At 35.3% G+C, this 133,567-nt stretch overlaps 4 protein-coding genes and 1 non-coding gene across 63 annotated transcripts; 2 read left to right on the forward strand and 3 right to left on the reverse strand.

Annotated features, from left to right (window-relative positions):
- Positions 1 to 20,234: 20,234 nt before the first annotated feature.
- LOC18426738 (heat stress transcription factor C-1b) lies at positions 20,235 to 22,069 on the reverse strand. Its single transcript, XM_088867776.1, has 3 exons — positions 22,034 to 22,069; positions 21,378 to 21,632; positions 20,235 to 21,290 (listed from the first exon to the last, which is right to left on the reverse strand). The coding sequence occupies exons 1-3, from the start codon at positions 22,067 to 22,069 to the stop codon at positions 20,676 to 20,678; spliced, it is 906 nt and encodes a 301-aa protein (XP_088723902.1). The 3' UTR covers positions 20,235 to 20,675.
- A 13,032-nt stretch (positions 22,070 to 35,101) lies between these two features.
- LOC18426607 (MADS-box transcription factor 23) lies at positions 35,102 to 85,097 on the forward strand. 10 transcript variants are annotated; one of them, XR_016055430.1, is made up of 12 exons: positions 35,372 to 35,624; positions 35,733 to 35,993; positions 56,967 to 57,042; positions 58,250 to 58,360; positions 59,240 to 59,289; positions 71,070 to 71,179; positions 81,096 to 81,195; positions 81,378 to 81,419; positions 81,561 to 81,602; positions 81,740 to 81,894; positions 82,002 to 82,081; positions 82,323 to 85,097. XR_016055430.1 is itself a non-coding variant. In XM_020662677.2 (10 exons), exons 2-10 carry the CDS (start codon positions 35,812 to 35,814, stop codon positions 82,015 to 82,017), a joined length of 774 nt encoding a protein of 257 aa, XP_020518336.1. In that variant the 5' UTR covers positions 35,367 to 35,624; positions 35,733 to 35,811; the 3' UTR covers positions 82,018 to 82,210. The 10 variants fall into 10 exon arrangements, 4 of the variants coding, with proteins under 4 accessions (XP_020518336.1, XP_088722678.1, XP_088722677.1 ...); XR_016055427.1 differs by lacking the exon at positions 71,070 to 71,179 and having other exon boundaries at positions 35,102 to 35,624; XR_016055429.1 differs by lacking the exons at positions 58,250 to 58,360; positions 71,070 to 71,179 and having other exon boundaries at positions 35,347 to 35,415; positions 35,503 to 35,624.
- On the reverse strand, positions 55,359 to 97,788 carry LOC110006606 (uncharacterized). 50 transcript variants are annotated; one of them, XR_016055434.1, is made up of 9 exons: positions 97,635 to 97,788; positions 94,404 to 94,470; positions 93,141 to 93,299; positions 81,979 to 82,049; positions 81,734 to 81,847; positions 81,574 to 81,641; positions 79,356 to 79,533; positions 76,346 to 76,415; positions 75,867 to 76,086 (listed from the first exon to the last, which is right to left on the reverse strand). XR_016055434.1 is itself a non-coding variant. In XM_088866557.1 (6 exons), the coding sequence occupies exons 2-6, from the start codon at positions 94,431 to 94,433 to the stop codon at positions 58,298 to 58,300; spliced, it is 276 nt and encodes a 91-aa protein (XP_088722683.1). In that variant the 5' UTR covers positions 94,434 to 94,470; positions 97,635 to 97,788; the 3' UTR covers positions 57,490 to 58,297. The 50 variants fall into 50 exon arrangements, 5 of the variants coding, with proteins under 5 accessions (XP_088722684.1, XP_088722683.1, XP_088722681.1 ...); XR_016055442.1 differs by lacking the exon at positions 79,356 to 79,533 and adding an exon at positions 82,370 to 82,473; XR_016055435.1 differs by having other exon boundaries at positions 93,141 to 93,309.
- On the reverse strand, positions 88,069 to 88,168 carry LOC148781882 (U6 spliceosomal RNA). The gene has a single exon (XR_016056715.1). It is a non-coding gene; the product is annotated as a U6 spliceosomal RNA (small nuclear RNA).
- A 6,300-nt stretch (positions 97,789 to 104,088) lies between the features above and the next one.
- On the forward strand, positions 104,089 to 105,928 carry RD22 (BURP domain-containing protein). Its single transcript, XM_006833215.4, has 2 exons — positions 104,089 to 104,289; positions 104,705 to 105,928. Exons 1-2 carry the CDS (start codon positions 104,136 to 104,138, stop codon positions 105,682 to 105,684), a joined length of 1,134 nt encoding a protein of 377 aa, XP_006833278.1. The 5' UTR covers positions 104,089 to 104,135; the 3' UTR covers positions 105,685 to 105,928.
- The last annotated feature ends 27,639 nt before the right edge of the window (positions 105,929 to 133,567 follow it).

Consider the following 133,567-nt stretch of genomic DNA (forward strand, 5'->3'; position numbering starts at 1 on the left):
GTTTGGAAAATTATTTAAACATAAGAAAAGTTTTATTTTTTTGTTTCAGTAAATATACCAAAATAGCACGAGAGTAATCATTAATAAAAGTAACAAAATATTTAAAGCGAGCATAAGAATCAATTGGGCTGGTCCCTACATATCAAAAAGTATCAAACAAAATGGTTCCTTTGAAATGTGCATAAAAGACTGAAAAGGACGTCTTGTCTATTTTGAGAATTTACAAATTTCACAAGAATGATAGTTTAAAGATAGAGAGGATATTAAGATTTACAAATCTTTATCTAAAGGGTGCCCAAATCTCCAATGCCACAATTTATTAATATTGAAATTATCTTGACTAACAACAAAGCCTTATTCTCTTGATTGAACAAATATAGGCCATGAGACAATCTTCTTTCACCAATCTTCGTCCTTGTGGCTCGATCTTAAAAAGTCACAGAGTTGGGAGGAAAAAGAACATTGCAATTCATGCTCTGTGTAGTTTTACTAACAAACACCAAGTTAGAGAAAAATGATGACATAAAAAGAACTTCAGAGTTCTTGTGACTTGGAGAAAAATTAGTCTTAACAATACCATGGACATGAATCATGGAACCATTAGCAACAGACACAATGTTCATACTTTTATTATTTTTTAGATTAGATAGACACTGCAAGTTACCAGTCATGATATGTGACTCCTGAGTCTATTATCCAAAAAAAAAGTGTCACATGAAGACATAAGATTACAATAATGGTTACTTTTGTCTGGGAATAAAGAAGAAGGATCATGTGTGGCGGGAGAACCATTGTTGTTACTTGACTGTTGATAAAGATCATAGTTGTAGTGATGGATTTGAGTAGTAACAAACTGAGCTGTAGATCTGTTTGATGTCCTATTACCATTATTTTGAAGTATTTTTCTTTCATAATTCTCATTATTCGCAACCAAAAAAGATTTCTCAACACTTTCTTCAAAGGTTTTGAAATCAAGATTAATGATTTTCTTCCTAGTTATATGTCCAAGTTTAGATTTTCTGAAGAGAGAACGAGAAACAGTTTTTGACCAAACAAGATAATTAAATCCATTCAAAGGAACAATAATAAGTTTCATATTGGAGTTAGGTTCTGAATCTGTCATTACGAAGAGATAAAGAGAGTCAGGAGACTGACCTGATCAGTAAAAAGTAATTAGAGTATAGAAGACGCATCAATCTAAGCCGACCGAAATCCCCAACAAGCACTATTGTTTCTCTCTCTAAAAATCATCTATATGCATCCAACAACTTGCATTGCTTTCCTTCAAACCGGATCGTACAAATATTGCAACTAGTGACTATGCCAAAAAAAATGCCCTCATAATAATTTGCAAACCAAGATCCAATAATTTACAAACCAATAGCCAATGATAAGTTTGTAAAAAATATTTGCAAACCAAAAACTTGCAAGGAGGTCAATGTTGCAAAACAAAAACTTGCAAGGAGGTCAACGTTGCAAACCAAAAAATTTGATGAAGGTTAGCAGGAAGCAAGGGACGCTGGGGGAAACCCGTCCGAGCTACCATTACATCAACAAGGATGATGGGTTAAAGATGTAGCAAACTTTCTCTCGCTATCAACAGCCAAGAATAGATCAACCTTTCTCTGATACCATATTAAAAGTTGCAATAAAAAAATTAAGAAGAGAAGATAAAAAATAGATTAATACAAAATATACGTGGTTCAGCAACAGTGCCTAGAGCCAAAACCAATATTTCATTTATAAGGATTACTGTGGTTTAACAGAAATTTATAAAATTATAATTTTTATCTTTTAGGAAACAAATATCATACAACTGTAATCCCACAAAATAAGAAATATACAAGATGGAAAACATAACAACAATTTTCATGTGGAACCCTTTTTAAACGTCCACTACAACTTGGCATCATCAATTCACGATAATCTTTTTTATTCAACGCAACAACGACAACAAAAAGAACAAAAATATAGGGTTGTGATCTTCTCATCCGGTTAGGCAAGCATGAAACAGGATTTACTTTTGTACCTAACAAAGTTTTGCTTCTTTACCCTCAATCTTTCGGTACCGGATTAGGATCTTGCTTTCCATCAATCAACCTCGTAAAAATTTGTTGTTCTTACCAGTCTTCATTGGAGCTTCTTAAGGCCCTCCTCCTGTAACTTTATTGACTGATGGGTTGCCCTGTGATAGTGGAACAAAAGGCCCTTTTTGAGTGGAGGACCTACTTTCTCCTAAATAACTGGAGCGGACCACTTATTTCCCTTTTAGTGCTCTTCAATGACTCCGACAGACTCGTTTCAACTCGCCCGAGTTGTTCGCGCTTGCCAAGGTGCCAAACTTGTAACCCGCCTAACCTTCCAGACTCGGGGGTCTCTAAAAAATTTGCAGTACTTGGTGAGTATTGGAGCAACACAACTACTAAGAAAATCAGTCGAGTTCCAAAAGGAACTCAGCGAGCCCCCAGAACTGGCCTGAGTTTGACCTGAGCATGACGGCTACAAAAATATAAATGGGAGCAAAAATCTGCTACCCTTTTTTTTTCATTTTTTGAGCTTAATACTCACCCATCTGAACCTCGATTGGACCCATGACTCATGGATTTGATTTTTAAATATGTATCCACTAGATAGATCACATTTGAATAAAAGAAATCATACTTTAAAAGTTTGAGAGATCGAAGATTTCGAGGTAGATTTTGCCTGATTTTGAAGAGTTGCAAAGTCTTCACGTAATGAAAATTGTTGCCAAACGAATGTTTGTGTTGTTAATCAAACCATAGGCTTGTTTCTTCCACAAAAGCTAAGAAATCACATATTTGTAATATTTAAACTTTGGATTTTACTATTCACCTAAAATTTTCAAGCTCGGATCACCTAGATGTTGTCAAAGGAAAGTATATATATCCTATCAGGTTAATATAGAAGATGTATATGGTAATCTGTATATTTGGGATGTAATCAGTATATATAGAAAGTGTAGGTACAATATCTTGTATTTTATGATAAGTTTGGGTAGAGTATAGTTGTTTATCATTTATTTCTATTTTTGTCATCTGTATTTGTCTATTTAAGATAAGCTTGTATATTCATAATCTTTAATGGACACTGAGTCTCTTCATAGAAACCTGAAACTCGCCACATGATATTAGAGCAAGGTTAACATTCGCCGTATCCATTCCTCGTCCCTGAAGCATTGTCATCGATTTTCAAGACAAGTGTGTTGTTCACCCAATCGGTGCAACTTCTGTCGAGTCGTGTTTCGACTTTCTGATCTATCTTTTTGTTGAGTTGTGTTTCAACTCTCTGATCTCTCTCTCTGCCGAGTCGTGTTTCGACTCTCTGATCTGTTTGATTCCCTCCGCCTCGACTCTCTGATCTGTTTGATTCCCTCCGCCTCGACTCTCTGATCTGTTTGATCAGAGAGCAATCTAAGCATGACAACCACAGTTTCTACTGGTCATGCTATGTACCTAAAGATCTTGCTCATTTATATAATTAGTGTTCAAACTCCAGCTGCTCTCTGTTATAGCATCTTGAGTTTGAGGGGAGTGTGAAATGAAAGTATATATTACCTATCAGGATAATATAGAAAGTGCATATGGTAATCTATATATTTGAGAAGGTGGATATTGTAATCGGTATATATGGGAAGCGTAGGTACAATATTTTGTATTTCTTCATACTTCAAGTTATATATTTTCAAGCTCGGATCATCTAGATGTTGTCAAAGGAAAGTATATATATCCTATCAGGTTAATATAGAAGATGTATATGGTAATCTGTATATTTGGGATGTAATTAGTATATATAGAAAGTGTAGGTACAATATCTTGTATTTTATGATAAGTTTGGGTAGAGTATAGTTGTTCGTCATTTATTTCTATTTTTGTCATATGTATTTGTCTATTTAAGATAAGCTTGTATATTCATAATATTTAATGGACACTGAGTCTTTTCATAGAAACCTGAAACTCGTCACATGATATTAGAGCAAGGTTAACATTCGCCGTATCCATTCCTCGTCCCTGAAGCATTGTCATCGATTTTCAAGACAAGTATGTTGTTCACCCAATCGGTACAACTTATGTCGAGTCGTGTTTCGACTCTCTGATCTATCTTTTTGTTGAGTTGTGTTTCAACTCTCTGATCTCTCTCTCTGCCGAGTCGTGTTTCGACTCTCTGATCTGTTTGATTCCCTTCGCCTCGACTCTCTGATCTGTTTGATCAGAGAGCAATCTAAGCATGACAACCACAGTTTCTACTGATCACGCTATGTACCTAAAGATCTTGCTCACTTATATAATTAGTGTTCAAACTTCAGCTGCTCTCTGTTATAGCATCTTGAGTTTGAGGGGAGTGTGAAATGAAAGTATATATTACCTATCAGGATAATATAGAAAGTGCATATGGTAATCTATATATTTGAGAAGGTGGATATTGTAATCGGTATATATGGGAAGCGTAGGTACAATATTTTGTATTTTCTTCATACTCCAAGTTATATATACTTATTGATATTGTACATATCTTTTATGATTTCTTCAAATTTTCACAAATTTTGCTTTTTTTTGAGGATTTTTTTGGCTCATTGGGCAACTTGGGGTGGACTCAAGTGAGTTGACTTGAACCCGCTAATACAAATCTCTAGGTTTTATCCCCATCCCCAAGGCATGCTTGCATCCAAGTGAAGCTGATTTATTTTAGCTATCATCAACTCATCAAACACTTAATAGAGTGGCTTGCGAATATAAACATGGTACAAGCATCTTCTTCGTAATCCAAACAGGCTCTTACTAACTATATATATATATATATATATATATATATGAAAAAACTGAGATTGGCCCACTAACTCATATGAACATATGAACCCAACGATTCAGATTGAATCTGGCCCGATCTGATGGTCACGACATCATTTCATTATTGAATTTTAATTTTAATTTTTTTATAAATATAAATCACTTGAAATTTTAGGTGTGTGTTCTTCTCATCAAGGCGCACCTAATAAAAATATAACAAAAAGTATTCTTGAAAAAAGACCAAAATACCCCCAAAACATTTTGGGGGCATTTTGGTCAATTTATTTCATGTAAAATAGTTTTTTGACATTTTTCCAAGATTCAACTATTTTTTATGAACACACTCCTAAAATTTCAAGTGATTTGGATTTGTAGAAAAAAATTCAAATTCAAACATTACCAGACATCTGTGATAATCAGATAGGTTCAGATTCAATCTGGACCGTTGCGCTCATATGTTCATATGAGCTAGTGGGATAATCCTAGCTTTTTCCATATATATATATATATATATATATATATATAGGAAGATGCTAGGGTGAACGCACTAGCTCACAAGAAAAAATGAGCCAAAATATGGGCCGATCTGATGATCACGGATATCTGATAGTGTTTGAATTTTAATTTTTTTTTATATATCCAAATCACTTGAAATTTGGAGCGTGTATACATAAAAAATAGGTGAATTTTTTAAAAATATTAAAAAAATATTTTACATGAAATAAATTGACCAAAATACCCCAAAAACGTTTGAGGGTATTTTTGTCAATTTATTTTTCAAAAATTATTTTTTTATATTTTTATTCGGTGCGGCTTGATGGGAAGAACACATGTCAAAAATTTCAAGTGATTTGGATTTGTAGAAAAAATATTAAAATTCAAACACTACCAGACATCTGTGATTTAGATTTGTAGAAAAAATTAAAATTCAAACACTATCAGACATTTGTGTTCGTCATATAAGCCCATATTCAATCTCGACTGTTGGGCTTATACTATTCCATGATCTAGTGGGCTCACCCAAGCTTTTTCCATACATATATATATATATATATATATATATATATATATCCAATTTGTTTTTAAAAAAAGAATTCACAGTCCTGTTTTCTCAAATGTGAAATGAGTGTATTCACCAACATAAACACCCAGTTTTGGTTAATTGAGTTTCTTGGCATACCAAACCTTAAACCTTGAATTTAAAACCAAGTAGATGCCACTCATCCTAAACCCATCTTCACCTAGTTCCCTTAAAAAGCTACATTGTATATCGGTTGTGACACCTATTATCATCATCATCATAATGTTTTCTCAATTAATTGGGGTCGGTTAAATGAATCTTAGTCCGCCTTTCTATTCTATTTAAGGCTTTCAGGATTCATGATGAGTTTTAACAAAAAATTTATATTAGCTACCTACCTAACACAACCCAACCCTTTTACCTGAGCATTGGATGAGTTAAGCGAAAGTTTAAGATTATCTCCCTTCTTAGACATAGATTTCCTCACCAGATGATCAATCAAAAGAGATGACTCCCTGGAGGGTAGCATTGAGGTTGCCTGTAAGATGAGACAGAGAGAGAGGAACCAATGGAATCAAAACCTCTAAGAAGAAGCAAAGAATTCTCTCTGAAAAGCTTGCTATTCTATGTATCCCCAAGAGCCAAGGCAGGGTTGCTAGAGATCTTCAGGCCTTTCTGTAGAGAGTCTAAGTACCATAAGAAGCCACACTGTATACCTGTTTATTTTTAGATTGTATAGGAATCTATAACCTTTCAAATAGCCCAAGACCCACTAAATTCCAATACAAATTTGATATCTAAATATTACAACCTTTAAATTCTTAGATGGCTAGCCACGAAATTCTACAAATAGTGAACCTCTCACCTATTTGAGCATTCAAAAATTCTTGGAAGCTCTTAGTGATATGAAAGGTCTATGCGAAAACTTTAGGAAGGCTATGTACATAGAGCTTCTACATTTCTTGGATATCTCAATGAGCTTCTAGAACTTTAAGAGATCTCTAGATACTTAAAGTTATAGCCATTTCTGTACATTCAATGATTAGGTTCTAAAACTTTATTGAACATAGTAAAATAAGAAATTGAAAGATTTTATTGAAATTGTTTGTTTAGCAATTCCCCGAAAAGCTAATTATAGGTTCTTCTCTCCACCATAATAATATGGTTATTTGTAGGGTTCTTTGGAATCCCTAGCTTGCGGAACTAAAAATCGCAAATACCTGAATCCCACCAAAGATCGTATACATGATTGACTAAATGCGAAATAGATGAATACAACTATAAATCGAGTGCAATAAATAAATCAAATATAAAAAAACACACCACCACAATACATGATTTATGTGGTTCACCCCATAGGGCTACATCTACGGCATCGACAACTAGAAATTCACTATCACAATGAAGATTACAGTTTTGGGTTACAAGAGATATACCTCTCTCTAAACATCGGTAAAAGACTATCATCGATCTTCTTTTCTAAACTCACTTTCCCGACCGAACAATATCGTCAACTAATACATTCTTTCCCACCGCAATACCGCTACCGGAAATAATCTCGAAAGCAACTAAAAGACTTTCTCTCTCTAGAATTGAAAGTTAACCAACCCAAAACTTATGAGAATACTGCCTCTGTCTTAAAGGCCATGTCTCTCTCTCTTGTAGACCCATCTCCATATTGAAGATCCCTTCCCATAACCCCCAAAGGGGTAACTCTCAAAGGATAAATATTATGTCTTCCGTCATTCCCATATGTAGGGATCACTTTCTTGCTTTCCAAGAGAGTCCATTTCTTTTTACGATAATACCATTAAACTATTAATAAAAATATAGGCATGGTGATTTTGACTATCACCAAACCTAACAATCTCCACCTAATAGTAAAATCACTATATTTGCCTAGTCAATCTTCATTGAATATATTACTTGATTTATTCATACTTGCTTCTATTGTGAAATTTTCACAAACATTTTGCCTCCAAATTTCTCCACCTTAAACCATGTATCCATCTAACTTCAAGATTTCTCTTTTTCTCAATATGAGCCTTAGCTCCATACACATCTTGTGCTTTGGTACCAATTGTAGGTTTCTCTAGAAAACCTTTGGCTTGAGGAACCGAGAGTCCCAAATACGGAGATCCCACCCAAGATCGTGTACATGATTGGCTAATGTGAAGTAGATAAATACAATTATAAATCGAGTGCAATAAATAAAACAAATATAAAAAACACACACCATAACACACGATTTACGAGATTCGCTCCATAGGGCTATATCCATGGCCTCGGCAACTAGAAATTCACTATCACAATGACGATTATAGTTTTGGGTTACAAGAGATATACCTCTCTCTAAATATCGGTAAAAGACTATAACCGATATTCCCTTTTAAACTCACTTTCTAGACCAAACAATACTGTCAATTAATACCTTTTTTTCCACCGCAATACCTTCTTTCCCATCGCAATACTGCTATCAAGAAGATAACTTCTCGAGTAACCGATAGACTTTCTTTTTCTCTCTAGAAGTGAAAGTTAACCAACTCAAAACTCTTGGAAATACCGTATTTCCCTCGGAGGCCATGTCTCTCTCCTACATACTCATCTCTATATTGGAGATCCCTTCCTATAACCCCCAAAGGAGTGACCCTCAAAATGATAGATATTATGTCTTCCTTTATTCCCTTATGTAGTGATCACTTTCGTGCTTTGCAAGAAAGTTAATTTCTTTTTACTATAATACCCTTAAACTTTTAATAAATATATAGGTATAGTGATTTTGACTATCACCAAACCTAATACCGTTATGCTCATTACTAAACGTGCAGAAGAGATAATAGCACCAAGGTTTATCTTTTCTATCAGAGGTTGAATCGATCATTAAAGAGGAATTAGGCCAAAAATTAAGATACATTCTAGGAAAATGAGACTTCCATAGAAGAGATACAAATAAAAAACTTTCATAAAAATTCTCATAGAATCGAGAATGAAAATTTCATTCTGTACATGCCAGATCATTAATTAGTAAATGTACCCAATTTCCAAAAAAGTCTTAATTGATTCAAATTTTGTATTTTTGGAATGGGATATTTACAGAATACGAATAACAACAAAAAGAAGGCAGATAACCTGGACTCTGCATTCCATTAGAGCAGCATCAATGCCAAATAGTGGATCTGTAGAGACGTGGAAAAAAGGGGGAGTGTTTCACTTAGCATTATTAAGTTGGGGCCGAACAGAAAGCTCATATATGAAGGGGAGTTTTTGGGTTCATGCAAATCAAGACGATATTCCATTGGACTATGTACCCAACCGATAAGATTCACACATAGAATCTTAACTGTACAATCCCGAGATGGACGGTTATAAATCATAGTGACTAGCTAAATTGGCAACCTGGTGAAGGTATACATTCATAGTTGTTCATTTTGAATTTTGAGAGATCTTTAGACACTCATAAATCTAGACTCTTAAAGCATTCAGAATGAGAGATCTCATAGAGCTTCTAGAACAATAAGAGATCTCGACACTCAATATCGAACTCCTAATACTTTGGAAATAAGGGATTTTTAGACTCCTAAAGCAGTGGGACGAGAACCTATCAGAGATTTCTAGAGATTTCCGGATTAAAAAGCTTTGACAAGCAACCCTTGGATCAAGAGTACCCCTTCAAAATTCAACCATTAATTCAAGGAAAAAGTTTATATAAGGATGCTACCTTATAATGTAGAACTACAGATGCCCCTCAAAAAGTTTATATAAGGATGCTACGTTATAATGTAGAACTACATATGCCTCTCAAAAAACCATCAGAAAAGGTAGTTTTAATGTTGAAAAGCCATTTGATTGATCTTTTTGACATCGAAATGTATGACTATGAAAAATAAAAAGATTTTAGGTCTCAGAAATAGTGCATTTTACAACATATTATCTACACAATCCATTTTCAAGATTTTCATATGTTTATGATCTACTTGATTTTAACCATTTTTTGAAAATTAAAATTTTATAATTAGATATAAAAGTAGATTTTGAGATAATCCTAAGAACATTTTACATCAAAATTATATACCATGATAAAATTTGAAAGTGCACCTTACCTCTACACCTAGGGGTGCATCCGTATGCAAATTGCACACTTAATTCAAACCCCTTCAAATTTCAGGGATCAAATCTAGTATGATAATCTGTATAAAACTGCAGTGTGATCCATGTATTTCCTTTGTAAATTTTTTTCCTCTCTTTTGCTTAATTTGGGATCTTATTTTATTTATACTTCATTTTGTTTTAGAATAGAATTGTATTTCATTTTTTCCGGCATTTTTTCTGGTTGATTTTTATTTTATTTTACTTCCGTTTTTTTGTTTTAGATTATGAATTTTTAGGATTTGTTGAAGTTTTGAGTTTTTGTTGATCCTTCAAGGCATAAATTCATTCGTATTTGATTTTAATAAAATCTGGAAAATTTATTTTCATTATTATCTTCTTTAATGAAGTTATTTTCTTCTAATAAAACGCACTTCATTAATTGACCATTAGTTCACTTTAATATAACAATTACCTATGTTTAATAAATAATTTTCCTTTCCTTTGGGTTTGTTATTATTCTATGGTATGCTTGTAGTTTATTTTCTATTTTATTAGATCTATTTTAATAACAATATAAAAAGTTCAGTTTCTCTTTGGGATTTAGCCATAGGAAAGAGGTAAACCACTTAACTGCAAACTTTAATTTTGCAGGACCCTGATCTTATTGTTTTCAATACTAATATTTTCTTTAGTTAAGACAAACATGTTCATTCAATGTTAAAGAAATTTGTAGAGAAGATTCACCTAAGAAGACAAAACCCATCTAATACCTTAAACCCAAAAGAAGTTAGCATTACCTGTCATATTCAGTTACCCAAAATTCTTCGTCTCTTTCTAAAACTATTTTGACTAAATTCAACTTGAAAACTCAAAATCGATGACATGATAGAGCCTCACCACGGTTTGAGAGATATCGAATAATAGGTAAGAACCCTTTGCGCATCTGACAACGAGAATTTGAATGATTCCATGAGGAATTCAATTGATGGTAAATAGGATCCAAGAACCCACTTATATGCAAAGAGAGGAATCCCAAAAGTTAAATTTTACTGCATTGTGTACTTAACCAACTAGAAAAAACATCATTGATAATGTAAACAATAACATGAGAAATAAAACATAAAATACATACAGAACAAGAATACCACAATTTACATGGTTCAACCCATAGGGGTTACATTTGTCATGGCAAACTGAAATCCGATGAGAGTTACATCACAGATTGACACAATGTTATCACTCTAACCCTCGAGAAAACCCAGAAGATAACCACTAGAGCAACTAAAACTTTCTCCCAATAAAAGTGTAAACCACCCTAAAATCTCTATAGAAATCATTTCTTTTTAAGAAACCACCTTTCCTAAAATTTCTATAGAAACCATTTCTTTTTATGAAACCACCTTCTTACTTTGTAGGATATAAGAGACCAACCTCTTGCTTTGCAAGAAGCATCATTGTAATATTTTTCTTGTATTTGCCTTGAATAACTGGGATCAAGGGATCAATGAAGTGCCCCAAATGATGCCTCTAAATTGATATCGTTTCTTTGAGCAGATTAAGAGTTCGATTTTTTAAGGTGCTAATGGGTGGTATTATTGTTAAGAATGAAAACCGCAATGTGGTGATTAAGTGAAGGGATGCTACCACCGCGAACCTAGCCCCTTTCCTATTGATATCCCAGTTGATCTCCAAGTCAAACACAATTCAAGTTTGAAAAGATATCATAAATTCCAGTCGGAGGCCCTAGCTCTAGGTGAAACTTTTCTCTTTCATTTTCTTTTATTCAAGTTTTGTCCTAGTTTAGAATTTTATTTTTCTTTTATTTTAGTTCATAATTTTATTTTGCATTGGATTAGAGCTTTTTTTAAAAAAAAAAATTTTATTTTCCTTTCTTTTATTTTATTAAATAATATTATTTTCTTCTGTTTCATTTCTTTATTTTGGTTTAGTTTTTTTTGCGATTTTTTTTTTTATTTTTGTTTTAGCTTAGCATTTTAATATGTTATTTCCCTTTAAAGTTTATATTTACTTCTCTATAATTTCATAAAAATAAAACATGTATTCACTATCATATTTAATACAATTATTTTCTTTTAATAAAAAGGAAAAATTTGTATAGAGCCTAGGCTCTATACAATCGAATTAGAGTCTATCTCAAAACTTTCACTAGAAGAGGTTGTTTCAAATTGATCATCTCAACATCAAGATGCATGGACATGAGAAAAAAATGGATTTCAAGTTTTGAAAATAGTACATCTTGTAATGCATTTTTTGACCGTCAATTTTCAAGATTTTCATAGTTCTGCTCAATCTACACTATCTTTGAAGCTCTAAAATTTTATAAGTAAAGACAAAATTATAATTTAAAGCTATCACTAAACTTTCCAGTATTGAAATTATATTCTTGATACTATTTGAAGGTAGGCTCTAATTTGATTGTTTAGAGCCTCGGCTCTATACAAACTGCATCCTTAATAAGACTACGCTTCTTTTTTTTGGGATAAATCAATGAGGGAGAAGGCCTCTAACCTATTTTTTATTAATAAAATAAGACGGATTATAACACCCTATTTTACAACCCTACAATATGGCAATTGTGTAGCATCATGAAGTAAAGAAAGATAGAGAAAATTAGGAGGCCTAAAACGGGAAATGGTTGTATCATAAAAAATTGTAGCTTTCTTAACAAGTACATCAGCCACCATATTGGCCATGCAAAAAATATGACAAATCGACTAGGAATAGCTGGCGAGTTTATTTTGGTAATTAGCAGCTATTGTGTGAAGCACCCATGGAGATTTGCATCGATCATGCATAGCCCGAACAAGAAGTGAGGAATCACTTTCAACCTGAAGGGGGAAAAAATCCATTTGGATAACCAAATTGACTCCCCCTTCCAAGGTACAGAATTTGGTATTGTTATTTGATGCAACAACAAGGGGAATGGCAAAGGCAGCAAATAAAGACCCAACACCCCTTCTAATAGCTTCCCCACAACTTGTTATTCCTAGATTCTAAAGAGAAGACCCATCAATGTTTAACTTGAAGTTCCTAGGCTCTAGAAATCCATGCAATCAGTGTGAGTATTTTTTATTTTTATTTTTTCTCCATATCACTTCAGCCGGTGTAATAATTTAGGGCATGTTTCGTATGGGTGAAAAAACTTCCCGATAAGTATTTTCATGTAAAAAAATTCCCTTATGTAATTAAGTGTGGGAATTTTTCATATCAATTGATCCTTGTACACTTTGTCACATCAAGTAGCAACGAATTAGTATGCAAATATTCTCACACCTAATCACATGACAGAGTTTTTGCACATGAAAATGCTTCCTAGGAGGTTTTTAATGTGCCCTTAGTAAGTACATTTTGTGAATTTAAATATTTGTTAAAGAAATTCTTAGCCTCTTATGCCATCTGTTGTCGTATGCACGGGTAATTCTTAACCGTTACGACTTTAAGAAAAATCGCAATGACTCTACAAGAGCCATTGTGAGGTGAAATTAATGTAGCATTTCACCTATAAGCATTTTTAGAGGTTATATATATATATATATATATATATATATATATATATATATATATATATGAGTAATGATCCTATAGGACCTTCCCCTACTCATGTGTGTAGGACCCCAAATGATCACCATTAAAGTTGGCACAGATTTCTATAAAAGTTATCATTTGGGTGTGGGACTTGACTTTTCTATAGATCCGTGCTAAATTTAATGATGATCCTTTGGGGTCTTACATACATGGGTGGGGGATGGTCATATAGGATCATTTTTTTTTTTTTTCTCTCTCTCTCTCTCTATATATATATATATATATATATATATGAAAAATGCTGAGATTATAGAACATATGAGCCCAACGGCCCAGATTGACAGTCACGACCTCATTTCGTATTTGAATTTTAATTTGTTTTATATAAATCGAAATAACTTGAAATTTTAAGCGTCCATTATTCTCATCATGGCGCACCTAAGAAAAATATTGAAAAAATAATTCGTAATAAATAAATTGACCAAAATATCCCTGAAACTTTAAAGGGGTATTTTGATCAATTATTTCTTGTATATTATTTTCCTTAATATTTTTATTAGATTATCTTATTTTTGAAGAACACACGTCTTAAATTTCAAGTTATTTAGATTTTTAGAAAAAAAATTTAAATTAAAATACGAAATGAAATCATGTCCGTCTGATCGACCAATATTCAATCAGGGCCATTGGGCTCATATGAACTCATATATTCATATGAGCTAGTGGGCTAATTTCAGTATTTTCCTATGAGACCCTCTAACACCCATATGTGTAGGACCCCAAAGGAACACTATTAAATTTGAGACAAATCTCTAGAAAAGTCAAGTCCCACACCCATGTGATAACTTTTTTAAAGATCTCAAATTTAATGGAGATCCTTTAGGGTCCTTTACACATAAGAGTGGAAGGGTCTGATAGGATCATTACTCATATATATATATATATATATATATATATATATATATAGAAAACACTACACAATTCCTATAGGAAAAAATAAACAGTGATTTCGCCTATGCTCATCACTGTCCAAAGCTCATCGAACGATCATAGTTGTCTGATAGTGTTTCAATTTTCATTTATTTTTTATAAATCAGAATGATCTGAAATTTAAAGCGTGTGTACATATTAGTGAGGCGCACCTAATAAAAATATGAAAAAAATATTTCGTAAAATGTAAATTGATCAAAGTACCCCTGCTCATCACCGCCTCTATCTCCATCTCTCTTGTCCCATCTCTCTCTTTTGTAGTTTATATATATATATATATATATATATATATATATATATATATATATATGAGTTCAAGGATAGGCAGTCGGATGGTGGTTTTCCATTAAATGATATCTTGAGTTCTATTTGTACCTCTGGTAGGAGTCCCCATTCCCACTAGATTACCAAAAAAAAGTGTCATATTTTTATATTTTTTGTTTTTTAGATTTATCTTAAATGTCGCTAACTATAAATCATTGATTTTTTAATCAGTGTTTCATATGTTTTGAGATTATTTAGATTTTATATTGTGTTTTAATTTACTTTTTAGAATTTTTGTTTTATTTTTAACATTTAATTTTAATTTGTTCAATTTATGTTTTTAAGGTTTTTCATCCCTATACACTACTCATTCAGACAAGTTCACACAAATTCGCTTGAGTAACTCAGGTTGTGCCCGAGCTAGGTTCGAAAGCATCAATAGGTCTACATCAAGGGTCAGCATTGTGCCCATACATCTTTGTCTTAGTTATGGGCTACTTAACTAGGCACCTACTGAATGAGGTATCGTGTTGCATGTTATTTGTATATGACATAGTTTTGATTGATAAGATCCAAAATGACGTCAACACAAAGTTAGAACTTTGGAGGGATGCTCTAGAATCCAAAAGTTTTAAATTAGTCAAACTAAGACAGAGTATATGGAGTGCAATTTTAGTTATAATAGAAGTAGAGACGAGGAAAAAGTCAATATTGATGGTCATAAAGTACAAAAAAGACCATACTTTTGATATCTTGGGTCGATAATCCAAGAAAATGGAAAGATCGATGAAGATTTCTTACACAAAATTAGAACTGGGTAGGCGAAGTGGTGATGTGTAGCTGGAATTTTATGTGATCACCGCATATCAATGAGGCTAAAAGGCAAGTTCTATAGGACAAAGGTGAGACCAGCTTTGCTCTATAAGGCAAAATGTTGGGTGGAGAAAAAAATAATACATCCATAGAATGAGTGTAGTGGAGATGAGGATGTTGAGATAGATGAGTGACCTGACAAGCAGAGATACAATTCAAAATAAATCGATTCAAGAGAATTTAGGTGTAGCACCAATAGACGATAAAATGAGAGAGAGTAGACTTAGGTGGGCTGGCCATATATGACGCCGACCAAGTGCAACACCTGTTAGGTGGTGCGAGTTAGTTCAAGTGGAAGGACTGAAAAGGCAAGGGGTAGGCTCAAATGGATGTAGTTGGAAGTAGTCTAAAATGATATGAGAATTTATGGCCTCACTGAGGATATGACCTTTACTAGAGCAAAGTGGATAATCATAATTCATATAACCGAACCCAGTTAATTGAAAAAGGCTAAAATGATGATGATAATGATGGCAGCTAGGGAGGCTTTAAGTAATCAAATCATACAAACTAATATTGTTGCTACATGTAAACACCCACTCAAGGAGGATTTGCTTGATTTGGAAATCTGGAAATCAAATAAAAATTATAAGAAAAATAATTTCCAGCATTTAGATTTGACTCTCCAGTGAATGGATGATGTAAGTTAAATTATCACGTTGCAACTATGGGTTTCTCTTAGTGTTGTAAGACCTCGATGCCCCTGAGCCGGTGATTCAAAGAAATATTAAAAAAATGAAATAGGAATTTATGGGGATGAAAAAAAACATAAGATAAGCATAAATAAGATAAAAAAAAAATGAAATGAGGTTTTTTTTTTTGGGTGGGGCGGTGAACCACTTCAGTCATTGTCAATTCATGATTTGGATGGACAATTCGTATTCCAAATTAACGAATTTTCAAAAGACACTCTCTCTTAGAGGATTTTCAAGTTCCAAATTAACGAATTTTAAAAGACACTCTCTCTTAGAGGATTTTCAAGTTTGGTATGCCTTCAATTCACCAAGAAAAAATATTAGCATTATTTGGCCGGGGATAGTACTTAGCAATACAGTTAGACTTAATATCAAATTTTGCTAATATCAACTACTAACCCGTCATGCCGAACCTCAAATAACAAATGAACACTTTTTTTTTTTTCCCGGTAGATTGGCAAGTCCAATTCTTAAAACCTGGACCATATTATTAAGGCATTTAATTTCTTCCTTGAATAAGATCTTTTTATTAAGAACTAAGAGAGAGTGTGTTCTTAAAACCTGGACCTTATTATTAAGCCTTCTTACAATCTGCATGCATAAGACAGGTGCGCTAAAGATCTGAACGTCGCGTGTTCGATCCCCGCTCACCGCAATATTGTGCAAATAAGCATTTTTTACATTTAATATTTACTTTTAGGGACTTTTATTTTTGCCCCAAAGGATGGAGTTTTTATGCAAATTTTTAGGGATTTATGATTTAGGCCTGATCATGAATATAATACAAAATAAAAAAAATTAAATTTCTTATTTATATTTTAGGGAATTTTTTTTGCACTGTTGATATAATATATTTTAGTCTTGTGGATTTTAGGAAATGTCCATCTTAATGATGAACGTTAGTGGGTCCGCGAGCGCTTATAAAACTTTTCCTTTTAAAACTGGGCCCATTTAGTTATCTATAGATAGCAACAAGCCGCCATATAAATAATAAAAGTAAAAAATAAAAACAAAATAAAAAACCCACATGGAGCATCGGGGACTCGAGACAAAACTAGAGTAAAAACAAAAACAAAAACAAAAAAAGGGATGATAAAGAAAGACCTCCACGTTGAATTATCAAACGATTGGACTAGACCAAAATTGTGCTTGAAAAAAAAACCAATCCATAAGTACTTTATCTTTCCTTTATTTTTAGTTTTTACGTTAGTAAGGTAATGTCCAGCCATCGTCGGAATGTCTTATTTTTTAGCAAACAAATGAGCTAATGCGGTCCAAGGATTTCAACTGCGGACTGCTTTGAAGAACACCAAAGAAGGTTGTTCAAAAATGGGTAAATTAGAACCGCCTTTGAATGTTTAACAAAGTCAACCTTTCAGGTTCGAGGATACAAATCTCGGACTGCCTTTGATTGCTTAACAAATTCAGTCTTTGCGGTCTGAAGATGCTAATCTCGGACCGCTTTGAAAAGCACCACAAAAGGCAGTCCAATGAAGCTAATATCAAATCGACTGGCCACAACCGTACTATTGAAAAAAGTCAAATAAAAAAAAACTAAAATGCGGATCAAGGATGGTATCCTCGGACCGAGAGGCAATTTGTTTAAAAAAAAAAAAATCTCAGGTTGATCGACATTCTGCCTAATTTTTACCCAAAATTGATTCATTTCATATTTTAATTTTTGTCTGTACATAATTCACTTTATAAAATTTTTGACTCTAGAAAGATAACACATGAAAATCTTGAAAATAGACGGTCAAGATAATATGCTGCAAGATATACTATTTTTAAGATTTGACATCTTTATTTTTTTAATAACCGTACATCTCGATGTCAAGAATAATCAATTAGATATCTTATCAATATCAAAATATCGAGGGATTTTTAAAGGGTGCGATTTGTATAGAGCCGAGGCTTTAAACAATCAAAGTAAAACACATGTTCAAATAGTGTCGAGAAATGTGGTTTCAATACTAAAAATCATTGTGATTATTAGCGTATGGATCTGTATCGTGTTAGTATTAATATACATCGTTATATATACATATCATATACATATGTATCTAAATGGGTATATATCTCTTGATAAGATTAGGTATCTACGCACCTCTTAATTAAAATAAGATTAGTTAGTAATTATCAATAAATGTTAGTATCTATCCAGAACTATTATTAACCATATATTTATACAGAGTCTTTATATTTTTAATTAATATACAGATAGTTCTCTGAGTATTTTGAATTCTATCATGGTATCAAAGCCATAGACTCATCAATCTCAGTTCTGAGCTCGCACTTCAGATCTGAGGTCGTTGTAACCTCGCATCGAGGCCCTAGATTCGTTCTTGAAATTTCAGTACCCCTCAGATTCATTCTAGAGGCCTCATATTTGTTCTAGAAATTTCTGACCCCTCAGATTCGTTCTAGAGGCCTCATTTTCATTCTAGAAATTTCAGTACCCATCAGATTCATTCTAGAAATTACAGTACCCTCCGAACCCTCCGCCGCTGTTATTGGCTCAGTTTCGTGCCAAAAATTCCAATCCTCTTTGATCAAGCAATCTGAACATGGCAACCACTACTTCTCTTGGTCACGATGTGCACCTAAAGATCACGACTCGTTTTTGCAGCTTAGTATTGTTCAAACTCCAACTGCTTTGTGTCAAAGCATCTTGAGTTTCAAGGAGGGGTTAACGTATGGATTAGTATGGTGTTAGTATTTATATACATCATTATGGATACATATCATATACAAATGTATCTGTATGGGTATATATCTCTTGATAAGATTAGGTGTCTAGGCATCTCTAGATTATGATAAGATTAGTTAGTAATTATCAATAACTGTTGGTATCCTGTTATTAGCTCTATATTTATAGAGAGTCTTGTATATTCTTAATTATCTCTTGATAAGATCAGATGTTTAAGCATCTCTTGATTATGTGTTAGCAATTATAAAAAATTGTTGGTATCCAAAACTGCTATTAGTCGTATATTTATACAGGGCCTTGAATATTCTTAATTAAATATAGAGAATTCTCTTCAGTATTCTTAATTCTATAAGTGATAGCCTTAAAGTATATTTTCATCTTTATTTATATAATTTAAAGCTTCAAAAATAGTGTAGATCGAGCAGATCTATGAAAATCTTGAAAATTGTTAGTCCAAAAATGCCTTACAAGATGCATTATTTTCAAAACTTGAGATCTTTTTTTTTCTCACGTCCATGCATCTTGATTTCAAAATGATCAATTTGAGTGTATTTGGGCATCAAAATAACCTCTTCTAGTGAAAATTTTGAGGTATGCTCTAATTTATTGTTTAGAGCCTTTTAAAAACTTTTTCCATTTTTAAAAGGGTGTGGTTTGTATAGAACCAAGGCTTTAAACAATCAAAGTAAAAATGCACCATCAAATAGTGTCAAGAAATATGATTTCAATACTGTAAATCTTTGTGATAGCCTTAAAATATATTTTCATCACTAATTATAAAATTTAAGGCTTCAAAGCTTCAAAAATAGTGTAGATTGAGTAAATCTATGAAAGCTTGAAAATCTTGAAAATTGACAATCCAAAAATGCATTACAAGATACACTATTTGCAAAACTTGAAATCCATTTTTTTCTCATGTCCAGGGATCTTGAGGTTGAGATGATCAATTTGAAGATATTTAGGCATCAAAATAACGTCCTCTCATGAAAAATTTTAAGCACCTTAATTTGATTGTTTAGAGCCTTGCACTTATATAAACTTTTTTCTTTTTATATAAACTTTTTTCTTTTTAAAAAATGCACCTTTATTCTACATTTTTGACGTGTAAACCTTATCTAATTCCCCTCCCCCCTTTTTCTCCCACTGGAGGCGAGTGTCATGCCATATATTGCCTGCAAGCAAATTATGTCATCCTATTTCGATTGGATACTACTCCAAAATATTTACACTAGTAATGCACTATTCCCATACAACAGAGAAGTTATTTTGTACAATCACAAATACACAGTCCAGAGGCGGAGGTCAAAAACACAGTGAGGAGTCATGGTGGGGAGGAAGTGCAGAGAGAGAGAGCATTATGCAAAAGTAGTTGATTCGTTCCTCAATGTTGCCGATGTGGCATACGAACAAACACTCCTATAATAATGCTTTCTTTAACCCGTCCTTGCACGGCCACAACTCAATGTGAATCTCATCCAACCCCAAAATCTGATATATTTGATGCCCTTCTTCTGCTTTCCCTACTTGAAGTCCCTCTCCCTTTCTCTCTCTCAATGCAAAAACAAGAGCACCAACATTAAAGATGTAGAGAGATTGGGGAGAGAGAGAGAGAAAGAAAGGCACCAGTCCCCGCATCTTCTTCTCCTTGGCCGGATGGGATTGATGGAAGGGGAACCCGGGGATCAATAGAAGGGGAGCCCCGCGGAAGAGGCAGCGCCCGACTCATCACCGATCTCTGTGAGGAGATCATCATCGCAGCCCAGCTCCGCTGTTAATGGACCGAGGAAGTAATGGGCTCCTGATGATTCATTCAAATGACCACCATAACCACAAATGGGCAGAGCAGCAGTGGCATTCGAGGAAGATGGGCAGTCGAGAGCAGTATCCATCGGTGGGGGAAGAGGTGGAGGATCAATAAGGCGAGGCTTCTTAGGACTGGTGAGGCTGTTGCTTTGCAGGTGACGGAGATTGGTGAGGATGTCGGGGTTGTCGACCACACTGGCAAGGAATGCAATCATTTGGTGAGGCCTCTTCTCGGTCACAGAGAGGCGTCGGCTCATCACTTCGACCTCCTCGTCCATGGCATCCTCGTTCGGTCTTATACGAGCGAGGTCCATTAGGATGATATCGTTGTCCTGATTCAGCCTCTCCACCTGCTGCTCCAAAGCCCATGAATGAAAATGTTGATGTCGGCGTTGGTTCCTCTTCCTGATGATGTTCTTCAGAAGTGGCGTCTGCCCCCTCAGGAACCACTCGTGTGCAAATTCCCACTTGTCCGGATTCACTTTCCGAAAGCCCTGCACACATATGGAAAACAGTTAAACTGAATTGAATTCAATGAGTTGAGATGAGATGGAGTAGAAATTGTAATGGAGTGAAGTTAGATAGGTGTTGAGTTGTCTAAGGAAGCTGGAGAAATTGTTGTGGTTGAAGTAGCGGGGGAGGAGGTGGTTAGAGAGGTGGAAGAGGTTGAGGACGAGGAAGGTGTTGTTTGCAGGGGTCCATGAAATGAGGTCATCAGTCGCTGGATCGCTCACCATCTCATATGTCTTCAGGATGAAGGGTGCTACGGGACCGCTCCACTCCCGTAACACACTCTCATAACCACCTATTTTAAATTTTAAGAGACAAGAATGAGACTTTCGTTGATGGCATTCATCTTTTTAAGAGGTTATGAGATACACTTATGTATTGTTATCCCTTGATTCATATACAAAAATAAAAAAATGCGGGAGACTTTCATTGATCACACTCTCTCTTGAGTTTGCGTATATCTTTTGTGGGAGTCTCCACTGCAGGAAAAAATGAAAGCTTTCTTTTGCATAAATTTTTCTTGCAGGAAAGAAAAAGAGAGAAAAAGTTACTTTTTTTTTAGAAAAAAAAAGAAAAAAATGAAGCTTTTTTTTGCATAAATTTTTCTTGCAGAAAAGAAAAAGAGAGAAAAAATTACTTTTTTTCTAGAAAAAAAAAAAAAGATAGATAACATTTTGTTTTATTTACATGTTTTCCCACTCATACATACAGATCTAATTTGACATACTTTTTTAGCCTCATATTTCTTGGTTCCGCATAGCATATCCGCATTCATATGGGCTCGGCTCGATAAGCCTAATAGATAAGGCAACTGGCATTCGTACGGGCTTGGCTGGATAAGCCCAATAGATAAGGCAACTGGAAAGCCCCAGATCCCTTCTTTCACCAAAACATGCTCTCTTTATCTCTCACCCAAAAAACCCCGGTCTCCTTTCTTACCCAAAACTGACACAGACACTCCCTCTTTTATCTTCCTTCTCTCTCGCCTCTTGTTGCTTTCTATCTCTTTCTGTTCCACCTCTCCCACCCAGAAATATACACGCGCCCTACCACTATCTCTTTGCATAAACCAACTCAATTCTCATAAAGAATCTCAAAACACTCTTCATCTCTCATGGCTCAGGCTTAGCCTGAAATTTTAGCCAAAAAAACCTTCAAATAATGGGTATAGCCTGAAATCCATTAAAAAAAGGAATTGCATCTCATTGAGTCCCAACTATTAGTTCATGGATGATATGCTAGTTTCTCCCGGCCTTTACGAATCAAAACCCCCCAAATAAACCAGGAAAAAGGACCAATAAAATCATTAGGACAATGTCATGGTGAGGATTCTCGAGAAAAATCGCTTGTGACTCATCACTTTCTATCCTAGTTCTTCGAATAATCTCCTTGCTGATTCAAAATCGTGCTTTAATTACAACTTATCAATCATTGAATTCTACGAATCCTAGCTTGATGGCTATTATGCCATGAAGATCTCAGAGAAAAGGAGAGGCGACTGGTTCGCCCTATCTCTAGATGTATGTATAATCTGCAAAACCTATTTATATGGATGGTGCAGATCTCAGAGCCTACAGCATAAGGCGCAAGCTCTAATGCATTAAAAAAAACTTTGCGTTGAAACTATTGAACCGAAATGTGACATCTTGCTTGTACTTCAACGAAATATCCTTTGTACATCGGAAAAGGACGCAATTCTACATTAGCACCCCGTGGCACATAGATCATCTATCTTAAACATGGATGCAAAAGAGTGATGCTCCCACTAAAAGAATAACATTCACGGTATAAAATTATTCCATAAAATGTATTTTTATTACTTTTTTAAAAATATCTATAAATTTTATTTTTTATGCATTAATGATCTCCATATTATGGATTATATGAACTCGTATAAATCGTGTCCCTACTTAAATGTCAAGGAAATCTTACTATAGATGTGATGCAAATAAAAATTAGAAAAAAAAATTTAAATTTATAAGTTTATTATTTTTTTGAATTTTTTTGGTTCATGAGTTTTAGTAGGGCTGAATATTCAAGGAGGAAGGCCTATCTTTTGGTTTAGGAAATAAATCTTTTGAGAAAAGTAAAGATTATGTTTTATTATCTTTTAGAAAGAGAAGATAGCATGAGACTTAAGGAGATCTAGATACGGTAAAAATGGTTTAGGTATGATAAATGTGAAAAGGAGATAAATAAGGGGGAGTTGAAAAGTTGTTGGGAGATTAGAAAGAGCCGTGATGAAATCTAGAAAATAGGGAGCTTGGGAAAAAACATGAAAGTTAGAGATAAAGAGAGAGTGTTTTATGCATTTTTTTTATTTCTTATTTTGTATTTAAAAGAAAGAGTCTCTCATTGTAAAGATCATATAATGAGAATTGAGTAAATTTGATCGTGTGAAAAAATCATTTTTTTATCTTTTTGGGTGAATTACATTGCAGACTTTGAGAGATAGTATATTATTTCAACTTTTTTTTTTTTAAAGAAAAAAAATTCCAGTTTTATTTTCTTTCTACATCAGTTGGTATCAGAGCAAGTAAGATCCAATCCAACTTTTTTTTTTCTTTTTTTTTTTTTGCAATAATCCCAATCGCTTGGGACAAGCTTTAGAAAGTTTGACCAAAGTCATAGAAGATGTTCGAACCAAATTTCGTGAAATGAATCAACGATTACAACGTCTAGCAAACAATATAATCTCAATCGCTTGGGACAAGCTTTAGAAAGTTTGACCAAAGTCATAGAGGATGTTCGAACTTAATTTCGTAAAATGAATCAACAGTTGGAGAACAATATTTATCGCGAAAAGGGTGCTTGCAATCATGAAAATTCGCCGTCGAATCTCACTATAGATATGAATCGAACTCCTCGACCGACCAGGGCTGCTGATTCACAACGTTAAGAACAAATCTGCAAACAAGATACACATCTTATATAATGTCTACGAGATTTCAATATTCAAGTGGATCTCCCTCATCAATTGTATATGGTGCTTCTTTGGAGCTGGACTCATTCCTGGCTAAGAATAATCAGCCCTAGCTCGTATTCAACAATTACTCTTGGAATACAGTCGTAGGCAAATAGTCTTACATCAATCTTAAAGAAATCATTAAAGAAAAAATGCCGAGGCGCATGGTGGGACTACATAACCAATTAATAGATAGTGATAGGCTTCAAGTATAAGGTGGAGCTTCTCCCAACTCCAAAATAATAATGCAGATAAATTTAAGAAAAAAAATTCAAAAATATAATTTTATTATTTTTTTGAATTTATAGGAATGAAGAATTTGGTATGTGAGTTTTCGTAGGGCGTGAGTTTTCACCCAAAAAAGCACAAGATAGCATGAGATTGAAGGTGATCCAGATATGGTAAAAGGATTTTAGGTAGGATAAATATGAAAGAGAAATAAATAAAGAGGAGTTAAAAAGTTAATAGAGAGAAACATGAAGAAAGAGAGAAAATAGGGATATGAGGTGAGAGAAAATAGGGACCTTTGGAAAAAACATGGAAGTTATAAGGAGAGAGAGTTTTATGATTTTTTTTATTTTTTATTTTGTACTTAAAGGGAAGAGTTCATTATTGTAAAGATCAGAGAATGAGAATTGAGTAAATTTGATCTTGTGAAAAGATAATTTTGGGGTGGATTTTCTTACAAAATTGAGAGAGGATATATTCATTCAACCATTTTTTTTATTATTATTATTCCATTTTTATTTTCTCCTTATACCAATATGTCAAATGGAGGGCAACCATTTGACATGTTGTAAAGATCATTTCTGCTTTTGTGGATCAAAAATCTATAAGCACCATAGCCTTTTGTTAGAGAGAGAAAGTGGCCGAAAGAAATTTTGCTTGATGGAAACTCTGTTAACAAAAGTTCTATTTGAAAGTGAGAGCCATAAGTAATTTATAGAGAGAAGGTGTCTTTTCGGTTTTGGTAACTAACTCATGTAATAGTTATTGTAGCTGCACATTGAGGATTTGTGGCACTCTATTGGGAGAGTTATTTTCTCTTTTTCGAAGCTGAATAAAATCAACGTTATGAAGCTATCTTACTTGGTCAAAGATCTGTTCATATGTTGTACATATATTTGCATTGACATCATGGAGTCACTCGCAACAATATGGATGATAGCACAGTGCCACATAGCAAGAGTATGAAAACCGGCTCTAGACACCACCGACTCTATCTACCACAGAGGATCACGCACATCAATAATCGAATGAGTTGGGAGTGGTCCAGTTCCACCAAATATTGAGAACCGGCTGGTACCCGTTAAGGACTTGTATGTTCAGTGACAAGTTAGAAAATGGTTGGATGAAAAAGGGGTAAAAGGTAGTACAAATCGAGAAAATCAATGTTTAACTATACGCATGAACACTATCTCAATATGATATTTATCCCCTTTCGATATTATATTTAGTCTGCATAAGAAGGGCAATTGGTTCTCACTATACAAAAAAACATAAAAGTCCATTTGATGTTCCAAAGCCCTATGCAACTGAGTTTGGACCCACATATCAGCCACCAAAGTCTTGATGTTATAGAGAGAAAAAGAAGAGACAAAACTGAGTACAGAGAGAAAGTTGAGTTCACAAAATTGCTCCCTGGAAATTTCATAGATAAAGTTGTTGCATATGTTTGTCGACAGGCTCAAAGAACAGTTTTTAGTGTTTAACTCATATGGGTAGGAAGAGCCCTTACTACAGAGCACCAAGAGGCTGCCTATTTAGTGTGGTGGTGGTTACATTCACCACTAACAACTATACGTTACGTGCACTTGCTCATTTAATATAGTGGTAGTTACATGTAACACCAAATAGCTACAAGTTATGTGCACTCGATAGTTGTTGTTACTAGCTTCTATTTCATCAATGGCTAGAAGACCGTCGGATGTCCCACAGGCATCAACAGCTAGATGACCATTGGCTATCCCACATGAATTCGGTTTACAAAAAGCTACCAAGGCTCGAGCCCGCCCTATACATGTGCTCGAGCGAGTGCACCATCAAGCGTCATCGCCCTCGTGTGTGCGCGTCGCACGCTTCCTGTGCTCCATACATGCGTCATCTCTCTCATCTTGTACTAAGAGTACAAGGCATGAGAATGCCTAATTTTAGTTATTTCTCATATAACTCCTTTTTCTTCAAGGTGGGATTCAAACCTACAATTTCCTCGCTCTATAAAAACAGCTTAGAAAAAGCTACAAAACCATATTGTTGTTTTAAAATACACAAAAGTATTTTTCAAATCAAAATACCAACCTAACAAAACTGGCCACTTCAATAAGGAAACAGGTTGATCCAAACCCACATTTTATCTTTCATTATTTTTAATTTTTGTTTCGTTCTCTAGCCAATTCACTGGGTTGGATAGCCAATCTATTGATATGGACCAGTTATCCAGATGGACAATCCGGACCAACTGACCTATTGTCAAACGTAATTCGGAGTAACCGATCCGTTTTTTAAACACTGTATAGTGCGTGGGAGACTATGAGAAAAAAAGAGCCTATACACGTTGGACTCTTTAAACTCAAGAATGTTGGGCATTGTGACTCCTTTGCAAAAAGCTGTAGCATTCAAGAGACTCCTTTGCTAAAAGTAAAAAAGTATGGCGTATACGAGTGACGTTAAGGGCATCCACGACTCTCATTAAGAAGTACGTAAAAACTATAAAGAAAATAACTTGTAGAATTGAAAATACCACAACACCCTTAATCATTTTGAAGATTTTTGGTTAATTCAAATATTGGATCTATTTCTCTTATCTTTATTTTGTGTTTTCTCAGCACATGCACCTTTCAAATCTCATTTTAATCCAGCTTATGTGAAAAAATAGAAATTAAAATATCATATATAATAATCGTATCCATTGTTTTTAAACCCGTTGATCCAGATCATAAATCATTTAAGATAACCCCTAAAATTCGTCATTTCATTTATTTATTTTTTATAATTTTTAAATTTATCTGTTACCCTAAATTCTCAACAATCCAACACATATTTATGTGGTGAACGATTTACCCTAGCGAATTCCAAAATACAAACAATTAGTTCTTTTCCATTGTAATATTAACCATTAAGGGTGTAAAGAGCGAACACACAGTACTACAATGGCTTCTCGATTAAGCTTTTTATACTTCTTCTTCTACATTATAGAAGTTCTATCTTCCCCCTTATCCAATCGTCCATTCTGAATGGAAGGCTAGGATTTTTTCCAATCACAATGTCACGTCTCTACACTATTTTATTTTTTATTTTTTTTCTATAAACTATTTTGACACTAAATTTTGAACGTATATTCCACTATTAAACTCGCACTAGTGAAAAATATATAAAAAAAAAATATTTTCAATAAAATAAAATGACCAAAATACCATTGAAAGTTTCAAGGGATATTTTGATCATTATATTTTATTGAAAATTATTTTTAATATTTTTTATAGGTGTGCCCCAATGAGAAGATGGAACGTACCAAATTTCATATTCATACAATTTGTATTAAAAAAAATTAAAACTAAAATACTTTGAGACGTCAGATCTAAGATCAAACAGTTAGTAGATCTCTTGATCAAAATTGAACGGCTGGATGGTAGAGGGAGGATAGAACTTCTATGTTGTAGGAGAAGCATAGAAATATTTCCCTTATCATTGTTGTCATATTTGCTTCAGAGTCTTTTTCGGTATAGTAAAAAAAATGAAGCAATTTGGTGCCTCGATTGATTCGGAGGAAGACTTTGGATTTTAAAAAAATAATATAAAGGAATAAGATATTTATATATAAAGATATATAAAAATAATGAAAAAATTTAGTAAAAAAAATAAAAAAATTATATAGATATTTCTTTGCTTAGACCAAAGAAGCCAAATTGAGCCAAACCTTCAGCCCAAACGGCCCGAAGCATACCCACATCTGGCCGAAAAGGTCCCAAGACTGTCCGAATTTGAATGAAACAACAATACCGAGCTTCATTTCGCTTCGATCTAGACGTATAATACAAAGACTTCACCCTCTTTGGCCAAATCGAAACGAATTTGACAACACTAGCTTAGCTTTTATAAGTAAAAGACGCAAATCGAAATGAATTTGACAACACTAGCTTTTATAAGTAAAAAAACGCAATCTGCCGCTGTAGAATTCTCTGCCTCCATAAGTAGGAATAAGAGAAAAATAGTATTTATTTTTGTTACGTTGGAGATGATGTGGGCCTGGGAATCTTGAGCGTTTGACCCGTTTAGATTAGTGCAGTTGGTTCAGGCAGGCAGGCACCTCTTCCTGGATTTTATTCATAAAGGACGTCACTGGACACATGATAATATACAAAAGACGATTACTGCCACTCGTCACGTTTTGCGGGGAATCATTTTATTTTACAAAACCAATAATAATCGGGGGAGATCCGATCCGCATCTTGCTTTGCTTTACTTTCCTTTCTTCTTTTCGAATAAAAAAAAAAAAAAGGAAAAGCACAACAAAAGGCAAGACTTCCATTTTCCACCTCATAACCTGCCTCTCTTATGTCATCACATCACCACTTTTTTCCATTCATTTCAACTGTTCCAGATTTCCACCTCATTCTGCATTTTCCTAATTTGGAGTATCTCACTTCCCCATTTCCCTTTATTTTTCCATTATCATCCATTAAAATTCAATCCATTGTTTCATAACACAGATAGGTAAGTGGGGTTGATTGTTTCCCCATAGACTTGTCCCGGATTCATAAATCATCAATCCGGAATCAATGATCTAAAAAATATTAAATAAATAAAATTAAAATTAAAATAGGAATTTATTGTGTGTAAATTTAGAGAGAAACAAAAAAAAATTTATACCAACCTGGTGGTTAAGTTCCGGCCGATTTCCATCCAAATTAACGATCATGATCGAAAATGTTATTCCATCCATTTTTAAATATAACGAAAAATCTTCTTCCCCTTGTTATCTCGCTTTTCTTACTTAAAGCAATGGGTTGAATTAATGCCTCAGTATTTTTCGATCATGATCACCACTTTCGATTGAAATCGGTCGGAACCAAACCACTTCTAGAATGGTATGAGGCTTTTTTTGTCGTTCTAAATCTCCAACCCATAAATCTCTATTTTAATTTTAATTTAATTTTATTGGTTTTTTAGATTGTCTAAAAAAATATCATATATCTTTTATACATAGAGGTCACAATCTTTTTTTAGATAATTATGGAAATAACTATTATTTTCACTCATTAAATATCATGACTTGGGGGTAAGTCATGAGGCCCAAGATTTTTCTTTTTTGGAACTATGTGTCTATCCAAAGGCACTTTTACAACCACTCATTTCAAAATTTAAGAGAAAAGAATAGTCATGTGTACAAAACCCCAACCTCCACCAACTCACGTGAAGAAACCGTCCTTATGCTTGTGCAAGTGGATAATAATAACCAATTAAAAAGTTGCGTCTCATCACTATCCAACTATTCTTGCAGCTCACGTAAGGCCCCCCATAATAAACTATCAAATTAAGACGAATATCTAAACCTTGCTCGAAGATCTCATTTAGGCGCTGAAAACTTATGTAATGGCTTTGAAATATGTTTTTGCCCTTATTTATAAAATTTAAAGCTTCAAAAATAATACAGACTTATAGATAATTGAAAATCTTGGAAATAAACAGGCCTGATAATATACTACACAATGTACTATTTTTAATACTTAAAATCCTCTTTTAGCCAAGATGACCAAGTGGAAGCTTTTTTGTGACAGGTTTTTGAGGTGGACCTCACTTCTATATGTTGACATATAGTTAGAATACCCCCATAAACTTTTTTTTATGGAGAAAGCTATCGCCTATTGGTATAACTAGGCAGAGTAATAAATCTTAATCAGCACAGTTGACAAATTTCAGTACAAAACTCTAGGACATTTCTTTTCCACTTAATAAATTAAGAAAGACGTTTTGATTGGAGTCGTGGAATCTCTATGACTAGATCGCACATAAGCACATTAAACATCTTTTACCCTTTAGCAAATGCTCACACCTTGCCGCAGTTTAAATTACATTGTGGACAAGAGGATCGCCATCTAATTGATAACTAATTAGGTTAGTTTTTTGTGAGATGTAATAATTCCCAACTCAAGGAAACACAACAGTTTTTAATAAGTTTTATGGCCATGATTTCAAAACTTATTTCAAATCCTTTTGCTAGTGCAGAGTCCAAAGATGGCAGTCATGCTTCATTTTTTGTCAAGGGAAAAATAGTGTAAGCCTCGAAGACAAGCGAAAGGGGCATAGCTTTGATGATGTTCACACATAGAGATGAACAATTCAATTTGTGACAGTGCAATGTTCTGATCTTCTTGAAACCTTGTTCCTAGATGTTCGTGGGGCCAAAGGATGTTAGATTTTGGAGAGTAAGTGTTTTACATGTGTAGAATTTTTGGATTGATGTTGCTTTTCCAGAACTCTTTTGGTGGCCTTAGCCTGGTCCAACTGAAATGCCTACTGTAAACCCATTTCTTACTTATCATTTGATGCACCTTTAAAGTTTGTCTTGCAGATGGTCCATCTTCATGCGTATTTTCATTTGGGCTGGATTGCATGTCTACAATATGCGGTCCAGATATATAAAGCATCTATCTTAAAGATGGATGCAAATATGTGATCTATTTAAAAACAATTGTAACTAACGGTCCAAATGTTTTCTTAATATAATTATTATTTCTAGTTTTCAAATTTTATTTTGTTTTTCATATTCATGATCTCCATATTAAATATTATATATTCTCTAAAATTAGGATCAAATTATATTTAAAAAATATATTTATTGCCAAGCTCGCTTTTCTACAATATGCAGGCTGGCCACATGCAAACCGCGTACATATATATAACATATTTATTGAAAGAACATAACTACGAGAAAAGGGAGAAAATTTTTACCAAGGCAGGCCCATAGCCCTTGGAACCAAAGTTGGGACCTATATTAGATTGATCGAATTGAAATCGGTTCTCTCCATCCAACTTGAAGATTGCGTGAACATAAATTTGTATGGAAAAATTGAAGGTTTCTATTACCAGAATGAATGGTTGGAAGATTGGAGATCTTTGAAATTGGAACCGACTATCCTAGAGTTTGGCTTAATCAGGGCTAAAAAGGCATTGATTAGGGTTTTTAGGAGTTCTTGGTTACGCTTAGAGTCTTTAGAGAAAAGAGAAAAACTAGGGCTTCTCATGTATATTAGGGTTTTTCAAAAGTATCACCTCTCTGAGGTCTCTCGTTTCTCAAAAATCTTGAACAAAGTCCAATAAAAGGTCTCCTCAGTGAATAGAGAAGTGGTATTCATAACTCTGAAACACATTAGAAAACCCTAAATCATTATCTTACAAGATTTGGACCAAATCATCATCTTACAAAATTTGGACCAACTTCGGCAGTTGATCTGGCCATGGTACAATAGTTGCACGAACGTCACTCAAAGTAGCAATGTCACAATTTGACCCAAATGCCCTCTATTTTGAATATAGTAATAAAAGCCTTTTGATTACTCCGGGGTGTCCAGAGAAAAACAAAAAGGAGGGACATCCATTTTTAGCCTCTTAACTTTCACTTGGGCCTTCTGGTTTGGGGAGAGAAGCAAAAAAAACATCCCCTTTATAAATTCTTTTTCTCTAGAATTTTGGAGAGCAAAGAAGAAGGCAGAGAGGTTGAAAGCCATGGTGCGCCTTAATCATAGAGAACATCAGCTTGAAAAGACTGACAACCCCAGCCCAATGCGCATCAAAGAACAATGGCCATTGAACTCTTAATTTACCAATAATGGATGAATTTTGTGGATTTCTTGTTTAAAAATCCTGTCTCACCAAACCTACATTGAAGAAGAAGTCAAGGTGTTCTTCACGATGTCTCCCCCACCTTGGAATTGATCCCATCAGGAATATGGGTTGAAGGCAACTCGAAAGCTTTGATTAAATACCTTTGAAGGAAACTATGTAGCTAATGATCTAGTTAATAGTGGGTGCAACCTTCAGGAGTCCAAGGTTTTCCTGGTAGCTATGAAACTCTAGATGTCATGTTGTGGCGCATTGCCATCTTAACGGCCCATGCCTAGATACATTCTAGAGTGAAGGATTATACCAATAATACCCCTAGTTGTGTACAGATCTATATCAAAACATGTTGCAACTAAACTCTTGACTTCAGTTTTGTTGATCCCATTCTGCTCTTTAGTTCTTTTACTACCAATGCAATTCTTTTTTTATTTTATAAATTATAACATTCAACAAAAAAAGGTTCATTTCTTATTCCATTTTCTTTATCTCCCATGTCAAGGATATTCTTTGGGTGCATTTCCTTAAAACGTTTCTTGCAAATATCTTTATGTTCAATGAAATTAGTGAGATACTGAACAAAAAAGTATGAATGTTTATATATATATATATACATATATATATATATATATATATATATATATATATATATATATATATATATCGTATGGATAACTGGCAATGATAATGGATGTGACTTAGTGCCTGTTTGAATGTAATTGCCATCACTGAGACTTCACTGATTCAGTAAACTAATCTTGTTAATGTACTATCTCTTATTTGGTAGTGTCATCATGAAGTTATCTGAGATAAACTTGTAAGCAGTTTATCTTTTTGGAAAGGTCTTTACTTTATTCAAAGTAATTTGCTAAAATTTATTTCTTTTAGCAAAAAAATAGCTAGAAAATAAATAATTAAATAACATTATGTATATTACAAGGTATATATCAAACAGATAACAAAATAATTATCATACATGGTATATTAAATTTTACATAAAGTAAATCTACTAGAGATAAATTAATTGTTATCCTAACAGGCTCTTACTTTAGACTTTGAGCCAAATACAGGAAAGGCCTGATGCCAATTTATTAAAAAGATCTAGGTAAAAGAGGGTATTATCCAAGTACACATGATAGAGACATCCAGCCCTCCCCTCATGAAGCTTAGATAGACACTTGGAGATCCATTACTTACTGGGTCAACATGGAATTTGTTTCAACTTTGTTCATTGGTCAGGTTCAATAGTTTTTTAAACAGATTAGGCAAACCGACTCCTTTAGAATAACCCGAAATCCAATAATATTTTAGTAGTTTTCTTCTTTTACTGAATTAGTTAGGGAAGATTCCAAACTTGAATTGACCAATAGCTCTAAACAACATGCCAAAAAAAAAAAAAATTACAATTTTAGATCTTCCTATTCTTGACAAGTTTGGAACATATCATATGTTGATAGGAATTTTGTTCTTCTTTCTTACTCTTTTTTTTGTCTCCCTCCTCTCTTTGTAGGGTGTGGTGATGCTTTTATCATTTTCTTTTTTTGGGGATTTGGGTGTGCTTTTTGTTTATTCTATTTAAGTTTGGATAATTCTTCTCTTTTGTTTTATTTTTCTTGTTCTCTTCTTTTTTCGTCCTTTTTTTGCGTGTTTGATATGTCTGAAATCGAGTTGCATACATTTTGTGGCAAGGAAGATTGGCCCCAACTCAAAGTAAGTTAAAGTACGATTGAAAGCCCTTTCTGCTACAAGGATTCGTTGAGACAAGAATAACCAACAAATGTTATAGATAATTCACTTAGTAGCAGATTTTGAATATTGGTAACTTCAATGCTTGTTTCTGTCCATATAACACACATTTAGCATCTAGGAAAGCAATAGAGCAAAAACATGAAAGTTCTTACGGAAGCTGTTCAATCACAGTAATGAGAAGTTTCCCTCATGGCTTCAGTTGCTCCATGCCAAGAGACCATACCTCAAACCCCTGGACCCCAAATTGGCTAAACTTAAGGACCCACAGCAGAAAAGTACGAAATGAGGCCATGATCCTAAACTTTGCTAAACCTTGAGACCCATAAAAGAAAGGTGTTGAAGGATCGACAAAAAGAAGGTAATTCTTCAAAGGGTGCAGTTTGTATGGGGCATGAGCTCTAAACAATCAAATTAGAGCCTACCTTCAAATAGTATCGAGAAATGTGGTTTCAATATTGAAAATCTTTGTGATAGCCATAAAATACATTTTTATTTTTATTTATAAAGTTTAAAGCTTTAAAAATAGTGCAGAGATCTATGAAAACTTGAAAATCTTGAAAATTAAGGGTTAAAAAATGTATTACAAAATACACTATTTTTAAAACTTAAAATCGATTTTTATTCTCATGTCTATGCATCTTGATGTCGAGATGATCAATTTGATGATATTTGGGATAAGCTCAAATTTTATCAATATCGTGAAATTTTTGAAGTAGGTTCAAATTTGATCGTTTGGAGCCTCAGCTACATATAAACGTTTCCCTTCTTAAAACGGCTAGGGTTTTAATTTTCAAATATATTCCACGAATACCGGAACCTAGGCAATCGTCGAGGATCATATGATCGGGGCGATGGTCGACACTTGGCCTAACAACGTTGTACTATTTGTTTTGGTAGTGCGTGTACATGGTGGCGATTCGATGTATTGTGTCGTGCCATGGAAGTAAGCGAATTGCCGTTTCGAATCTCCAAAGGACAACACGCGTGCGACCCATAAATTTGCTCTCTCTCTCTCTCTCCTTCTTACTTTTTAATTACTATTGCCACGAATAATAAAAAGCTCCCCTCTCTTTCTTCTGCTGATTCTTGTTACTATTCCCAGTAATAATAATGGTAAATCTCTTTCTCTCTCTCTAACTAGCTGTCGTCACTTTATTTTATTTAAAAAAAAAAAAAAAAAAGAAAAAAAAAAAGAAAAAGAAAAGCTGTCATCACTTTCGTTGGCGTATCACTCTTACAGGCATTGGTGCAGAGAGTTTGTTAGCATGTCATGGTCTTTCCTTACATTTTTCATTCCCATTTTCCTGCTTTGCATAATAACTGCTGTGTCCTCGTCCAATGTCGAAGAAAGGAATGACGTTGTTTATTGGAGCCGTACATGGGCACGTGTCAGTGATCTATACGGTCCATGGTTTGAATTGATTGCTGACGTTAATTGGCAGGGGACAAGCCACATGGAACGCACCCTGCTCCCTATTTGTTTGTTGTTGATGATGAGCCCAATAAGAGAGAGAGAGAGAGAGAGAGGGTAGGATGAGCAGCATCGACATGAATAAGTGAGCCTCCTCTCCTACCTAGGGTTGGGTGCACCCATCTTCTTCCCATTATTATTGTTTTTGAACTCATTTCTCAGTCATTTGCAGCTGATATCACCTGTGAATTCAGCAAAGATTTTAGGGTTTTATGAGCACTTCTCCCGATTTGTGAGGGCTTACCTTGATAGTCCATGGAGCTCCTCGACAAGGGTTGGCATCTGAGATCAAAGGTAACAAGCATTGAGGGTTTTTTGCCTTTCTTCTTCTTGTTGTGTGTGAGTGAGTGAGTGAGAGTTTATTATTTGAACTTGTCTAACCCATCCAACGCAACACTTCAGTCTTGTGGTTAGTTAGGAGAGATTATCAGGTAGCACAGAGAGAGGAAGGACGCTTCCATAGAGAGAGACAGCGAGGAAGATGGGGCGAGGTAAGATCGTGATTAGGAGGATCGACAATTCGACTAGCAGGCAGGTGACCTTCTCAAAGCGTCGGAGTGGGTTAATGAAGAAGGCGAAGGAGCTCTCCATCTTATGCGATGCCCAAGTTGGCTTACTTGTGTTCTCCAGCACCGGCCGGCTCTACGAATTCAGTAGTTCCAGGTTCGCCTTTAGATTCTCCTTTTTTTCTCTACATTTTTTCTTTTTTTGTTCATTTCTTTTGAATCATCGCCAGATCTAGAACATCCATTTCGCATTTCATCCATTACCATTTTTTTCTGTACATGCCTGTTTGTAATTTTGATGAAACAGAATTATTTTCTTGGTTATCGTTTTGAATGCCATCCTTTTTAGGGTCGCTATTTGTAACTATTAAACATGATCACATGATAAAATTTTATTTTTGAGGGCCCCGAGATATCTAGGAATTTTCAGCTTCCATGCGAAAAGGCGATGGCCATGCTGGCCTTGCAGATTCCCTCATCAACTGAGTTGCTCATCTGTGCATGGATTCCTTATCCAAACCAAATAATAAACTAAGTTGTATTTTGGAGACAGGAACTATTTTTTTATGTATTATTCACTTGATTCTCTAACCCTAAGTTTGGAGGTCTGTTGCGTCTCCGAGGTTTGAGCTATATTGGGAATACTTTCTTCACCTATTTTGTATCAAGAAGAAGGAGGAGTAAAAAGAGTAAAGAGAAAGAAGAAAGAAAGAAACAGTTGCACAAAAGGGTATCATAAGGTAGAAAATATTGGATTTTATGAGTTGCACTATTTATTAACAGATTTTGTAGTTCTTCAGTTAATGACTTGGAAAACACAATGGTGCAACACCACTTGCACTTCTTCACCATCATTCTCTGCTGATGTCTGGGTTGAGTCAAATGAAGAAGTTTGGAACAGCAGATTCATTGTGATGTGACTGGAAGCCATTAGAGTTGGGTTAAGACCAGATAGGAACAAAGAGGAAGAACTATTAAGACTAGATAGACGGTTGATAGTTGTGAAGGGTCGTGAGTTGAGTATGGTGATACTCATGGTGCAAGTGTTAACTAGATTTTTTTATGTGCTTTTAAAATCAAGATTTGGGGGCTTGAATGAAGAGGCTTTGGAAGGGAGCACAACCACATAACCTTTATTTAATGGTGATCCGCACGTAACGGCTAAAAAGGAATTCGGTTACTTAGAAATTTTGAGAAATCAGGAAAAATAGAAAAAATCCTCTAAGGATATCATGCCTTAATGTAATGGCAACAGAATGTGAGGGATGTTTAAGAATTTCAAATCTCATAAAATGATAGTGAGGGTTTTATTTAGCTTTAACATCGTATGCGGATGATATGTGATGACTGGAAGACATGAGGTTTACCACTTATAAACCTGGAGAAATTGTTTGCTTCAAATCAATAGATGCATTACTGAGGTCTAGTTTCATCTTTTTTAGCACGTAAGCCAGGTTAAACACATAATCTCAAGGATGTGACAAAGAGTTACACCTACTGATTGAACCTTGTTATCAATCCTAAGGCATGAGTCAACTTGCTTGAATTTGTTACTCGTATAATTCCTTTTGTCATTTTACAGCTAATCTCTTCAACACTTTCTTTTTACCCCTCAAATGGCAGACAGCTAATCATGTCATACCTAATAATCAAAATACCAAATGCTTTGCTGAACGATCATGCCTTCACGCGGCTTTTTAAGTAGCCTTCATATATTGGTCACAGGAATAAATGGAAACACCGTTTCCCTTTCACACCTGTGTGGAAACTTTTATCCCTCTTGGTTGACACCACCACCATAATTTGATGTTCAGCACCTCAACCATCATGTAGACCCTCCTTTGACAACACATAGCTAGCACACAACAGTTGAGATCACTAGTGAACATAATTGAAGGATGACACAATCAATCTGATATTCTCTAAAAAGTCTAATCCCATAAAAAATCAGTTCAAATAACAGAAAGTGAACCCAAATAATGAAATGTCTTAATGGCTTCCCAGAACTGCAACCTTAGTCTAATTGCTTTTGGGCAGCACAATAGAACAATATGGGGAGCTTTACCAATTGGAAAAGGACCTTCTAGCTATTATACTGTTGTAAAATCGGGATAACCCAATCACTCCTTTTGAACAAATCGGGATATCTCAAATCCCACTAGATGTGGTGAGCACTGCACCACAATCATTTCAACACTCAAATAACATGCCCAATATGCAATAACACGTGCAATATAATTGCAAAAAATATAAAAATAAAACAAGCAATATGGGAAATCATCAAAGAAAGTAAAGAGGGACACGCACATGTACGTGGTTCACCCAAGATGGGCTACGTCCTCGGGCAAGACGGCAAAGATGTATTCACTATCAAGAGGAAAACTTACAAGATTGGAGTTATGTAGAGTTACCTCATACAATCTCAAAGAAAAACTCAAACAAAAGAACTTCCTACCACAAAACCAACTACAATCGATTCTTTCTTCGACTCACCGATGCCGTAAAAAAATACCGACAAAAACGGCCCAAGATGAGCCCCAAATGGTAGTGCTAGGGTTTTGTTGCAAAACCCCCAATTTTCAACCCCAAGTTTCTCTCTCTACAAGTTCCCTTTCACCCTCAAAACCCCCTTTTATTGGCCTCCACTAAAACAGCTTATTATAGTGACAAAAATACCCTAACAAGAGAGAGAATACCATACGACCATAAGGTGTGATCTTTGCATCACATCCCAAAAATCTCCACTTCAATGCAAAATCACATCTTTGTCTTGTCAAACCATCACTTCATTCCTTTCTTGAGACCTAGAGAAGTTAAACTTCATTCTAATTTCTCTACTTATATGGGCTTCATAGGTATATCTACAAGGTTGTCTTTGATCTTGATCTTGACCAATCGAACTCTTCCATCTTCAACAACTTGACGGATATAGTGATATTGAATCAATATGTGCCTTGAATTCTTGTGGTGAACCGGGTTCTTGGCCAAATGGATGGCATTTATATTATCACAAAATAGTTCCATGGGCTTACACATAATGTCCATCTCACCTATCAACCCTTGAAGCCACACAACTTCATTTGATGCCTCCATTGTCGTCATGTACTTGCCTTCGATAGTTGACAATGCTACCATGTCTTGAAGCCTTAACATTCAACTAACCGGTCGATTTGCAAAACGAAAAATAAATGCAGCAATCGACCTACCTCTATCAAGATCACCGGCAAAATTTACATCCATAAAACCTTGCATTTGGGTTGAGCCCTTGCCAAATGTGATTGCATAACTAGTTGTGCCTTATAAGTACTGTAGCACCTATTTTGTTGCTTCCCAATGAACCTTTCCGAGGTTTGCTATAAACTGACTTAGAACACCAATCGCATGCACGATATCCGGTCATGTACATACCATAGAAAACATTAAACTTTCAATCGCATTTGTACAAGGAACCTTTCTTTCTTCTTCTGTCTTTGGACTTTGCATTAAAGACAATTTGACGTGAGGCACTAGGGGTGTCTTCATCGGCTTTGCATCTTTCAAGCCAAATTTTTCAAGCACCCTTTCTATGTAACCCTTTTGAGATAATAACAAAATTCCATTTTATCTATGCCTTTCAATTTCAATCCCAAGAGTTTTCCTTGCTGACCCGAGATCCTTCATCTCAAATCTTTTGCTCAAAGAAGTCTTGAGCTCATCAACTTTTGCCTTATCTTTGCACACCAAATGCATGTCATCTACATATAAGACTAAAATCAAGTATGTACCATCATCAAATAACTTTATATAGATGCCATGGTCATACTTACTTCTTGTGTACCCAAGGCTCATCATGAACATATCAAATGTTCTATACCATTGTCTTGATTCTTGCTTGAGCCCATAAAATGACTTCTTCAATTTACACACAAGTACTTCTTTGCCCTTCTCTATGAAGCCTTCCGATTGTTGTATGTATACTTCCTCTTCAAGTTGTCCATTCAAAAAAGTCGTCTTCATATCCATTTGCTCAAGTTTTAAATCATGCACAGTAACTAACCCAAGCACCAAGCGAATTGAGACCAACTTTACTGTCAATGCAAAAATTTCATCAAAGTCAATACCTAGTTTTTGTAAAAAACCTTTTGCCACCAATCTTACCCTATACCTTTCAGGCTTTCCATCAAGCCTTTTTTTTTATCTTGAATAGCTATTTACAACCAACGGCTTTTTTACCTTTCGGTAGCTCCACCAAATCCCAAGTCTTGTTTCTTTGAAGGGCTGATATCTCTTCTTCCATAACTCTTTTCCAATGCTCGGTACCATTGCTACCAATGGCTTCACAGAATGATGTTGGCTCTTCATTTTCGGCTATCAAATAATGCAAAGTATTTGGATCCACATAATCTTTGTGTCACCCGGATGCACGAGTTTTTCTAATAGAGCTCCTATGTGCCAAAGGCACAACTTCATCATGATGGCCATGTGGTTCTTCATCTTGACTTCTTAGTTTTTCATACTCTTCACTATGATCAATGGGTATATTCTCATAAGGTATAGTTGTACTTGGTGGAAGTATTTTCTGGTTGCTTTCAAATTATTATCTGTTTTCCAATACATTCGATTCATCAAAATGCACATCATAGCCAGTGATTGTTTTTCAGGTACTTGGATCCCATAATCAGTACCCCTTCACACCCCTGTTATAACCCACAAAGATGCACTTCCTTGACCTTGGATCCAACTTGTTCCTTTGGCAACTTGGAATAAGAGCATATGCATCACAGCCAAAAAATTTTAAATCAGGGTAGTTACTTGGAGTTTCATACCATACCTCATTAGGAGTTTTGCTTCCCAATGCTACCGAAGGTGATCGGTTGATAAAATAACAAGCTATTGATACGGCTTCTACCCATAATTCTTGTTTTAGGCCAGCATTGCTTAACATGCATCTCGCACTCTCCATCAAAGTGCGCTTCATCCTCTCGGCTACACCATTTTGTTGAGGATTGTAGGTATTTGTGTAATGCTTAGTAATTCCCTTGGCCTTGCAAAAAATTTATAACTCCTTTAATACAAACTCTCCACCATATCGGTCCAAAGAACTATGATATGATACCCCGTAGATTTTTCAACTTCGGTTTTAAAATTCTTGAATGCACAAAACACATCACTTTTGGACTTGAGAGTTTTGATCTATACTTTTCTTGAGAAGTCTTCAACAAATGAAATAAAATATAATGCACCGTCATAAGATGTAGGTAGTGAAGAGCCTCATACATCTGAGTAAATAAATCAAGTTTGCACTTGCTTGTATGCTTCCTGACCTTGAAAGGTTATCTATGTTGTTTCTCATAGACACAATGCTCACAAAATTTTGATCCATTAATTTTAAGTGTAGGAATAAAATTCCTTTTCATCAAGACCTCCATACCCTTATCACTCATATGCCTCAATCTTCTATGCTATATGTGAAATGGAACTTCCTCACCTTCGACCATGGAATTCACTTCATCATTTATTATTGTGCTTCTCAATAACTTGTACAAGCTCCCAACTATGACTCTTTTCATCATAATTAGACCCCTTTTGATATTTTGATTACTCCACCTTGACCGGTAAATTTATAACCTTCCGAATCTAAAGAAGAGAATGAAATCAAACTCTTTTTTAATTCTGGCGCATGCCTAACATCCTTAATTGCCCGAATAGTCCCATCAAACATCCTTAGTCGAACTGAACCCATTCCAACCACCTTGCTAGTGGAATTATTACCGATGGACATCGATCATCCTTCACATGACTCATATGAGTCAAACCATGATCTATGTGGGTACATGTGATGGGTGGCTCCACTATCAAGTATCCAATTTTGATAGAATATTGAATTATATGTCACCATATATACTTCATTTTCAATGAACCTGAATGTAGACTCTTCAACTTGATTTGCTTCATTCTTGGATTCACTTGGTTTTTTACCTCCCGTATTTAGAGCTTTGAAAGAATTCACTCCGTTTCTTTTAAAACAATTCTTCATTATATGACTGGGCTTCCCATAATGCTAATACACATTCTTGTTATTGGGCTTTCTAGATTTTGATCGAAATCTGGAATTACTTCTTGAATGATTCCTCGATGAATCACCCCGTTCATTCGATCAACCTCTTGCCACAAGAGCTTTCATCTTCGATTCTACCAAACTTCCCAATGATGCTTCTTTTGAAACTCGTCGGCAAGTAGGGCACTACACATCAAGCCCAAATCAAGAGAATCCTCTTTACTACAACTCAATATAGTAACAAGGTTATCATAGGATTCTTGTAATGAATAAAGTAAGGTGACCGCCTTATCTTCATCGTCCATTCTCGAACCAATACTCTCAAGTTTACAAATGATGTTATTAAATTCATTCAAGTGTTGTGACACATTTGCACCTTCTTTTATTCTCAAGGAATACAATTTTCTTTTTAAGAAAATTCGGTTTGTGAGAGATTTTGTTTGATACAAACTTTCCAATTTTTCCCACAAATCTTTTGTCATCTTTTCTCCAACAATATTAAATAATACTTCGTTAGCTAAACATAAGCGAATAGTGGCCCGTGCCTTCATATTGAGTTCATCCCAATCATCATCGGTCATATTTATCAGTTTCTTATCTTTCCCAAGTAATACATTGTGCTGCCCTCGATGTACCAATAAATCTTGCATTTTTAATTTCTAAATTTCAAAATTATCTTTTCCATTAAACTTCTCCACCTCAAACTTGTGAGAAGACATTTTCCCGCAAATACTATACTAATTCTTTGAGCTCTGATACCACTTGTTGTAAGATCGAAATAACTCAATCACTTCTTTTGAGCAAATCGGGATATCTCAAATCCCACTAGATGTGGTAAACACTACAACACAATGATTTCAACACTCAAATAACATGCCCAATATGCAATAATAAGTACAATATAATTGCAAAAAATATAAAAACAATAAAATAAGCAATATGGGAAATCATCAAAGCATAACACTAATGAAAGTAGAGATGGACACGCACATATACATGGTTCACCGAAGATGGGCTATGTCCACGGGCAAGACGGCAAAGATGTATTCACTATCAAGAGGAAAACTTACAAGATTGGGGTTATGTAAAGTTACCTTATAGAATCTCAAGAAAAAGTTCAAACAAAAGAACTTCCTACCACAAAACTACCTACAATTGACTCATTTCTTCGACTCACCTATGCCGCGAAGAAATGCAGACAAAAACGGCCCAAGATGGGCCCTAAATGGTGGTGCTAGGGTTTTGTTGCAAAACCCCTAATTTCCAACCCCAAGCTTCTCTCTCTACAAGTTCCCTTTCTACCTCACTCACCCACATTTTTCTCTCTCTAAAAAACCCTTTTATGGGCCTCCACTAAAAACTCCTATTTTAGTGACAAAAATATCATTTAACAAGAGGGAGAATACCATTGGGCCATAAGGTGTGATCTTTACATCACATCCCAACATATACAACTTCAAAGTCCGTATCCGATTAGGCCTTGCAAGATTAACTCAGCCATAGGCAACCATTCTTAATTTTAAGGATATAGGACTCCACGTTTCCCAATCAAAACCCTAACTGGCTAGGATCTCCAAGGAACAACAGGGTAGACAGCATTTCCTAGTCCCGGATCATATTTTCCAATTGTTATACTCCACATTCTACATTGGTCATTGTGATTTTCACTATCCAGCTGATGTTGGAACCCAACTGAGAGATTCAATAAGGAAAAAGAGATTCTCATAAGGGAGCCAAGGAGTACAATGTCATGTGTAGGTTATAAGCTTAGAGACTTGGACTTACTATGGGCTTATTTTGGGTAGTGCAGGTCGGAATCAAACTTGAGATATAGCACTGTTAAATGTCAACTGCTAACTGCTCAAGCCCAAGCCTTAGGTTAACACGCATATGCACACACACTCCCATGTGTAAACTTATCTTTTCTTGGTAAATATAAAGTACTCCACTCCAAGAAAACAAATTACATCTAAATAGCCCATCATAGGATGCCTAGCCAAACCAAGAAACTTAAAAGAGGCAAAAGGATGGAAAACGGTAGCCATACAAAGCCTCTAGGCCTCATGACTAAATCTAAATGGCTAAAGTCTGCGAAATAGTGTACATGACACCCATAATTAGCAAAGAAATTGCCTAGAGCATTACCTTCGTGATACACATATGTACTCACCCAAGCCAAAGAACAAAGTGTCTGTTGTATCAAGGCAATCATAGTCCAAGAATGCAATAGCAATGAGCATTGTGTTTAACAATGGAGAAAATGGAGAAAGCCAATAATGAATAACAAAGAATAATAAAATACAGTGCAAGAATATTGCTGTTCACTCCCAGAGAGGAAGCTACAATAAGGAATCCAAGCAAGTGAGGTGTGAGGGATATAGATTGTACTGGAACCTTCAGCTGGCTTATGCATATGCTAATCATCAGGTTAAGATCTTTTTCAAAGATGATATCAAAGAAAATATCGTGAAAGAAAACCATGGTGACAACACCAAGTGAAATTATTTACCTCATAAATCAAAATTTGAAAGCAATTAGAAGCTTCTTGATATAGTTCACTTGATGGAGCAACACTAGCATCTATCAACAAAGAAAATCAACACCTGTACATATGAGAACATAAAAAAAATAGCAAGTTCTTGAGACAGATACTGGGATTCAGCTTAGAAAATGCAGTCCCGCATTGAATAATGGCTTAGCATAGAAAATTGCACACAAGTTCAGGACACTATATCAAGTATAGAGCAATGCAAATAAACCTATATAGACACCTAAAATTTGGATTGTTTCATATTTTTTATGTCTTTATTTAATCTATAACACATATAGAGTCTCTAGAAACCCACAGAAGTTTTCATCTACACCCTATAACAACCAGAATATCAAAATTTTCCTAAAATATCCTTTAAATTAGCTAAAATTTATCCTAAATAAAACTTCACCCAAATAACCCTTTAAAGAATTTTTTAGAGAGAGAAAGGAGCTTTTGAAGAGATAATTATGCCCCACACACGATTGTGGTGATTCTTTTATTGCATATATAGTACAATATACACTTTTCCTATCTTGCTACATTCTCTTAAAGATGAAAGAGTCACATTCTCTCAAAAAAGGAAAAAGTAATATTTCAAGTGCGCGCCCATTCCGAAAACGAGGATTGTTGGATTATATGTCTATTACTCCCCTTCAAAGTCGGCTGGAGAGGCATCTGAAATCCGAGTTTGAAGCAAAGATCTTGAAAAACATCTCATGAATGTTTGGTAAAGATATCAACTACTTAATTGCAAGTGAAAACAAACCGAGTAACAAATAATCCAAGAGTGACTTTTTACTCACATAATGATAGTCTAAACCAATGGTTTAAAAAGTGGATCGGTAACCCGGATCGGGTACCACAAAAATCAATCTGGATCGGCGAATCGGCGATCCGGATCGAGAATAGCTGAATCGGTCAAATTAAAGCTTCAAAAAAATCCAAAAAAATGATTAAAATTCATTATAAATGTTTTTTTTTAGGAATCCAATAAGAAATGAGGGTACTACATTATTAATTTTCATTTTTTTCATTAATTTGTGAATATTGAGATGTTCTTTCCCTGTATAAACTTAAGTATTAAATTTGCATCATATAAAAAAAAATCATAGAATTATCATGAATAAAATATATAAATATACATGGACTATAATAAAGAGTAGACTAAATCAATGAAAGAATGGCCATTAAAATCTCATTTTGGCAAAAAACCCTAATTCGCTAAAAAACCCCAAATTATTACAACCTAACTAACTATAATCCAAAATTATTACAACCTAACTAATTATAATATTATATACTGAAATTATAATTATTAATTTACATTTTATAATTATTTTATTAGATAAATAATAACATATTAAAAATATTTTATAATATTATCTAATTTAAAATGTATTATTGACAACTGTAAGAAAAATAGTACATTACATGATTTATAATGTAAAAATTAATAAATAAAATAAAATATTTGGTTGTCAATGTAAAAATTAATAAAATGTGTACAAATTTTGAAAATAACACTTTAATTTATTATATGCCCATGGGGGAACAAAAATTAGCTCAAGAGGGAGTAAACTCTTATATGGCCCAAGGGGGGATTCAGACTTGAGAAGTCAAAGCAAATAACATTAGTGATAACCATCATACCTCCTTAGCATATGTGTTTAAAATTGCCTATTAATAGCATATATTTACATTATGCTTTCATTTAATGATGTTTGGGAATTATCCCACATCGAAGGATGAGCATTCAAATATGTTATATAAATAACTATGTAATTGGAAGATAAACACAAATGTGAAAACACTAGGGCATCCGTGCACTCGTGTATGTACGTGTGGCACATGTGGAAGTGGCATGTGTCGCACGTGTGACACGTACACATGTGTGAAAGTGTTTTTGAGGCTTGAACAGCTAGAACCGGTGCACACGTGCACGCGTGCATGTGCATGTGTGTGTCGCACAGCATGTGTGGGAGTGTGTGTGGCACATGTGGGAGTGTGTTTCGCTTGTGTCACACTTACACACGTGTGGGACTGGTGTGTGTCGTACGTGTGACGCGTACACACGTGTGAAGGTGCTTTTGAGGCAAGAACCCGGAAGGAACCGGCTAGAACGGGGAGGGAACCGGACAGAATCGGGTGGGAACCGGCGGTTCTGCTCTAGAACCGGGCGGTTCCCGATTTTGTGCTGAAACCGGCACGGACTGTGCCGATTCTCGAGTCGAACCGGGCGAGTCCAGTTCGACTCGTCGATTATTAAATCATTGGTCTAAACTAAATGTAGTTTGTTTGAGCATGAAAAACAAGATTAATTGTCTATAGAGAGCGACAATATTGTAACAAAAAATTGTTGGTGGTTGAGAAAGAGGCACCCAAAAAATCTCGAAGAACAAAAGAAAGAGATGTCAATTCTACAACAATGGATGCCATAGATAAGTATTCAACATTAGCAGTTGAACAAGTCACAATCGGTTGTTTCTTAGCACCCTAAGATATGCAGTTGGAACCAAAATAAGTGTAGAAACCAGTAGTTGAACGGTGATTGTTTGGATACTTAGCCTAGCCTGCATCATAAAAGGCGTATAACTTAACAGAACTAGCAAATATGATTCCTATACTGCAGAAGTTTATACCACTAAGATAATGAAGAATCCGCCTTAACTACTTGAAAACATGCAATTGTGGAGGCATGTATAAACCGACACACTGTATTGACACTATTGGAAAGGTCAAGCCGTCTTATGGTAGTAGATTGGAGTCAATAATGCTTCGATAAAGAGATGGATCAAAATTCCCATGAACATTATTCTTCACTGGCATTGGTGTTGAAATAAGTTTTGCACCAGCATCTGAGCACGATCAAGAAGATCCTAGGCATATTTACATTGCGACAAAAAAATTCCATCCAAAAAATAAGATACCTATATGCCAAAAAAGTAGTAGAGGGATCCAAGATCTTTCATTGCAAATTCTCTTCCACATTGGAAAATAAAGCATTCCATGAGATCTGAATTATCATCAATAACAATAATATTAACATAGAGGAGAAAGAAAATAGTGCCTTGACAAGTTTGACAAACAAATAGAGATAAATAAGCTATACTATAATAAAACTTCAATGGTGATAAGTAGACATTAAATACATCAAACTAGATCCCTAAACTTGCTTGAAACCATATGAAGCCCTTTTTAATTTGAATACATGATTTGGATATTGTGAGCAGACAGAGCTAAGAGGTTCTTCCATAAATACAGGTTCCTTAAGAAAGTTATGTAGAAAATTATTTTCACATCAATTTGTATGAAAGGTGCATGTGTTAGCTGTCATATTTGGGAATCTTGTTGGAAGTCATGATTCATGTGTTGCATAAGAGGTGTACCATCATTTCCATGGTTTAACAACAGCTACCAAACCATCACAAATACTCTTGAATCTGTGTATGTATTATGATAGGGTCAATTTTCCTTTCTTACAAAGTTGGAGTTGCTTGGTAAGTTGGAACTCCCTAGCTTGAATATTACCTGCATTGGCATTCTTCAAGCACTTCCAGACTTTTGCAGAATTTTTAAGATTGACAACAAGGCTAAGATAGTCGTCTGTCCATATGATCTAGGCTTTAAGAAACTTGTCGAATTTTAGCCATGATTTGTAATTGAGATTTTTCAATTTCACTTTTACTATCAGAAGAGGAAATCTTTTGATTTGGTATAAGGCAATACCATTAATAAATCCAAAAAGTTCCTGACTCTCAATTAGATAGAGCATTTGGGGTCCCACAACGGACAGTAGTTCTGCGACAATTTAATCCACACAAAATTCCTACAATAAGGGTGGATGGATAGAGATATTTGTTTGATGAGGGTGAAGCTCCCATTGCGGGGAAGAAAAAATTTGATGAGATGGGGTAAGAGAGAGTGGACTTAGATGGAATGAGAAGAAAAAAAAGATGTGGATGGAATAAAAATGATGAGAGGACTTTGCTAATGAGGAGGAGTTGGAAAAGATAATGCAATCTATAAGATAAGGCTAGAGAGAGAAACGTATTGACAAGTGAGATAATGGCTATTGATGGTGAACTAGAGATTGAAGGTGAACAACATAAGTAATGGAGAATGGAACAATGGCTTTAACAAGTCCGCAAGAGATAGTTTGATTGGCTGATATATGTGACAAAATATCTAATAGAACAAGTATGAATGTGAATATCTAATAGAACAAGCATGAAGAAAGGGATTTGTACATAGAGAGAAGAACTTGGGTTGAAAAACGACTTCAAAATGGAAGGCTGAGGGGATCGGTGTTGCTCTGTTACCATAAAAAAAAAATTAGTGAGAGAAAGGAACTTTTAAAGCAACCCCCACACACAATTGTAGTGGTTCTTTCATTACATATATAACGGTGATACAATGGTATAATATACACTTTTTCTATCTTGTTAAATGCAATATATACTTTCTTATCTTATTACATTCTCTCAAAAAGGAAAGAGTTACATTCTCTCCAAAATAGAAAGAACAACATGTGATTTTCAAGAATCGTTCAACAACCTTGGGCTATTAGGTTTGTGCTAGCTAAAATCTCAATTCCTATGTTTTCCTAAAAAAATCAAAGGTATTGTGTTTTTGGGTAAAAGACTTGAAGGGCTTTTTATGGTGCAAGAAAGAAATCTTAATAATATATATGGATATGGTTTTCCTTTTCCCTGATACTCTCAAGGTTTTCTTATCAGTAGCGTAGTAGCAACGGAAAAGCGGGACATTATTCGACCATGTTATTAGTTGAGAGAGCGGGTTTAGAAGGGTGAGACTTTTTTGGATAATTAGAGAGAGATATATATCTCTTTTGACTTATCATGCCCATGGATGTATCCCCTCAGAGAACCTCATTATATCTTGTGTTTTTTATGATTTGATCTTAATTTTGCTATATTTTATGCTTATATTGTATTTTTTACTGTTTGGCATGAAGCCAACTATGTACACATGTTTTCAATATTAAATGAGTTGCACAGGGGAACCCTACAATTGCTAGAGCTAAAGTTTGTGTTTTTGGTGGAGAAAACTAAACAAGGTGGGAATAGAACGTATGCAGGTAAAGTGTTTTTAAAAATTTCATAATAAGCTTTATCTAGAAATGTAGAGGGAATAGAAAAATCTACCCCATGAAGCTCAGGAGGGCAAAGGTTATAGGTTTGGTAATAATTAAAATTATCAATCCTATATTTTAATAGATATATAGGGGCATTATGGTTATTATGTAGAAGAAATAAAGGGTTAATGGGGGAGCAAGAAAGAAGCCTTATGATCTAATTATAATAGCATCAAAGAGTGGTAATTCGTACTCAGTTTAGTCTCACCCAATTGTGAGTTATCAAATGGTTTGCTTCTAGAGAAGGGGGGATGAAGAAAATAATACGGTCACTTAAAAAATGTTAAGTTACAAACAAGAGAGAGAGAGGGATGGAGAGAGATCCATAGCCCCCAAGCTAGAGAGGCGGTTTTCCTATGGTGCTTCTGGTTGGTCCAGTTTCCACAATTAGCAAGAGAAAATGCCATAATGCTCCCAAGATTTTCGTCACGGTAGTGGTGAAGCTATAAGAAAGAGGGAGATTGATCAGGGGTATTGTTCATTATGGTAGGGAGTTTAGCAGGGAGAACCAATGAGGGTTTCGCCAATGTGTAGGGAAAGATATATCTCTTGTAACCCCAAAATATAATCATGTTATGTCAATGAATCATACCCATGGTAGTTGCCTTTTGGTATAGCCAATTAGGGTGAATACCTTTTACTTCTTTTTTTTTCTTTTTTTTTTCTATTTATGGTGGTTTATAGATGTTGTACTTTTGGATTTTGCTTTTTTGCTTCTCTTGATGCTTTTTTTATTTTTTCCAAACTTTTTACATGGAATATTGTTCTTCGGTGTTGGGTTCCCTAAGAATGATTTGTCGGTGATAAGCTACTTGGCCTAAAGGTGTTGCATTTGTTTAGTACATGAGGCAATGAGTATTTTGTGATTTATGAGATAGAGATATTTAATGGAGGTTGAGGGTAAGCCTCTGAGTTAGGGCTATGTTATTGCGTATGTCTCATTGTTGTGGTGATTAATAGGGCTAGGAGAATCAAAATGAGTACAATAGAACCTCGGTATCTTTCTAAGTATCGGCCATGTATGGAGTGGTATAGGACATAAGTCTATATTCTAACACGAGACCACACCATGGCATGTGTACTTACAGTCGTATTGAGAAACCACTTTTCTAGTCTGATCCAGCTAATAAGAGATAGTGCACGTGTGCCTTGAGATGACCCCTGAATATAGGCATTAATATGTCCCACAAGGGTGCACCTGCAATCCATTGAGAATCGAGTGTCAAAAATAGTGATTGGGTTCACTTTGATATGGCCAAATTATAATTCCCCACTATAGACTGTGGAGCATGGGTCCGTTGGGTCATCCCAAAAATATAGTGGACTACCATTCTGGACTAGCTCAATGGAGTACCCGAGTGTATAGTATTAAGCCTAGATATCTCATTTACCATTTGTCTCATTTTTATATGATGAAAATATGAGTCTGGATGATGAGAAATCACTTGCAAAATATTTGAGAATTTTTTAAAATTTTTTCTAAAGCCAAAGTCTTATTTCAAAATATTATCCGAGGCAAATTCCAAACAAAGACAATTCGTCGGAGGTCCACATGGCATCCGAATGGCCACCATAAGGTGGCCATGTAGCAACTACAACGTCCACTTCCTTATGTTGATGTCGTCATGACGTTATAAAGAGAGGGACCTAGTCCTCCTTTGAAGTTTTTAATTTTTTGACTAATAATTTAAAAGAAATAAGCTCAATTGTTTTATTTTATCAAATGGTATTTTCTCACACATGAGTTTTTTGCGACCTGTGCCAAGGGCTGAGGATATTTTGATATTTTGGTCTAAACCCTAATTCGTGAGAAAAATGAAAAATCATAGTGGCTCTTTGTATGCCCTTATCCAATTGGCTTAGGCCATGTGAAGTTTGTGAAATGGTACATTATGATTAGTGCATATAGGGGATATTTTTATAGTTGGAATTTCATTTCCAAATTACCATAAGGGCATACCTCTGTTATTGTAATGTTTTGTTATTTTCATAAAGATCTTTGGACAATTATAGAATAATTAAAAGGGATTATGAGGTAACATTTTATGGGGACAAGGACATTTTGGTAAAATAACTAATCTAGGATATTTATGTTGTGATAATGGTGTGCAAATCGCATCCATTGATCTTGAGGGCTGGATAAAGATGTGTGGTTAGGATCAAAGCCCTCTCATATGCCGTAGATAAAAAGCATCAAGGGTTTAGATTACTTCACTCATAAATGCCTCACTATAAATTCAAAAGATAGGTTCTTCAAACCCTGATCTATCTCATTTCATCTCATTCTTTGAGAAAGAGAGAGAGAACATTAGGAGATCTCCATACCCCACTATTGTGACCTTGAGATTATGCATTAAGGCTTGGGGAGTAAGCTTCCATGGTGTCTTCATCATTTCTTGATGAATAACTAGTTGTTTGCTCCATAATCAAGGTAACCAAAAGGCTCACGTTTATTTCATTTCTCCCACGATTTGGTACCTGAATTTTTTCCGATATTTGGAGCAAATATATTTGACATATTGATGAGTTTTTCATCCTATTTGAAAACCTTTTTTATGGGAAAGAGTACTTTATAAATATTTGAAATATTACCCCCATACTAGCCTATCTACCATGGTCATATCTGTGCTTGTTGTTTAAGTCGATTGGTCCATATGTGTCCCGATTATTTTGAACTTTAAAAGTTTGTATCTATCTCTCATTTTGAACCTATTGAAGTGGTAAATCAATGAGTACACGCTTCCCAGATTTGAGTGAATTGAGTATGTTAAATCACTCATGCTTTCGTCTGTGGGACATAATTAAGTCTTTAAAATATCCATTTTTGTGATCCGGGCACATAGAGTTCGACCATTAACTTCTCATTTGGAATTTTGACACTCTACGTACTGTTGTTTTGATTTCATAACAGTTGTAAGTGGTTTATATTTGAGTTTGTGGAGTTGATGTGATGTATTTGGTGATAGAAAACTTGAAGGTGTTGTCCATGTAAACGTGATTGTTTAAAGTCAAAGACTGTTGTAAGTTGTGGATGTAATAGCTATGAACGTATATTTGTTTACATATGCTTATGTTGGTTGTAAAATTTTAAACTTTTTTTACAAGTCAATTATTGTTTCCAAGATCACCCTTTCCTTTATATCAACACAGTGACCTGAGTCATATAAGAAACAATGTTGTTACCTTGAATGATATCCAGAAGGAATCCCTCAAGTTGGATTTGTTTCATGGTTCTCTACTTGGCGATGTAAAATCCAAAGAAAGGATCAATGGATAGTTTGGAGGATTCAAGAATGGAAGCTCTTATGACAAGAGGGGATTGGATGAACCAAGTAGTTCGCCAAGAAATTCATCAAGTAGCAAAGCTCATTCCTAATCAAAGTTAAGAGGTTCTTATAATGCAAATGGTTGTTGGTTTTGTGACAAGCCCATACATGCAAGATACTTTTGTTGGAAAAATAGTAGATTCCTCAAAGGATTCCAAATGTAGAATAGCAAGGGAAGGTGAGACCAATAATGGAGCTAATTAACTTGAAGAATCAACAAGCACTGCTATTGAAAATGGAGTGTTGATAGCAGGATGCAACCCCATGTAATGTCAAAGTTGGATTCATGATAGTGAAGCCATTATATATGGCCCCTATATAATATGGCTTCATGCAAGCCATGTGAGGGTGGATTTGTGCCAACAAGAACCAACTTGATAACAAAATAGTCAGAATAGCTCCAGTGTTAGGTTTATGTGGCTTTTAAAGGCCTTATGAGAGTTTGTATGAGCATTTTATACAATAAAACATAAACTTTGTGGGAGTGTGGTCATTGTGTGTACCAGGTAAATGTGATTTGTGGATACTTGGACTAAGCTCATATTATTAGGCCACCCAAGTTTTGAAAAAATCCAAGATACCTAGGTATAGGGATCTACCAAGAAGGGTTTAGTGGGTTAGCCCTTGATGAGGTCGAAATATGCCCAAATGATAGCCGATGGACTATGTGGCCTTGCTTGTCATGAATAGCCTTTAAATACAGGGCTAAAAACATCATTGTTATATCATCACACGACATGTACATATATAGTTGTATTAAGATTCACCAATGAGGATGAAACGTGTAAATGTGTGAGAGATTACCCATATGCATCATGAAGTCATGGTTGCATCATTGTTTAGACAACCATGCTTTTTTTGTCTCTATAGGTGAACCTGAAATCCATAAACTAGGATTGCATCCCCTAGTCTATTGGGTGACTTTGGTGATCCAATCATGAGCTTCTGCAGTAGACTGTGGGTTATGGGAACTACTAGGTCAGTTCGAGAAAGCTAGGTAGATTATAGTTTGCAGTTGTAGGTGGTGTGCTCTCGTACATTGATAAATTCTTAGATCTAATGGATCTAATTCCCATCAAATTTAATTAGTTTAAACTAATTTTATGTTATATGATTTTTAGAATGCTTATTTGAATTTTTATGAATATTTTGATATTTCATTTTTGTCATTTGGATTTATAAATTAAAATATTATAATTTCCAATGTTTTAAACAAAATATGAGATTTAAAAATTCTAAAATCAAAATAAAATATTTTTTTAAATTATGTGGGACCCTCCATAATATGGGAGCTCAATGTGTCACATGTGGGAATTGGGTGGGGCCCACATGTTGCCACTAAAGCGTGGCACGCCCCACCCATAGGGACTAACTTGATCACCAAGTTAGGTGATAGTTATTCCTTTGTTGGTTGCTTTTCTTTTTTAATATAGCCAATGTTCATGATAGATTCAAATATTTGAAATTTTTTAATAAATCTTGTCAATCAATATTACATGATTCAATAAATAAAGAATGAATATTTTAAAATAAAAGTAAGAGATATATTTTACTTATTTAAAAATTTGATGGAAATAGATTTAGGAAATATAAGATAAATTTGAATCTTGATGGTGGATATGGATGACAAAACGTAATACATAGAAAATCAATAAAAAGAGGCTCTCCCACCTCACAAAATATCTACACTTATTCTCTGTTCTCTCTCTAAGATGTTATCTCTCTAATATTACTCCATAGGTACATCCAAGTTTTAAGAGGGGCACTCGAGAGAGAGACTCTCTCTCCAAGTTTTTAAGAGGGGCATGCCCCAACCACCTATTTCTCTCTCTCGAGTTTACAAGAAAGGGCACGCCTCAACCACCTCTCTCTCTCGAGTTTACAAGAAGAGGCACACCCCAACCAGTAGCATCTCTCTCTCTTGCTTTCTTGTTGACACTCTCAAGGTTAGGGTGGTGGTGGTTTTGATATTTGGTAGCCAAGAGGAAGATCCCCTTGCTAATAGATCTCTCCCTCACGCTTTGATTTCTATCTCTCATCACTCTAAAGATCAATCTGGCTTGAGTAAAAGACTAAGACATTGAGGCTTTAGATATTTGGTTCTAGATTGAGATCTATATGTCATTGAGATGCTTTTTGTTATTGTAGGAGAATCGTTAAAGCATTGAGGCCTTAGATTGAGATCTATATATCATTGAGATGGTTTTTGCTATAGTAGGAGAATAATTAAATGTTTTGATTTAAGGAGTTATTCAATAGTTGTAGTAAGTGAGAGCCGTTTCTTTTTTTGAAATGATGAAAATGTCCCAAATGCTCACTTTGAATTGAGGGTCTAAATGCTCACTTTGTAGAGAGATAAAGAGCATGTTGTGAATTATTTCTTTAGGTGAGAGTTTCTACGCAAATGTGCTAGTGAAATATTATTATGATTAAAGCTCCAGATATGATAAACCGAGAAACTAACATGTAAATGAAAGAAATTCACCTTGTATTGCATATAATGGGGAAATGGGATTTTACATATAGCTTGGGATCATGAGGAGTTCCAAAGACTTTTTATCTCTCTTACATTTTTACATCAAAAAAATATACATGTTCAAATACCCTTGATTCAAGCATTGAAGCATATTACAAATCTTAGAAGAAAGTACAAAAAAAAAAAAGTGGAAAAATATCAGCACCAAAAGGGACTTAATGACACTCTTAGACATAGGTATACTATCCACTCTCTGACTTCTTTGACTTGGGCTTCAAATGATGTTTCTCTCTGTAGAGCCTCCAAACAATATCAGACGTGTATTGGCATTGCTTGGGCATGTAATAACATTTTCTATGGAGATGGGATATTTACAATAGTGCACATAATAACATCAATGATAAGCTTTAATCCACTTTTGAATTTAACTTTTCTTGATATTCGAATTTGAACACAAAATTGCCCAGATCTTTCTCGATTCATTATGAGAAAATCAAAGAATAGGTGGTTTATTGGCAGCTATTGCCTGTCAAGTTGGCAGATAGTTCAAGCATGTTTGATTCAAATTGGTTTCATTTTCTAATGGTGAATGATTTTGATTTGAGATTTCAAATGCTATTAGATGACTGAAGGAAAAATCTAATGGTCGGATCAATGATGAGGGAGATATGACCCATCGAATTTATTAGCGAGAAAAATATGCCCCATCGAATTTGACCCATTTTCTGTGCAGATTTCGACAATAGATCTGGCTATTATAGACCTAACCGCTTTCACATCATGGAGGTATTGACCCTAAGAGTGAGATATTCTTGTAACGGGGCTCACAAGGAATACTTCGACAAAATCTGATGCAGAAACTCTTTATATTATTGTGAGATATTGCAGGTCAAGCTTTGAGATAGATTTATGACTATCGTACTAAGGCTAGTTGTTTTCATGTGGGAGATCTGAACAACTCATTTAACCGATTATCCAAAAAGGCATATTTACAGTGCATCGCCAAAAAGATAATACGATCTATTTTTCCAAAAATCGTTAATATAGAAAGCTGAGCGTGTAACAAGTTGCAGCCTTAGAAACTCAAAAGAAAACAAGAATCAGCCTCGACAGAGGAAAGAGGGATCCGAAGGGATGGCTCTGTTATGTTCATATGAAAATGTGGGTCGTCTCCATAAACAAGATGGCGACCCAACGCTTTCTCTTTAGCTCCACTCCAATCTTTGTGGATAGCCATACATTGAGGATCATCCGCAAAGGCAGGCATCACCATGTAGACGCCAATGAGAAGGAAGAACTCCACACCTCCCCGGAGAAATGGAATTAGAATCATCAAATGATTCACACTTAGATTTTTCCTTTTTTCTATTTTTTTTGAAGTACAATGTCTGTATTAAATAGCACTCAACTCCAATTATTGCAATTATGAATAAAATTGAACCTCTTAAAGAATACATATGATAGATGCCAATAACTTTCAAAAGTAAATATCAGTGGAACTGTCTAGTTCATATGTTTGAAATTTCAGCCTACCATCTATTCATACCTTTACCTTGGAAAAAAAAAAAGGGAATTGATTGGTTTTTATCATTTTCGTGATCAGCTTGAAGGACATCATCGATCGATACCAGAAAACCAAAGAGGGAAGAGACAGAGATCTTCCAGCACCAGAGATATTGGTACGTCTGAGATTTATTTCTTGATTATTTTTTGAAGTTATCTATACAAATTTGAGCATGGATACATGGAGCCCATATATTCGTGGACCTTATAGGAGCAGTGCATATTATCTTTGTCATCAAGTTTTATTTGTAATGAAGTTACCATAATATCAACAATTATTCCACTCAAAAGTTATTAAGAAAAAGCCTGATTGCAACTCCATGAACTTCCACAATTGGATATCTACTTAAATAAATCATGCTGCAGCGGCAAAACTGCTGCTTTATAGACCAAGAGTTCCCCATTCAAAGGCTCTCTAGGTCACTTAGTCAAGTTTGACTATGCCTACGGCGAAAATGAAGAAACTGATAAATGCCCAAAATGGAATGTTTTCTACCGGAGTCAAGTTTCAGGTGAGAGATTTTGCCGCCATTGCTTTGGAAAAGAAACTAGGGAATTTCATATTTGATGTACAACTATTTTATTTCAATTAAATATATTTCTTTATAGCCCAAAAAAAAGAGCAATCACCTCCCACTCTGTTTGGATGTGTGACCATATGCTGTACTGAACATAAGCTGAAAATAGTGTGACAAGACGCCCAAAATTTTCATCTTCCCAGAGAATGCGGGATATATGCACCCATCAGCAACACTTTGAAGTTGTAGTCCTTCAGCCCTCCATCTAGCAGTCCTTGAATTGTTTCAACAGAATTGTTACTTGGTTTATTTCCTATCTGCGCATTAAGGTTTCCTTTTATAGCTCTAATTAGACATTTGCTTTCCGATTTGCCAGTCAATCAGATCTTTTGGTCAACAGAAATCAAAATTCCTGTCTTAGAATCTTTTGTGTCAAGATTCAATCATCTCTCCACAGTACTCTTTGTGCACTGTTTTCTGTCTCACCCAACATTTATGGAACTGACAGGAATTTCTTTTCTTTCCCCCTCTTGTTTGTTGTGCAATTCAATCAGCATCTTTGCCGCTCAAAATGGCTGGTGAGATTCTTAGAAGTCTGTTAAGGAATTGCAGATGCTAATTGTGGCCAACTAAATGTTTTGCAACTTCATTTGTTTTCCAGTATTGTTGTTTCTCTTGTATCATTCCACAAAATATTGGTGTCCAACCCTCCATTTTTTCCCCTAGAAAGTTGCCACATATCTTGGCAATAATATCCAATTACCAATTTGTCACTGACTACAGTCTCATGAACCTATACTGGCAGGCCAAGCCTCTCTCAAATCTTTCAGTGGCGAAACTGGCCCAGCCAAAGTCACTGCAGGCAAAGAAAGATGGTGCCATGAGAAGGAGGAGAATGCCACGACCCTTTATTATGGTAACCTTTTGCCAGAAAGATAATCTCCCATTGTACCCTTGGGTTAATGGTGATGGCAATTTGTTCGTTGGGACTTCTTAGGGATAGGTTTCTAATATGCAAGGAGTAGAATTTCTATTTTGTAAGGGATACAGTAAGAGCTTTTATACAATTGCAAGGGGCACAAATTCTAAAATTTAATGCAAGAGAGTTTCTAATAAGGATAGGAATTTTATCAATAAATGGATAGATTAGAAGGTTATAGACGGGGGACTCAGGGCTAAATACGGTGGGGATATTGGACAGCTGCATTCTTTAGCCAATTTCCCAGTGGAACAGTTATACTCTTACATCGATCCACTTGATCATCTCCTTACGAACTCTAAATTCTCATGCTTACTGCTCAAGGCCCTCACTACAAGATTGAATTTGGTACTCAAAAGTGCTGTTTCGAAATACTCAATTCACAGAATGGAGCCAACAATCCATGATAGCATGCTTAAATGATGCAGGCCCACTGTGCACTGTGAATGATGGCTCCTTGTAGAAGCCACATAAAATCACTTCTTCCTCAATTAAGTAAAAAGAAATAAACAATTGTATTAGAAAATAAACTTCTATATTATAAGGAAATGCTTCACTAGTTCGTAAAAGAACTTGATCCTAAAGTAAAGCAGTTGGAATGAAATACAGCTTGTTAAAAAAATTATAAATAGAATGTTTCGGAACCATGTAGCTCACCCGCACTCTGAGATATATTTATGGATGTAGATTGTCAAAATAACAACAAGCAATAGTTAACTAAGAAGAAAATGGAAAGTACTATCCAACGAACTTCTGTAGCTCTCATCTATTTCAACCATTAACTAAAGCAGTATTTTCCTTCATTCATTTTTGCAGGAGGCCATAAGTTTAAGGCAGCAGGCAGAAAAGATAAAAGAAACCCTCAAGTAAGTAATTTCATTTTCATAAACTTTTTAAGGCATAGGAGAATAATTTTTTGGTAACTATTACTTCAAATGTAGCATTTTAAATATGGAAAATTGTTTCATGCGGTGAGGACAGCATTTCTACATTTGCAGTCCCCGAGGTATGAAGCATCCATCTTAAAGATGGATGCAAATAGGTGATCCATCTAAAAACAATTGAAACTAATGGTCCAAATGCTTTCTTATAGACTTATTATTTATGATTTTCCAAATTTATTTATTGTTTCATATTCATGATCTCCATGATAGAGATGTGATCTCCATGATAGAGATGTAATCTCCTTAAAAATTAAGTCAAAAAATCCAAGCATATCAAAAATACATGGACTCGTAGAAACCGTGTCCTTTAAATATAGCTTACTACTTCAGATGTAGCATTTTAAATATACACTTGCATATACATCTCTGATAACCAACACAATTTGATATGCCATGCAAATAATACATAATTTGCTTTAAAAGATATCCCTAGACATAAAATTCTAGACCATGAACCAATAGAAATTCACCTAAAACAATAATTAGTCATTCACGTGGACTCTAAACCAGCCGAGCCCAATCCACCAAAGGCCCTGCCCAATGCACAATATTTCTCTTTCCATCATATAAAGGTGATAATACGAGGGTATTCAAGGACCTACCAAAACCTTCAACAAGGATGTAATATGGATCTTGGTCCCTATAAAAACACCATAGAAACCCTATTCATATGGGCAAGTAAAATGAATGTGCAAAAAGGTCATCAAAGTTATCAAATGCATATTTCATGATGTGGCCGCTCCGTGGAACCCTGCTTGTGAGCGGAAATCCCTGCAAGCAGGGATACTTTCATCATACCCTCCCACTCAAACCCCAAGAACAACTCCCCACCCAAAACCAAAAAAACAATCCCCTCCCTCTCCACCAAAAAAAAAAAAACGAAGAAACAAGGAACCAAATTTCCAATTTTATTGGTTCTAAGGGCATTACACATTAGATTTATGAAATCAAAAGTTTCTCAATTTCTGTTTGAAATAGAATATTTCATTTATTTGCCAGCACGTACTTGAGGAGTCTGGGTTTGATATGGAAATGTGGTTGGTACTTGGTATTTGCTACTTCCTAGGCTTGTGCATTAGTATAGATGTTACATGTAGACTAGGGTTTCATGGAGAACCGTCAAAAACTTTCTAGGTTCTATTTTGGTATCATAATCATGATTGTTTTTTTTGAAGATGTTAACTTTTGTATTAGTAGAAGGGCAATATTACAAAGGTATCATAATCATGATTGGTTGCCTATTTTGATACCTTTGTAATATTGCCCGATATATATAATAGGTAACAAAATCTTCCTATAAATATATATGTATATATATATGATACAATCTACATTATTAAGCCATAGTTAAAATGGTGAACACATGGAACTAAACTAGAATAGGACCCCATCACAAGAGGGAGCTCAAGGTAGGGAACATATTATAAGAGACCTTATAGAGAGAGGATTTAGGGTAGGTTAACTCCTGAGCTATTTCAATGTCTATCTCCTCGTGTATTCTCATCAGACATCATAGCCTCATCCCACTATTTGGGGTCACTTGTATGAATCATGTTCTGCCATTCAGCCGTCTGATTATGCTGATTTTCAATACGGGGAGACTCATTAATTAATGACCCACTATTCAATCTTTACTCAAACATGCCCACAGCAAAGGACCTTCAAGATGCTCTAGAAGCGAAATCTAAAATTAAAATGTTGGAAGGAAGAAAATAGGTTAATAACTATATGGATTCTAAAATTACCGAAGATAAACGTGTTGGCCCAAGTCCATGAATTTCATATCATAGGGAATGCATAAGTCTCTTACGGTATCAAAATTGATGAGCCATTCCATGAAGCTACCATTACAGCCAAATTGCCACCCTCCTAGAAGGATTAGAGGACTGATCTAATGCATAGACCAGAGGACATAAGTTTGGAGCAGCTGATGACCCAGCTGCAGTTCAAAGAGGAGACCAGACTTCAAGGCATGAAAGAGCACACCTCATAGATGGTCACTAGAGCTCATTTCCTTTAAGGAGGATAAAGGAAAGAAACCTATGGTATACTACTTTTGTGGCAAAGCTCGTAAACGTAAAAAATTTGCAAGCTTCGAAAAAAGAAATAGGCTCAAGACAATGTGACCGACCAAAAATATGTTGGGGTCTCCAAAGTAAATGGTGTAAGGGGCACCACAGATTGGAGGGTGGACTCAGGAGCCACCAAGTATGCATCCAATAACATGAGCACTTTTAGGACTTCTTTATATGGCCACTTCCCCTTTTGCCAAAGTAGTTAAAAAGGGATGGTCGAATTGAACTTCTTGTCCGACAAAGTCCTCACTCGTTTAGATTTTTATCATACCCCTGAAACTTGGAGAAATCTAGTTTCCACATACCTTGTGAATAGACGAGGCTTCCAACTTGTCTTCAAGTACAAGTTCATCTTATCGGTGACGGGTGTCTTTGTAGGCCAGTGTTATGCCTCGGGAGGAATCTTCAAGCTCAATGTACATGAAGAATAAGGTAACTCTTCTTGACTCTTTTTCTTTGTGGCATGTTAGATTAGGACATGCTAGTTTTCGTGCATTGCAAAACAAGAGTGCTCTAGACCTGATTAGAGTGACAATAATACTCTGTGATATGTGCATATTGTCCAAGATTACAATAAAGCTCTTTGCTAAAGTGGAAGGAAGCTCCAGGTTATTGGAATTAATTCATAGTGCCATTTGTAATCCGAAAGACATACAGACACATGGAAGGAAGAGATACTTTATCACTTTTATAGGTGATTTCTCAAGATATGCCTATGTTTACCTATTAACAAACAAAAATGAAGTACTTGAGAAGTTCAAATTTTATAAAACCGAGATTGAAAATCAATGTTTTGAACAATTATAGAGGTGGTGAATATTGTTCCATTGACTTTACTAATTTTTGTGAAGAAAGTGGAATTATTCACCGAGTAATTGTCCAATACACGCCGCAACAAAATGGTTTAGCATAAATGAAAAAACCGGACGCTAGTGGATAAGGCAAATGTCATTTTCATTAGTTTTAACCTTCTTACTAATTTGTAAGAACAAGCTTTAATGTTTGCATGCTACACTTTGAACAGAAACACCATACTCTAAATCAAATGCTACAACATAAGAATTATGGAAAGGAAGGAAACCTTATTTAGGCTTCCATAAGGTCTTGGGTTATATGGCCTTGATAAGGATCCTTGACCTTAAGAGGCCCAGAATCGGTACCTAAAACTACTAGGTATGTTTTCGTAGGATATGTTAAACACAACAAAGCCTACAAATTTCTGGACCTCGATACGACTGTGATCAGAGTCCAAGGATGTCGCAGTTTTTCAACCCAACTTCATTGGTGAGTACAATAGAGAAATATGATGAATGACATGATAAATATGAAATTGATGAGCATAAGAACCCTGAGAACTTATAACCCAGAGAAGTAAGAAGCATGAAACCAACTAATTTGGGGTCTGAGTTTCAAATTTATCTTCTAGGAGAGGTGTTATATGTCATTTTTTACGTACTTGTATCCTCGACACGCATAAGGAGAGAGCCGGTTGTAACCTAGTCCCACCGGTGCCAAAAATGCCGTCAGACCACGGGAACACTGTAGAAATAAGCCTGAGATTGGGTGACCTCAGAATAAGTGTCAGAATGGCCCCAAATTGCATGAGATGGTAGTTTTGGATGCCCCAAGGACACCTGTAAAGTTTCCGACAAGTTTTAAGCCAATCAGAATGAAATTCGGTTTTCAAATCCAGTTCATATCATACTGAAAAATGACCATATAACTACAGCCCTATTTTTGGGGTCTCAGATGAGTACCAAACCACCGCCATCAGATCCGAAATGTCGAAAAACCCCCAAATACCAAATTTCAGCTCAATCGGACCCTCTGATACCATTTTGGGCCTAACTTACCAAAAAAAGGGGTGGGTCTTACACTATTGCGGTGCAGCCTCGGTGAACTAGCTTCCATTTATGGAAATTGTGTTTTCTCATTTCGAAATGAATTTCAAATGCTCATAACTTGTTCATTTTGAGTCCAATAACTCTCAAATTTGGACACAGGCTAGATCTCGTCGAAACGCTCGTTTTGACATATGGCACGTCCCATGACATGGCCCAAAACAAGAGAATTTTTAGAGAGAAGATGGGCTCAAAACTTGAAATTTCAGATTTTAAAAATGAAACATCTTATTCTTCAAGAGGCTATAACTTGAGATCCCAAAGTCGAATCGTCGCAAGTATGGGTCCGTTGCGATTGCGCTTCGAAGGGCTTCAATTTGATAAGAATTCAAAGACACTTTGAGCTTCTTCTCTTGCTTCTAACTTAATTCCAAACTCAAGGAGAGAGGAGACAGAAACAATTGTTGGAGAGAGAAACTACCCTTGATACCTCTCACTCCCTAGAACTCCAAACTTCCCATTTCCTAGAATTCCCTACTTCCTACTTCCCACTCCATACTCCCTAACTTCCATACACCCTAGCCTACTCCATACCTCCTAGCCTACTCCATACAACCTAGTTCCATACACCCTAGCCTACTCCATACACCCTAGCCTACTCTATACACCTTAAACTACCCTACACCCTACACCCTACACCCTACACTATCCTAACCCACCTAGGTCCATCCACCTAGGACCTAGACCCAAGCCTTAGCCTCCAAAAGCCGAGTCCTCTTTCTAAGGAGCGCTTAAAGATACCGTTGAAGGCATACTAAACCCGAGCCGCCTAGGTCCACTCTCTCTCTCATTCTCTTCTCTCTCTCTCTCATTCTCTTCTCTCTCTCTCTTCAGCTCGGACCCACAGTGGGTCCAACCTCTCTCTCTCTCTTCCACTCGAACCCACAGTGGGTTCGAGCTCCCTCTCTCTCTCTCTCTCTCTCTCAAACCCACAGTGGGTTCGAGCCCCCCTCTCTCCCACTCTTTCTTCCTCTCTCTCGTCACGGACCCATGCCAAAGGCGGGCCCGTCTCCCCTTTTCTCTTTCTCTCTCTCTCTCACTCTCACTCCCTCCACCGTCACGGAGCCACGCCAACGGCAGGCCCGCCTCCCTTTCTCTCTCTTTCTCTTTCTCTCTCTCTCTCCCTCCACCGTCACGGACCCCGCACCAAGGGCACGCCCGTTCCCCTCTCTTTTGCTCTTTCTCTTGCCCTCACTCTCTCTCTCCCCTCCACATCACGGGCCCGTGCCGGGTCTGTCCTCTATGTCTCTATCTCTCTCTCTCACACTCACGCACGACCACCCTAGGGCGGGTACGTGACGTTTTTCTTTCCTTTTTCTCTCTTTCTATCTCTCTCTTCCACCCACTCAAACCCACAGCAGGTCCGAGCTCTCATTAGCCTCATTCACTCTCCTCTCTCATCTATTCCCTCTCCCTCACTCCTCTTTCATCCACTCTCATCTCACTACTTCTTTCCCTTCTTTATTCTCTCTCTTCATTCATCTCCTCATTCGCACTCGATCACTCAAGCCGGGGTCCTCCTGAAACATTTCCTTTAAAAGGGTTTTAACTCTTGGACTACTCTTACCACCAGTTCACATAGTGCTTTGGGTGGGTCGTGAGAGATTTCTATTATCTCGCGCTCGATCACTCGGGCTGGGGCGCTCTTGAGACAGTTTCTTTAAAAGAGTTTTAACCCTTGTACTGCTCTAACCACCGATTTACACAGTGTTTGGATCGTGAGAGATTTTTATCTCTTGCATTCTCTTCTCTCTCTGGGTTACTTTTAGGAGGCTCTTTGGATTAGTGACATAGTCACGGCTTAAGTCCTGCGACTCCTCTTCAAACCTAGTACCTTCCCATATCCCATAAGTGCATTAGGAGGAGGCTACCATAAGCGAATTCTACCAGCGATCTTTTAGAGAGAATCCAAATGAGATATCGATTTCTAAGGGGCGCCGAATTCAAACCGCGCTGCTGGACAGCCAAAGGGCTTTCGTATTGATCTAAGAGGGCTACGCCTGGACGCATCCCACAAACTCATCCGGTGAGGTAGGTGTTCGAATTCACCTCTTTACCGCTTTAAAATCCTCTCACCATTGGAATACCTATCCACACGCAGCACGCGAGCGCACACGCGCACGCAAGTCGAGCGGTTGTTTGAGAGGAGGTTCATCGAGCCACAGTCCCCGAGGGAGCCCAAGCAAAGGAATATCCAGGCCCAACCAAGAGGATCCCAAGAAAACCCAAGAAGCCATGTCCTCCCATGATGCTTCATTTTTTTAGAGAGACAGTCGGTGATGAGATAGACTCCATATTGGCGAACAGCCAATTAGGGGAGGCTCATGGATTTATTTCCTGGAACTAAGCATTTTGTATGTAAATGGACTTTCAAAAAGAAAATAAGGCAAACCGTATTATTGATAAACATAAGGCATGCTACAAATGGATTTAGGTAAGAGGAAGGTGTTAAACGTTTTTTTCACCTATGCACCAGTACTCGAATAACTACCATTCGAGTACGCATTGCATTTGCTTCTTTATACCATTTAGAGATTCAACACATGGATGTAAAGATTGCATTCTTACATGGTGAACTAAATGAAGAAATTTATATTGAGAAACCAGAGAGATTTTTCTAAAAGGACTGGAGTAGGAGGTCTTGCAAACTTATGAAATCTCTCTATGGGTTGAAACAAGCACCAAAATGATGGCATGAAAAATTTGGAACAATCACTTTGAGAGTAAGCCTACTTCAACTCCATATGATCCGCATATTAAACTTCGAGAACACAATGATGGCCTTGTTTCCCAGTTAGACCATGCAACAGTCATTGGTTATGTCATGTATGCAATGTCATGTACCGACCAGATATTGCCTATGTTGTGGGCAAGCTGAGTGGGTTTACAGCAACCCAATTCTAGAGCCACTGTATGTGGTCTCAATAAACTATGATTGTGAAGCCATGGTATACCTGGCCTATGGTGGGGGCGTTGTTGCATGGGGCTCCAAGAAGCAGACTTATATGTATAGATCTACTATGAAATCAGAGTTAAATGCCTTGGTGGCCATTAGGTAGAGCGGCTGAATGGCTGAGGAACTTGTTGGTAGACGTACGTCTAGTTCAAGAGCCAATGTATGTAGTCTCAATAAACTGATTGTAAAGCCATGGTATACTAATCAATGAGTCAGATTTATAGTGGCAAGACACAATACCTTCGCTTAAGGCAAGATGATTGCTTGAAGACAATAATTTCCATACAATATCTGAGATCTAACCAAAACTTGGCAGATCCATTAACCAAAGGCATTACAAGGGACCAAATCTAGAAGAAAACTAGAGGCAAGGGATTGAGGCTTACATGTAATATGCCACATAGAGATTGGAACCCTACCTAAGGACAAGGAGATCCGAAGTATAGGCTCAAAGGGCAAAACAACTCACCTATGTGATGTCTAATGCATGTACCACATAACCGCAATGTTTAATTAACAGAAATTTGTAAATTCTTGCGCCATGCCTGGCTGCATGGTCCATTTACTACAATGAAAAGAGAGGTTGGGTTGTGCTCTTAGTGAATCCATTTGCCTAGATGACGTAACGCCCGAAGCAGGGTGTTGACCTGCAAGGCACCCTCCATGATTCATCTATATGAGTGTGACGGCTGTTTCCTATGAGAATTGGATATTCGCTAGAGCAATTATGAAAACTAGGATAATGACAGGGCCTTTAATGCGCGATCCTTTAAGAAAACCACATTTTTCTAAAAGAAAATGTGTGTTATGTGGGAGGGTCATCAATAATGGACATTGTTTAGTCATCCACTCACTATTCTAATAAGCATAATGCATAACATTATGTGGAGGATCAAGTCTATAGGGCACCTTCACTTATGTAGAGTCTTTCCCATTATGTTCATGACAGTCTAGTACTCTAGTTGTTTTGAAACAGGTTGTTAATATTTCATTTTTAAATCAACTCTATTTTTTAAAATTAAATCTTATGGACTATTCAGGCTTGTGTTGACTTGAAACTAGTTTTCATAAGTTGTTATGACTCATGAAATTTTTATTAGGTAGGGATAAGCCAATGCTATTTAATATGGTACTTGTGAAAGAAGTGACTATGTGGAATTCAAGGCAATAAAATCAAAATCTCTCTCTTTTTCTTTTATTAATCAATCAGAATTCCACTTACAATTGCCACAAAATATTGTTGTAACTAAGAAACAAAACCTTAAATACAACCTAGGACCGTTCTTTTTACTGCCAAATTGAATAGACACAATCCAGGAATGAAATTCACGCCATCACTAACAATTTTAATACAAGTAATATTCCTGAAAATTCAAGAAAATATGCAAATATGATTGAAAAATAAACACTAACAGCTGGGAAGATTTACTCCGATGTGCCTATGGTCACCCCCATAAGACAAAGTACAACCCACACCCGATTTCCTGACTGATGGCATACTTCGATCCTATTGGTCTTGCTGAATTTTCAGATCCATGAAGCTTCCTTAGGCAATACCTTTCAAACTAGTGTTTTAGGGAGCATAAAACACAATTCGAGTTTATTGGAACCCTTATTAGAGCAATTACAGCATGCCAAAAAGGAACCCCCCTTTCCTAGGGCTGGGAGTGCCCCTCTCTCTTCAAACCTTAACTAGGGTTAGGCATGCTATCCCTTTTACTTATGGGTGGCATGCCACCTAGAGAGAGAGAGAGAGAGAGGAATGGAGAGAGAGGGGCATGGAGGAGAGAGAAAAATCAAGAGAGAGGCTTGGGAATTGTATAGAGAATGAAGGGGGTTCCCTCCTTATACAGGCCTCAACCCCCCTTAGATATACTTATCCAATTATGACTCACCTTGACCAATAAATTTAAGAAATCTGTGAGGTGAGAGCGAATCAAATGCGAGTCATCTATCTCATAAATCAGCCATCATGATTTAGGGATAAATATTAGGAATTTTATCCCCAATATTTGACTCATATCCATTTGTAATCCCACAAAATAGTCCTACAAAATTTTTTATCTTTAAAAGATTATCTCATCATCATCATCATCCGAGCCTTTTCCCAACTATTTGGGTCGGCTACATGAATCTTGGTCCGTCTTTCTACTCTATCAAGGGCAATATCCTCAATGAGGCCATAAGTCCCCATATCTTTTCTTACTACTTCCAATCATGTCCTTTTGAGCCTATCCCATACCCTTTTTGAGCCTTCCACTTGAATCAACTCACACCTCCTAATAGGTGTTGTACTGGGTCTACACTGCAAATGGCCAGCTCACCTAAGTCTATTTTCTCTCATCTTATCGCCTATAGGCGTAAAAAATATTTTAAATAAAACAAATTCTAAAACAGGAAAGGAGAACAATGTGCCATACCTATGGGTGACGGACTGCAGTTTTAAGGGTCAGTCAAACATCACACATGCCTAGAGCTAAGGGTCAGTCAAACATCACACACTCCCGTTGAAGTGTATAATAATCCACTATAAATGTTAATGCTCTCATGGCCTTTAAAGGTCACATACCCCAACTACTTGAGGACCATACTCCAGTTTATTTTGGATGAGGTGGTTCTCTTTACACTTGGCATTTATTACAATAACCACCTTGTGTTGTGGGTGATGTGGCACCGTTGTTTACAATATATTACTTTATAATATGTTTACAAAGATATCCCACAAGGGGTGGAATCATTATTAACGCACCATAGTCCATCTTTCTAACAATCACATTTAATTTTGTGATATTGTGACACATATGATGATGTGTTGCCATTATTCAAAGTGTTATAAAAAACCCTCTTTTAAGTCACTTTCCTCTCTCTTAAGTCATTTTAAACTACTAGAAAAGTATAACGGACTGCAGTTTCAGAGGAACTCAGAAAAATTGGTTGTATCCTCGAAGTGCGCTAGCAAGGAGCGATTGCATCTTGGGATTAACACTGAGTCATGGGGGTTCATCACTTCGAAACGAGCGAGAGCACCTCACTCTACCAATTCCCTTAAAGATCAAGTCTACAGTTTTCAATTTCATCGTGGCCATCTCTCCAATATCTGGATTATGTAATATCTAGATTGACAAGTAGATCTCGTTGCCCTAATGTCATGGACGTCTAGAATAAGTAACAACCGGATTGAAGAGGAGATCATTGTTTCGGTCATATATCTAGATTCACAACTCGATTCGAACTAGATCAACATGTGGATTCAATCATTTGATTATGTTGATTTCACTTTGGCATAGGGAAGATTTGCTGAAATTTTGTCTCAAGGGAAATTTCAAACTAAAACTTTTTATGTCAATAGATATTGGAAATAAATTTTAATATATGAAATCAAAGATTCAAGTTAAGTGGGTAACATATCTCTTTTGCTTTAACCCCAAGCATAAGCACATGCATCACGCTTAGTACATATTTTAGTAATGAGATTCTCTATTCCCAAAAGTCATCTAGAAGCACTCATAACAACCCAAAATACATTGTATTAGAGAGATAAGGGACTCATGAAGCCACCAAACAACCTCTAAGGTGGTCTCGTCGAATTGAAAAATCATTTGGAGCTTCAAAAGCACCTCAGAACCGCCATATCTAACATCTCAGTCACAAGGACTGTCCAAATTTAATCTTTGAGGGACTTGATTTGGAGCATTTTTTTAGCTCCATTTTTCTCTTTCCTTTTTTTTTTTTTGGGGGGGAAGAGATGGATCTTGGGGTGGAAGAGACTGATATTAGGGTATTCGAGAGTTCTTCACCCAATCAAAAGTGATGGACTTGGGAGGGTGATTAATTGCTACAGTAATACATACATGCATGTGCACATGCACATTCTGTGTGCCTAAACACACACACACGCACACACACAGAGGATGGAGTCTTGGTGCGTCAAACTACGTACCTAAGCAATTTCAAAAGTCCATCTTAGAGATAGATATTGGACAAAGTTTTAAAGGATGATAATCTCAACCACCACATCATGAATCTGAAAAAAGAAAATGGATTTAGAACCTTAAAGAATAGATTATTTCAAACATTTTTTCTGGAACATTCATTTAATTCTACACAGATCATCAGACTTGCACCATTTTTTTTATATGTAGAATAATGGATCTATAGTGGAAATACATATAAAGTGACTTAGGATGTGTTTCATATCCTAAACACATCTCTAGGATGGAATTTTGGAAGGAGACTGCATTTGAATAGGACCTAAAAATTTTGCACACACACGCACGCACGCGCACACACACACACACATATATATATATATATAGGGGACCGCATTTAAATAGGACCTAAAAACTTTTTACATCTATAAAAACACCACGGTTTGAAAACTCGCCGAGTTGAACCGGACTCGCCCGGTTCGACTCGGGAATCGGCAGACAGCGTCTCGATTCCACTACAAAACCGGGAATCGCCAGTGTCCAGAGAGAACAGGGCGATTCCCAATAGTGAATCGCCGAGTCTCGCCGAGCCTCGCCCAAGAACACGGGCTGCACAGTGTTCTTCACGGATTTCATCTTTTTCTATCATTTTCATCTTTTTCAGCCTTATATTCGAATCTGGCAGGCTTTAATTCAAATTTTTCAGCCATTTTAGTCAATAAAAGGTAGTAAAAATCACCGATTTTGATCAAAAAAATTTGGATCGAAGAGTGAGTTTTCGAGTTTCCTCCATTTCACTAATTTCAAGCGAAATAGAGCATCATTTTTTGCAAAATTTCAGGGTGATTGATCGTAAGAGTGTTGTTCAGAAGTTTTTGTTCATAATTTGTGATTATTTTGGAGGAATACATATCAATTTTGAATTTGAAGGCACGGGTGCAAGAAAAACAGGTAAGAACTGTGTTTGTTTTTTTTTTTTTTCCGCCATTCTATAAAATTCACTCAATATTTTGCAAATAATATGTTAAATTTATAAGCTTTTGATTCGTTATAGTGTTGTTTATCATCACATGTATTCAATTTGATTATATTTATTCAATTTGAGTTGGATTTTTGAGAAAAAAAGGCTGATGTCCGTGAAAAAAAATGGAGTTTTTTTTTTTTTTCCGCCATTCTCTCAATTTCAGTAAATATTTTGCAAATAATGTGTTAAATTTATAGGGTTTTGATTCGTTATAGTGTTGTTTATCATCACATGTATTCAATTTGATCTGATTTATTCAATTTAAGCTTGATTTTTGAGATTGAATGACTGATGTCTGTGAAGAACTACGTTTTTTTTTTTTTTTCTTCAATTCAATCGATTTTATTTAATATTTTGATAATAATGTGTTAACATTATAGGGCTTTGATTCCTTATAGTGATATTTGTCAAAACATGTATTCAATTTGATCTAATTTATTCGATTTGAGGCCGATTTTTTAGTTGGAATGATTGATGTTAGGTGGGTCTGTGAAGAACTGCGTTTTTTTTTTTTTTTAATTCATGATCAATTTTTTTGAAAAATCGTGATTTTCCAAAAAATTGTGGCCAGTTTTTTATTATCATGAGGAATTAAACAACATTTTTAATTTTTATTGTTAAATTTCTAGTTCAAAAATTTGCATGTTGATAGATTATTTATGCAAAAAAATACAGGTTATTATATTTTTAATACAAAACTACATTTTTTAATTTGTTGTTAATGCAAAAAAATACATTAACAAATACATGTTGTTAAACTGTATTATATTTTTAATGCAGTTTTACATTAAAAATGTATTTTTAATTGTTTAAATTTTTAATGCAAAAAATACATGTTGTTAAACTGTATTATCATGAGGAATTAAAGTGAATATCATTGTAAAAAAATCGTGGCATGTATGATAATTATATTATCTTGCATTTTTCAATTTTATTATTAAATTTTTAATGCAAAAAATGCATGTTCTTGATAATTAAGTTGTAGCCATGTTTGGAGCTTGCGTTTTTTATTATATTATCTTGCATATTTGTAATTGAGATGTCCGACTATTTGTGATCATTTCAATCAAGTTGGGATTGTGCTGACTATATCATTGTAAATTTTATTTGTGGCATCGTGAATGACTATATCATTGTAAATGTTTTTTATGTCAAATATACGTGTAGTGGCATTATGGATGACTATATTAATGTAATTTTTTTCTTGATTCTAAGTGTGACTTATACAGACTTTTTTTTATCTATAATGTTGCATAAATATTTTTTTTTTCTCAGTAGGAACTAATTCATGTTTGTCGAAATGAAGATTTGTGACAAGTCCAGTAGGAATGAAAATATTTTTGTCAATAGAAGTATTTTGCATTAACAACAAATATAACTTCATGAACTACCCCTACATATTAACACTACACATGGTGATTATTTTTTATGTTGAACTGTCAGGTTAATTCTTAACCTTTTACATATTAAAGTTGAACCATGGCAAGATCTGCGGAAGACCATGCATGGCAACATGGGGTCAGACTTGATCCCAACAAAAAAGACAAAATTATTTGTAATTACTGCCAAATAGTGATAAGTAGTGGGGTACATAGGTTCAAGCAACACTTAGCAGGGGTCAAGGGAGATGTTTCTGTGTGCAATAGTGTCCCTAATAATGTAAAAAAGCAGATGGCAGTATTTCTCAAGGCTACCAAAGGTAAAAAAATTGCAAAGCAGAGAATGGATGAGGAGATAGCTAGTTTATATACGCCATCAAGCGGGAATGATCCAGAAGAGCAATATAATAATGACCTAGAAGAGCAATATAATAATGACCTGGAGATGGCAACAAAAATAAGTTTACATGAACAATATCAGAGGGAACTTGGGTTTCGAATGCCCGGTGGTTATGACATAGGCATGCATGGTGGGTCTAGCTCAGACATGCATGGTGGGTCTAGCTATGACATGTATGGCGGGCCCAGCTTAGACATGTATGGTGGGCCCAAGTCGAGCATGTATGTCGGGCCCAGCTCAAATATGTATGGAGGGGTTGGTAGCAGTATGTGTCAACAAGAATCAAACGTTGAAGAAATAGTTCCTAGCTTATCTAGGAGTGTAAGTATTGCAGGTCATGGTCGTATAGACTCATTTCTCTCAAAGCCTAAGTCAAAACAAATGACCCTCAAAAGCATAGTGAAAGGTACGAGAAACATGTTGGGCAGATATGTTGGTAAATGGTTCTACAATAAAGGGATCCCCTTTGATGCAGTCAATAGCCCATATTTTCCACCTATGGTCAACGCAATCTAAAGAGTCGGGCCCGAGCTAAAACCCCCGACGGCATATGAGCTCAGTGGGCCAATATTGGATGAAAAGGTGGAGGAAGTTAGAAAGTGGATTGAAGAATATAAACAAAGTTGGCCAAGAACAGGCATTACTCTCATGAGTGATGGTTGGTTGAATAAAGTTAGCAAAAAGGAATTTGTAAACTTCTTGGCCTATTCCCCAAAAGGTACAGCCAGGGACGAAGAAGAATGCAAACTTCTACGTACAACTATATAATTAGATAGTGGAGGAGGTGGGAGATAAGCATGTAGTCCAGTTTATTATGGACAATGCGCGTGCATGAGTTTCTGCGGGCAGCAAGTTGATGGATAAGAGGAAGCATCTAGTATGAATCTCGTGTGCTGCACACAGCATCGATCTTATGTTAGAGGAGATCGGTGAGATCAAAATTGTGAAGGAGACTCTACCGGAAGCGAGGTTGGTGTCAAGATTTATATATAACCATTCTAAAATTTTATTTTTTTTCAAAGAACAGTCTAAGAAAAAAGAGATAATCAAGCAGGCCTGCCATAACCTAACTTTACAACAGATTACTTGGTTGTGGACTCCATTTGGGAATCTGAAGGTACAATAAAGAGATTCTTTACCAGTGAAGAGTGGTTAAATGACCGCCTCTCGAAGTCTAGTACCGGGCTAAAAGTAGACGGCACAGTCTCAAATAGGAGGTTCTGGTCTCGATGTTCCAGTATCGTAGAGGCCACTGCCCCTTTGGCCACGGTGTTAAGAATGGTGGATGCTGACAAGAAAGCTTCTATAAGCATCCTTTATGAAGGTATCGAGAAGGCCAAATCAGCTATTGGGGAGAAGTGTAGTTTTGCTAGTAACGTGATCGAGATTATAGAAAGGAGGTGGAACACCAAATTTGGACGTCCAATTCATTATGCAGGTAAATATATATTTATATCATTAGAATGTTTCATTCTAAATTATTTTTTTATGAAATTTTAAATGACATTTCTCTATCTATATATTTTCTAGGTTACTACTTCAACTCAAAATTTTTCTATTTGACACCTGAACATTCCCACAAGATTATGGAAGGGGTCAGATACATTATTACCAGATTGGAAAGAAGCCATTGAAACCAAGTAGCAATAATACAAGAGGTATTATTTAATATTTGGATAAGAACTTAATTTTATATTTGTGAGGAATAATGCACTAAAACGAAATATTTTGTTTTAGCTTGCTATATATAGGGATGCTATAGGATCCTTCAGAACTAGACTTGCCAAGAATTCTTGAACTAAGATGGATCCAAGTTATCCCCTAACTAATATTTTGTTCATTCATATATTTAATCTTATGAATTGTTCTTGCCCTTACAAAGCTTTTTGCATTTTAATCCAGCTGAATGTTGGGAGATATATGGTAGTGATGCACCTCACCTAAAGAGGATAGCAATCAAAGTGCTCTCCTAGACATGTTCTGCTACTAGCTGTGAGTGAAAGTAAAGTACGTTCCAATGGTTGCACACTACTATGAGGAATCGACTCGCTTCGGAGAAGCTTCATAATACGTTCATTACAATTTAAACCTCCGAGAGCGACAAATAAGAAAGAAGCTTGAAGGCTATGGGCCGATAGACTTGGACAAAATATTTGTCACAAACACAGCAGAACAATGGGTAGTAGAAGAAGAGGAGCCAATGTTGCACAAGAGAGCGTTCCTTGAGACTATCAATGAGGAAGATTTGAAGAAGGTGATGAGCAGCATGAAAGAGGAAGCAGCCCACCAACATATCCACAATTCGTCGGAGATATCAGTGATATTGCACCTAATGAGGGAAAGTGGAAAGGGGGTCTAAGGGAAAATGAGAGAGATGATTTTGAGGCCACTCAATCCCAGTCAAATTATTCACATATCGAGTCCCAACAACAAGAGGGTAGGGATGAGCACGATAATGTAGTTGAGCAAGAAGGATGGACAAGCTTCGGGGATTTTGGATTATGACCACAACAAAACACTAACACTCAGGGATTTGGGTATAGTCAGGTGCCCACTAATTTAGATGATTCGTTTTTAGATCGAGTTAATGAATTGTCTCGCGAATTCAATCAATGGCACCAGCGTGATCAAGATGAAGAACGACGTCGTCTGTCATTTTATTTTTAGATCGTAAGTTACGAATTGTATGCTTTATTGTAGTCCATGTAAGATGATATACTTAATCCATGATAATTCTATGTTTATCCTTTTGTGTGATGTAAATTAAATGGTAAATAGTAGTTTATGCAAGGAAAGAACATATCAATATTCGCATATTCATGCAAAGAAATGAAATTTCTTAATGGAGTACCCTTATTTCTTATTGAATTCTTAATAAACAACATTTATAATGAATTTTAATAATTTTTTCGGATTTTTTTTAAGGTTTAATCCGACCGATTCAGCCTATTCCCGATTCGGATCGCCCCGATCCGGATCGCCGATCCGCCAATCCACCCATCCGAATGGGTTTTTGAGATGCCCAATCCGTGTCACCAATCCGCTTTTAAAACCACTGAAAAAAACATAAACACTCATGAGCGAATTTCTACAATATTTTGCTCATGGCTCATCATCATCCAAATTCGATCATACGGTCACGATTGTGTGATAGTGTTTGTATTTTAATAATTTTTCTACAAATCATATTGACTAACTTACCACAGACAAATGGGTGTTCAACTCTTCATTACTATAAGAAGGGATTGACTCTAAATTGGACTGGGATTTTGGGCTTCAAGACCTAATCAACAAGTAGAGCTTCCTGAACTTACCACAGACAGATGGGTCTTCACTCCAAGCATTCTTCTGAAGTTTTCTTGCGGAGCCCGATTAGAAATGTTTCTGCCAAGTAGAGTGAAAGGTTCAATGTGTTAAAGTCATTAGAAGCAAATGGCAATTAACTTCAAATAGAAACTATGAAAGAATGAACTATTTTATGAAAAGATGTTTGCAGATAAAAAGTTTCTAATAAGTTACATATGTAATTAATTATTGACATTTATCTATCCAATAGTAAAGATCTTTTACCCTCATTTAACAGCACAAAATCACTTGCATAAAAGAATATAAAGACTATAAAAAAGCTCCTTTGTTAATAAAAAATCATTATCAACAAATAGCCTCCAAGCCTAGGTGATCAAGTGGTGGGGTGGCACATCATGACGTCCAAAGTTCCATTCCTACCAAGGATTAAAAATATAACAGCTTTCCTTGCCTATGTGTGATTGACATCGTGAGCTAAGACGAAACAACCTAAATTTTGAAGCTTTATAGTCTTCAACTCAAGACTATGGCTAATCTTTTTTAGGTACCATATTCCAACTTGTTATTATAGTTAAAAATGATAAGTTATATCTTTCTACATGAAAGTTGAAATATAAGAAAATTTCTCTTCCTATGAATGCAGATGATTTTACTCTGTTAACACCATCACCACTAGAGAGGGCTAAAACTATCATGGTTCAAAATAACAGGTGTAAATGGAAAAAATGCCCGCTATCATGGTAACACTCACCACCACTAACATGATTTAACTAATAACAACAAGGGGACATGGATAAAACGTCTGTTGACTGAAAACAACTAGCATTTTACTCAATGACAGCCATTACATAATGGTCTCTGGGCTGCTATTATAGATTGATTTTAAAAAAAAAAAAAAAATTAAACTAGAGAGTGTTTTCTTTGCAATGCAAGCAGGATAGCACAAGCTGCCCTTTTATTTCTAAATTTTTTCAAATTAACTGGGCAAGAAAAAGGGAAATGGCTAGCATTTTCAAAATCATGGCCTAGAAACACCCATTTTTTCAAAATAATGCCATTTTTATTAAGAATTAAATAAAATTGTATTCAATACCAGTTATTTCCATTTTTTATTATTTGTAGTTTTTGCCTTTTCCTTTTTTAGCCTTTTCCTTGCAATTTCCCACTATAATGTATGATAACAATTACATAAAAATGACAGCCCCTTTTTATGCCTTGAAAGCTATATCAGTTTCAATGTGTTGCATCTAAGGATTAAGAGCAAAATGGCCCAAAAAAATTTAACATAGAAAATAATAGTTTATTGGCCAAAGAGGGCCTATTTAGACTCCTCACAAAATCAGATCACTTCAGACCAAGAAGGGAAAGCATGCAGAATAACTCACTGAAGAATCTGGCAATTCTGCCTGTGTGACCTCAAGTTAAATTTAGACCCTCAGGAAAAGGTGGGCCACTACGAGTGGCTCATGAGATATTAAGTTTCTCAGGATTTCTCATTAGCTCATGGGATATTTAAGTTTCTCACGATTTCTCATTATGAATGACTCATTTAAGGTCAGGATCACTGCCCTCTTTATTGGACATTGCAATCTTCATCTACGCTAATCATGCAAAATGAATCACTCGATACCATTAGATGGGACTGAAATACTCACATTATCCATGTGTTATTAGTCTAAGGAGGCTTAGATCTTTGTCAAACACTGAACTCCTCCTTTAACCATGCACCTTGGTTGTGGAGCATGGGAATTAGTCTGTTAGCTAGATCAATTGTTAAAGAGCAATACATTCGCTTGTAGATTACAGGACTTGACTGCAATTCAAATTATGTGCATCTTTTAAATATTCAATGCAACTTGCTATGTTTTTCCAAACCACTTAGTTGCTCACTCCCAACAAATAAACAACTATGACAACTATGAGAACCATACTTGGCTATAATTTGACACAGGGAGGAGGTAAAAAGAATACATAAATAGCTTCAAATTACATCTTTTAAATAGTCAACGTAACTTGACATATGTTTTTCCAAACCACCTAAGTGCTCACTCCTATAAAATAAGCAAATATGAAATAACTATGAGAACTCTACATAGATATTACTTGATGTAGGCAGGTGGAAAAAACAAAAAACAAAAAACAAAAAAAAGAGCAATGAAAGATCAAATAGTCTGCAAGGAAGCCATCCTAAAAGTTCAGAGAATTTAACCTCTATCAAGGTATGCAAGGGAGTCTACCCCAAGAGATCTTTTCATAAGACCCAAAACCAATTATTCTCTCTCTCTTCACAAAAGTAGACATATTTATAACATAAACCCTTAAGATTTCAACTTGCCTAATAAGAAATCCTAATTATTAATAAATATTAACCCTTGATCTTGCCCAACATTAGCCATGAACAAAATACCCCTAAACCTCTAAACAAAAGACGCAAACAACCCAAAGATCCCTACAAATAAAAAGATCAAAACTCAGCCCACTTTTAGTTTTATAAATACCCAAAAGTAAAACCAATTACATCATGATTGTCTATGGTAAGATACATAATCACTATCAATATGAATTTAAATAAAGGGTTGTGTTAGGGTACTCATACATATAAGTATTTTTTTAATGTACTCAAGATTTTTGGACACCCATTGCCCCTAGTTTTGTAATACAAATTACTTTAATAGGGACATTTTTTCGTCATTAAGAGGGGTAGGATATATATTTCTAGAAGAAACTAATGATATTTTACTAGTTGTTAAGAATCGTGCATTGCTCCATGTGGTGATGTCACACCTCATCTAGACGTTCTCTTCCTCCACTATAGTTAATAAATGCTTCTCTTTCTAACAAGGATTTCTACTTGACCTCTGATTAATTACATAAAATACCCCTAGATAAAGAAGTTACTACATAGTAGCGTAAGGGTATCAAGTGTCCAAAACTGTTGAGTACTTAAAAGAAATACTCATATGTATGAGTACCCCAACATAAACCTTAAATAAAAATACATAATCACAGGGATTGTACCGTGCACAATGTAATAATTGTACACTGCATGTGGTCCCCACTAGCCGCTGTTGTGACAATGCAGATGAATAGTTTGTCCACTTCAGTGGACAATGGTCGAGGAACTGTCCATTTTCATGTTCTATTGATAGAAATGGATAGTTGAAACCTACACATACAACTGTAGATGGTAGACTTCCTGTAATGACATATACTAATTACAAAATTTTATACAAAGCATATCGCTAAAAGTACATACCCCATTTACAATACAATACACATATATCTTTGCAGATATTTTACAATATATTTGTACAAAGCAACATATGGATGCTTCTCTCTCTCTCTCTCTCTCTCTCTCTCTCTCTCAAACCATCTATGTGTGCATGTGTGCAGATATAACACAAACAAACATGTATATTATAAATAACAGAAAGCAAATCATATGTAGCCATGTCCATTATCTACACCAATATACTTCAGAAATAATTACTGCTATAAACTACTATATGAACATAACCACAGTCAACTACATATCAATAAGATGTATACCTATCTATATAGATGTTTAGACAACAGAAACAAGAAACAGGATATGTAACATTATAATAAAGTCATGGATTGTTGAACATTTTAACGGGTACACTTTGTAATATATGTAATATACATAACTATGTATGAATTTGTACAAAGCAACATATGGATGCTTCTCTCTCTCTCTCCCTCTCTCTCTCTCTCTCTCTCTCTCTCAAACCATCTATGTGTGCATGTGTGCAGATATAACACAAACAAACATGTATATTATAAATAACAGAAAGCAAATCATATGTAGCCATGTCCATTATCTACACCAATATGCTTCAGAAATAATTACTACTATAAACTACTATATGAACATAACCACAGTCAACTACATATCAATAAGAAGTATACCTATCTATATAGATGTTTAGACACCAGAAACAAGAAACAGGATATGTAACATTATAATAAAGTCATGGATTGTTGAACATTTTAACGGGTACACTTTGCAATATATGTAATATACATAACTATGTATGAGTTTGTTACATTCTTAAAACCATAGAAAGTCATTTGAAGAGAATAACATACTCATAAATTAGTCCAAAGCCGCAATAGAATGCATGCAGTAATTATATATATGTTTCTACCTGAGTTGGTAGTTATGTTAATACAAAAGTTGATCTTTAGATATTCATCTTAATATTTGTAAATAGAAGAAAGGAAAGCTACTTTCCAGTTTCCCGCATGAAATTTATATTCAGAACTGAACTTAAGGTATCAATTTCTATGACAATTGATAGAAATTGAAACATGCCTTTGCATTGAAGCTCATGATGCCCAAGCCTAAGTAAGAAGTCCCCTCGGAACATCAAGAATAAATTGTGTTGATGGTAACATCTAGAAATTGCATGTAGTGTAATACATAATAGCAACCACCAAAGCATGGAACTACAAACACATTGGAGTTATCTAAAGCATGGTGAGATGGTTATGAAATAAAACTGGGTTTCAATTTTTAGGCCATCACTGAATGATTGATTATAGATAGAAGCCAGATGATTGCCATTCATCTTTGACAAAGTGATGAGGAAGCTGCCCTCTAGACAAAACTATCAAATATAACAGCGTGTACACAATAAATGTTCCTCCACTCATGCTATCAATATATACATTTTAAAAAAAACAAAACGAAACAAAAGAAATGTTCTACAAGAAGCTTGAGTTCTGTTTTTGCAGACAATTGGCCGGGGAAGATCTCTCAGAACTAAGCATCAATGAGCTTCAAGCACTGGAGAATCGACTGGAGAACAGCTTGGTTCGGGTTCGAAAGAAAAAGGTAAAAAGAAATTTGGCCAATTTCAGTGCTGCTTTTTCATCACATCATAACGAAGTTCCCTAAAATTTAAAGTCAAGGCCGACTGCCCAAATGCTATCTTTCTTTCTTTAATAGTAGGCACTAAATATTAAAATGTGAGTTTTTTTTTTTGGAAACGTAATTAAATATTGTTATTATTGCAGGAGGAGATTTTACTTGATGAAATCAAGGAACTGAATCAAAAGGTCATCGACATACACTTCAATCATTTTCATTAACATATTTTTTAAGTGAAATTATACACTTATTTTTTTCTTATTTTTTCTAGATAAGACAATTGCAAAAAACACTTTTATAGCTAAAATTTCACTTCATTCATCACACAGAGAAATCACCTACATGAGGAGAACATTGAATTGCGCAACAAGGTACCGATTTCTAGAAAACCATCCATCAAATAAGAAATCCTGGGAAAAAATGGAACCATTACAATTTATCTTTCTCCCTGTTCATGGTCTGCAAAATAAATTTTAGTACAATACAGTTGTGAAATTCTCACTCTCAGGTTTTTGCAATGAAACAATCAAATGGAGAACTACTCAATACAGCTGTTGCTGTTGGGTTAGATACTTTTCGACTGAGAGAGGAACAGCACATGTCGCTGCAGCTTCAACTAAATGGTATCCAACAACATGCACGCGAAGGAAATACAGATCTCAGGTAAAATACTTATCTTCCTCTGAGTTATACCATCAAAATAAGGATTTGCTGCAAGTAATAGACTGATACAAATCCAAAACTAACCCCTTGAAACTTTTCTGCAACAGGCTATTACTGCGATGACAGGATGAATCGTTCTTGATCATCAGAATCAGCTGAATAAAAACCAAGTATTATTGTTGTGCAGGTGGTAAATCTTTCCTTTTGTATCCAAGACTTGTATTGCAGTTTAGTCAATGAAGGGCGTGAAACAACAGACATAACGAACAAAATAAGATTCTCTATGTGGGTATAAAACATTACTTTGTTGCAGAAACAGAAGTTGTGCCATTAAATTGCATCAATTACTGTTGCATAAACATCACAGCACAAATATAAATTTGAGCAAATATATTGCAATCTCTAATGAGGGATTTCCATCATTCCAGACATTCTACAACTGACAACGTAAGGAGATTGTAGTATCCAGGGATACCTGATTTCTATTAAAGCATGTTCGACAACAATAATTTCATTGGAAACAAGGAATAGGCATCAACAGCTTGATCAACCTTTCAACTAGTCTCCACAATCATGCATCTACAAGCCCAACAAAGTGGAAAAACAAACAATGAAGGCAAAAAGAAAGAGAAAAAAGATAAAAACTGAAAGAAATACCAACAAGAGGAACAGAGAAGATCAGTCCTACATTTCCAGTTTTCCATAAGAATGCTTTGAAAATCCCAAAATGCTCGAACTTTAGATGAAGTTCAGACATCAGAATATAACATTCATATGCAATTGCAAGAGCAACAATCCAAACTGCTGACAGAAACAATCCTTGAATGCCTTGCCGTCCAAAGAAAGTGCAGAAGAAAAGAAATCTACGGCTTTGCAATGCATTAAAAATACAGCAAAGGATTTCAAGCCCCAACCCCAACCATGTCTGAACAGAACACCAAGTAATGAAATGGTAGATATCAGGGTTACCCAGAGAGAGACAAAGGGGTACATGACTTGAGCGTCAAGTTGGAAATGAACTCATGCATCATGAAAATAGTTGATTAGTATGTGTGAACTGTCACAGTGTTGGCTTAGAGCACCCCTATATGCCCTATCAGCCAGATATATGAATGGGCAAGGCCAGCCTTGCAGATGTTCCTTATAAACTATTTTCACGACATTCTTGGGAAGGATTCTAGCGGGACCAAGATAGTTCATGTGTCGGGGAGCAGTATGTCTCATAGATGAGCCAGCTCCAAGTAAGGTCCCGACATTTTCAAAGACAGGAATGGCATCACAATAGCCTCAGGGTTACACCTGAAGAGGGCTTGAAGATGGATCATGGCGCACATGTAGCAGCATTGTACAAGGGGATAAGAAGCACTGCATCCATCAAGGAATACATAAGCTACATGAATATTCTGAAGGTATAATGCCCCATGATCTGCCACAGGTGTTGCCTCCATGTAAGGAGCAGACCCAAGATACAGCTTTGATCTTCCAAACGTAAGATTTAGCACTGACAATCAGGCGTTAAACAAGATAACCAACAAGACCGGCAGCCATCCCTAAACTGCAAATTTGTTTAGACAGTTGTGGAGTGTCAAAACTTACTAAAGTTGGTTTTCCGGTGGCTTGAAATCGTTGGGCCCTCAGATGACGCAGTTTCAAAGTATTAGTTAAGTTTTGATGGTTCATAAGACATTCCTCTTTTCAGATAACGTGGCTCAATAGAAATATTGCTTGAAAGTTATACAGGTGTTCCTCCGAGATGCTTGACAAGCTTTCCAGAACTGCTAAGGATTATGGAACAGTGGAGAAGAAATATCTAAGATATGAAGAGGAGAAGAAATATCTAAGATACTCGATTATGCAATCTCATGATTCAAACTCCTGTATTTGAAGATAAAATTTCAGTAATAAGTTTCTCCCGAGTTCAGTGTGGAGGATGCTTTTCAGCACCTAGGGGTGAATGGCGCCAATTATCTTTTTTTGTTTCAGAAACTTTTCCATACATCTGTCTTGCTAGTTGAAGTGGAGAGTGTTAAAATAGCAGAATTCAGTGCACCACTGCCCCAATAACCAAATAAATTCTCCAAACTATCAAGCATGGGAATTTTGCAACGATATGATTCAGAAACTTTTAGAAGTGGAGATAATTTATGTTGATGGTTCATCAGGGTTTCTCAGTATATCAGATAAGAAATTTAAATGGAAACGAAATAAACAGAGTACAAGAAATGCTCAGGATATAGCACTTTCTTGTGGGTCTATTGGATCGCCTATTCAGTCTGCAACCACTTCATATTCAGCTGAAGATGAGTTATAGAAAATTGGAAATAAATTAGAGATATTTTCTACCAAGATATTTTCACAAGAATCTATCAGCTTCAGCACAATAATTAAAATTTGGTTCAAGGAGACTTATCAGATCAACATTATAATTTGCTGTGGTTATTATGGGATCCATGGAAGATGACGTATTCTAAGCCTACGAGACCAAGCTTGTGATAGTTCCAAATTAATAAGAATCAACCTCAAATTTCAAATCGTAAGAACTGCCATCCATAACAGACTCCTTCCTCTGAATGTAAGAAAGGTAATACCTACATCAGAAGACTCATAACAGAGGAGAGATGATTAATCAACCAATTCCCAATCAAGCAGCTCAATCTGCTTCAGTAAAGATGTTTGGGGCCTCATGCAATTGATTAGAGATTTTTCTCCCAGTCATGGGGAAGATATGGAGCAAAATGCCGCCAACATAACAAGCCAGATAAAAGTATCATTAATTTTTCGCAAATGCAAGCAAAAGAAGACCAGAGAGTTCAGACCAAGGCACATGCCACAATTCTTTTTCTTCCCTCACCTACAAAAGGATCGGGTGCTGCTCCAGTTAGAGATAAAGCAGTAATTGCTTCATCTTCTACTCATGAGTTAAAGTAAGTGTACAACAGATCCAGTACAATTCGGTGAGTAAGATCATATAGAAAGAAGGAATTCCTCATGTAAGTGTACAACAGATCCGGTACAACAAAACCAAATATTTTGATTCATTTTAGACTGCTTTGGCATCAAATACTGTTCATAATTATTGGATACTCAATTCTAGTGCTTCTAAGCACATGACTTGTATTCTTTCTATAGGGTCTATGGAAGAGTCTTTGTTGAAACTGTAAATCAACGAAATTAATTAGAACATAGAAAATCCTATAACTCTAACTCACTAAGTCAATATCATGTTTCCTATGCTTCTACTTTATCTACTAATCTTGTCTTATTAGTGATGATGATGATAAATTTGCAATATAACACGTTATCTGCTAGTGTTCTGCAACATAATGTGACTTGTAAAATGATTATCCTCCTGAAGAAAATGGTATTGCTGAACTAAAATAATAATGATGAAAACCACTCTTCATATGCTTATTCTGTCCTCAACTTCGAATTGTAGTTTAAGCTTAACAATAATTCATCCTATTAATAGCATTCAGTATGCCCACATAGCTACTATTGATGCCATACAAGAAAGCAACCTAATTATACCTGTCTTCATATGTTTGGCCGGACATTTTGTCATGCTTGCAGAAATTGCAGATCCAACTTGAATGCTCTGTTGATAGCATATTTTTTCATCGTTATATAAACAATTTGAAAGGTTAATTGTTGCTTTTTTAAAATGGGTGCATTCAAAGCATTCAAAGTTTCTTGTCAAGTAACAATTTTCAAAGGTGTTCTCTACTTTAAAAAATCTAGTAACTATGCCAATCAATAAATGTTTCAACCTTTCCTCATTCTAGCACAGGAAGTCCTCCATTAATTGTATAAAGACTTCTACCACCCAACTAGGGTGTATCCTCCAGCACTAGAAAGTAATTCGCTTTCTAATGGCTCTCCATCAGTATCAGATCTAGATAAAACTATAAAGTAATTCGCTTTCTAATGGCTCTCCATCAGTATCAGATCTAGATAAAACTATCATAAGGAAAACTGCAAGCATTGTCTCTTTTGCCTCCAGTTAATTTAGCCTGCCTCATCTCTCATGCACGTGTATCCTATGCTTTATTGGTTATGCCTCCCCCTTTGGTTGCCATCCTGCTTTTTTAATATCACTTTCTTCCATTTGGGGATCTTAATCACATAATGAAGTTTGGAGTATGAAAGTTGAAACGTGCTCTGAGGAAATTGAAGCTTAGAGAAGAATCACAGGAGGGGAATTATACCTCATCCAGTTGGTACGATACCCATAGGGCGCAAGTAGATCCATAGCATCAAAATCTCACAAATGGCTTTGTCAGTAGATACACAGCTTGATTAGTAGCCAAGTGATATAATAAATAGTATGGTTTTGAAAACCATGAATCGTTACATATTTAATTGCAAAACTGACCACATTATGTGATTCACTGTGAGCTGTTACAATGCATGACTGGACATGTAGATATGGTGCACAAATAGAAATATGGCCTGGATTACAATTAGAAATTTGGACAACATGCAAAACTAACCACGCTACTACATGTTTTACCCTAGATAGTTACAGTTCTAAAAGCAATCCTTTAGCAAAGGGATGTTGCAAATGCTTTTCTTAGTGGGAAACTTAGTGAGAAAGTTTGTGCAACCAAGCCTCAATACATGCTGATTCCTCCTTAGAGATGCAAAGGAAATAGTGAAACCAAAAAACCAAATGCGTGAGGACTAACAAGAGCTAAGAGCCAGAAAACCAAGAGAGGAAAGAGGTTGTAACTTTTTCCTAGAAATGAGTATGAGGTCTGTAACTTTCAAATCCTAAATCTTCTTTCTTTCCACAAATAACTTCTCCACCTTTAAAAATAAAGACTCTCAGCCTCTTATACATAGATCCTATGCACCACTCAATTTTTCCCATATATTGACATAGGACGGAGGATATTTGTCCTAAATTTGCGGGTTGTGATTCTCAATGGCCACAACCCCATAGGCTTCAAGGAGGGAATGTTCAAATGAACCATCAAACTCAAGAGTTCCAATAATAAAATGAGAAGCATATACAAATTATGATGTATCTATTGAAATCAGTGTACTAACAATGCCTACTTTAAAGAAATCTGCCAATAAGCTTTTCATACCCAAGAGAAATAGGAAAAGAAGAGAGAGAAAAGGATCACAGAATCCCATGCCTGCAGGGCGCAGAAGATGAACCATTATTTCGAAGTTATTGCAACAAATGAACCATATTCAAATTCTTCTCAATTGGAAGTGAAGAATGGAGTACGGAGTAGGAATATTTTAGGATTTTTATGAGGGTTTTGGGAGTTGTTTGTAATTAAGAGTAGCATAGAAAGTTTCTTTCAAGATTCTTGTTAAGGTCGGGACTTTTGTATTTTGCTTTTGTTGAAATTAGGATAAACACATAGGGAAGTTTGGATGTATGAAGGAACTTCCTATATGTTTGCATTTCAAGGTTTTTACTTTTAAGAGCTAGAGAATTTATTTTTGAGAGTGAAGATTCGTGGTTATAAAGTCCCAACCCTCCTTTCCACAGGTTTATCCCTCCATCGAATCAAATTAGCCAAAGGTGTGCGTTCATGAGCCCATGCTAGAGCTTCAATCAATTCATGCCAATATCCTTGCCAGGAAATTAAAAACATGAATCCAATAGCCCAAACCAAATGCCCAAATAGGACCATCCACGCCCAGACAGATAAACCATTTGTACCGAAAGGGTTATATCCATTGATAAGTTGTGAAGAGTTTAACCATAGATAATTCTTAACCATCCCATCAAATAAGTGGAAGATTCATTAAATTGTGAAGGATTACCCTGCCATAAAGTGATATGCTTCCAATGCCAATAAAAAGTAACCCATTCAATGGTATTTAACATCCAGAAAACCACCAAATAAAATGCATCCCAAGCCGAAATATCACAAGTACTGCCTCGTCCTGAACCATCGCAAGGGAAACTATAACCAAAATCTTTCTTAGTTGGCATGAACTTGAAACCACATGGATCTAAAGCACCTTGTACTAAGATCAATGTAGTTGTATGCAAACCTAGGGCAATAGCATGATGAGCCAAGAATTCTCCAAGACCTATTGTTTTTTTTTGGTGAGTCAGTGGGGAGAGGGTCGTACCCTCGGTAGCAATTGAGCCTAGAACATAGCGTTGCAAATCGTCAAGCATAACCAATTAAGCCCGGCTCTTTTCTTAAAAATTTGGACCATTTCTCGATTTGTGTGTCATCCATGCGCAGGGACCATGCTAATCTTCTCTGTATCATTCCAATTTTTCGGATATCTCTAAAGAGACAAAAAAAGCATAAGTGGTATGTCAGTGGGGATTTGGGCCCCTACCCTTTGGTGAGAATGGATTCAGAGACCTCACCATGAGGCTTGGCAATACTACTGCCAAGGCCCCAGGCCATTCTCGTCTCCAGGACCTATTGTTAGGAATAATGAATTAGCATTCAACCAGCCAGGTAACCATAAGCTTCGACTAGCATTGAATGTTGGGTCGTTCATTGAAGATAAGAGTGCATCGAATCCATAAGAAGTCTTATCATGAGCGGATTGTATCCATTGGGCAAATATATTTATTTTTCTGGAGTTCCCAAAGCAAACATGACGTCATCATGAACAAAGAATCCCAAAGAATGGAAACCCAGGAACAAGTTGGCCCAACTTAAATGAGATTTTATAGCTTCTTTATGGTCTAACATTTTTGCCAATACATTATCCTTGTTATGTTCCGAATTGTAATCTCTAATGATGGTGAGTTCTGTTTTTTCAAGTTCGCATTTTTTTTCTTCTCTATTTTATCTCAAAAAATTATTATGCAAATAGAAGAAAGTCCTGGTACGGTCACAAGCAATCTACACTAGCTTTGTTCAGTTGTTCCAGGAAAGTACTTAAGAGGGGTTTAGGCAGTACATTGTAGGTTCTTCATTGTTTGTCAGACATGCAAGCTGCAGTTCTTTTAAGAGAGAGAATATTGTGATCATTGGGGATGAGCATGTATCAGATCTACAACAAATAATTTAACAAGCAATTCCACATGAAGGACCATAGTTACCTAAAACCCAAATCTCTAACTAAAGGTTGCAATTCTTGATTTGGAACCTCGATTTGGTGATTCCGACGAGGAATCTTCACGAAACCCATTTTCGTAAAGTCTAGAATCTTGATTCCTTATTTTACGAATCTGAATTCTAATACTTGTAGAATCTCGTTTCCAATATTTACTAATTTTCGATTCCGAAATTGGTGAATCTCGATTCTACACTAGTTGAAACTGGTTTCCATATTTACCATAATTCTACCACTTCTCGTTTTCTTTCTCTTTCGGTTTTTTTGTAATTTTTCTCTCTTTTTGCTTTTTCCTAAGAAGTGACGTGTAGAAGTTTTCAAGGCATCAAACTACTCGAGCTAGATATCCAATCTCAAGCCATGGTTTAAAAATGCGACCACATATAAGCGTTACGCACTGGGCAGCGCATCGCAATAGGCCACATATGCGCTTTGGAGAGATGCGCCGCATCTCTTTACATATGTGGCCGCATCCCGCATAATCATATGCGGCCAGGCATCTCCGTGAAAAAAAAAAAAAAACCTTCAAGCAAGCGTGTTTTGGACATTTTGAGCCCCAAAAAGAGGAAAATGTTTTGGGAAAGGGGGGAGGGGGGGGGTTATCAAACCCCCCAAACAACTAAAAAGAGCCACATCCGTGGCTTTTTTTGCATCAAATCAATCAAAAAACAAAAATGGCGAAAAAAAAATTTTGTGAAGTTCTTAGATTTTTGTATTGGTTGATGTTCGATTGTTAATTTGTTTCTTTTGGGTGTTGAATTGAGGAAGTTTAGGCAAAGTTTAGACTTTTAGTTTGTATTTTGTAACTTTAAAATTTGTAGTAGCAAATTTGTGATTATGGTTGTTGAATGTTTTATGAAGCTAATTTCAAGTTTCTAGTTTCTATCAGGATATAGTGGATACAGAATCTCCGACAGGCTACAACTAATACTTTTGGAGTTAATGAATAAACTAAATACCAAATATCACATAAATCACCTCCATATTTTTTCTATGCATTGACTTTTTAAAAAATATATATATTTACTAACCGCATCGCGGCAATGCACCTGCATCTGGACGGCATTGAGCCGCATCGCCGCATTGGCCCCCCCAATGCATCGAGTCACATCCTGCATTTTAAAACATTGTCTCAAGCTAAAAGGTGTAGTCATCTTTTGTGGCATGAGTGGACCAATAAAAACCAAAGTGGTAGTCCATGTTTTCTATTTATTCTTTAAGTATGCATTGTATTGATCCAATAGAGAGATTGCAACTCCAAAAGGTTAGATATAATGTAAACGTCCATGTATGGCAATCGGTCAATAAATGGCATTGAGACATGTATTGTTTCCCTCTCAATTCCCTTCTGATTCCAAAGATGTCAGAATCTCAATTCTATAAATGAAGGAATCTCGATTCCATATTGGTCGACTCCAAATAGGTCGAAAACTCGATTACATAGAGCTAGGAATCTTGATTCCATCTATGTAGGGATCTCAAGTCCATTTTGTTGAATCACGATTCATATAACATAGGAATCTCGTTTCCCACGATTCCTCTTGTACAGACGTTGATTCCAAAAACAAGAATCTTCTAGCCAACAGCGATTCTGTGATTCTAATTCCTAAAACGTTGCAAATTCGGAATCATTTCCAACACCTATGTGAAGGACATGGGCCTCCTTTCATAGTTTCTATTCTTGAGAAGACTAGGCCATTTAGAGGGGTCATTGTCATTCAATAAGTAAGCATAGGATCTTGTCAAGCATATCTAACTAATAATCTAATTGTTGCATTGCCCTTAGAGCTTCATGTTAAGGCTTTCGATGGTGATGGCAATATTCTTCAACATCCTCCAAGTAAACAATTTAGTTGTGTGATGTCATATCTAACTATGACAAAACCTGAAATATCTCAAGCTGGAGCCCATTCTGTCTTTTAAGGTGTTAAACATGATTGATGCACATCATTTTATCAGATATGTTGATGGTTGATTCTATCATCATCATAAGATATTCAGTTGGTAGCATAAGCATACAATAGTGTTTAAAAACACATAAATGAGCACAGAACTGGACAGGGGCCAGATCCAAAGTGTATTGCCAAGTGCCGAGTCTGACAAGTCAAGATGGACGTGAATCACAGGTTTTTCTTTTGAGGCCTGGAGAACTCAGTCAAGACTCAGCCGAACTCCAATAAGATGGGGGCTATCCAATTCAGGGTCATCCAGAACCAGTAAAGTGTTGGTCCAAGTGACTTGGACATGTCTGATTTTGATTCACCAAGGTTTTAAACACTGGCGCACACAGAGTGCATATATTTAGTGGGGACCCTTTTATTTCATGGCATGATAAGAAACAAAATGGTAGATTAGTTGGATGACGAATATAGACAAATGATATCAACAATTTTGTGAAAGTTTGTATTCGTGCTTTTGTAAATATTTTGGAATTAGAACATCATCTTCAACTCAATTTATGTGATAATTCATACAGTCTTCCAAATTACTGCTACTCATGTTTCTCGGAACTTGATAAAGCATATTGAAGTAGATTGCCATTTTATGAGATAGAAGGTTCACAAATTTCCTCATTAGGCCCATGACAAGGAGTGGACACGCTATTTTAATGAGAAGCTTGCCACCATTCTCACCGATGCTGATCGATGCTTCAATGTAAGGGCTTGGCTCTCAGTTTTGCCACTGCTTCAATCCAACTCTATGCTGTGGGGGCATGAGAGCTAGAACCCTCCAACCATGCTCAACCAAATCGGATTGTCAATTTCATTGAATTTTGAAGCATACAGCATGCCAGAGTAATTACATTAGTATTGCACCAAGGCCAAACAAGATGAGGTAGCATACCTGGAATTAAACTAGGTCTTCCAAGAGATCCCAAATCTTTAAATACATTTGATGTCGCAACTGTTAACCATGTTAGTATGAGGGTAACAATGGTCTAGATGCACAAATAAAGTTTAGTTTCCCATGTTAGAGCCACTGTGTATGAAACAAGAAGGTACATATATGCAATAAGGGGATAACACGTCAAGGTATAAATGTGAACCTCCAAAAACACGTACATCCTTGGGGGTAATATAAAAGCAAGGAGTTAGATAATTTGATAGGATATCCCTAGTACTTATGCATATACAAGTATGCAAAAATCACATGCCTTGCTTAAAGTAAACTAGTGAACCCAAGTTTGTCAACCAAGTAGCCTGTCAATCTTGAGCAAATGACTTGGATTCAACTTTGCAACTTTTTTTGCATGAGCAATATATTGTAAATAGAGGATGCCAATAACAAGACTATCTCAGCTATGGTGACAATCGACTTCAATGTGTTTAGTTTTTACCATGAGACACAGGATAGACAGCAAATTAATGCTCAGGTCGGATACGGCGAACTCACAAATAGCATGCAGTTGCAGCCATATGATACCAAAACAGATTAAGGGCCTGTCTCAAATAATGTGTATCGTCTATTGTTCTATCAACATGATTCACCTAATAAAAATTACTCATTTGTGTCATCTAGTCTATTTTCCTCAGTATCAACCAAGGAATTTGTGGAATCAAAGATTTGGACCGCTATGACAGATCACATTGAGTGGTTTCTAAATTACTTGTCTAATAGCCCATGTTTCCTTAGGGATCCTAACAATGAGCTAGATTAGCTTACTTGTATATAAATGAATAATCGCCCCTTCCATTTGTTGCCTTAAAAAGTAGAAACATTTGTGTTTATCAGCCATTCTGATGAGACCTCATGTTTTGTCTAAGCCACATTTATAATACAATTTCTCCTATGATTATGATTGATATCAATATGATTGGATATACTCCTTGACAATAAATAAATAAAAATTATGGATTTGTTACCCTTGATAAAATGATCCAGACCCAATTTCGGAAATACATTAAATTACTCAGATCCAACTCTAGAAGAGAATTATCATCGAAGTATATGAATTCATATCCAACCTGCAAGATATAATCCATCAAATATACTTTGTTAAAGATGGAGCTGGTAAACATTAAAATAGAAACATTTCAAGAACCACTCATGCTTTCATTCTCCAATCATAGGTAACCTCAGATTTGTCGGCAGAAGTTGCACATACAACAACCATAGCATAACTAAAAAACTCCAACCACTATTTTTTTAGAGTTTCGAGTGAACTATTTAAAGAAACATAAAGACAAACTCCGTACCACTTTTGTCATGGGTAACTCCACAGGTTTGAAAATTTGGCGATGATTCAGATTGGAATCGCCCGATCTGGATTGGAAATCGTCGATGGCGATCCGGTTCCCGCCATATATCGAAAACCGGCGGGGTCTCCGCTAGAACCGGTCAGATCGCTAACAAAACTGGTCGATTCTATCAAAAGCCAGCCGAATTTGTGAGGCCAAAACCAGTCGGTTCTGGTCCAAACTAGTTTGAATGAGAAAACTTGGATAAGTGCATTTTTTGAAATTTTTCTTTGTGTCATTTTGAAAAAAAAAATTAAAACAAGGGGCAGAAGCCCACGCAGTATTTTTTGTCCCAAAAAGTGGCATCACCTTCCCATGGGCCCCACCAACCAATTGGATGCCACATGCGCTGATAAGTGTGCACACATTCAACAACTCAAGCATATTATGTGAGGCTTTTATAGATGTTTTAGCTTCATTCAATCTTCGATGTGGGACAGATTAGTCCCATTTCTTCAACACCACACGAAACAAACTTTGGGGCCAAAATTTTCAAATACGGAAACTTTGGGTCTCTCTCTCTCTCTCTCTCTCTCTCTCTCTCTCTCTCTCTCTCTCTCTCTATTAACAACCTATTCCACTGAATTTATTCCATATAGCTTCTTTCAAAAATCAAAACTCCTAAGTTAATACAAAAATAAAAATAAATAAATTGAATTAGAGAGATTCATTTTATTATCATGTTGCATTTTAAACTTTGTTTTGATTATAAAATGTTAATAGACAACAAATACTCAACATGAAACAGGTTCTTAGTATTTACATATTTTTGACACAATAATGAAAAACAATAATGCAATTGCCACTATTTCTTTTAGAAACTTAAAAACCTAGATTTTTGAGAAATTATAGTGATTTTTTAAAAACCAATTGAAGCTGAGACCGGTCGATTCTCCGGTCCACCGATCCGACACAATTTTTGGGGTAGCCGATCCAAGTCACCGATCCTGTTTTTTTAACCTTGGTAACTCCGAAACAGTTTTAGCAAGAAAATAGTCTAATTGTTCTCATCTTCAAGTTTTAAGTAGTGTCTAACATGTTCTTCTTTTCCGCTTAAAAGGACCAAAATATATACTAAAGCTGTTAATTGTGGTTTTCTTGAACACCCAACATATAAAAGATTTAAAAGAGATTCCAGTCATACGATGCATCTAATAATATATATAAGATTATAGAATGTTAGTCTTCTATAGGAACTTTACTACTTTGCGAACTCTTAACCTTTTTCCATCTCAAAAATATGCCCTTCATGCTTGCTTTCCCTCATACTGATCACCACCTCCTGAGCCTGCAGTATAGAACCATGAGATTAGCAATCCAAATTCTCTAAAATCCTATAGTAAATGTGCAGAGCACTACCCAACAATTAAAAGTTTGCTGATAGTCTAACCTCTCCTTGTCAATTGAGTCTGTTTTTTTTTTATAAGTCAGTGGGGAAGACAGGCCCCTACCCATTTTTTCAAGTAGATTAGGAGTTAGCTTTTTTTTTAAGGTATTAGAGGAGTGATGTTAGTAGTGGGAATGGAAACCACAATGTGGTGACTAGGATGTGGGGTGCTACCACCACGACCCCAACCCCATTCCCAAAAAAAAGTGGTAAGTCAATAGGGATTTGGGCCCCTACCCTTTGATGAGAATGGAGTCAGAGACCTCACCATGGAGCTCAGCAATACTACCGGTAAGGCCCCAAGCCATTCTCAATCAGTGTTTTAAAATGCGGGATGCAGCCCTGATGGGGTGGGGGGCCGATGTGGCGATGCGGCCCGGATGCGGGTGCATTGCGTGATGCGGTCAATAAATGTAAAAATTCTAAAAAATCTAAAAAAATAAGTTAATGCATAAAAAAAAAATATGAAGGTGATATATGTGATAGTAGGTATTTTAGTTTAATGATTAACTTCAAAACTATTAGCTATCGGCGATTCTGTATCCAGTTATCCACCCATATAAGCATTTCCACAACGCAAGCATATCACACAATTTCTATCTTTGGGATTTTTAGTTTAGCATATTTCCAAGCCGGATCCTTATTACTAGAAGATTAGGAAGAAGACATTGCCCCAAAAATATGTATAATAGTAATATTGTACAAGAAGGAAAAAAATGTTACCGACTTTGTGAAGCACTGCTCGATTTCTTCCCGACCTCTGAAACCCCAGATTTCTTATCACAAATTCACCCTAACATCTCCAAATCAACGATCAAAGGCATCCAATGAACATCCAAGTACCAAACTACTGCCAAATCGAAGATTTCGATGAAAAAACAATTTCCACCTAAATTTTTTTTACCTCAATTTAATGCAAAAAAAGCCACAAAAGTGGCTGAAAATCTTCGTTTAGGGCCCCTAATACCCCCCCCCCCCAAACAGTTTCCCTAACATTTGGATGGTCAAAAAGACCATTTTACCCCTCCCCGAGGGGCAAAACAGAAAAAAAAATTGGCGGACACTGTAGCAATGGGATGCGGTGTGATGCGGCCTAATGCGGCGCATATGCCAAAAGCGCATATGCGCCTGTTCTGATGCGGATAAGAGCGCATTCTGCATGATGCGGCTGCATTTTAAAACATTGTTCTCAATCAATTGAGTCTGTTGGTGAAACTTAAAAGCAATATCCCCAAAAACTCGTCATAGGGTTAAATACTTCATTTAAGAAGTAATTATGCTTAAAGAAGTCCTGGAAAAGGAATGACTAAGAAAGGCTACTATAGAGGAAGTTGAGGAACTAGAAAAAAGTTATTCTTTGGATGTGGTAGTTCTTCCCCTTGACATATTTACAGGGTTCAAACATAGTCCAATTTGCCCACCATACTCAATGGATTACTACAAATTGAAAATCCAAGAGGAAGAAGTAACCATACTCAATGGATTACCACAAATTGAAAATCCAAGAGGAAAAAATGCTTCGCATTGGACCATATTTAATCTCTCGGAAGGGGCATCACGCAATGCACATGTCATTTGCTAGTTACATTCTAACCTCATGACCATAGAGATCAGTTGGTCATGAAGGTCATCACCATTCAGTCAATGAGTTGATCGATGTTGGACAGAAAGAGTGAGACTCAGCATCAAGGAATGTCATACATGGCTCCCACTCTCTCCATCACCATCCAGCCCATGGCTTGGCTGCAATGTCCATCATGACCATATATTCCTTACGCCACTCTTAGTTTGACCAGCCAAATGGAATTTGCTTGACCCCAAATTTTGGGATTGTTATAAGGGCACCAGATGAACAATTTCAAGAAAAAAAAAAGGAGGATTTTAAGTATATTTAACCATAGATTTAAGAAAACATCAAAATAGAGAGTTGGCATTAACCCGATTTCTCTCTCCTTAGAAAACCACTTTTTAGTTTTGTTTTTTTCTCTGTGGGAATGTTCACCAATGTCGAGAGGAAGTATGTGCAAAGTCTGACGTTAAACAAATGCCCCTAACAACATTTTTTTAAAGAGAAAAGGGCGGGGAACCCCCTAGGGGAAGGGGTTGGGGCATGTAATTTCTGCAACATTATCCCAGGGGCAGATGTAATATTTTTCCATATGTGCGTACTTTGGAGAGCCAATGAAAAATAATTTGTGGGTGTGTACGATCAATCATACACAAGCACTTTCCCTTGTTATGTGAACCTTGCAAGCACCATGGGAGAGTTGATTTCAGGGGTGGCAACATCATCCAACTGCAAGGTATCTATAATTACAACATGCCTCAGAATGCATAGCCCTATATATACATACCTACATCCATACATGCATAATGAAGCTTAACCACTAAAATTGCTGGTAAAAGACAATAATGATCACCATACATGGTGAAGCTCAACAGAATCCAAGCCAAGTTCATTGTTAACTACATCCAAACTGTACATATGATGCTTCCCAACATGAAGAACATATACGAGTTTTTGGGTAGAATTTTGGGAATTCATCGGGGATATTCCATTTCCATAAGTTTATTATGATTTATCATAAATTGGTGAATTAAAGATAAGCAAGTAGTTCCAAATTAAAGCAAGCATCTAGTAATTATAAACAGAATCCAGCCCACTAATTAAAAAATGTACATCTAATAAGTCCGTTAACGTTTAAAATAAACCAAAAGCAATCTACGCATTAAAACACTGAAGTTTGGTCCATATATAAGAACAGGAGCATGAGCATTTTCATTCACAGTAAGATCCATATTTCATAATCATCAAAGACAATCCAAATTTTCATGTGAAAAGTTTAAGATACTTCACGCAGGCTCATACACAGCAGCAATTAAGTTAGAAACCAATCAATTTGTCAAAAAAAAAAAACTAGGATAAGAAAAAGGACCAATGCTGGTCAGGCACTCCACAAAAGCGTGAATTCAGAAGATAAAACACAAAGGGGTGCATGTCAGAGAGAGGGAGATGAATCCAAAAATGAAATAATAGTAGCAGGTATTCGCAGGGGAAGTCTTACCCCAGTGGGCTGCGCGTTACAGCCAGCAGCTGCTATGAAACCCCAGAAGATGGAGACGGAGAGATATTCGGCAACTACGTATGCTTACTCCTAAGTGCGGCCACTCTAAATGGGATTTTGAGAGTAATATTAGTGACAACAATGGGACAAGGGTGCGGTTTATATGGAACCTAGGCTATAAACAATCAAATTAGAGCCTTACCTTCAAATCTTTGTCATAGATTTAAAATATATTTTTATATTTATTTATAAAGTTTAAAGCTTCAAAAAATAATAAAGACGGTCCAAAAATGTATTAAAAAATATACTATTTTCAAAACTTAAAATCCATTTTTTTTTCATGTGCATATATCTTGATGTCAAGATGATCAATTTGAAAATATTTGAGCGTCAAAACAACCTCTTTTAGTGAAATTTTTGTAGTAGGCTCAAATTTGATTGTATAGTGTTTCGGCTCGATATAAACTTTTCCTATGGGAAAAATCAAACTCCCTCTAATTTTTTGTAATTAAAAGGTATTTTAAAAATTAAGAGGGAAAAAAATGTATATCCCCTCCTAAAAGACATTTAAAACCCTTTTATGCTTTTTTGTTGTCCAAATTACAACATTTGCCTTTTTTTTTCTTTTTCTAATAATTTATAGATGTTATTATATAAGTATATGTGGATAGTGTTTTGATTTGTAATATCATAAGCATATAATATATTTGTAATCATAAGATTTATAATATAATTATAATTGTTAAACATGACATTATTTAGACATTAATATACTAATGACTAAATAATTATTATGTATATTAAGAATTAGGAAAATTAACGTAAATATCCTTTTTCCTTGGATATAAAAAAAATCTCAAAAATTTGAATACTGCATCAATCTTTCTTCCTTCGACCTATTTTGGATTTTCGAAAAGGCCTTTCAGTTCAGTCCTCTCATTTTGGAATTGTATTGAAGGTGATTTTTTTTTTTTTTTGTAAATATTGTTTGGTAATGTGAGTATCAAGCATAATCATATCTTTAAATAAAATTTGGTATTAAAAGTCATCATTATCATCCAAGTCTTGTACCAATTATTTGGGGTTGGCTAAAGTTTAGTGCTCTCAATGTTTTCTAGGCTAATTTTCTATTTAGGCAATTGATTGAGAAGTTTATAGAGATAAAATACTTTCACATTGTTTTTATTAATATAGAAAAAACATATAAGAGGTTACCTATAGAGATAATTTTGTGGGTGCTAGAAAAGAAATGAGTCGGGCCTACATTAAGGTTGGCCTACATTAAAGTTAGTATTGAGCCCATCTCTTTTTTTTTTTTGTGAACAGGTTAACTAAACATTTACAGGATGATGACCTTTGTGTTTGTTGTTTGCAAATTACATAATTTTGATTCATGAGACTAGAGAATGCCTTAAAGCAAAGTTAAAACCTTGAATTGATGCTTTTGAATCTAAAGATTTTAAAATATGCCAGAACTTTGAATTGATGCTTTTGAATCTAAAGATTTTAAAATAAGTCAGACTAAGACAACATAAATGGAATACAAGTTTAGTAATAATTGGAACAAAATAATGACTTTGTTAAGATTAATGGCCAAGAAGTACCTAAAAGCTATTACTTTGGATATCTTAAGTCCATGATCTGTGAGAAATGAGAATTTGAGGAAGATGTTATTCATAAAATTAGAGTTGGATGGACAAAGTGCATATGTGTTTTCGAAGTCATATGTGATCGTTGCACACCAATAAAACTAGATATGAAATTCTATAATACAGCTACAAGACCAACCATACTTTATGGGATAGAACATTTGATGGTCAAGTAACAACATATCAATATATAAACATAGTTGAGATGAATGAGTGGCAAGACATGGAATGATAGAAGTCTGAATGATAATGATGATTTGGTATCGTCAATAACAAATTATTATATTTCTATTATGTTTGGCATTAAAAGTACCAAACTGTTGACTTTCTCTTATCTTTGGTACTCTAAATACCACACTTATCTTTGGTACTCTAAATACCATACAATACTCTTATCTTTGGTACTCTAAATACCATACGATATTTCTCACAAAAAACCAACCTAACATAGTTCAATACGGAGAGTGCTAAACTAAAGGACATTTTAGGAAAAATAAAATAAAGAGAAAAAAAAGGACATCAACATAAAAAAAATAAATAAAAAATGGATATTATTTAGAGGGTGAGGTTTGTATAGAACCGAAGCTCTAAACAATCAAAGTAAAGCGCCCCTTCACTTAGTATAGAGAAATGTGGTTTCAATATAGAAAATATTTGTGATAGTCTTAAAATATATTTTCATATCTACTTATAATATTTCAAGCTTACAAAATAGTGCAGATTAAGCATATTTATGAAAACTTGAAAATCTTGAAAATTGACAGTCAAAAAATGCATTACAAGATGTACTATTTCTAGAACTTGAAATCCATGTTTTTCTCATGTCCATACATCTTGATATCAAGAAGATTAATTTGAAGAAAATTGGGCATCAAACAACCTTTTCTAGTGAAATTTTTTATGTGCACTCTAATTTGATTGTTTAGAGCCTCGGCTCTATATAAATCATTTATCTTTGGTGCAAGGTGGTCACAATTAATCTTAATCATTAGATGCGAAATTTGATGGCTGCATTTATTCTATTGACCAAACTCAAACTTCAAAAGAAATGCTATCGGACTTTGTGACACACCCAAGCATCAGATTTCACATCAGATGGTTGTAAGTAAATGTGACCTCCTTCTATCAAAGATAAATAGTCTCATTGTATAAAATCTCTTAATTATAAATTTCTTTTTGCAGTGAGGTGGGTGAGGGATGGGGGGAGAGAAAGATTGACCGATTCCTAATGGGAAATTCTTAGAGGAAAACAGTCGGTTCCTAATATACTTGGAGAATTATACTAAACCCTTTTATTCTCGATCTGGATCAGATGATTCCAAGATCACCGTTTTTTAAACCCTACTTTGACCTCAACATTTTCATATACATTTTCTTTGAACCCAAATTTGAGCAAGACTTTATATATATATATTGCATGGAACAATGTGTTTGCATGTGCCAAAGAAACCATGCATCTATCGCTTAAGTGCATGCTCCCCAAGTTTTACATGCCACCCTTCTCACCCTCTAAAAGGCGTCAAGATACTATGAGCGAGAAAAATTGGGTTACATAGTTACTTGGGATTAGCCAACCTTAGGGGTTTGGAGGATGGGGCATATGTAATCTTTTCCTCTAGCCTTACATATGATTGTTTCTTTATTATTTGGTATTTTAAAGAGGAATATAGGGGTACATAGAAAGTCCCCTTGGAGACATATCACACATAAAATTGGGATGCTATAAAGAAGATTAACATGGTCCCCCAACCTAAGATGACACGCACATATCGAGAACCATTCTTTAAAAATTAGTTAAATGAGTAAAAAGGACCCATTAGGGTAGTTGTGTTTAGAATGACTATTAAAAATACCTATAAGTAAACTTCTACAATATTTGGCTCATCACTCATTGTCGTCCAAAGTCCATCGGATATTCACATTTGTCTGATAGTGTTTCAAAAAAAAAAAATCTAAATGGGATCAACATCAAAATTTATGGGTGTGTGTAACTTTGTTATTCGTACCTTAATAAAATGCTACAAAAATTAATTAACAAAATTATCAAATTGCCCCTATAAAAAGTTTAGGGTATTTTTATTGGGATTGTATACAATAATGACATTTACCTTTAATACAAGGTGATCACAATTCTTTACAACCATTTGATGTGAAATTTGATAGTTTGGATGTGTCACAAAGTTTGAAAAAATTTCTTTTAAGGTTTGAGCTTAGTCAATAGAATAATTACAGCCACCCAATTTCACATCCAATAGTCAAGATTAATGTGACTATCTTGTATCAAAGGTAAATGGTCTCGTTTTATACTTTCCCATTTTTATTTTTTTGCTTTTTTGTTAGCAATTTATGTTTTTTTTTCTTTTTTTCTTTTTTTGAGCAAGATGATTAGAACCCAAATTTTACATAAATTGGATTTGTAGAAAGATGTTACTATTCAAATGCTATTGGATAATTATGTTCGTCTGATAGACTTGAATGGTGATGAACTATGAGTAAAATACTATAGAAATTTGATAGACTTGAATGGTGATGAACTATTAGTGAAATGCTATAGAAATTTGCTCATTAAAAAATTGAAGTGTTACTTTGAAGTGTTACCCTACGTCTTGATGTGTCGTTACTTTGAATACACCCCACTCACTCTACCCACAATTATCTGATCTTTAGAACACCACTAGATTTGGCACCTATGCTTCATGCTTAGAAATTTTAGGGGTATATATTATTTAAAATACGAAATATTCTCCACCTTATACTGCAGAAGTAAAGTACAACCCCAAAAATTGAACCCGCCGGAAATAGTTATTCTAATACTGGAAGAACCTCCAATTCATGATCGCCAACTTTACATATATATATATATATATATATATATATATATATATATATATATATATATATATATATATATATATATATATATATATATATATATATATATATATAGGGTTTGTCTAGAGTTAACAACCCCTCAAAATACAAAGGTTCAAGTTAGAAGGGGTTGTGATGAGTGTATTTATCAAAACAATCATTACTTTTTTATTAAAATTTTTAAATAAGTAACTTTACCGTTAAACATCAGCAGATTTAAAATTTTCATAAAAATACAATCGTATCTTGGAAGTTAGTGTTCTGAAACTTTATTTATAGACTGTCATCGTCTTTTAGTTACAATTTCAACTTTACCCACTATAGAGATGATAAGAGTATCATCTTATAGTAATATTTACAAAATTGCCCCACAAAAGTAACTTTTTTAAAAAAATAGATTGCAAAATTAATAAATCCACTTTTCATAACTCTCTCTATCCTATTGGAAAGTTTTAGAAATAATTTATCTTGTAATACATTATTTAGACTATCCATTATCACGATTTTCAAAGGCCTCTAAATGTGTTCTATAGTATTATTTTTAGAGCTTGAAATTTCATGACTAGATATAAACATAGATTTTCATTCAATATTGGGATTTTTGATACCTGGACTACATCTTTTGATACAATTTAAAGGTGCACCTTATTTTAATTATTTAAAAGTCGACATCTTATTGAAACAGCACCCGTACATAAATTTCTGAATTTTTGTTCAGTCTCTATTTTGGTCTCTACTCTCACCATCAAGAAAGTTGAAATGAAAAAGTAAATTCCATATTCTCATTCAATCAAAGAAAGGGATAAAATGAAAATGGAGTAGAAGCCCCAAGGCATCAAAAGGAGTGATGGACTATGACTAATCTTACTCTGACCGCATAAATATATACACTGTTGCAAGGAAAATGATGGAAATCTAACGAATACCCAAGTTTGTAAAGTAACATGCAATCACTCACTACTGTACTCTGTAGTAAAGCAAAACATTAATTACAAGAGATCCGAGATGCACCCTGCAACCAACCACAATGCGGGTAGTTGCAGGTCCAAATACTAACACTAATGCATACTGCTCATGAGTCGGTGCTTGTACCCTTCGTAAAAAATGTCCAACTTCAATGCATCAGGGACCCGGACAGGTGGTTGATACATTGATTGTTAGAGATCGACTATTGATGGTTTGTATGAGGCTGAGGTCCCAAACAATCGACGTTTGACGCACCTTCAAATGGTGCCGAAATATGTTGATTCGGTATCAGAAATTTTTATGATGGCTTGAAAACTTATTTTAAAATTTGAAGGTTAAAAATAATGTATATCGAGTAGATCTATAAATACTTCAAAATCTTGAACATTACAAGATGCATTATTTTCAAGACTTGAGAAATCTATTTTTTCTCGTGTCTATATATTTTGAGGTCGAGATGATCAGATTGAGGTTTTTGTAGGATCGAAACAATGAATTTTTTAAACGAGCCTTAATTTGATTGTTTAGAGGCTCACCTTTTTTTCTTCTTGGAGAGAGAGACTGAGTGAGAGTAAAATGAGGAAGTAAGCGCCCTTGTAACTGTCTGTAATCCTTGTAATGACGGGCGTGGCAGCGGTGTGTGTATGCAAGGGAGATAATGGGCTGGGTGGTGGGACGACACAGTTTCGATATCTCAGGCCCACATTACAGCCTGAGCTACGTTGGTCACTGAAACCCAGGCCCATGGCCCGGCCCAGCCCAAGCTAGGGAATTGTTAGTCAAGAAAAATTGAATGGAGTGGAGAGCATGTGGCACCATCTCTGTACTCGTGGTGTCCCTACAGTATTGAATGCAGTGAAGTTGGCAGTTCGATTTTCATTAATCTAGTCGCCATTGCTGGTGTGGTGGTGGAAAAGAGACAACTCATTCTCACTATAAATCGCACCCACCTCCTCCCCTTTCCCTGTGTACAACACCACCCATCGCAAAACACAACAACAACAAACACATAACAATGGAACGCCTCCTCCTCCTCATAGCCTCCTCTCTCCTAATGTTGCAGCTGGTTGCAGTTGGTAATGCAGCGCTGACGTCAGAAGAGTATTGGCACAGGGTGATACCAGACACTCCCATTCCCGCCCTTATTCGCCACTCCCTTTACCCCTCAAGTAACCTGCTTCTCTCTCTCTCTCTTTTGTTAGATTCGCTACCTTTCGACTAAAGAGGCCACAGTTTTTAGATTTTAGATTTTAGATCTTAGGTCTAAGGTCTAGACCGAACCGAAATGAAGCGCTGCTATGCGATTTGACTTTGCTTCGGTGCCGATTCGGTCTAAGCTACAGCTTCGGCCTAAGCAAACGCCATAGATATTTATATAAAACTTTTTCTTTTTTAGTTATTAGTCAAAAATATATATATATATATTATTTTTTTATATATAAAGATCTAATTTTTTTTTATTAAATGAAAAAAATCCTCCCAAATCAAAATCAAAATCAAATGGGCTTGAAAGAGCTAGCTTCATTATTCTCTCTCGATTTCTGTTTTATCTCAACGTAACGTACGTGATTTAATTTGTCAAAGGTACTTTGAGCGAAGAGAAGGCAACGGACGTGAGCGTGGGGAAGGGCGGGGTGCATGTAGGCGCGACCCAAGGCAAGCCAAGCGGCGGCACCTCTGTCGATGTGGGGAAGGGTGGGGTGCATGTGGCTGCACCCAGCAAGCAGGGCGGTGGCGGCACCACTGTCAACGTTGGGGGCAAGGGACAAGCAGGCGTCGGAGTGAACGTGCCCGGCAAGCAGGGGAAGAAACCGGTGGTTGTCACCGTAAAACCCGGCAAGAATCCCTTCGCCTACAATTACGCTGCAACTGAGGACCAAGCACATGACGACCCCAACACTGCCCTCTTCTTCTCAGAGAAGGATCTCAAAGCCGGCAAACACTTCACTGTCGACTTTGGAATCAAAGTCACCCAAGAGCCCATGCCCACCTTCCTGCCCCGCCTCGTGGCCGACGCGCTACCCTTCTCGTCGTCGAAGCTGACCAACATCCTCAACCGCTTCTCGGTGACACCTGGTTCTGTCGAAGCCGAGGCCATGAAGCAGACCCTCGCCGAGTGCGAGGAGCCTGCCATCACAGGTGAGGCCAAGCACTGTGCCACCTCCCTCGAGTCCATGGTCGACTTCGCCACCATGCGGCTCGGAAAGGAGGTCCGCGTCATGGCCACCACCATCACAGCACCAGTCAATAGACAACCAAAGAAATACACGGTGGGAAGCGGCGTGCACCAGGTGGTGGCGCCCAAGTCCGTGGCCTGCCACGCCCAGAACTACCCCTACGCAGTGTTCTTTTGCCATGAAGCCACCGCTGCCCGTGTGTACAGGGTGCCTCTCCTCGGCGGAGCGGGGAGCACCGAGGTGGACGCGGTGGCGGTGTGTCACCTGGATACCTCAGCATGGAACCCTGACCACGTGGCCTTCAAGGTGCTCAAAGTGAAGCCCGGGTCCGAACCTGTATGCCATTTTCTGCCCCAGGATCACTTGGTGTGGATCTCCACCCCATGATCATCATCCTGAGTCTTATCCGAATACTCATAAGCATCATATCTCCACTATCATACACCACCTCGTACCCGGGCTTTGATTGTGTGTGTGGTGTTTAGCTACATTTCTGGTTGATTTTAGAATGTGTTCTTCTTTCCCCTCTTTGCTTTTAAATTTTTCTTCGTGTACCCATTGTTTATATGTGCATCCCCATGTAATAAAAGCGGTGCATATAATAGAATATACTATATATAGGTTTTCTTGACATTGGATATTGGATTCTTCATTATAACATCTAAATCCCTTTCAAAGGCACAAAACTCATCATCGCTGACACTTTTGTTAATTTCTCACCATATTTAAGAATCTGACTTGAGCCCCAACTCAAGGTTCGAACCTAAGTCCACCTGGTTAGACTTGGGTCCAATTCAGATCGGAGAAATTTTAACAATAATTATTTTAGAATTTTTTCTAAAGAAAAAACAAAGTGAGACATTTTTTAGGTTTTTCGTTCTCGAATCATCTGAGTCCCTACCTCGCCCAACACGAGTGACCAGCGATTTTTCTAACATTGATTAATATATATAAAACATGCTAATGGAAACAACGGATAAAGTTTATCCCATACTTCCATTTGTATTTTTCATCTTATCCCAACAAGCTACAGCTACAGCACAAAAGCATCCTTATTCGCAGTCCATAGGACCAGAAGAAGATCTATATATGCAACTCTTGTCCTGGTTTATTTGCAAGGCAATTGCTAATGTTATAGTCAAGTGAAAACAGCTTCAAAATTGTAAATTCCGGGGAAGTTGCTCATGCCCAAGTGCTACAATGGAGATTAGAATGTGTTCATACTGAGGAAGAGATTCCATGGAGGTTAGGAAGAGATTTCATATGGAGAATTTCTTCTAAATATGGATTTATCGCGACATAATTTACAATTCATTTGTTTAATATGGGCCGATGACGTTTTCAAATGTCAACCAAAAATAAACAGTAATAATAATGATGATAATGACAATGACAACGATAGGGGAGGAAATCAATAAATTGTGTTGGGCAATCCATTCATGCAACACATTCTATGGTATAGATTTAGACCGGGGAAGCCCAATGTGAAAAAAAATTATATGGAGGTCAAAATCAGCCATAGTTAACATGAGATCGAGGGGATGCGAATGTGTTAGTGACTGCATAAAAGTCTAAAAAAAAAAAAAAACCTTGTAGTGAAGCATAATGTCTTTTTAACTATCTAATTTTACATCTGATGAAGCATAATGTCTTTTTAACTATCTAATTTTACATCTGATGGGTAGGAATGATCGGTAATATACAATCCACGATTACCACTCTAATCCATAAGCACACTTAATCGTGCCTTGGGTTTCAAAATTGTTAGATATACGACTTCATTTTTTAATGACTCGCACCACCATAAGGGTCTATTGAACAAACTGTGTTTGTTTTGTGGGACCACAACTTTAGCACTCCTCATATCTCTTACATGCGAAGTGCAACTTTGTTATAGAAGACACTGATTCCTTCCAAAACAACATGAAATTACGCTAATTTTGAGCGCATGCGGAGAAGAGGCTGCTTTGGTAGTTGTCTTTTTCATCGTGAAATAATTGTGTCTTCTTTGTACAAAAAATTAATAATCATATTGTATATATTTCATTAGAAAGAAAACAAAAGAAAATATTTACATATGGTGCCAGCCACACATAAAACATACATGACTGATTTTCTCAGTTCGTTGATCTAAATGGGCAGTTGGGATCGATTTAGTCATAATGTCATGGCTAGCACTGTTTCATTTTTAATTCTTTTTGCATGCTATCTGATATGAAATTCGGGGAGAATCTACTTCTTATAGGACGAGTAGAATTAATAAAAAAATACTTCTAATAAAAATGATGGCCAAAATATACCCATAAATACTACGGGTACGTTGGTGATTTTCTGAACAAATATTTTTTTAATTATTATTATTATGTGTGCTTCTATGAGAAGCAAAGTAGGTACACCCTAAATTTCATGTCAAAAAAAAAAAAAATCATATATATATATATATATATATATATATATATATATATATATATATATATATATATATATATATATATATATATATATATATATATATATATATATACTCTAAGTTATTCAATCAAAAGAAAAGTCTCCTCTCTCTCATCACGCCCTTATATTCAATCTATGCCCTCTATATTCAATCTACAAAACATAGGGTTAAAGAAATTCCTTTAGAACCTTGGTCTAACACCATTTTTTTTATTTACTTAAATAGATGACACATAATGTATTTTCTGTCTCCTCAAAAACGAAACAATTTCTACAAGTTTTGTTCAACAATTTCTCCATTCTTGATGACTAAGAGGATGTCCGAAATGGAGGTGTAACAACCCCAAAACAGATGAAATAATCCCATCGCTTTTGGGCAGACCAAATGTTCTCCCAAAATAAAATTCATTAGATTCAAAATATAAAGTTGGGCGTGTGAGTTTATGTTTTATGTCTATATGTTTCCACAACAATATAAAATGGCACCCATGTTAGCACATTAAATTAGGAAAAGCGCTTATTTTGGTGAGTTGAGACAATTACGAGAGGGACCCTTTTTCTTTTTCCTTTTTTTGGGACAAATTGAGGGGGACCATTTTTCTCTATCCAGGTTAAAGAAAGTGTACCTTAATGGCTCTTTTTACCCCTGCCCTTGTCTGTCCAACTAAGAAAACTGGACCAAAGCAAAATTTACATACTGACTATCCTTTTCCTTTTATCAAGATATGGTGGGATCAGACCCTTGTTTCATTTAAACATGAACTGCATGTATACTACACTAGGGAGTAACTTATCTAAGCCAATGGGCTTATAAAGATAATATAATATATTTCATATTAAAAGTTGACCTCCTAAGTACATAAGAGTGTTTTTGGCTGAGTTTTTACCCATGTTTGATTTAAAAAAAATAATTAAAATAATAATAATTTTGAGTTCCCTAAAGTCTAGATCCTCAGTTCATCAAGGGGACATCATGCATCCACTGAAAATGCTGGATTCATTTCCTCAATTCTTTGTGTAAAACTGTAATTTTTTTTTTTTTTTTTCACCTAGATGAGATCTATATGTATTCAATATTTGAGATCCAACAAACCCTACTCACAAGTTGTACAAGGGAAAAGTTTGTTTAATATTGCAACCTTTATTTGTAAAAGTAAGATTACTGTAATTTGTAACATCCAATTTCTATGCACAATGCAGATTTGATTCTATTTTGAGAACCGTGTCACTTTTTTATATTGTCTTGAAAGATATGTTAAATTTACATTATCTACCTAAAATAGAAATTGTACACTATCACAACTTTATTTTTACAAATAAGATTGTCACCTTACTGACCGTCTACGTTAATAAACTAAAGATATAGAACGTGTATAGAATAATCAAAGTGGAATCATACCTTTCATTAACTCTTCGAGTAAAAGAGATACTTTGGGGCTTTTTTCTATTTGAAGTTTTTGGATACAACTAAGACTGCTAGATGATTAATTTAAAAAAATAAATAAATGAGTTTTAAATTCTTCAATACTTACATCTTAGCCCCCAAAAATTAGACATTCCTTTTTCAATCTCGAGACGAAAAAAAGTTATTTTTCGAAGCATATAAAACATGCGATTTGATTATTATTATTTTTCCTTGTTGGGGTTAGGCACCACACTCAAGAGGTTGCATCCCCAAATTCCGAGTCCTAAAAATATTTTTAAATTGAGATTTATTGAAGAGATCACACTCAAGAGGTTGCATCCCCAAATTTCGAGTCCTAAAAATATTTCTAAAGAGATCGAATCCACAATAAGGTATCAATGGGTGATGCCAGCATGAATGAAAATAACAACATGGTGACTACGGTGTGGGGGTGCTACCACCACTGCCTATCGCCCTTTCCCAATCTTGGAAGTATGTTGAAAAGTCGGTTGTCTCCTTCCCCTCTAAGGGCGGATTGAGGCTTAAACCTCATTCAATTGCGCCTAAAGGACAAAATTTGTATATAAATTGAGGGAGTTGGTGTGGTCAGGAGATTTCAGGTCCTCTTGGAACAAATTGTACACATGGTCCTGCGATTAAAACGTGTCAAGGGAATTTGCTCTGAAATATCAACTTTCTTCTAGATGGCATTCGATTTGGAACTCGAGAAATGCTCGAAATCGACTTGCATTACAAGATAGACATCGGCCCGTCCATTCAGATGTAGGGCCTTGAAAGTTCAAATTTAATGGGGCACCGTTTATAAGATTCAAAGATGGCCGTCCATTCAGATGAAGGGTTTTGAAAGTTCAAAGTTAATTGACATTGCTCATAAGATTAATCAAAGATTATTTGAAACTTTTCCGGTGATAAAGGTCTCAAATAAATGCTTCTCCTGTGGATTCAAGCCTACAATATGGTACTTCGGGAACCACTACACCCCTGCTTCACTGTAAGCAAACCAAAGAGGAAATGATATATTGGGAAATGATATCTTAGAAGCAACAAGATTAGCTTCGCTTTGGGGCGATGACTTCTTTTTCATTAGAAAACGAAATCAAAAGCGAAAAGTATTAGGAAAACAATGCATAAAACATCATCCACTTTTAATATGGATACAAACGGTGGTCCCTCCAAAAAAACAAAAAGTTAGAACCAATTGTCAAAACCTTTTCTTCATAATTTCATTTTCAGTTTTCAAAACTTATTTTATACATATTTACGATCTTCATGTTAGAGATTATACATTTCTTAAAAATTAGATCCAAAATCTATCTCAAAAAAAATTTATTTTTAAGTGGGACTTATGAGTCCTAAGACTCCTACGAGCCGTGTCCAGAATATATATGTATGGTTAAGAAGGAAAGGAAATGCCTCGGATACCCCACCATTGTTTGTCTACATGGGAGAATATGCTTAAACAACCATGAAAAGAAGCCCATTTGTGCTTTTTTTCTTTATAATTTACTTTCATTGATGTGAAACTTTACTTTGATCGATGGGAAATCTTTGTATTGGGTCTACATGTTTGTAATTTACTTTTATTGGGCGGACACTATTTGTACTGTTAAACTATAATTAATCTATCATATTGTTATTGGGTCATTCACAGGTGTGATTTCTATAAGGTTGCAACCTTAAACAATTCAATTATGACGTGCTTCCAAATTTTACCACAACATGTAATTTTGGTGTAAAAAATTCTTAGGATTATCTCAAAATCTATTTTCATAGTTAGTTATAAATTTTGAACTCTAAACATAGTTAAAATCAAGTAGATCTATAAAAAATCTTGAAAATAGACAAACTAGATATTGTATTGCAAGATGCACTATTTTTGGTACTCAAAATCTTTTTTTTTTTTTTTCCACATTCATTCATCTCGATGTTGAGGTGACCGATTGAGGGTTTTTCAACATTAAAACAACCTTTTTCTATGGATTTTTGAGGTACATTTTAAAGTTGCAACTTTATTTAAACTTTTCCCTTATTTATATGAGTTTGTAGATATTGGGTTTTGATTGGACAGTTTGAAACGAGTAGACAACAATATTGGATATTAATCATCAATATTACCCAAGCGTAATTATTCATTCTTCTTTATCAAGGATGATACCCTCCAATAAAATTAAAGGTCGCCATATTTTTTCTCAATGCTTCTATCCACGTCTTTTTGTAACCTTTCCCTTACCCCACTCGAACCAAATTGCACCTCCCAACCTGAATTGTATTAAGTATGATTTCGTTTATCCTATCATCTATTGAAGTTGGCCTTATATTATCTGTATGTATTCATTCTGAATCATATCAATTCTTGTCTTGCGTCTCATCTATCTCAACATTCTCTTCTCAGCTAAACTCATACTATATTTTAGCACATTAATTATAATCAAATAAATATAATTGGTATTAATATATGAGATTGTTATGTGTTGGTTTCCGGTCATCCAATCTTAATCAAATAATTATAGTTTTTAAAAATGGCACTTATAAATTGTATACTTGTAGATACGATAGAAAGAACAATGTAGTATATGGTATATGTTTAGAGAGAGAGAGAGAGAGAGAGAGGGGTAGGGCATGGGTGGGGTTATAAGCATGAGAGCGTGAAAGGGAGAGGGTAATTAGGTAGACAAGGGTGGGTGAGTTGAGTCAACATGAAGAGCCGTCCAAGAGAAGGGAGACTGAAACCCACGGTACACGTGTCAATAGCGACTGCTCTTTTTAAGTGACCCAGCTTTGAATTATGGCGTAAGTGACTTTGCTCTCCCTCTTTTACTAACCCCCACCTTGAATTATGGCGCAAGAGAGAGAGAGAGAGCTTCTCTCTCTGAAAACATAAAAGGAAGAGGAATCCAGCACAGCAGCGCTCCAAAACTTACTTGATAAGATCGTAGAGAAAGAAAAAGAGGAGGCGCATGAGCCCACCCACACCCGCTGCTGCACAGCAACTAAAATCCAAACCCCCCCATTTTCTCTCTTTCTCTCTCTCTCTCTCTCTCTCTCTCTCTGTGATTCTGCTCAGGCAACCACACAAATGCTGCTAAAAAACGTGATCCACAAAGCGAAGGAGCTATTAAGCCTCGACAACCTCAGGCATGTCTTCCTTGGAGGCTATCAAAGGCTCAGAGCCACAACCCCAAACCCCTCCTCTTTCTTTTCTTGTGCCTGCACCCGCTCAACTTCCTCCAAAATTCATCACAGTTTCAGAGAGACCACCATGCTCTGGGACCCCCAAACCCAACACCAACACCTACACCAACACCTCACCAAACCCACTGCTCCTGTCGTCGTCCTCTCCAGAGAAGACAGAAACAGGGTACCAGAGAGAAGGAGGGGTGAAGACAGAAACAGGGTACCAGAGAGAAGGTGGGGTGAAGACAGAAACATGGTAGTAGAGAGTAGGAGGGGTGAAGAGAGAGAAAGGAGTTGGGAGGAGAGGATGCAGACTCGTGAGAAGGTGGCGCAGAAGCTGAGGGAGCTCGAGATGTTGGAGCGTGGGAACGTGGAGCACGTGTTGGACATCGAGGAAACCCTGCATTACTACTCCCGCCTCACCTGCCCCTTCTACGTCGACATTTTCAACAAGTTCTTCTTGGACATGTACCCTGATTCCCTCATCTCTCATCAAAACGATCTCCCAATCCCACAAAACCAGAAGAAAACACTCTCCTCACACACTCTCAAACCTTCACCTTACTAGATTTCTTTCTCTCTCCTCCTCCTTTCTTTGTGTTTCCCTCCTCTTCCTTCTTCACAGTTTGTGTTTGTGTTTGAGAGAGACAGATTGTCCTTGTTCATTTTCTTGCTCTTGCATTTCTCGTGTAAGAATTGGAGAGAGAAAATGTGTCACTGTTCAGTTTGTTGATATGGGGGATTCACTTAGAGAGAGAAAGCCCTTGCTCACTTGTTAATGTCGGAGTTCACTTGTAGAGAGAGAGAGAGTCCTTGTTAATTTGCTAGAGTGAGAGTGAGTCCTTGTTAATGGATTAGAGAGAGTCAGAGAGTCCTTGTTCATTTGGTAGTGTTGGATTTCAGTTGCAGAGGGCTGGAGTCCATTAAGCAGGTATTGACTTTGTGGAAGCAAAAATTAAAGGGCGGGCAGGCGGGCGGGCAGGCGGGCGGGCCGGCGGGCGGGCGGGCAGGCGGGCGGGCGGGCAGGTTCGGGCGTTATAAGGTTGAATGGGGATGGTGGGAAATGGCGCCCGCTCTTATCTTCTTTTTTCTTTTTCAATTATTCGACATAAATGTAATAATAAAATATTATTCTCCACTACCCCTTTTTTAAACAGCTTTTATATTTGGTCCTCCAATGGCGGGTAAGTGTTCTTACGTGGCATTCCCATCTCTTTTGATGACACGTTCCCTTTGTTTGTGGTTACGGGCCTAAGCTTGGATTTTTCTTTTAAACATATACACGTTGGAAAATGATGTTTAGATAAAAAAAAAAACATTATCCAATCGAACGTCTCATCGGTCCGATTATCGATCGGTTCTTTGATCAGTAAATAAAAATTATATCCAGTTTTAAAGTAAAAATTAACGTATAGTTCGAAACCAATCAAAACTAGTGTTTGCTCAATATTGACCGGTTGAACCAATCAATGTTTAACCAACTAAACAAAGTTGGGAAACCATTTCAATATATTTAATCCTTTTAAATACGTTTATTATTAAACACGAGTTTTAACGCTAAAAGATCCTCTAATTGATAATCAAACCCTCGAGATTTATGGATATGAACAAGTACATCATTTAGGCACTTTATTTTCAAGATTTTCAAATGTTTATAGATTTGTCGTACTTGCTCTAAATTTTATTTTGAGATTGTATACGAATAGACCATTTACCTTTTATACAAAGTGGTTACAATTCCTTATTAATCATTTGTTGTGAAATTTTATAGTTTGGATATGTCACAAAGTTTGAGAAAATTTCTTTCGAAGTTTGAGTTGTGTCATTGGAATAATTGCAGCCATCCAACTTTTTCATTTGAAAAAATTTCGTAACTTTTTCATTTCAAAAAATTTCGTAAATATCCATTATATTTCTCATTATTATGAAAATACCTGAAACTTTTCATTACTACCAAGGTCCATTTTTCAACTTCGTAATACTTTTTTTTTAAAGATGAAATTACCTATTTTTCGATTTTTGAAAACCGAATTTATTTTAAATTCCCATTTTCGACTTTCGATTTTTGGAAACCGAATTTTTTATTTTTTTAATTTTCGATTTTTAAAAATCGAACTTTATTGCTTGTAACTCACACGTTAAAAGAAATAATAATACTAAAAATAAGGTATATATATAATACGATACCTACTTTTATCACTATTATTCAAATATTGGTAAAAGCATATGATTTTCTTAAAGAGGTTTTGGTGTTAAATCTTGCTCATTCCATGATGGTTTTTTTTTGTATTTTAATAAAATAAAAAATATTCATTTTTTATTGAAAATTTTTAAATTGCGTATGGACGGACTTGAACCCTTGATGTGGAAGTGTAGAAGTATGGATGATAACCGAAAAGCCACACCAATTCTATGACGGAGCTTCTTTTTTAGCTTTTTAATAAAATAAAAAACACATTTACTTTTTAATAACATAAAAAAACATCTATTTTTTATTGAAAAAAATAGATTGCGTACAGAGGGACTTGAACCCTTGATGTGAAAGTGCATAAGCATACATGATAACCAAAAAGCCATACCTATTCCATGATGGAGTTTCTTTTGGCTTTTTAATAAAATAAAAAACAGCTATTTTTTATTTTAAAAAATTAGATTGGGTATGGGGGAACTCGAACGCCAATTCAACCTCAAGGTTAAATACTTGAACATACATAATATTGATATTTAAAAATTTTGGTTTTTGAAATTCAGTTTTTCATGGACTGAAATTCAAAAAAAATTATTTTTTTGAAAAACTGAAAATTTAAAAAGTTCATTTTTTCAAAAGCCGAAAATGGATAGTTTCATCTTTTCAAAAAACTGTTATGAAGTTGAAAAAATAGATCTAATAGCGGAAAGTTTCGGTTATTTTCGTAATAATGAAAGTATAACATATATTTACGTAATTGTCCCTTCCCATTTTATAATTAAGGGTAATTATAGCAAATATAGTTTAATTTATGCTTAATTGGGAAAAAAATCTCAAACTTTCGTAAACCTCGTCTACACAATTCTTTTTTTTTTTTTTCTTTTTTTTTTTTTTTTGAATTTTTTTGGATGAAATAATCTTCACGGTAGTTGTATTACTGTGAAGAACATTACAATATTTTAAATATCATAATATCTAGTGTATTTTATACAGTACTTTAAATACTGTAATACTTAGGCATTTTTATACAGTAGTTTAAAGAGCATAAGCTCTCCAAGCCACCATGAATCTCTTTTTCTCCAACCCTCAGCCCTTTTAGCAGTACCAAATTGAGTTTGGAGATGGGGAGGTTCAGAGGTACAGGGATGACGATTGTGATACCAAAGTGAGGTTTTTCAATCTCTAAGATCCATTGGCATCAAAAGAAGTTTGGGGCAAGGGAGCTTCCTACAAAGAGAGAGAATGGAGGCAATGGTTCTGATACCAAACCTTAGAGAGAAAGGGCGGTTAATAGGATGGCTGCTGAGGATTGTGATACCATAAAAGTGCTTACGAAATTACCGCGTTTAAACTACCGTATAAAAATGTTTATTATGGTAGTTTTTTACAGTAATATGGTTATCGTGAAGATTATTTTCGTTCAAAAATTTTCGAAAATGAGAAAAAATAAAATGTAGACGAAATTCACGAAAGTTTGAATTTTTTTTCAATTAAATTTAAATTAAGATATATTTAGGATATAAACGAAATTTTAAGTTAGGAAGTGCGCGTCATTTAACGCCAGAACCTTAAATTAATCACCTCTTCCATATAAATGTGTGTCTATGACTGTAAATAATTTCACAGCGCAATGTGGACGATGATTGGGTGGAATAAAGCACGAACATTTTTATCTTACTTTAATGCGTACATTATCATTTTGTCTTCAATGGCCAAGCTTTAATCATTCGAAAGTGCCCTCCTAAGCTGTTATCCATATATTTGAGCATGCATATTATTATATTTATCTCTCTAAAACTAAGGACTTCAAATTCCAGTCAAAATTTAAACATCTCCGTAGTCAAAAGTTATCTCCTGTATCCGCTTTACTGTCTAATAATAATTAGCTAACCCTACCATTCTCTTAGCCGTCTTATGTTAATAAAAGTTTAAATAAGGTTGCAACCTTAAAATGTAGAATTAAGGTGTGTCTCACACATTCATTAGAAAAGGTTTTTATTTTTGGAATCGAGATATATGAATATAAAATGATAAAAGATTTGGAGTCTAAACAATAGGTCATCTTACAACACATTATCTAGACGTCCGTTTTCAAGATTTTCATGTATTTGTAGATCTACTTGATTTGAATTATTTTTTGAATTTGAAATGTTATAGTTAGATATAAAAAAGGATTCTTAAGTGATCATTACACCAAAATTTCATGTTAGGGTAAAATTTGGAGGTGCGTCATAATTTGATTGTTTAGAGTTGCAACTTTATGCAAACCATGCGTAAACATAAAAGAAAAAGTTTATACAAGATTGCAACCTTAAAATGTAGAATTAAAGATGCACCTCAAAAATCCATCGGAAAATGTTCTTTTAATGTTGAAAAACCATCTAATTGATCATCTCGATATCGAGATGTATGAATATGAAAAAAAAAAGGTTTTGAGTGTTATAAATAATGCATCTTACAACACATTATTTAGACCGTCTATTTTCAAGATTTTCATATGTTTATAGATCTACTTGATTTTAACTATTTTTTTTAGTTTAAATTTTTATAATTAGAAGTAAAAATAAATTTTAAGGTAATCCAAATAATTTTTTACATCAAAATTACATGTTGTGATGAAATTTGGAGGTGCACCTTAATTGAAATGTTTAAGGTTGCAAGTTATAGAAACCACACCTGAACTTAAAAGCATGCAACTCAAGTTATTTCTTTGCCAAAATTCTTTTAATATTTTTAAGAAATAGCAAACAACATAATATTTTATATAATAAAACACCTTCGAACGATTATGTTCATTAGTGAAAAATTAGTATTACTTAACCAAAAAAAAATAGCTTTTATTCTTAGACTCGTCTTTCTTTCAAAAATTTGACGGGATATGTCCAGGCAGGATAACCACATAAAAGGATACTCTACAGTAACACGGCATTAAGCTGCCTTTTTTTAAAACTTAAAATTTATTAACTTTGGGCACACGCTTTCCTTTCTTTTCTCATCTTCTTCTTTATTTTATTTTATTTTATTTATTTATTTATTTATTTATTATGAACGCATATAACAAGCTGCCATGGGAGCAATATATACATCAACTCCCTTAAGCAAAAGAACAATTATTTATAAGAAAAAAAATTTGTAAGTTCTTCAACAATAGGATATTGCCCTCCATGGAGGCAAAAAATAGGACTGCTCCTATTCAATTTTGGGACAATATTTTTAAAAATACATAGAGTTGGCAATGTGATTTTCTTTTTCTTTCGTTTTTGCGAGATCGGTCGCTAGGTTTAAAAAGGTTAAATAACCAAAATTTGGGGTAATACGTATAGCTAGCTTTTACTCGATGAAGCAAATGGCCAGTATGATTTGTTTTTTTGTTTTTTTTTTTTTTTTTTTTACAAATAACCTTGTGCACACGTGTTTTAGTCAACTGTAAGGCTGGCAATGGACCGGGCCAAGCTCATAAATTTATTCAAAAGAGAAAAAGGGTCGATAGTAGCAAGGCCGGGCTAGCCCTGGCCCAATACCTAATCTTTCAAGGCTGGGCCAGGCCACCTGGCCCATTGCCAGCCTTAGTGGCATGCATGAGTACTTGTCTGCCAGAATGGGTGCATCTAGTTGGGTTGTTAGTTAGTAAAGAAAGACAACAATGCTAACATCCAAAAAAGCAATTGAATTGCATGTTACCCTTCAAAGAAAAGCGAAACTTGGACATTAGCCAAGTAGAGAACTTGTTTAGGCACCTAGGGACACAGTAGCTTGACCCAATTTGCTGTGTTCGACAAAATACAGGTAAAGCTCAAGAGCAAACTGACTCTCTGTTTTTTCTATTTTTGTTTTTTTATTATTTTTTTTTGGGTTGGATTGGGTTAGGTTGGGGTGGGGGTTGCAGTGTACTTCCCTTATTTTTAGTAGGAATTGAGCTTAGGACGTTGCGTTGCAAATCATTGAAACACCAACCAATTAAGCCCTGACTCTTGCAACTTAAAACCTTTAAAAAATGGAGTACCAATCCATAAAAGCATGCCTTCTTAAACATAAGTACCAACCAATGATAACTTGATTGGATTCTACCTTTGGGTACAAAGGGAATAAGTACCCCGAAGTGTCAGATGTGAAATCAATGAACGGAAATTTTTTTTAGATGGGTAATTTTTACAATTTTATTGTATACTTTATTTTTATATTTCTATGAGTAAGTTATTCAGAGTAAAGATAAAATGGTTTATTTTTTTGTATAATTCATGAGAATGGAGAGATTGTGGAAGATACCATGCATCAAATTAGAGGGTGGACAAAATAGAAATATGCTTCTGGAGTGTAATCGTCACATACAATGACATTAAAGGGAAAATTCTATAGGATGCCTGGAAAGAGTAAGCATACTTTACGGGACGAAATGTTGGAAAGTAAAAAAATAACAATATTCATACAATAAGTGTAGTTGAGATGAGGATGTTGAGCTGAATGACAAAACAAAAAAATATAGAATTCAAAATGAATATATTAGAAGAAACTTAGGGATGGCACCAATTTTATAAGACAAAGAAAAATAGATTTACGTTGTTTGGCAACGTGTAGCATCAACCTAGAGCAACACCAATTAGGAGAGGTGATTTGATTCAAGTGGACTCTTAAAAGGTAAAGAGAAGGCCCAAAACGACATGAATGAAAATAGTAATAAGAGATATGACAACCTATAGCGTGACTGAGTGTACGGCCTTTAATAGAGCAAAATAGTACAATATGATTCGTGTAATAAACCCCAAATAGTTAGGATAAGGCTCAGATGATAATGATGATGACAATGACGGTGACAATATGATTTTATTTTAAAAATTGAAATTTCATAATAAGCTTTTTCATGCTTACAAATTCCCAAAACTAGATATACTTAAATTTAAAAAAACAAGAGAAATTTTCTATTACCTATTTTTGCCGAAAAGTCAACATAATTTTCGTTAAGAATTTAAGAATTCATGATTATATATATATATAGGAAAAGTCTTTCCAATTACTATAGGCGAAAATGAATAGTGATTTCTCCTACTCTCATCACCGTCCAAATTTTATCGCACGGTTACGATTGTCTGGTAGTGTTTTATTTTTTATTTTTTTTTTACAAATCGAAATGACCTTAAATTTGGAAGGAACATGAATCTTACTAAGGTGCATCTAATAAATTCTAAAAAAAATTATCCTTAAAAAATAAATTGACCAAAATACCCCCGAAATTTTCGAGGGTATTTTGGTCAATTATTTCATATAAATATTTTTTTTATATAGTTTTTAAAGATTACCCTATTTTTGATGAATATACAATCCAAATTTCAGGTCATTCCGATTTGTAGAAAAAAAATGAAAAATGAAACACTACAAGATAATCGTGACCACGCGAAGAACTTTGGGCGGCGATGGGGGTAGGCGAAATTACTGTTTATTTTTTTCTATAGGCTATATATATATATATATATATATATATATATATATATATATATATATATATATATATATATATATAAACCACTACGCAACGCCTATTGGCAAAAATAAATAGTAATTTCGCCTACCCTCATCACTGTCCAAAGTTCATCGCAAGGTCACAATTGTCAGGTAGTGTTGCATTTTTCATTTTTTTTTCTACAAATCATAATGATCTGAAATTTAGAGCATGTGTTCATAAAAATAGGCGAATCTACGAAATATATAAAAAAAAATATTTTACATGAAATAAATTTATCAAAGTACCCTTAAAAAGTTTCAGGGGTATTTTGATCAATTTTTTCAAAAAGTATTATTTTTTAATATTTTTATTAGGTGCGTCTCACTAAGATATACATGCGCTCCAAATTTTAGATCATTCTAATTTGTAGAAAAAAATAAAAAATAAAACACTACCAGACAATCGTGACCGTGCGATGAACTTTGGACTGTGATGAGGATAGGCGAAATCACTGTTTATTTTCGCCTATAGGCATTGGGAAGACTTTTCCTATATATATATATATATATTGAAATTTTTAAAAATATGTTAATTAAAAGCTAAGAAATTAATATTTGGAAAAAAGGGTAGGCACAGACCCATAACACACTTTAAGAAGTACAAGTTGGTTCTAGTGGAAGTCTTAAAAACGGCAAGGGATAGGCCCAAACGTATATAGTTGGAACTTCAAAGTAGTGATAAAAGATACGGGAACTTATGATCTCACTGAGAGCATGGCCGTTGATAGAGCAAAATGGTAAACCATGATTCATGTAGCTGACTCCAACTAGTTGGAAAAAGATTCTGATAATGATGATCACGACGATGAAATTAATATTTGAAAAAATTATTTTTTTTTAAAATCATAATTATAGAGGTATACTAGAAGTCACAATTGCTTGTGACTATTAAATGTCAAATTGGACAATTTGATATGCATCGCAAAATTTGATAAATCTATTTTGAACTTTGGGTCTAGTCAATTACACTCTTACAACTACATGATTTGAAATGTGACGGACACGAATAATTGTGAACTCCATGTACGAAAAGTAAGTGATCTCTTTGTATACTTTTCCACAAAGAAAAACTATTATGACCTACCTCTTTTGTTTAAGCACCATCTAACTTGTTTATTTTATTTTTTAATTATAATTAGATAAAAATGTGGGGTAGTAAGAAATTGCCTAGAAACTAAGTGGTCATGATAGCCGGGTGTGCATATTATGACTTTTTAAGTTCCATTCCTGCTACAAGAGACCTTTATCCTTGCTTAACAACCGGAAAAAAAATGGGGCCGTTAGAGGTTTGGCCCTTGAAGGATTCCATTCGAAAGATTGAAGGAGGATTTGACATTGGGATCTCCTATTTTCTTTGGCCTCCACTAGTATTGGGGCACAGCCATGGGGAAGACTGCATTACCCTCCTTGGGGAAGCCATAAATCAAATTGTCTGAGAACCTAAGGGATCCCCATCTAGGAAAAAGTTTATATAAAGATGCTACCTTATAATGTAGAACTACGGATGCCCCTCAAAAATCTATTGGAAAATGTCGTTTTAATGTTGAAAAACCTTTTGATTGATCATCTCGACATCAAGATGTACGACTATAAAAAATAAAAAGATTTTAAGTCTCAAAAATAATACATTTTACAACATATTATATACATAGTCTGTTTTCAAGATTTTCACATATTTCTAAATCTACTTGATTTTAACCATTTTTAAAATTTTAAATTTTATGATTAGATATAAAAATAGCTGTTGAGATAATTCTAATAACATTTTACATCAAAATTATATACCATGATAAAATTTGAAGGGCCCGTACCCCTACACCTACAAAAGCGTCCGCATGCCAACTGCAACCCCCATCTAATTCCATTATTACGCTCATATGGATGCTGCCCCAATATGCATTTTAGTGCGAGAGAGAATTTTATCACTTTCATGGAGTGAGTGTGAAGAGAGAGAGAGGGGGATATATGGAGAGAGGAAGTTTGTTTTTTCGATACGGATGATCCAAGATAAGTGAAAGTATTTTAATTTTTAAATTTAGGATGTTTATTACTCTTTGCAAAAATTAAAAAAATCTTAAAATCTCTTCTTTATCACCACATACTTCTCTCTTTCTTGGTTTTACTACAAGTAATTCCTATACAAGTTCCTAAAATTTTGGATAATTATCATTCTTTTCAAAAATCGTCAAAGCTATGGTATGTCTCTTCATCTCCACGTACTCCTTGCTAAAGATTGGAAGAAAACTTTTCTAAAATACTTTATTTAGGATGCTGAAATAGATTGTCTAAAATCAACTTTGTTTTTAACAAATTTATTATGTCTTTATTCAAGATGATGAAACAAATTGTTAAGCATTTAGAAGATTTAATGAGAGACTTCTTTTGAGGTAATGATGAAAAGAAGAAGAAATTGCATCTAGTAAGTTGGGAGAAATTATGTGCACCAATGAGACAAAGATGTTTGGGAAGAAGAAGTTTGAAAAATATAAATTCAACCTTGCTTATCAAATGATGGCGGAGAATTCACAGCCAACAGAATTTGTTTTAGGTGGAGGTTCGTAAAGAAAAGTATGAGATAGATGTTTTCTATGGCTTAATCAAAAGTCCAAGAAATAAGTCATATTTGTTTCATGTTTTAAGGGATATTGATTATGATAGACCTATATATCTGAGACATTTTCAGAAAGTGATTGGGAATGAGAAAAATACGTTATTCTGGTTTGACGAATGGCTTGGTGACTTCCCATTGAGATATTTATTTTTAGAGATGTTTGCGAAAGTTACTTACCCATTAGCTTATGTTAAAGAGGCTAGTGGGGGTTTTTCTACAAATATTGTTTGGTTTTTACCTTGAAAGTATAGAAGAGTTTCTAATAGATTTATTGATGAATACCAAAATCTTACGGAAATGCTTCAAAGTGTTTATATCTCACCAAATAAAGAAAATGTTATCATTTGGGATCTTAATCACTCCGGGGCCTTTTCAGTTAAGTCAGCCTATGATCTCCCTTTTTGTAATCGTAGTAGACAGTTAAATGATGAGCTTTTTAAGATAAAAAATCGCCAAGTGCCTTTAAAAGCACAGTTATTCTTATGGATTTTGTGTCGAGATAAACTAGCTACTATTGAGAACTTGATAAAAAGGGGTTTCATTTTAACTGATGCATGTATCTTTTACAAAGCTGATAATGAGACGGTCCAACATCTTTTACTTGATTATCCCTTTGTGATGAATCTATGGGATTGGGCTCGTCAGTGTCTAGACCTTTTGATACATACTCTTGAAAATATAAGTTTGCTGCTTCACTAATAACTTACTCCTGGTATCTCAAAGATGGGTGTAGTATTGTGGAGATCAATTTGGGTGAGTATTCTTTGGGGTTTATGGAAGGAAATAAATAAAAAAGTATTTGCAGGGCTGAGCACTGATACTTTGATGCTGAAATCCAATATTTTGACACTGACAACATATTGGTTTTTTACACATAAAGATGCTAAATTCATCCCAAAAAGTCAGATCATTGCTAATCCTAGGGCAGTGGCTAGTTTATCTTCTCTTAGATCAAGTCGAATGGGCGTTGTTTGGACGCCACTACCTGCTAATGCACACAAACTGAATTCCGATGGAGGTTCTTTTAAAAACCCAAGTGCAGTGAGATTTGATGGATTGATAAGAGACCATATAGTACATATTATGTGTTCATATTCTGGGCCTTGCGATGCCACTACAGTTAACGAAGCTGAAGTGAACCTAGAGGCCCTTTGGAAGGCATTAAACTCTTGTCAAGAATTGAGAGAGAGAAGATCATAGAAGGGGATTCAACAAACATTATAGCTTGGAGTAAAGGCGAAGCTAATCTACCATGGAGGTGACTACAATTTTTCATGAGATATAGGATATTCTCAAAACTATAACGGCTGAAATCCGTCATTGCTACAGGGGGTCTAACGCTGAGGATGATTGTCTTGCAAAAGAAGAAGTACACCAATTTTCATTGGCGATTACTTCCTTCAAGTGAATTTTTTCCGTATTTTGTAACTTGGTTATCTTTTAATGGAATTTTTTGTTAATGTTTAAAAGAAACAAAAAAAATCTAAAAAACGATGAACTATTTGATCACGATTGCATTTCATGTCTGAATTTTAATTTTTTTCTATAAATTCAAATTACTTGAAATTTTGAGTGTGTGTTCTTCAAACAAAAATAATCCAATAAAATATCAAAAAAATATGTCGTAAAAAAAAAATAACCAAAATACCCCCAAAACTTTTTAAGGGTATTTTGGTTCTTTTATTTGAAGATTTTATTCCCTACATTCACACTAGATATAGGGTCTTTTTTTATACTTACGACACCATGTCCACGCCTTAACTCTAGTTCAATAATATAGTATAGATAGTGAAAACGTTTCATATCTCATCGTCTTCAAAACTTTTTCCCAACTAACTGGGGTCGGTTACATGATTCTCGGTCTGCCATTCTACTCTATTAAGGGTCATACCCTTAGTGTAGCCATAAGTTCCCATATATTTTAATGGGTATACGCCACACGTGGCCAGCCCAACTAAGTCTATACTCTCTCATCTTATCACCTATTGATGCTACATTTAAAAAAAATTTAATGTATTTATTTCAAATTCTATCCTTTCTTGTCCTAGATTAAATACATACATCTCAAGCTCGGACGCTAACAAGTTCCTAGATTCTCAATCCCAAAAGTCTAGTGAAGTAGGACTTGCAAGTTATATTTTCAAGTAACAAGAATTGGTGGAGTCCTTTCAAAGTTATTTGGGTTTCTAATTGGTACAGAGTTTGGGATGCAATGCATCTTAGGGATTTCAAGGAGGGGGAAGAGTGAGATTTGTGCTTAACCAAGACAATCTTAGTGAAATTGTTGAAGGTGTTAATTGTTTAAAGAAAAATGGATGGGTACAATTTTACGTGTGTTGGGGATAATAACAGGATCATAAGCCAAAAATAATGTCACTAATTATTTTTAGCCATTTTATTGTGCTACAATTAATTTTTATTATATCGCGATTAATATGTGACTTTGTTGTCATTTCACTTCTAGCCCTTATCGTTATCGATCTCTAAACCTATGTAATTTCACCAGTATAGGTGCCATAAAAAGGCTGCCAGTTATGTTTTAGTTGGGCTTTCCTTTAAACAACCTTTCAAACTAATAGGAGTGGTTTGCATACGGTTGCAATGTTAAACAAGCAAAATGAGGAGCAACTCCAAACCTTGTGGTGCAACACTAGTATCGAAAATTCTTAGGATAGCTCAAGAATATGTCTTGTCTGTAATTATAAAATTTTGTACTCCAAAAATGATTCAAATCGGGTAGATTCACAAACACATGAAAATCTTAAAAAATAAACAGTCAAAATAATGCATTGCAAGATCTACTATTTTTAGAACTCAAAAGTTTTTTCTTTTTTCCACATGCATCTCGACTTCAAGACTATCAAACGGTTTTCTAACACCAAAACAATATTTTTCGATGTATTTGTAAGGTGCATTGCATTCGACAATTTAATGCTTAGATAAACTTTTTCTCAAATGTAAATGTAGAAAAATTGTAAAAGTATTAGGATACGGTGGAAGGTGGGCGTTGGGCTTCAGCCAAGCTCATTGACTACGCAGCCCAATAGCCTGAATGAGCCATAGATATAAGGGCCTGGCCCAACCCCGCAGCCATGGCCAGGCCAAAGACGCTCTACAGTCCGTGCTAGGAGCCTATGTAAGCATGTTTTTGCCCCAATTCCAATGCCGATTCCGCGGTTCCGGTAGAGGACATGAACGGAAGCAGAGAGATGGAGCTTTCTCCAGTGTTCGCAAACTCAGCCTGTCCAACTCGGACTACGTCTATCCAGTGTTTGCAAACTTGGCCAGTCCAACTTAGGACCGTTCGAACAAACTTGAATCAGGGACTAGGTGGTTAAGTTTTGGTTGCTTTTGGTGGTTTGGCTGGATATTAAAAAAAAAAAATCTTAAAATTTAAGGTATTTTTAAATGTTTTTTTTATCATTTTGGTAAAGATTAGAAAGTATTTTGACGGTGAATATTTATTTGTATGATTTTATTTTAAATTTTTTTTAAAAATATCCCTGGGCATTGTTTGATTTTTTTAAAAAATCTATTTTTTAATTTCATTTGTCTAATCATGTTTTAAATATACCTTTTATTTTTTTTTTAGAAAAATTATAAAAAACCCTAAAACTACACTTTGCAATTTACCATCAGCCTAATTTTTTTTTCTCACTTTTTTCTTCAAAATACATTTTTTATGCAAATACCCCCAACCAAATAAAAAATAAAAAAATGTCTAAACTACCCTCCTTTACTTTTTTTTATCTATCCCACTAAAATAAGGGTTCCGACACGGTATAAGTGCGGTGAGACAATAGGGCTCCGACACTGTTATCTTAGGACGTTCGGGTAGTTATGCACTCTGGCAAAATGATGGTGAGATCCAACAATATGTTACTGGGTCCAAAAGTCAGTGTCAAATCGGCCAAAATGATTTTTTGTATATGGGAAGGCCATTTCCGTTAAAAAAAAATATATATCTTTACGGGTATTTGCATAGTTTGTTTTTGAAAAAAAAGTGAGAGAAAAAATTAGGTTAAGGTAAATTGCATAAAAAGTGTGGATTTAAGGGGTTTTTGTAATTTTTACTTTTTATTTTTTCATACTTTTTTGACCGGCTCGGAACCAGCCTTTGGCCAGTTTAGGAGGCTGGTTTGATTTTTCGAACAGGCTCCTCTCTCTCATGGCCTCTCTCTCCCCCTAATGCTAAAAGGAGAGAAATCACCTCTACCTCTGTCTCTCTCTTTGTGTCCTACGCAAAGAGGAATATCAGACAATATTCTTGTAGCTATCTGCATGTTCCATTACTTCTTACTATTAACACAGCAGATTAATAGACCCATCTTTGTTATCACAAGCCATACAGATGAGGAGAGTTGAGATTCAAAAAACAAGCCTTTCTCTCTCTCTATCTTTTAAATTAGAAACGAAGGAAACTGTCACAGAGCGCAGTCCTTCCTGTTAGGCCTGTACCACTCCCTTTATGCGTAACTTCTCTCTGTCATAAGGATCAAGAGCAAGAGAGAGAAAGGAATGGCTTTCTTTTGTTTTTATTTTCCATTAATGATGAGCACATAATTAGCAACACAAAGGCCAAGGGGCACCTATTCTAGAGACTGCAACAAATAACAGAGCCGAGATAGAGAGAGAGAAAACCGATACTGATGTGACATAACTAACAAAACTTAGAGGCAGTTCTAGAGAGAGAGGTGGTGATGAAGAAAGGACTTGTTGATGTTTAACGATGATAACATAACTCATTGAGAATCTAAAACTCTTCTCTCGTTAGAAATCTAATCTCTCTCACTCTAAAACTCTACCTTCTCTCTCTCGAAACCCAAATTTTTTTTCTCTATCTAAAATCTTATTATCAAAAAAACTTTTATATTTTTTTATCAAGAAAGCCACTCACCATTATATTTTAGATCCGACGTCTCAAATTATTTTATTTTTAGTTTTTTAATAGAATTTTTTGGATTATGAAATTTGGTACATGTCATCTTCTCATTGGGGTGCACTTATAAAAAATATTAACATTATTTTTTCGATAAAAAATAATTAACAAAATACCCTTTGAATCTTTCAGGGGTATTTTGGTTATTTTATTTTATTGAAAATATTTTTTATATATTTTTTTTGTTAGTGCGAGTTTAACAGATGAATGGATGTCCAAAATTTGACGTCAAAATAGTTTAGTGTAGAGACGTGACATTGTGATTGGGGCAATCTTAACCCTCCATTAAAAAATGGACGGTTGGATAAGGAAGAGGATAGACCTTCTATATTGTAGGGGGAACATAGAAAGTTTTCCCTTATCTCTATCTAGAAATCCAATCTTTCTTGCCTTTCTAAAAATCCATTATCTTTCTCTCACTAAAATCTCATTCTCTCTCTAAAAATCCAATATCTATTTCTTTTTCTAAAAACTCAATCTTTCTCTCTATAAACCCATTCTCTCTAAAAATCCAATCTCTCTTTCTCCCTCTAAAATTCCATTATCTCTTTCCTCTTTAAAAACTCAATCTCTCTTTCTCTCACTAAATACTGATTCTCTCTATGAACTCAATTTCTCTTTCTCTTCTAAAAACCCATTCTCTCTTAAAGCCCATTTCTTGTTCTCTCTCTAAAAACATATTTTCTCTCTAGAAACCAATCTCTTTTTAAAACCCCATTCTCTCTCTGGAAACTCAATCTCTCTCTCTTTCTAAAACACATTCTCTCTCCATCTCTCTTTTTCTTTCTAAAAACCCATTCTCTCACTTTGATCAATCTCTATTTCTCTTTCTAAAAACACTTTTTATTTAGGAGCTCAATATCTCTCTATAAACCAATTCTCTCTCTAGAAACACATCTCTCTCTAAATCCAATATCTATTTCTCTCTCTAAAACTCATTCGCTCTCTAAAAACCCATTATATTTTTCTCTTTCTAAAAACTCATTCTTTTTCACGCTCTAGAAACCCAATGTATCTTTCTCTCTCTAAAAACTATTATCTCTCTCTGAAAATCCATCTTCTCACTTTAGAAATCCAATCTCTCTTTCTCTCTCTACACCCTATCTCTAAAAACTCAATCTCTCTTTCTCTATCTTAAATCCCATCATCTCTTTCTCTCTCTAAAAATGCATTCTCTTTAAAAATCAAATCTCGTTCTCTAAAAGCCTATTCTCTCTCTAGAAACTCAATTTCTATTTCTCTCTCTAACAATGCATTCTTTCTCTAAAAAGCAATCTCTCTTGAAACCAAATCTCTCTCTAAAATCCCTTTCTCTATAGAAACCCAATCTCTCTTGCTTTTTCTGAAACATATTTTCTTTCTAGAAATCCAATCTCTCTTTCCCTTTCTAAAAAACTCACTCTCTCTAGAAACCCAATCTCTCTTTCTCTCTTTAAAAACCCATTCTCTCTTTAGAAACCCAATCTCCCTTTCTCTCTTTAAAAACCAATTCTCTCTCTCGAAACCCAATCTCTCTTTCTCTATCTAAAAACCCTCTCTCTCTGGAAATTCAATCTCACATTTTCTCTCTAAAAATCCAAGATCTTTTTCTCTCTCTAGAAATCAATCTCATTCTCTCTCTAAAAATCCAATATCTCTTTATCTCTCTAGAAATCAATCTATTTTTCTCTCTAAAAACCCAATCTCTCATCTCTCTCTAAAATTCATTATCTCTATCTAGAAACCAATATCTATTTCTCTCTGAAATTCCATTATCTCTTTCTCTCTCTAAAAACCCAAAATCTCTTTCTCTCTCTAGAAACCCAATATTTTTAAAATTTGTTTAAAAATATTTTTGGCTTACTACAAAGAAAAAAAGTTTGAAGAGTGAAATAAAAAATAAATAAATAAGGGGGACTTCTTAAAGGGCCAGATCGGGCCCCAGCCCAATATATTCTTTTCGGGTTGGGTTAGGCTAGGCCGGCCTTTGATAATACATATTTGGGGGCAGGGTGGGATTGTTTACCCTTTTCGGGTCGGGCCTTACCCAGCCAAGCCAAAGTAATTTCGGGCTTTGCCACGCTTCCGGCTAGCCCAGCCCGATGGCAGGTTTACTTACACCCCTGCCGCTGATTATTTTGAAAGAAATTAGAATTATACCTACATAGTTATGATTCCAATTTCTTAGTTTTTGGACACTTTTTATGGAAATTAATTTCATTGGTAAAAAGATTTCTTACTCTTGTGACAAACCAAACCTCATAAATTAATTATTTTCTAAGAAAATAATTTCTAAGAAATCATATTCATGCGAACCAAACGTTCCCTCTAAAAAGAGAAAGAAAGGAAAGGTGCGCAGCATATCTAGCTCTATCCCCGAACCTAAGGGGCCGTTTGGATACCTGAAAATATATTGTCTGTAAAATATATTACTGGCGTAATATATTACTATGTAATGCATTACTTAAAAATGGATGGTTATTGTTTGGGTAGTATTTAGATACAACCTGGGAAATACATGGCTATTGTTTGGCTATGTCTAGAAAAAATATGAGAAATGCATTATCAACATTTTACCATTACTTGTCTATAAACTATCATTTTTTCCTTTTTTTGTCACAAAATTCCACTGAAATGTGGAATTAAAGTTATCATCACATCATTCCAAAAATATTTTCTAATAATAACATCATCACCATTCCCAAAAGATTTTCCAATAATAACGTGTGTACCACTCTAAAGTCATCATCACACAATTTTTTACTTATTTTGCATGCCTTTGGTATTTATATGGAATCACATGTCTTCTAACATGATTAAACTTTGGTTTCAACATTACAAGTCATTAGAATAATATGATTGGAATAACATGTTTTTATTGCGATAAGCCTTATTTTTATTTATTTATTACAGAAGTCTTTCCAATATCTATCTATATAATTTTATATAAGCAATAGATTTATAATACGAAATTAAAATCTTTATGGTACAAGTTAAAAAATGGGAAGAAGATTGATTAGTGTATGGGAAAAGTTTATACAAGGTTGCAACCTTAAAATGTAGAATCACAGATGCACCTCAAAAATCTATAACAAATGTTGTTTTATGTTGAAAAAACACTCTAATAGATCAACTCAACATCAAGATGTATGAATATATAAAAAAAAGGTTTTTGAATCCCATAAATAGTGCCTCATGCAACACATTATCTAGACCGTCCATTTTCAAGATTTTCATATATTTATAGATCTACTTAATTTTAACTATTTTTGGAAATTAAAATTTTCTAGTTAGGTATGAAAATAGATTTTAAGATAATACCAATAATATTTTACAACAAAATTACATGTTATGATAAAATTTTAAGGTGTGCCTTAATTGGATTGTTTAAGGTTGCAACCTTATAAAAACAACACCCTTAATAAATTACAAGGTTTGGTAATTGCAGTATAAAATTTTGAGGTATGGAAGAAAACTAAAGATATTTCTTATTTCAATTTAGCTTTCGCTAATCTTTTACGAGGATTATGTTGGTGAAATTTTTTATTATAATTGTGCTGTGTAATTTCTTATGTTGGGTGAAATTTTTTATTATAATGGTGCTGTCTAATTTCTCATTGATTAGATATGCTAAAGAGAATGGATAGGTTAAGGAGAGAGAGAATAGAAAAAGTCCACATGAGAGAGTAACGGGTTAAAAAAAAAAATCGATGAGATTAAAGAGGATTAAAAAAAAAGGAAAAAAGTATAGATAAGAAGGGGCTTAAATAGAGATGAAGTACCTTATGCAAACGAGTTATTAGGGTTGAAGAAGATGGTTCAAGACAGGGACGTGCTTAGAGAGGGAATGAGCACTTATATAATGTTAACATTTTATTAAACTGGATAGGTCAGAGTAACCGAAAAGATTTTTAAAGATTTTTCACTTTCTTATTATAATCTCTTTCTATTTTCTTATTATAAAGTGTACTATAAAGTGTACCCAAATAGTATAAATGTCATATTTTCTGGTAATAAATTGTCATGTAATAGATTTTCAAGTACCCAAACGACGCTAAGTGTTCGGAAATTGTTGTCTATTCTTCGAGATTCTAAATTCAAATACAAATATATTCAGACATTTATTCTTCGATAAAAAGCAATATCCTTTCCTATTCTATGAAAACTTGAAAAGGTAAGCAATCCTCGTGAGAGAGAGGAAAAAGGACTTCACAACGTCTCGGAGTGTTTGACAACTCCAAGCAGACCGGTCTGAGTGACTTGGAAACCGGCCAGACCGGACAGTCTCCCGCAAGCCAAAAAGTGTTTAGTTTTAAAAAAAAAATCTTAAAAAAATATGAAAAGCATATTTAAAGAATAATTAAACAAAATACATCTAAATGAAGTTGAAAAGTTAGTAAAAAAATGGATTTTAAACAATCGGTACCCAAATGTATTTTAAAAATAATCTAAAAAAAAATTAAAAATATAAGCATAAGTATTCATGGCTAAAATACATTCAAATCTTTGTCAAAATGGTAAGAATATTAAAAAATACATTACAAACAAATATATTATTTTTTTGAGGTTTTATATATATATATATATATATATATTTTTTTTTTATTTTTTTTTTTTTTAAATTTTAAAATAATCCTTCGGACCACTTAAACCAGATTGGCCAGTGGCCGCTTCCGGTTTACTCGGCGGTTCCAAATTTGGACGATTTATCGAACACAGTCGTCTCTCTTCACTCTCAAGTCTCAAGCATACAAGACTTTCAATTATTGTTGCCTTTAAAACTAATTCTCCATTTTTATCTCTCTATTGAATTATTTCCACACTTTCAAATCTCTCTTACTCTCTCCATTTATTTATTTTTCTTTTTTTATTATTATTAATATTTTTAAGCCTAAACATTTTTTAAAACAGATGAGGGAATTAGCTTCCTCTCTCCATTTCCCCAAATTAAAATCAACCTCTAACCATTTCCTTTCTCTCTCTCACGCACGCATCATTTCCCCTACTTTTTAATCTCTCTCTCACGATATCACTCCTTTTAAATCTCTCTGATTGTTTACTATTCTCATTGTTTACCATCTGTAAATTCTATCTCTAAGCTTTTTGACGTGAAATCGAATATCTGATAATGACTAATCGCATAGTAGTAGGTCTGCATCACTAGATTCTTACATGACACAGTCAAAAACAAAGGCTCTCATCCCTACATTTCAAGGTAGATGACGAAGCCAACTCTCTCTCTCTCTCTCTCTCTCTCTCTAGGTAGATGTTGCAGGGAAATTCTACCACTTCTTATTTTGCATTCACTGAAACATACTAATAAATTCAAAGGAAAATTTATGAAAAGAAGAAACGTATACAGAGTGCACATATCTGATAAAATAAGAACCCAAATTGTACTCAAAGAAAAACATTTCGACATAAAGTAGATAGAGAGAGAGAGATAAAGAGTTAGAGAGAGAAAGATAGCAGAGGAGATTCAGGGGTGCAAAGAGAGGTGTTAGAGAATAGAGCTTGGCAAATCTCTGAGAAGGCCTGGAGAATAACATGATGGTGGTGAGAGGAGTTCAGAGAGAGAAAGCAGTGTAGTAGGTGCTTTAGTTCTTCAGCTCCAAATATTTGTTTGTGCACTATCATCTCTAGCATTGACGCCCTAAAATCACTATATGGATCCTTCGATCTCTTCACCACTGCTACACTCTCTCTCACTTTCTTCTCAACTCTCACCTCCTCACCCACCATAGGCTTTGAGCCATTCTCTCTCTTCTTCCTCCTTTGCTTTCTCTCTCCTCTCCTCCTCCTCCTCCTTTGCTTCCCACTCATTAACTGTAAATCAGAGGAATCAGACGAATAACTCTTGGACCAAAACAACCTCTCCACTTCCTCTTCTCTCTCTCTTCTTTCTCTCTCTTCCCCTTCTTCACTGCTGAACCACCCTGTATCTGAAGAGGAAGTGCACCACCTATAATTGTTGATGTAGAAGTCATCATTTCTCTGGAACTCCTT

Source organism: Amborella trichopoda, chromosome 5 (genome assembly GCF_054954075.1).
Source record: "Amborella trichopoda isolate Santa Cruz 75 chromosome 5, AtrichopodaSantaCruz75HAP2 v2.0, whole genome shotgun sequence".
Taxonomy (NCBI): domain Eukaryota; kingdom Viridiplantae; phylum Streptophyta; class Magnoliopsida; order Amborellales; family Amborellaceae; genus Amborella; species Amborella trichopoda.

Coding starts and splice junctions, on each gene's coding strand:
- LOC18426738 (XM_088867776.1), bottom strand. CDS start 22,069: ATGCTATGCGGAACCAAGAAATATGAGGCTAAAAAA. Junction 21,633..22,033: donor AGAAATATGAGGCTAAAAAA/GTATGTCAAATT, acceptor CATCAACGAAAG/TCTCATTCTTGTCTCTTAAA. Junction 21,291..21,377: donor TTAGACAACTCAACACCTAT/CTAACTTCACTC, acceptor ATATGTGTGCAG/GGCTTTCGGAAAGTGAATCC.
- LOC18426607 (XM_020662677.2), top strand. CDS start 35,812: ATGGGGCGAGGTAAGATCGTGATTAGGAGGATCGACAATTCGACTAGC. Junction 57,043..58,249: donor TTCCAGCACCAGAGATATTG/GTACGTCTGAGA, acceptor CTATACTGGCAG/GCCAAGCCTCTCTCAAATCT. Junction 59,290..81,095: donor AAGATAAAAGAAACCCTCAA/GTAAGTAATTTC, acceptor CTGTTTTTGCAG/ACAATTGGCCGGGGAAGATC.
- LOC110006606 (XM_020662682.2), bottom strand. CDS start 94,433: ATGAAGGGCATATTTTTGAGATGGAAAAAG. Junction 76,416..81,978: donor TTGCAGAAAAGTTTCAAGGG/GTTAGTTTTGGA, acceptor TCTACTTGGCAG/AAACATTTCTAATCGGGCTC. Junction 60,139..76,345: donor TGAAGACCCATCTGTCTGTG/GTAAGTTCAGGA, acceptor CCCTGCTTGCAG/GGATTTCCGCTCACAAGCAG.
- RD22 (XM_006833215.4), top strand. CDS start 104,136: ATGGAACGCCTCCTCCTCCTCATAGCCTCCTCTCTCCTAATGTTGCAG. Junction 104,290..104,704: donor CCACTCCCTTTACCCCTCAA/GTAACCTGCTTC, acceptor AATTTGTCAAAG/GTACTTTGAGCGAAGAGAAG.